General features: G+C 39.7%; 1 protein-coding gene and 1 long non-coding RNA gene across 5 annotated transcripts; one reads left to right on the top strand and one right to left on the bottom strand.

Annotated features, from left to right (window-relative positions):
- Positions 1–36,768: 36,768 nt before the first annotated feature.
- Positions 36,769–99,627, top strand: tank (TRAF family member associated NFKB activator). Of its 4 annotated transcripts, none has more exons than XM_062965270.1 (9): positions 36,769–36,889; positions 61,747–61,905; positions 66,354–66,453; positions 70,028–70,161; positions 83,083–83,262; positions 84,610–84,683; positions 86,805–86,923; positions 90,145–90,713; positions 96,053–99,627. In XM_062965270.1, exons 2-9 carry the CDS (start codon positions 61,807–61,809, stop codon positions 96,218–96,220), a joined length of 1,443 nt encoding a protein of 480 aa, XP_062821340.1. In that variant the 5' UTR covers positions 36,769–36,889; positions 61,747–61,806; the 3' UTR covers positions 96,221–99,627. The 4 variants fall into 4 exon arrangements, with proteins under 4 accessions (XP_062821340.1, XP_008117346.2, XP_008117344.2 ...); XM_008119139.2 differs by lacking the exon at positions 36,769–36,889 and adding an exon at positions 37,401–37,540; XM_008119137.3 differs by lacking the exon at positions 36,769–36,889 and adding an exon at positions 45,179–45,318.
- LOC134294389 (uncharacterized) lies at positions 66,388–84,252 on the bottom strand. Its single transcript, XR_010001311.1, has 3 exons — positions 83,813–84,252; positions 69,885–69,971; positions 66,388–66,855 (listed from the first exon to the last, which is right to left on the bottom strand). It is a non-coding gene; the product is annotated as an uncharacterized LOC134294389 (long non-coding RNA).
- Positions 99,628–118,319: the final 18,692 nt, after the last annotated feature.

Below are 118,319 nucleotides of genomic sequence, written 5' to 3'. Positions count from 1 at the left end.
AACAGTCCATAAGGACTGTTGGATTGTAAACTGCAGGAAAATATAGAGTTTGGCACTTCACCATGATAATATTAAGAACTTTGAAAAGGCATCTAGAAGAAAAATTGATAGGTGATAAACCAAAATGCAGGTAAAGTGTTTGTTTTTTAAATAGTAATTTAGTGGTTGTTTAAATTTGTTTGCATTGTGGGAGCGGGAGTTTCCCCATCAAAGATGGATTGTTAGATTTTCAATGGATACAGAGGGTGAACTCTATATATTTTTTTTGCATAGTGGTCAATAAAGGTAAAGGTAAAGCTTTCCCCTTGACATTAAGTCTAGTCGTGTCCGACTCTGGAGGATGGTGCTCATCTCAATTTCTAAGCCGAAGAGCTGGTGTTGTCCGTAGACACCCTGCATGGAGTGCCGTTACCTTCCCACTGGAGCGGTACCTATTGATCTACTCACATTTGCATGTTTTCAAACTGCTAGGTTGGCAGAAGCTGGGGCTAACAACAGGAGCTCACCCTGCTCCCCGGATTTGAATCACCAGCCTTTTGGTCAGCAATTTCAGCAGTTCAGTGGTTTAACCCACTGCACCACCGGGGACTCCTTCAGTATCTTTAGTCATTACCCAGTTTGGGTACCTGGACGTCAATTCCCATCACTTTTGATTATCCACCATGCAGACTGGGCATAATGGGAATTGCATCCCAACAGCACTTGTTAAAGGACATTTTAAAGTCAGACATCATATCCACATGCCTTGTATCTGAATTCAAACCTCACTTTCCTGACTAAACAGAACAAACTGCAGCCTTCCCGATATTATTGTATCACAACTTCCATCAGGGCAAAATTCACTTGGAGAGGCAGAATTCTTATTTGGGAGGCCATGCCATCCTTATCCACTCCCTGTTGTTACACAGAATTTCTTTTTTTGTGCTAGCTGATGTATTTCTTCATTCTAAGTGAGAAGTGATGCTAGAGGCTTCATGAAAGAAACACTACATAATTTCTTTAGGGTGAATTCTCCATAAGGAAGGCTGAGCGAAGGAAGATAGACGCTTTTGAACTGTGGTGTTGGAGGAAAATCCTGAGAGTGCCTTGGACCGCAAGAAGATCCAACCAGTCCATCCTCCAGGAAATAATGCCCGGCTGCTCACTGGAGGGAAGGATAGTAGAAGCAAAGATGAAGTACTTTGGCCACATCATGAGAAGACAGGAAAACTTGGAGAAGAGAACGATGCTAGGAAAATGGAAGGAAAAAGGAAGAGGGGCCAACCAAGGGCAAGATGGATGGATGTTATCCTTGAAGTGACTGGCTTGACCTTGAAGGAGCTAGGGGTGGTGACTGGCCGATGGAGCTCTGGCGTGGGCTGGTCCATGAGGTCACGAACAGTCAGAAGCGACTGAACAAATAAACAACAACTCCTGTTGCTGATGTTTCCTGTGGATGGGCCTTATGCAATACGACGTGGGGGTTCTTCCATTCTGCAAGACCTCAACTTTCCAAGGCTCCTACCTTCTCTTTGTAATATAAAAAATCTTGTTCAACAGGTTTCCAGTAGGAAATCTGGTCCTATCTACTTCCTTCTGCTATGTCAGTGGTTCTCAGCCTGGGGTCCCCAGATGTTTTTGGCCTACAACTCCCAGAAATCCCAGTCAGTTTACCAGCTGGGTTGTTTGTTTTCCAGGCAGTATGGCCATGTTCCAGAAGTATTCTCTCCTGAGGTATACCTCAAAACCTCTGAGGATGCCTGCCATAGATGTGGGCGAAACGTCAGGAGAGAATACTTCTGGAACATGGCCATACTGCCCGGAAACAAACAACAACCCTGTGATCCCGGCCATGAAAGCCTTTGACAACACAGTTTACCAGCTGTTCAGATTTCTGGGATTTGAAGGCCAAAATCATCTGGGGACCCCAGGTTGAGAACCACTGTGCTATGTGGTTATGGTTGTCAGAAAGAAACCTTGCGATTGATAGTCCCTTTGGTGACTGGGGCCGCTTTTGCACTGCCATATAAAATCCAGATCATCTGCTTTGAACTGGATTATATGGCAGTGTAGACTCATATAATCCAGTTCAAAGCAGATAATGTGGATTGTCTGTTTTGATAATCTGGATTATATGGCAGTGTAGGAGGGACCTGAGAAAATTTAATTGGTGTCACTTGTTACCTGGGTGGATGACAAGCAATATCTGCTGAAGTGTCTTTCTTTTACACAATCATTACAGGAACAAGAGTCATCTTCGTTTTTCATTCTGGAAACCCTAAGCAGCATACAGTAGGTTGGTGTGCTGCATTTATGGCTACAGAACAGGTAGGGTCTTAAAAACAGTAGGGTTTTAAAAAATGATCCAGGAAATCTATTCAAATATGGGGAGGGAATTCCATAAGTTTGATTCCAGAAGCCCCTGAAGTTGACTCAAGTAAATAAGCACCACATGCTGCAGATTTCCCAGAATGAAAAACTGGAGAGGGCTCTCATAGCTTTAATTGTTGTGTAGAAGAAGGCAATTTCAGCATGTGTTGCTTGTTATTTGGCTGCATGACAAGTAACATCTGCTGAAATTCTCTCTTCTACGCTACCCTTAAAGATACAGGAATCATCTCCCATTTTCAGTCTGTCAACCTGAGCTGAGAAAAGAAGGAGAAAGTATCTCTAGTGGAAGGAAGTGTACCAATCTATAAGCAGAAACAGAAAAAAGAAAAAAAAAACCCAGGAGTCTTAGCAAGGATTACTTGCTAAAACACTGGTGCTTTAATGATGTCAACTCATATATATATAAGTCAATCTCAAGGATATGTTTTGGGGCCAAAATTATGGATTTTTGATATGACTTGTGGATAAGTAGAGGGTCATTCCACAGAGAAGGGAAAGCACCAGCGCTTCCTCAGAGGGCCCTAGATGTCACTACTATTTTCTTTTCTAGGCATTTAAAAAGGTCAGTAGTAGTGCCATGGTAGAGATAGCTGAGTGGCTCTGTGAATCTTTTAGGTTCTTCCAGGATGAGCTAAGCGATTGCCTTTTACTGAAAGGTAAAGGTAAAGGTTTCCCCTGATGTTAAGTCCATTCGTGTCCGACTCTGGGGGTTGGTGCTCATCTCCATTTCTAAGCCAAAGAGCCGGCATTGTCCATAGACACCTCCAAGGTCATGTGGCCGGCATGACTGCATGGAGCGCCATTGCCTTCCAACAGAAGCAGTACCCATTGATCTACTCACATTTGCATGTTTTCGAACTGCTAGGTTGGCAGAATGCCTTTTACTACTCTATGCAAAGAAAGGGATAGTTCCTTTTTTGGATAAGAGTCAGGGTACAGTACTTACATTGACCCAGGATTTTTAGGTTGATTTTTTGACTAAAACTTCTATACTTATACATGAGTATATACATGAGTACTGCCTTATCAGGCTTCCTTGTTGCCTCAAAGCTTTGCTGCAATCCCCACAATACCTTGCCATCAGGGCCAGGGTAGAGTGTAAAATTTCCAAGCAACTGCATTCCTTGTGAACTGCTTGTATATCTTTGGATTTGCCATGCAGGCATTTCAACATTTGGGTTGCTGTGAGTTTTCTGGGCTGTATGGCCATGTTCCAGAAGCATTCTTTCCTGATGTTTCACCTGCATCTATGGAAGGCATCCTCAGAGGTAGTGAGGTAAACATCAGGAAACGTCAGGAAAGAATACTCCTGGGACATGGCCATACAGCCCGGAAAACTTACAGCAACCCGGCCATGAAACTCTTAGACATTTCAACAATTAGTGCTAACCCATCGTTGGAAAGCCAATTTTTGGTGGCCTCTATGTCTGTGATAAATAACCCACTTTGGCTTTTAGTCCATACTTTTAAAAAAAATCTTTATTGAGCATTTTCATCAAAATTGGGGTTGAAAAAAGGGGGATAGGAAAAGTGAGGGTAAGGGAGGGGGACGCTTAGGGAATAATTGGGGGACATGGGGAAGGAGGTGGGTAGAGTATTGGTAGGGAGGGAAGCGAAGAAGTTGGGATCAAAAATAAAAGCAAAGGTAAAAGAAAAAAGAAGAAAAAAGAGGAGGTAGTTTGTTAACTTCCATTCCTCCTCTTTGTGATCCTTTCAATCATGAGTCTATCCATTCTTTTCCAACTGTGCTTCTCCTTTTGACAAAATGTAGGATTATCTTATTTATATCTAGCTATATAAATTATATAAGTATTACTTTTTCTCAAAGTTCATATATTCCTTGAATAGTCACCAATCTGTTCTTCTTGTTAATCTTCCTGATTTTTTTCTCCAATAATTGAGTTAATTTGTCCATGTCCATTATGCCCATCATTTTAGTTAGCCATTGATGTTTTGATGGGGTCTCTTTTATTCTTCAGTTCCTCACGTAAACTATCCTTATGGATGTTGTTAAGTAATTAAATAAATTTTCCTTATTTGTGACTAAATCAATGTCCTTATCTGTTAGGCCTAATAGAAAGTATTCTGATTTCATTTGGATTTTAGTTTTAAGTATCTTTTGAGATATCCCTTGAATCCCTTTCCAATAGTTCTTAGCTTTCCCACAGGCAATAATAATAATAAATCAGCAAAAGTATTGGAAAACGAGCACGCAAAGATACTGTGGGACTTCCGAATCCAGACTGACAAAGTTCTGGAACACAAAACATCAGACATCACAGTTATGGAAAAGAAAAAGGTTTGGATCATTGATGTTGCCATCCCAGGTGACAGTCGGATTGATGAAAAACAACAGGAAAAACTCAGCCGCTATCAGGACCTCAAGATTGAACTTCAAAGACTCTAGCAGAAACCAGTGCAGGTGGTCCCAGTGGTGATGGGCACATTGGGTGCCGTGCCAAAAGATCTCAGCCGGCATTTGGAAACAATAGACATTGACAAAGTTACGATCTGTCAACTGCAAAAGGCCACCCTACTGGGATCTGCGCGCATCATCCAAAAATACATCACACAGTCCTAGACGCTTGGGAAGTGTTCAACTTGTAATTTTGTGATATGAAATCCAGCATGTCTATCTTGTTTGCTGTGTCATACAATTATTATTATTATTATTATTATTATTATTATTATTATTATTATTATTATTATTATTATTTTATTTTTGTACCCCACCTCCATCTCCCCAAAGGGACTTGGGGCCCAATCATGAGAACGAGCCCAATCAACATAGTTAACATATAACATACTAAGTACCTACACAGTACATAGTAAGTACATAAACAGTAACATAAAACAGAACAAAACAAAAACATTATAACAAAATAAAAAAACAACCATCAACCAACCAATACATATGAGATAACTGTTCACTCCTGGGCATGGGGGGACGGATTGGTGCAAATCAATTTTAAAAATACATCCTATGGATAAAGTGCATAATCAGACAACAGAGTTTAAAACGGAGGGCAGAGTGAAATGGGGCATAATATATTTGAGTAGAAATTAGTAATAAAGTACAAGGACAAGATTTTATAATCTAGTTGGGGTCAAGTTATCAAGGGAATTGTCTAATCAGAAGCACAGCGGAACATGTCCATCACATGTGATAGAATTAACCTTCTTGAGTTTCACATTTCCAACATTTATTTTGTAAATTTTTGTAATAACTTCTCAATTTCTGTGGAGTCATGTACCAATGGTACATCATTTTTTACCAGTTCTCTTTTAGGTCAAATGCATATGTATATTTTAGTTTTTGGTTCCAGATATGTTCCCATTCATCCAGCTTTATTGGGAGTCCTATGTTGGTTGCCCATTTTATCATAGATTCTTTCACTGCCTTAGTTTTAGTGGATCATTCCAGAAGTTTTGTGTAAAATCTTGTTATGCTTTTCTTGTCAGAATGAATCATTTTTTCCCAGATGGTTTCTTTGTCATTGAAACCTGGCTTTTAGTCCATACTTTAAAGGAGCAATGCAAGATGCATAGCCTTGCCCTTCATATGGCTTCTTTAAAGTTCAGGCTAAATTTCAGAAGTGATTCATTGCCCCACTGTAATGTATTTATTATTATAGCATGAGGTTTGTCTAGGATGAACGGATCTGATTTTATGTTTAAAATTAGTATATTGTAATTTATACTGTATTTTAATAGTTTTAATTGTTTTATGCATTGTTTTGATACTGATTTTGTATGGGCATCGAATTGCTGCCATTACTGTAAGCCGCCCTGAGTCCCTTCGGGTGAGAAGCGTGGGATATAAATGTGAGAAATAAAATAAAATAATAAATATTTATTCACAGGTGAGCCCTTGGTGGCATAGTGGGTTGAAGCCTTGTGACTTGAAGGTTGGGTTGTTGACCTGAAGGCTGCCAGGTTCGAATCCAACTTGGGGAGAGGGCGGATAAGCTCACTCTATCAGCTCCAGCTCCATGTGGGGACATGAGAGAAGCCTCTCACAAGGATGGTAAAAACATTAAAACATCTAGGCACCCCCTGGGCAACGTCCTTGCAGACGGTCAATTCTCTCACAACAGAAGCGACTTGCAGTTTCTCAAGTCGCTCCTGACACACACAAAAAAATTATTCACAGTAGTTATATTCTGCCCTTCTCATCCCGAAGGGGACTCAGGGCTGATCTCAACGCACATATACATGGCAAATATTCAATGCCATTAGACATATGGCATATATAGACAGACACAGAGGCAATTTAACATTCCAGCTTCTGGTTTCCTGAGGGTATGCTCGATTCTGGCCACAGGAGAAGTAATGAAGCTACTAACTGCTACTGAGTTGGTCCCTGCTGTACTGTGACTGCACCAAAACCTACATAAGCCTGTTTCTACAAGCTGCAATTGATAGCCCTGTCTATGCTCACATTCTGCCTTTGGCCCTTCTACACTATCCTTATATCCCAGGATATGATCCCAGATTATCTTCTTATCCCAGATTATATGGTAGTGGTGACTCGTATAATCCAATTCAAAGCAGATAGCCTGAGATCAGATTCTGAGATGCAAGGACAGTGTAGAAGGAGCCTTTCTTCTCCCTGCTCTCAGTTGTTCCCTCTTTTGTCTCTGGGCCCAAATGGAGGCACATCTTTGAAAATCACCAAGCTTAGACTTAGGAAGTGAGAAAATTCTCATATGCAATATATATGTACCGAATGGTCCTAAAACAAAATTTATTAGACTGTTAAGAGATAAATTAAATCAATCAGAGTGCGACCATATAATCATGATGGGAGACTTCAATGGAATTTTAGATAAAAATATGGACAAAACCTGGAAAAATGAAAGCAAAAAGAAATCTAGCCTCTTGCCTAGGAATTTTCTAGCCCTAAAACAAGAATTTGATTTGCAAGATGCTTGGAGAGAGTACAATCCCAATCAAAAAGATTACACCTTCTTCTCAAATAGGCACTGTATTTGGTCTAGGATCGATATGATCTGGACATCGAAATCAATTTTAACTAAAATCAATAAAATTCAAATATTGCCGAGAGATCTTTCCGATCACTGCCCACTAACTATGGAAATAAATTACAGAAAATACCCCAGAGTTTGGAGGCTAAATGATAATTTGTTAAAACAGGAGGATGATATAAAGAAACTAAAATTGATGACGCGGGAATTTTTTTTAATAAATGATACACCTGAAGTTAAACCACAAATAATTTGGGATACATTTAAGGCGGTAGCTAGAGGCTTTTTTATCCAGCAAGCGGCGATAAAAAATAAGAGAAGAAATATAGAGCTAAATAATATTAAAAAAGAAATTGAACTGAAAGAAAAAGACTTAAAAGCAAATCCAAAAAATCAAAAAGCGAGAAGGAGTTTGGAATTATTAAATAAGAAGAAAAACTCATGGGAGCTGGAAAAGATAGCCAAGCAAATGAAATGGGCAAAACAAAATTTTTTTGAAAATGCAAACAAACCAGGCAGGTGGTTAGCGAGACAAATAAGAAAAAAAAACAAAGTCAACATATCACTAAAATCAGAACAAATGGAGAAAGTGCAGTAAGAGATGTTGAAATAAGGGACGAATTTATGAAATTTTATCAGAAACTGTACTCAAGCGATAATATTGAAAGAGAGGAAATAGTACAATACATTAGTAAACAAGGTTTACAAAAGATATCTGAGGAACAAAGGCAAAATTTAAACAAAGAGATAACAGAAGAAGAAATCCAAAAAGCTATCAAAGAGCTAGAGGCTAATAAATCTCCTGGACCCGATGGCCTAATAGCGGGATTTTATAAAATATTACAAAATGACATAATAAAATTTTTGAAAAAGATAATGAATTTGGCCTTAACTAGTAGAAATATCCCAGAGTCATGGAAAGAGGCAGAAATCATAATGATTTACAAAGAAGGAGCTAATTCGGAGGAAGTCCAAAATTACAGACCCATTTCTTTATTAAATAATGATTATAAAATCTTCACAAAAATATTAGCAAATAGGTTTAAAGAATTTCTCAAGGATTGGATATCGGAAGAACAGACTGGGTTTTTACCAAATCGGAGCATAAGAGACAATGTAAGAACTATAATTGACACGATAGAATACTATGAAACAAACCAACAAAAAGAATTGGGACTGCTATCATTAGATGCCGAGAAGGCTTTTGACAAACTAAACTGGGATTTTTTAAAAATATTATTGCAGGAAATGGATGTAGGGTGGCAGTTCCAAAATGGTATTAAGGCAATATATAATGAGCAAAGAGCGAAAATTAGGGTCAACGGACAAACGACAGGAATCTTCTCAATAAGTAAAGGGACAAGACAAGGCTGCCCCCTTTCTCCTCTGATATTCATTTTTGCGCTAGAAGTGTTAATTCGTAACTTGAAGCAAGACAAAAACTTAAAGGGAATAAAAATAGACAGGCAAGAATTCAAGGTCCGAGCCTTTGCGGATGATATAATCTGCATCATTGACGATCCCAAACATAATATTAAAGGATGGTTGGACAAAATTGAGGAATTTGGAAAATTAGCTGGACTTAAAATTAATAAGAAAAAGACAAAGATATTAACAAAAAACATGACAAAGAATAGTAAGGAGGAACTAAAAAAAATATCAGGATTAGAAACCCCCCCTAAAATAAAATATTTGGGGATCTGGATTTCGGCAAAAAATAACCAATTACTAGAACTAAACTATATTACAAAATGGAAGGAAATAAGGAAGGATTTGGATACATGGAAAAATTTAAATTTATCATTATTAGGACGGGTAGCAACAATAAAGATGACCATTTTGCCAAAGATGCTGTACCTCTTTCAAAATATACCAATAATAAGGAATAATAAAATATTTAAAGAATGGCAAAGAGATGTAACTAGATTTATATGGAATAACAAAAAACCTAGGATCAAATATAGTACTATGATTACCCCCAAAAATAAAGGTGGTTTAGGACTCCCCGATCTAAGACTGTATCACGAGGCATGCGCCTTAGATTGGATAAAAGATTGGACAAATCTTCAAAAAGTTAAAATTCTAACATTGGAAGGCCATGATCTACGCAGAGGTTGGCATGGTTACTTATGGTACAATAAAGTTAATGTGGAAAAAAATTTCTGTAATCATTTTATTAGGTCATCTCTAATTAAAGTTTGGAAAAAATATAAAAATTACTTATACACAAAAACACCATTATGGCTATCCCCACTAGAAGCCAATCAGAGGAGGCTTCTAGGGTGGACAGAATGGCCAACTTATAAAGAAATTTTGAAAAAAGAGAGTATAATTCAAAAATCACCTCAAATTAAGGATTTGATTGAAATACAAGAAATTAATAAAAACGTCTCATGGTATCAATATATACAAATTAAAGAAGCCTTCAAGATAGACTCGCGAAACGGCTTCACAACAGAAAACAGTTTTTGGGATATTCTGATCCAAAGAAAGAACAAAATTGTATCAGTCATATATAAAAAACTGTTAGAATGGGCAACGGCTGAAGTGGAGATTACTAATTCGATGATAAAATGGGCACAAAACATAGGCAGACCAATAAAATTAGAAGAATGGGAAGCAATTTGGACAAAAAAAATGAAGTACACATATGCGATAGAACTTAAAGAAAATTGGTTAAAAGTAATTCACAGGTGGTACTTGACACCAAAAAAAATAGGATTAATGTGGAAAAATGTAAACAACCACTGTTGGAGGTGTAAGGAACAAGTAGGGTCCTACTTCCATATGTGGTGGAAATGTAAAAAGCTAACTAGCTATTGGAAAGTAGTACAAACAGAATGTAATAAAATATTAAAATCAAAATTCGAGTTGAAACCAGAAATCTTTTTATTAGGCCTCTCAGATCCAAAAGAAAATTTAGATGCAAACAAAGATAAACTCTTCACTTATTTCATTACTGCGGCGAGGATTATAATAGCTAAGCATTGGAAATCAGAAACACCACCTACAAAAGAACTGTGGATAGATAAAATCATTGAGATAAGAGATATGGACAGATTAACTTTTCTACTTAAAAATAATATGGATAACAAAATGAAAGAAACGGACTGGACAGACCTAGAAGATTACCTCAAAGACAACTATGTTTAAAGGACAAGCAGAAAACTGGAAGAAAGAAGATCGGAAGTCATCCATTCCCCCCCCCCTCTCCCATTAGAAATTACCCTTCCCTAACCCCCTTTCCTTCCCCCCCCCTCACCATTTGCTGTAGAACTATTACATCCCCTCACCCCTCCCCCCCAACCCACATCCCGCCCCTCAGTATCTTTCCCTTGGACAACCCCTCCCCAACCTTCCCATAGGGCCACCAATGTAACTCACAAAAAAGTTTCAATAAAAATAAAAATTAAAAAAAATAAAAAGAAAATCACCAAGCTGCCAAAATTCAAGCAATCATACAGTTGCTCCTTTTGATCCTGTAATACAGACGTGTCTATTTTCAGCAAAGTCTAATTAGAAGAAACATGCTTTCTGGATAAATATAAAGGTTTGGGGATACAGTCACATCCATTGCTCTGGCTCCTCTCCTCCAAACGGCAGCTTGGTAGTGGGAGATTCTGGTATAATTAGTGCAAGCACTATTTTTTCACCCATAGTTGTTCATATGTGCAGCAGTTTGGTCGAAAACAGTGCTAGCTTTAGACAACAGAAAATCTTTGCTAACAATGAGTCAATCCCTTTAAAAGAATAGAGGCAGTGGAGGTGTTGGGGTAAGTGCATCTGGAAAGGTCAGCTAGTAGCATAATGAAAATTGTCTGAAACTATTGTGTTTAGGATATATTTTGCCACTTAAAACCTCTTCACTTATTTTCAAGGGGTTGAAAGTTCTGGTGTTAACCTATAAATCAGTGGTTCCCAACCTTTGGGCCTTTAGGTGTTTTTGACTTCTACTCCCAGAAATCCCAGCCAGCTTACCAACTGTTAGGAACTGTGGGAGCTGAAGTCCAAAACACCTTGAATCCCAAAGGTTGGGAAGCACTGATATAAAGTGGTAGAAAGCTTGGAAGAAACAGGCTATCTAAAGGGCTTCCCATTTCCATATACCATATATACTCGAGTATAAGCCAACCTGAATATAAGCCGAGGCACCTAATTTACCACAAAAAACTCAAAAAACTTATTGACTTGAGTATAAGCCGAAGGTGGGAAATGCAGCAGCCACTGGTAAATTTCAAAATAAAAATAGATACCAATAAAATTACATTACTTGAGGCATCAGTAGGTTAAATCTGAATATTTACAGTATTTCAAAGAAAAACAGTAAACTAGCTCTGTAAGTGCAAAATTAGGTTTAACAAAAAATATGGTTGTAACAATATAATAATAATAATAATAATAATAATAATAATAATAATAATAATAATAATAATAATAATAAACTTCATTTGTATCCCACTCTGTCTCCCCATAGGGACTCAGTCCGGTTTCTAACATAGTAATAGGCAAACAGTCAATGCTTATATAAACAATGCAGAGCTAGATATAGATCTATAATTATCTATACTAATTTCTCATATGCATTTCCTCCTGAAACGTTTGCAAATACCCTGTTTATATATGTGCATTTCCCTCCTGCAATATTTGCAAGCCGTATATATCTATATTCATATCTATCTAGACATGTCTATATATATGTGTGTGTGCATTTCCCCCATAATATTTGCAAGCCCTGTATATCTATATTCATACATATCTAGACATCTCTCTGTATATAGATAATTATATCTATATAGGATTTGCAAAGACTTGCAAACACGTGAGGGGAAAATTCATATATGAAATTAGTGTATATAGATAGATACAGATATATAGATACATAGGGATTGCAAAGGCTTGCAGGGGAAAATGCCTATATATCTGTAGGAGAGATTAACAAACATTTCAAGGGAAAATGCTTTTATAAGATTAACTAACTGTGCCCGGCCACGCGTTGCTGTGGCGAAGTATGGTAGTATGGGAAATAAAGCATTGAGGAATTGGTGGTAGTTAAGGTAAAGGGTAAAGGTGTGGAGTCCAGATAATCCAGTTAAAGCAGATAATATAAGATTATAAATGGGTTATATAGCTGTGTGGAAGGGCCTTGAGTCTACACTGCCATCTAATCCAGTGAAAATCTGATAATCTGTATTTTATAGGCAGTGTGGAAGAGGCCTAAGTGAGGCCTAACTCTGCCTGTCCCCTGGGTGAGTGGGTTGCTAGGAGACCAAGTGGGCGGAGCTTAGCCTTCTAACTGACAGCAATTGGATAAAAACAATTATTCCTCTCCCTCTAATTAGGACTTTATTTTTCTTTTCTTTTTGTTGTATCAACCTAGAGGCGTGGATGATGGGTTGTCTTGTCAATTTTCGAGGTTGTGGGGTATTTAGTTTTGTTGTTTTGGCGGTTTCCAGGATTCCATCACTCTTATATATATATACTAGCTGTGCCCGGCCACGCGTTGCTGTGGCGAAGTATGGTGGTATGGGAAATAAAGTATTGAGGAATTGGTGGTAGTTAAGGTCAAGGGTAAAGGTTTTCCCCAGACATTAAGTCCAGTCGTGTCCGACTCTGGAGGTTGGTGCTCATCTCCATTTCTAAGCCGAAGAGCCGGCGTTGTCCGTAGACTCCTCCAAGGTCATGTGGGATGACTACATGGAGCGGCGTTACCTTCCCGCCGGAGCAGTACCTATTGATGCACTCACATTTGCATGTTTTCGAACTTCTGGGTTGGCAGAAGCTGGGGCTAACAGTGGGGGCTCTCTCCGCTCCCCCAAATCAAACATGTGGCCTTTCGGTCCAGAAGTTCAGCAGCTCAGCGCTTTAACACGCTGCGCCATCAGGGGATATTATTTCCTAAAGGTTGTGAATATACAATATTTCTGATTGGGTTTTTTTGTTTGTTGGAGGCAAGTATGAATGCTGCAATTAGGAAAAATGATTAGGATGTAATGGCCTTGCAGCTTTAAAGCCTGGCTGTTTCCTCCCTGAGTGAATTTTTTGTTGGGAGGTGTTAGCTGGCCCTGATTGTTTCCCTTCTGGAATTCCCTTGTTTTCAGAGTGGTGTTGTTTGCGATATTTTATGTGCTTCTACTGTCTGTGGCCCTGAGAAAACAGAGGATTTGCCAGACTTTGATGATGGGAATACTTTGTTGGGAGGTGTTAGCTGGCCCTGATTGTTTCCTGTCTGGAATACCCTTGTTTTCAGAGTGATGTTGTTTGCGATATTTTATGTGCTTCTACTGTCTGTCGCCCTGAGAAAACAGGATTTGCCAGACTTTGATGATGGGAATACTTTGTTGGGAGGTGTTAGCTGGCCCTGATTGTTTCCTGTCTGGAATACCCTTGTTTTCAGAGTGATGTTGTTTGCGATATTTTATGTGCTTCTACTGTCTGTCGCCCTGAGAAAACAGGATTTGCCAGACTTTGATGATGGGAATACTTTGTTGGGAGGTGTTAGCTGGCCCTGATTGTTTCCTGTGTGGAATTCCCCTGTTTATTTACTGTCCTGGTTTTAGAGATTATATTGTTCTGCATTATTCTATCCCAGTAATTATTTCATATTAAAGAAGAATCTCACTTATCCAACATTCGCTTATACAATATTCTGGATTATCCAACGCAGTCTGCCTTTTCATAATCAATGTTTTTGTAGTGTTTTAAATTCATTGTGATATTTTAGTGGTAAATTTATAAATACAGTACAGTAGAGTCTCACTTATCCAACATAAACGGGCCGGCAGAACGTTGGATAAGCGAATATGTTGGATAATGAGGAATTAAGGATAACCCTATTAAACATCAAATTAAGTTATGATTTTACAAATTAAGCACCAAAACATCATGTTAGACAACAAATTTGTCAGAAAAAGTAGTTCAGTACACAGTAATGCTATATAGTAATTACTGTATTTATGAATTTAGCACCAAAATATCACGATATATTGAAAGCATTGACTACAAAAATGCATTGGATAATCCAGAACGTTGGATAAGCGAGTGTTGGATAAGTGAGACTCTACTGTAAATACTACATAGCATTACTGCGCATGGAACTACTTTTTCTGTCAAATTTGTTGTATAATATGATGTTTTGGTGCTTAATTTGTATAACGATTACCTAATTTGATGTTTAATTGGCTTTTCCTGAATCCCTTCTTATTATCCAACATATTCACTTATCCTGCCGGCCTGTTTACGTTGGATAAGTGAGACTCTACTGTATATTTCTAATCTTATATTATCTGCTCAGAACTGGATTATCTGAGGCCCCTTCTTCACAGCTGTATAAAATGCACACTGAAGTGGATTATATGGTAGTGCGGAGTCAAGATAATCCAGTGCAAAGCAGATAATATAAGATTATAAATGGGTAATATAGCTGTGTGGAAGGGCCTTGAGTCTACACTGCCATATAATCCAGTGCAAATCTGATAATCTGTGGAAGAAGTCTAAGTGAGGCCTAAATTTGCCTGTCCCCTAACTGAAACCTGGCTGTCCTTGGTTGCTAGGCAACCAAGTGGGCAGAGATTAGCCCTCTAAACTGGCAGCAATTGGATAAAAAAATTATTGCTCTCCCTCTAATTAGGACTTTATTTTTCTTTTCTTTTTGTTGTATCAACCTTGAGGCGTGGATGATGGGTTGTGTTGTCAAATTTTGAGGTTGGGGGGCCTGTAGTTTTGTTGTTTTGTGAATTGCCGTGATGCCATCACTCTTTTATATATATAGATATATATATAGATGGATATATATATATATATATATATATATATATATATATATATATATTCTTTTTCCTGACTTGCAAGGGGTTTCCTCCTGTCCATTCCCTTTTCAAAACATTCCCTTTGTTAAGAGAGAGGGAGCTTTGGAAAAGAAAAGACTGATAAGGGAGGGGAAGAGGAGAGAGAAATACATCATATATTGCAAGCAATGGCCTCCAGGCTCCGCTGCCCAACCTTGACCCTATTATAAGCCGAGGGAGGCTTTTTCAGCTCCAGAAAGGGCTGAAAACTCAGCTTATCTTCAAATATATATGGTAATTCTACTTGTTCAGAAGAAGACTCCTTCAGAATGACCTTTCCTCAGAGGTTAAGTTAGAGCAAACCTAAGATGTGGTCTTTGTTATTGTGACCTTGGGTCAAGAATTCTGGAAGCCATAGTCAAAAAAGTAATGTTTCCAGCATCAGTTCTCTAACTTTTAAGTGATGGATCCCATAGTTCCAGCAGTGCCATCTCAGGGAACCACAAGATTGCATCGCTATTCTTTTAAAACACAGCCAGTGTCTTTAGCTAAAGATCCATATATGATTTCTGTGGACTATTTCCACTTCAATGTACAATCTGCAGTATCCTCACATCTTTTCCTTCTCATATCTGAGAAAAATCACACATTTCTGTTGAGTAAATCTTGCCTGCTTAGTAATCGTGGCATATAAAAATTTAAAAAGTAATTGCAATACTACACAATGCAAAAAAGGAGAAAACTGAAGTACTGTACTTTCAAAAAATGTTTTAGGACATCTGTTAGATTTTTACCATCTCTGTTTCCTTTTTTAAAAATTTAGACATGGACTGAAATTGATTAAATATATAGACATCTGGGTTTCCTGTATATTTTTGCATGCTTGAAGGCTGTATAGAAAGTTTGAGCTTCAGGGCTTTTTCTTTAAATAGGACACCTAGAGCAGAATGTTACAGATGGTGTTGCTCATAATATCAAACGTAGGCTGTTATGTTGACATAATGATCAAAGGCAGTCCAATGAATTTAAGTATTAATGTCCATATGGATTGACTTTGCCCATGAGCAGAACAAATTGTGGGTTATATATAGAAGCAGGCTGGGTATCAAACTAGGTATCAGATCTAAATAGACACACTTCTCTTTCTCTAACTCACTTTCTCTTTCTGGGTACAGTAGAGTCTCACTTATCCAACATAAACAGGCCGGCAGAACGTTGGATAAGCAAAAATGTTGGATAATAAGGAGGGATGAAGAAAAAGCTTATTAAATGTCAAATTACGTTATAATTTTACAAATTAAGCACCAAAATATCATATTTTACAACTGAAAAAGCAGTTCAATACATGATAATGTTATGAAATAATTACTGTATTTACGAATTTAGCACAAAACTTTGCAATGTATTGAAAATTTGACTACAAAAACATTGACTACCAAAGGGCAAACTGCATTGGATAATACAGAACATTGGATAAGCGAAGGTTGGATAAGTGAGACTCTATTGTACTTACAACGGAAGACTCACACCACTATCTCTCATTGTCCTGATTAGTTCCATTTGACTGTATGTACTTTGTGGTTCTATGATATTTCAGTGCTTTTACACAATCACAACCCACATCTCATGATGTACTAGCAGAGGAGCCAGTGTGAACATTAGACTAAGATTCTGGAAACCAGAACACGAATCCCCACTGAGCCATGAAATCCATTGGATGACCTCGCATAAGTCTTGATCTCAGAGGAAAAGATTGAAAAAAACCTCTGACCAAATCTTGTCAATAAAACCCCATGATAAATTCACCTTAGGGTTGCCATAGGTTGGAAAAGACTTGAAGGTACACAACAACAAATGAGCAGAAACCCACAAGTGTGACAGAACGTCTGCCCCTATTCCTCCGGCAGCCTTCTACAAGGGATGAATGAAAAGTAATGCCTCCACCTTCGTAACTCCTCAACTCCTTAACTCTCGTATGCCACCTGAAACCAGCTGTGAGTTGTTCTTGGAGTACATGAGGAAACTTCAATGGGGAGAGAGGATCACCACTCCTCAGTCAACTGACAGAAGTAATTCCATTCATGGAACAATCCCTTAGGTGGATGGATGGGTAGATGGATGTTCATGATATTAAGACCTTTCTCACTAATTCCCTGGGACTCTTTCAGATTGCACAATGATTCCATTTTCATTGTCATGGCTGCATTCTTTGGAATCCTAAGTGAGTTTTGTTTTAGTTTAGGGAAGCACTGGTACTCCCTGGATGAGATTTTTAAACACTGCTCCTTGAACCTAGATTGGTTGGTCACAGTTCCAATGGGAAGAAGAAAAAACTGTGTCTTCAAGAGCACTGGTAATATTTTCTCTTTCAAAATAAGTTTCAAATGATACTGTTGAAAAACGTCTGGGCTCAAGGTTCAATAATAAGAATGTGAAACTACCTGATGGAATAGGATGGAAACCTGCAACCACCTCCCAATACCTCAGACAATATAACAGGAAGATGTGGTTGGTCTCAGCTCTGGGAAAAAGGAAAAGGAAGGTATATTTCATCTGTGTCGTAATTTCTCTTTCCTCTGTGCTGAGACTTGCTGCTGCTACCTTTTATGACTCACACCTTCTTTCTTCCAGTTCCCACAGGTAAGCAACTGAAACAACTCCTCCTACTCTTGCAGCTGCTGTGATGAAAGAACACGAAACAACACAGTCTGGACTTGATGAAGGATTTCAGCCAAACTTTGCTGATCAAGTAGGGAACGCTGTATTTCCAGTTGTTTTGTGGGACTGCAAACCATACAAACTAGCCATACTACATAGATCTGGTGAGACTATTAGGCCAGATCATCTCGATTCCAAAGAGCTATACATCCCTGTCTTCACTTTACAGGTACCAAGGACAGCAGCAAAAAAAAGTCAAGGTAAGTTTCTGTATCCTTCTGGGGAGTGAGAATGAAAAGTCCTTGAGAATGTTGGGAGTTCCTTAAGAATACTTCAGGATAAGGAAAATGTCATGTAGGTCTAAAAAAATTAATCACTTTGTACAGGAACACAGTCTCAGCAACTTTTCTTATCTGGGAATGCTATATTATTCTTATAGTGACCTTCTTTGCAGTTGTACCCATGAAACATACACTGGTAATATTTTTCAAACATACATTGGCAATATTTTTCAGCTGCTAAATGTCTAGTCATACTGTACTGGCGGCTTAATGTGAGCTTGGCTTGGTATTGTGCCCAGTGGACACAGTCATTTTAACAAAAATAGTCAATCTTGTCACTTTGTCCAGCAAAATGAACACACCAAAGGGGAACCATTTAGGATGAACAGGCATAACACAATCCAACATCCCTTAAATTCTTATCATCTTAGACTGGTTAATCTATTCCTCATCTCTCTCTTTTGGTATTATTTTAAAACTCAAGTGAAATACAGAGGCCTCAATCCAACATATCTTCAATTTAGCATAAATATTCCATGGCTGAGTGGACTATAAAATCCTGGTCTCCAATTCTCAAACCACTACACCATGGACTCTCTGAAGGCAAGAGGAAAAGAGGAAGTCTTTACAAGTAGTCTGACTTAGTCAAGGAACCCACCACCCTGAGGACTTTTGATGACTGGGCTGCCATAAGTCAAAACTGTCTTGATGGCAAATAACAGCAAGTGTGCAGAGTATCAGCCCACTGCATGGGTGTATCAACACTATATGATTATAGAAGTTTAATACCACGTTAACTGGAGAAGCATCTGGCTATGTCCTCATAGCCACATTGTTATTGTTTATTCGTTCAGTCGCTTCCAACTCTTCGTGACCTCATGGACCAGCCCATGCCAGAGCTTCCTGTCGGCCATCACCGCCCCCAGTTCCTTCAAGGTCAAGCCAGTCACTTCTAGGATACCATCCATCCATCTTGCCCTTGGTTGGTCTCTCTTCCTTTTTCTTTCCATTTTCCCCAGCATCATGATCTTTTCCAAGCTTTCCTGTCTTCTCATTATGTGGCCAAAATACTTCATCTTTGCCTCTATTATCCTTCCCTCCAGTGAGCAGAACCTAGTTCTGAGATCTCTTAAGGACCCTGGCAGATCTCACCACTGATGTCATCATTTCATGTCTGGCTATGGGGGATGTCATAGACAAGATTGGGGTGCAGTGTATGGGAGATGAAGATAGTTGGAGCATAGATCTATGGCTAAGCTACATTGGCACCAAGCTGGCAAATACCTGTATATCTGTATTTTATTTTAAGTGAACTAGATGTATGTTGTATGTTGTGTTTGTACTGTCTGTTCTTGATAAGGCCAACTGGCTAACTGCGCCGGGCTGTGGCGCAGGCTGGTTAGTAGACAGCCGCAATAAATCACTCTGGTCATGAGTTCGAGGCCAGCCCGTGTCGGGGTGAGCACCCGACAATTAAAATAAAATATAGCCCCTGCTTGTGGTTGACCTAAGCAACCTGAAAGATAGTTGCATCTATCAAGTAGGAAATTTAGGTACCACTTATATGTGGGGAGGCTAATTTATGACACCATAAAAAATCACCCAGCCACCGTTGGAATGAGGAAGTGCCATCACAGTGCTTGATGAAGCAGCTGCTCCCCCTGTGGCTGGAATCAGGTATGCCCTCAGGAAGCTGGAGAAGGTTTAAATTGCCTCTGCGTCTGTCTCTGTTCTATGTTATATGGCATTGAATGTTTGCCTTATATGTGTCAATGTGATCCGCCCTGAGTCCCCTTCAGGGTGAGAAGGGCGGAATATAAATACTGTAAATAAATAAATAAATAAATAATCAATAAATTGATATTGTTGATGGGGAATGTAGCCAATTGCTTCTCTGAACCTGCCTGCTCATCAAGAAATATGGAATGGCCATGTGAGGTGGCATCAGAGCTTATCAGTAGGGGGTTTTTTAATCATGTCAGAAGCGGCTTGAGAACATAGTGCAAGTCGCTTCTGGTGTGAGAGAATTGGCCATCTACAGAGATGTTTCCCAGGGGATGCCTGGATGTGTTAGCTGGGAGGCTTCTCTCATGTCCTGGCAAACTAGAGCTGACAGATGGGAGCTCACCCTGTCTCGAGGATTCGTACTAGCAAACTTCAGATCAGCAACCCAACCTTCAGGTCACCAATTCAGCCAGCACAAGAGTTTAACCCATTGCACCATTGCAGCTCCAGTAGGTCAGGAGTGGCTATGTGCATTGTACAGGGAAAAAGGGAATACCAGTCTTCTCAACACCTAAAAAAAAAACTGTCACCCTTCATTGCCTTTATATCCAGAAGGTCATTTTCTCTTCATCACCATGATTATTCAAGTTGCTGATGACTTTCAAAAGGAAAACTGTTGATCTCCCAATAGTGCCATGTATCCATATTTACTGAGAGACAGATCCTTTTCTGTCCATGTTTTGCCCTGTGCTACATGGCCCTGTTTACCCTAGTGACTTTTGGATGCTATCTTGCCATAACTGCCAATGGTTAGATGAGCGGGTCAGGGATGCAGAATCAAAAGTGGTGTGGCTAGTATATAAAAACCATTAGAAGATAAGATCCTGGAGATGGGAGTAGTTCACTTCCACCAAAGTACTCTGGGAGAAAAGTAACACCGCACTATGTCAGCGTAAAGAAAGATTTATTCTAACTCTAGAAAGAGTCCTGGGGAAATACAGTTATGAAGTAAGGAATCATGCCAGCGTGGCAAAATTATGAAATTGACCACCGCCCAGGCAAACACAACCATAGCCCTGACATCATTAAATACATGATATCAAAAGAGATGAAATTCAACCTCTCTGTGTTGGTTGGCTTGGAAGCAACATGAAGAATTGGGCCTTTAGCCCTCAAAAGAGTATAGAAAATGAAATATGTTTATTATTGCCAGTGCTAAACAGAATCATTTGTTTGCTGGTAGAGGAAATCACACATCTATTTGGGAGAAGTGAGGAAGTGACAGAGGACGATAAACTACCCACAGTCATGCAGTTATTATGCACAGCATTATACCACCAACAGAAAAACATGGCAAGCAGGAAATCATGTCCAAAAAAGAGGGCTGGAGTTTCTCACAACAAAACTTCTTTCTGGATCAATTCCTGAGTGAACTTGCTTTTTTGTGTGTGTGTCAGGAGTGACTTGAGAAACTGCAAGTCGTTTCTGGTGTGAGAGAATTGGCCATCTGCAAGGACGTTGCCCAGAGGTTAGGGTAGGTTAGGGTAGTGGTTTTGTTTAGGGTTGGGGTTGTGCAAGGGTAGAGAAAGGGTGTTATATATATATATATATATATATTACCATCCTTGTGGGGGGTTTCTCTCATGTCCACGCATGGAGCTGGAGTTGACAGAGGGAGCTCATCTGTACTCTCCCCAGGTTAGATTCAAACCGGCAACCTTCAGGTCAGCAATGCAACCTTCAATTCAGCAGTCCTGCTGGAACAAGGGTTTAACACATTGTGCCACCAGGGGCTCCTAGTGAACTTGATGAAAACAGAAAATATACTGTTATTTCATGGAATCCAGCGAGCACCATTTGGATAGTATTGATCCAAATCCAAACCTGCCTGATCCAATGGCCAAAATCTCCCAGAGTATAGCAGAATATCCATTTAGATTTCTCCATGCTATGTTCTAAAATGGTAAATGTGTGGTCTACAATCTTTCTTTGTTTATGTACTATTAGAAATGGTATTTCTCCCCACTGATAATAGCTTCAGTATGTCCAACTATTATAGGTTTTTCTGGCAAGTTCAAAATATACTTCATTATCACATACTGTTTCATAGGAGAGGCTGTAGGGTGAAAAGAGGAGTCCCAATTCATTTCTTAGTGTGTGAATCGTTTTCTTCTCTGTGTGAATTGTTTACATACCAATTTAATATCCCCCATATGTTTGCCATAGTGTGATCATTTTATTATAAAATTAATAGACACCATTTTTGTAAGAAACTGTGTTTTGTTTTTCCAATATGCTGGGCTGTTTGACTGGATGAAGTTGTATTTCTTCACTTTATGAATAAATAAACTTCCCTGATCCAGTTATTTGAAAATGGTTGGCATTCCATTTGGTGTAATTGGTAGATGGAAGCAAAATAATTATGTTTTCGCAATAGAACTGATACATTCAACATAAGGCTTCTGATTTAATAGCCAACATGTTCTCTTCATGCGCCTCCTTTACAGAACTGTGAGCTGGATGATGATGAAGAAGAGTATGATGATGAGGAGGAAGATACAACTATGAACAGATACCTTCCTATATATTTATCTATACATTTATCAATCTTGTCCATCCTTGGTTTTAGCCCACTCTCACAAACACCATTTTAATACCCGCTGAATATTCAGTGTGTCTGGTAGGATGGAAGGAGATGATAGAGTTGGGGAGGGGATGAGTGAGAAACAAGTTATTTCTGTTTGTTGCTTTTGTTGTTGTTCATAAATAAATTAAGGTTAATTGAATGGGAGAGCAGGTATGTATTTTATTACACTTCTAGGTATACACTCCAAGGACTGCTTGATAGTCAAGGCTAATGTTAAACTCTTCTTAATTAGCATCATTGCCCCTGATTTTTGCTGCCTTGTTTTTTTTTCTTCCTTTCTTTTTTTATCCTGCTAGAGAAGAATGTGATGTATTTCAGTTTTTAAAATGTTCTGATATATGATGGAGGTGAAGAAGTGATCTGGTATCTGAATGACTTTCCTGGCAGGAGAGAATCTGACAGGATGGCATTTTACTAATTAAGAAGAGTGCTGGACTAACCAGATGGGAGGAATACAGATTGGAACTTAAAACAAAATTTTAAAAAAACTGAAATGAAATGAACAAAAAATAAATAAATAAAAGTAAATTATCCTAACATTTATAATGAAGGCAACTGAAAGAGATTGGAAGGGGCCAGACAAATTGCTAGAATAACCTACTGTTATGGGAAAAGGGATAACACACAAAATTTATAGGCAAAGAGGGTCAGACCAGTGGCTGGAGGAGCTCTTTCAACCTCTAGCAAACTACAAAGGTTGTCAAAGGCTTCCATGGCTGGAATCACTGCATTGTTATGAGTTTTATTTATTATTTATTTATTTACAGTATTTATATTCTGCCCTTCTCACCTGGAAGGGGACTCAGGGCGGATCACAATGTACGTATACATGGCAAACATTCAATGCCATTAGACATACGACACAGACAAAGACACAGAGGCTATATTTAACATTTTCCAGCTTCTGGCTTCATGGGGGTATGCTCAATTCCGGCCACATGGGGAGCTGCTGCGTCATCATCCACTGTGACACTGAGTCCTTGATGGAGTACTTCCTCATCTTCCACACTACGCTGTTTGACATTTTTATGGCGGTGTAAATTAGTTAAATTAGTCTCCCCGCATAAGTGGTCCCTAAATTTTCCTACTTGACAGATGCAACTGTCTTTTGGGTTGCTTAGGTAAACAACGAGCTAAGCTATTTAATGGTTGGGCACTCAATCCAACCCAGACTTCGAACTCATGAGCTCTCAGTCAGTATTTATTTATTTATGTACAGTATTTATATTCTGCCCTTCTCAACCTGAAGGGGACTCAGGGCAGATCACATTACACATATAAGGCAAATATTCAATACCTTGACATAGAACAAAGACAAAGACAAACGCAGGCTCCAAGCTAGCCTCGAACTCATGACCTCTTGGTCAGAGTGATTGGTCTCAGCTGGCTGCAGCTGGCTGCTCACCAGCTTGCGCCACAGCCTGGTAGTGATTTATTGCAGCTGGCTACTAACCAGCTGCTCTACAGCCCGGCCCTTCAACCTCTGAGGATACCTGACATAGATGTTGGCGAAACATCAGGAGAGAATGCTTCTGGAAAACAGCCATAGAGCCCAGAAAACTCAAAACAGCCCAAACTACAGAGGTTCTCGGGTCCCAGGAATGAAAAGGTAAAACCAAAAATGACAGTATATTTTTACTTAAAGCTCTTACTGCCAGCAACTAAACTTGAAGAAATGCATTTCAACCCTATGGAAAGAAAAAAAGCCTGTTCAGAGGCTGGGAAACCACCCATTAACAGTTTCATGGATAAGGGGAGATGTGGCCTTCTGGACAGAGAGTCCCTTTTTGGAAATGGTTCCATTTATGAAGAAGGTTATTGCACAGTGTCAGACCTTCTACTCAGAATTCAGAGCTGCATGGACAGTAATCCAGTGTGGATCCATTTCATGCAAATTCAGCAGAGTCGGTTCCTTTCTGATAAAGGTTTCCATATTTCACTCACTGCTGTTCACATCAGCTCTGCTCCCAAGAATGGGAGTTAACACCTTTTCTTTTAAAGAAGTAATAGTCCTGTCCCACCATCCAAACAAAATTGTTCTTCCTGCAGGAATTTTGTCTGTTACCAAACTCTTGGCACCTATCTAGAGAGAATTTTAATTGCTTCACCAAGCCACAAATCCCAGAATTCTATAGGATGGCAATAAGGCAGCTCACTTGGACACATTTACAGAATCTTAGGAAGGACTAAAGCACTCCACTAGCTTCAGTATCAGGCTTCTCAGGACCCTGTACATAATCTTTGTTAGCCATACAGGAGACTCCCAGCTCCAATATTTTTATAGATTTGAAAAATCATGCTACAATCACGACAAAGATGAAGCAAAATGCAGCACTTGGATGGTTTTTCCCTCTAATCCCCCAGTGCTCTCCCCACTCCCAGGTCACAAGGGTTTATTTAATTTATTTACAGTATTTTTATTCCATCCTTCTCACCCCAAAGTGGACTCTGGGCAGATTACAATGCACATATGCATGGCAAACATTCAATGCCAATATTAGACATACAACATATAGACAGACAGCAAAGCTTCTGACTTCATGAGGGTATGCTCAATTCTGGCCACAGGGGGACATGCTGCTTCATGGTCTACTTGTGACACCGAATCCTCTGATGGTAGTACTTCCTCATTCTTTTCCGCACACTACTGGCAGTTTTTATGGTGTTGTAAATTAAGTTAAATTAGCCTCCCTGCATAAAGCGGTACCTAGAATTTTCTACTCAACAGATGCAACTGTTTTTCAAGCTGCTTAAGTGGGCAGCGAGCTAGGCTATTAACGATTGGGAACTCAAACCAACCCAGGCTTTGATCCCATGACCTCTTGGGCTATAAGAGCTAGCTACTAACAAGCTGCGCCACAGCATTGTTGACTTTTTTTTCTCATAAAAGTGAAAATGAAAATGAGGTGATATCATCTTCAGGCATTAGGGATGTGCCAGTGGAGTCTGGCCGATAGAGTTGTGCTATGTTTGCTTTACAGCAGTGGTTCTCAACCTATGGGTCCCCAAGTGTTTTGGCTTACAACTCCGGGAAATCCCAGCCGGTTTACCAGCTGTTAGGATTTCTGGAAGTTTAAGGCCAAAACATCTGGGGACCCACAGGTTGAGGATCACTGCTCTACAGACTCATCCATATGATTCATATCCACACGGGGAAAGTAAAGGACCAGCCTGGAATAGTTTTTGGCCCCTTAAATGGCATTTCTTACCCTGGTGTGGCACTTCATCAGGCACAGCCACCATTGTGAGAAACTGTAGGAGTTGCATTCCAAACCATCTGGTGAGCTTCAAGTAGGAATGGCTACTCAAAGTTTTGCAGACCGGACGAACAAGTGTTTTGCTCTTTCTACCCCCATTCGCTTTCTGTAGCTCCATTGCCTGATCAATGTTATAGTAAATGCTTATAAACAGCGACAAGCCAAAAGGAAGAAGTATGAAGAAACACTCCCACATTTGTACGGACGGAGAGAGACTGAGTAACAGAATCCCCTGTTGTTTCCTAGCTGTGCGGCAAAATGTGAGCAAGGCTTTGGCAGTCATTTCTGCATTTCCGTTCTGAGTCTTCCAGTTTCACAGGGTGAAAAACGAAGTGATGTATTCTTTTAAAAACAAATCCAAAATGACACCTAAAGGACACATGTGGTTCTTTTTTAAAAAGATGTCAATCAGCCAGGATTGTCAAACCATTTAGCAGATCAGTCTTAATGATTCTGGCAAGTGTGCCACACGTTGGCTGGCATCCTGTTGGCTAGCCCAACTAGAGTAAGCCTATTCAATCAACTGTTGAATGGTGAGTCAATTCATAGGTAAATCCCATTTACTGAATAGGTTTACTCTAGTCATGATTCAGGATGTAGGCAGTTGGTTGCACAATAGGAGTTAGTGCCATATCAACATATGTTGCAGGGTGTATCAATGCAGATTCCTCCTAGTTTGTCTAGAAGCACATTCTCTTTAAAGGAGATATCCCTAGTGGCAAACCTTTCTTAGGGAAAGGAGCATTTCTTTAAGGTCCAAGTGAAACCCCAGGGTGCATCCATATGCTACTGAGAATGTAGCCACCAATTGCCTTCTCAATTGGGTTGTCAGTTTAGGATCATCCCATGCTCTTAGGTTGCTGCTGGAACAGTATTTGCATTACTTAAAACTGCAAACACAATACTCTCTTACAGGGTGGGCCAAGAGTAGAAACAATGTGTTGGGGGTTTTGAAACTCCTAGATTCAATGTTATTGGACAAAGCAATTGTTTATCTATTGCATTTATATCCCATTTTTCTCCCAGAATGGAATTCAAGGTTAATCATCAAGTTTTAGCACAAGTCAATCATCAAGCTGTAATAAATCTTGCCAACAGAAGGTTGACAGTTCGAAACCCGGGTCAGGGTGAACTCCTGACCTTTAACCCAGCTTCTGCTTACCTATTTATTTATAGTACAGTAGAGTCTCACTTATCCAACATAAACGGGCCGGCAGAATGTTGGATAAGCAAATATGTTGGATAATAAGGAGGCATTAAGGAAAAGCCTATTAAACATTGAATTAGGTTATGATTTTACAAATTAAGCACCAAAACATCATGTTAGACAACAAATTTGGCAGAAAAAGTAGTTCAATATGCAGTAATGCTATGTAGTAATTACTGTATTTACGAATTTAGCACCAAAATATCACAATATATTGAAAACATTGACTCCAAAAATGCGTTGGATAATCCAGAATGTTGGATAAGCGAGTGTTGGATAAGTGAGACTCTACTGTATTTATATTCTGCCCTTCTCACCTCGAAGGGGATTCAGGGTGAATCACAATGCAAACACTGCCTTCCTCTTATTGTTTGGTTTTCCATCCAATTACTAACCAGGACTAATCTAGCTCAATTTCCAATATCAGATGCAATTTAGTGACTTCAGAGCATTTCTTGTTGTTTATTCGTTCAGTCATGGCCGTCAGAGCATTTAGGCCTCGGTAATGATTATCCCAGCCTAAATTGCATTGCTTTCCCCATTTATTTCACAAATACTCCCTGAAATGGAGGGGGAGATTTCATATTTTGACTGAAGATATTCAAACGTGCTTATTGCCCTTTTTTATATTTCAAGGTTAGGTGTTTGTTACTTGAGGTTTATGATTATTTATGATAGGAAAACATTGGGAGGTTTCTTATCCTTAAATGTGTTAAATATATTAAATGTGTTAAATATGCCAATAAATGTACTACAAAGTCAGAGCAGCTACTAGGAAGCAACAAAGGGGGATAGAGAGAGAGAGCAAAAATTGGTATGAAGCTCTCAAAGAACAAATGGTGGTGGTGGTAATAACAAATAGGGGGGAACTTATATGATAGTGGTTGTTACATGCCTTCAAGTCAATTCTGACTTCTGAAGTTTTCTTTGCAGGATCTATTCAGAAGAGGTTTGCTGTTGTCTTCCTGAATATAATTTTCCCAAGGTTACTCTGTAGCTGAGTGAGGATTTAAATGCTGATCTCTCAGCACTCAAACTGCTACACCATGCAGTTCTCAAAGTGATTTGCGTGTGATGCAATGTAATTAAATATATATATTTGGGGCTGATTGAATGTGTAATTACCTTGTCTTTTATGGAAACCGCCCTGAGTCCCTTCAGGGAGATAGAGTGGTATACAAAGGAGGAAGGAGGAAGGAGGAGAAGGAGAAGGAGAAGGAGTAGAAGGAGAAAATCTCACAGACGGACTACAAACAAAGGTGCAATTATGTGGCCCAAAGGGTCCATTGGAATCTATGTCACAAGTACCACCTGCCAGCAGTAAAGATTGGTGGGAACACAAACCTGCAAAGGTAATGGAAAATGAGCATGCAAAAAACTGTGGGACTTTCGAATCCAGACTGACAAAGTTTTGGAACACAACACACCAGAACTCACAATTGTGGAAAATAAAAAAAGTTTGGGTTATTGATATCGCCATACCAGGTGACAGTCGGATTGACGAAAAACAACAGGAAATACTCAGCCGTTATCAGGACCTCGAGATCGAACTGCAAATGCTCTGGCAGAAACCAGTGTAGGTGATCCCAGAGGTGATCGGCACACTGGGTGCCGTGCCAAAAGATCTCAGTCGGCATTTGGAAACAATAAACATTGACAAATTACGATCTGTCAACTGCAAAAGGCCACCTTACTGGGATCTGCACACATCATCCGAAAATACATCACACAGTCCTAAACACTTGGGAAGTGTTCGACTTGTGATTTTGTGATATGAAATCCAGCATATAGAACTCGTTTGCTGTGTCATACTACGCCTTTGTGTCAATAATAATAATAATAATAATAACAATAATGCAGTTTAAATTTTTATAATTGTTTCTTAATTTGTGTCTGTAAATCTAAATTACCAAATGCTAATTTATGCAAACATCCATCCTCATTTGATTGCATGCTTTCTCTTTGAGGATGATGTCTTGATTGCTGCCCTATAGCGATTGTCCTCCTTGCACCTGAAAAGGTTGGCTCTTGGAGTTTTAAAACGTATGTCTCAATAATTTCAATAGAATTGAAATGAGTAATTAATTAGAGAAATATAATTACAGGTGAATGTAATTAATTACATTTCCATGACTTTATGGAAATCAGAATAAATATACAGGTTTTACTTTTCTACACACTGCATGTGTTGCAAACAGTGGCCTGATTCTCACTGCTTTACATGGGTGCATGTCTGATGAGTTTCAGTGATAGATACATCAAATTTTCTCCCTAGGATTGAACAGCTAGATAGATGCTCATTGACAAAATGTATTCTTTATTTATTTACTACATTTATATCCCACCCTTCTCACCCCAAAGGGGACTCAGAGCAGCTTAGAAGTTATATGTACAATATATTATATTATTCGCATAGCACAATATGAGCATTATATATTACTACTAGCTGTGCCCAGCCACACGTTGCTGTGGCATTGCCTGGTGGTGTTGGTGAGAAATTGTTGAGGTTGTGGTGGTATTGAATGTCTGTTGTATGGTTGTCTTTATGTTCAGTATGCATTTGGTTGTTTGTGAACTGTGAAAGTGGTGAGGGTAGAGGGGGTCTATGTCCCTGTGTAGTATTGTATAGTATTTATACGTTGTCCATGTGTTGTGAATGCTTGGATTGTGTCCTGCTGCATAGTAGAAAAGGTTGGGCTGGATGGCCCTTTGGGATCTCTCCAAACTCTTGGATTCTATGCTTCTATTATTATTATTATTATTATTATTATTATTATTATTATTATTATTATTATTATTTTATTGTATGACACAGCAAACAAGATAGATATGCTGGATTTCGTTTCACAAAATCACAAGTTGAACATTTCCCAAGTGTCTAGGACTCTGTGATGTATTTTCGGATGATGCGGGCAGATCCCAGTAGGGTGGCCTTTTGCAGTTGACAGATCGTAACTTTGTCAATGTCTATTGTTTCCAAATGCCGGCTGAGATCCAACATTCTGTATTATCCAACGCAATTTGCCTTTTAGTAGTCAATGTTTTTGTAGTCAATGTTTTTGTAGTTAATGTTTTCAATACATTGTGATGTTTTGGTGCTAAATTCGTAAATACAGTAATTACAACATAATGTTACCGCGTATTGAACTGCTTTTTCTATCGATTTCTTGTAAAGCATGATGTTTTGGTGCGTAATTTGTAAAATCATAACATAATTTGACATTTAATAGGCTTTTCCTTAATCCCTCATTATCCAACATTTTTGCTCATCCAACGTTTTGCCGGCCTGTTTATGTTGGATAAGCAAGACTCTACTGTATTACATTATAACAGTATTATCCATATTATATGTATATGCAATATATTATATTATTAGCATAGCAGAATAGTATCATATATAGCATTATATATAGTGGAAAACCAGCTCTCACTTAGAAATAACAAGTAGACTAAAGCCAATTCAGCTCACTGCCATTCCCTGTAGTGTAACCATGTTCTCAAGCCAAGGTGGGATAGTGGTTTGATCACTGAACCACAAATCTAGAAGTCAGGGTCTGGATCGCTGCTTAGCTATTGAAGTCCACTGGGTAACCTTGGCCAAGTGGCACTCTCTCAGCCTCAGAGAAAAGCAAAGAAAACCCCCTGTGAACAGATTTTGCAAAAAAAAAAAAAAAAAGCCTGAGATGAGTTTGTTGTAGGATTAGTCTAAGTGGATCTGACTACAAATCAAGTATTTTCTCCCACTGCAAGTCAAATGAATTAAACTGAGATGTAATCATGAGCTGGCATATCACACTGGAAAATATTATAATTCTAGAAAAAGTGAAAAAGAGTATGAAAAGAGGAGGACCACACTACACGTGGATTAATTCACTTCAAGAAGACATATCTCTGAATTTACAAGAATTTTTCATGGCTTTTGGTGTTTGAGATAGCAGCCTCTGAAGAACATGAGCTAGAGATAGAGTATTATTTTCCTCTCAAAATTTCCATCCATAGCTCTTTCAACATATAACAAAACCACAGATTGTCAGAAGATCTATTCTGTGTACTGCTAGTAAAAACGTTTCAGGATCTCATGCTAATAGGCAGCCAACAAAAAATGGATTCAGCATTAGAAGAACAGGTGTGTTTTCACTTGGCGGAAGCAGGAAGATATATGAAAATGACTCAGCAGCTGGTGAGTAAAAGAAACTGAACTTGTGCCAGGCAAACTGGTGTGTATGCGAGAGTGAGCGAGTGTGTGAATTTCCTTTACCAAGGCCTTGTCCAGATGGCATCTTCCCCTATGGCTGTTTCCAGCCAGGAACGGAGGCGGCTAAAATTCTCACAATACATAGGTAGCAGTTGCTATGTGCCTTTTTTGCTCCTTTCAGTTTGACACCTATATTGATCCCCACACTTCATCCTGCCATTTGAACTTGAAGGGACCCAAGCCATTTTCCAGGCCTTACAGGTAACAGGTGTCATGATGAAATCAGTCACCGGCGAAAGCTAGAGTTCCCCATGGCTGAAAAGCAGAAGACGGAGAAAGCAAAAAAAATCACAGTCACAAATAACAGCAAATCTTCATGTAGACTGAACATAAAGAACAGTGCTACAAAATGATCACCACACACACAAAGACATAATAAAATAGGTTCATTTCTATAGAGATGGATCAGTCTTTCTGCAGTCTGGGTCAATATATAGCGTGTTCCAAAAATCTCAATGTATGGGGAAAATTAACAAACTCATATATTATATTTTATTTTTATATATATTTGTACCAGAAGAGTTTTGTAATTTTTTGTTATGAATATTTTATAAATAAGGGTATATTTAGCCACAAATTTCCACTTTCCCCATGTATGGTGACTTTTGCGACATCCTGTATAGTCATTCCAAAGATTTTCCTTCTTTAAAAATCTACATAAAAATGCAGCATACCCCTCATATCTGCAGAGGATACGTTCCAAAAGCATGTGTGGTTATATAAAACTGAGGATAATAACTTATTATTTTCAATGTGATGCATATAAAGAAGACGATACCATTTGTACAGGAAGAGAATAATTGAAACTGTGGATAAGTGGGGATTATGGCATAATAATAATAATAATAATAATAATTATTATTATTATTATTATTATTATTATTATTATTATTATTATTGCAGAGGACTCTTGCAAGTAAAACAAGCAGTCAAAGAAGAAGAACATGCCCTGGCAGAATATGTAAAGCAAAGTGAAGAACCTGCTTTGATTGAAGTCAAAAATCAGAAACTCCTCAAAGCACAGCAGACAAAAAACCAGTACATGAAAACCACACTACAAACTAGAGCTGACAACTAGCACAACAAAACATTGCATGGAAAGTTCCTTGACAAAACTGAAGGAAAAGCTGATAAGGAGAAGACCTGGCTATGGCTCACGAATGGGGCCCAGAAGAAGGAGACAGAAGACCTGATCCTTGCAGCCCAGGAGCAAGCCATCAGAACAAATGCAATTAAGGCCGAGATCGAAAAATCAGCTGATGACCCAAAATGCAGACTGTGCAAGGAAACTGACAAAACCATTGATCATATCCTCAGCTGCTGTAAGAAAATTGCACAGACTACAAATAGAGGCACAACTATGTGGCCCAAATGATTCATTGGAACTTATGCCTCAAGTACCACCTCCCAGCAGTAAAGAATTGGTGGGATCACAAACCTGCAAAAGTATTGGAAAATGAGCACGCAAAGATACTGTGGGACTTCCGAATCCAGACTGACAAAGTTCTGGAACCAGTACAAGTGGTCCCGGTGGTGATGGGCACATTGGGTGCCGTGCCAAAAGATCTCAGCCGGCATTTGGAAACAATAGACATTGACAAAATTACGATCTGCCAACTGCAAAAGTCCACCCTACTGAGATCTGCACGCATCATCCGAAAATACATCACAGTCCTAGACACTTGGGAAGTGTTCGACTTGTGACTTTTTGATACGAAATCCAGCATGTCTATCTTGTTTGCTGTGTCATAATAATAATTATTATTGTTATTATTATTGTGCGGTTTTCTGGCATTGTATATTTCGCTTCTGTGGCTATTCATTTGTATTTTGATTCCATAACCCACTTGTCAATGGATGTCCAGGATCAGCAACATCCACCGCGGTCCTTTTTATCCTGGGCGACGACCGAGCCAGTATAGACTTCATTTTGGTTTGATTCTCCATAATGCTAATGGGTTAGGTGCTCTTAGTTCTACTCCTCAGCTGAGACCTCTCTGGCTTGCTTGGACCTGCCGGTAGTTACACTACAGCCAGCACAGCTCTCAGCATCATTGGAGCAGTCAAGCCCCCCCCCCCACCATGACAAGGTGGCACCATTATTATTATTATTATTATTATTATTACCTTTTAAGCACATAATTTAAAACAGTTTAAAACAACTGAGATGTTCTTGTGTAAGCAACATGGTCACCCATTTGAAAGTGGCAGTGATGTACATTTTCAATCTCATGATGCCATTGTTATTTTATTTGTTCTAATACCTGGTGTACACTACGGGAACATTGATCCAACCTTTTCAAAAGGCATCAGGCTCCACACTCTGCCCCCCAAAACACAGATACACTGTGACAAGGGCTCCCACACCAAACCTCTTTACTTTCCTGTGGATCTTTTCCGGTCATTGTTCATGTTAGTCACCTTTCCAACTCTGGATATGTATGTCAGGTGCAAATGTGTCAATAAATACAAAGCACTAAGTCCTGTGACACCCGAGAGTCTTAAAATAAGTTGGAGGCACACTTTGGATCAGAGGGTGGGAAATCCAGGAAGTGGAGGATGAAGAATTATATTAACATGGTTCAGATATAGGAGTCATCACCAAAAGACTACAGAGAAGGAAGGTATGCCTCAATCATGCCAACAGTTATACTTTGGTCATATTGCAGAGTCAACCTTTCTTATTGAGCCACCCAACAGGCTGGAATTGCCATTTCTTGGAGACCTACCACTGCAGAGCAAAACATTGCTATTTTCCAGACCCTAAATCCTCAAAAAGAATTGCAGGGTTGGGCTGTCTGCCAACTGAAACAATTGCCAGTAAGCCCGATGATCCGGTTGCAATCAAATAGACAGAAAAAAGCAGTAACCACTCAAAAATCTTGAAGAAACAGATTTTTCATGTTCAAACAATTCCAAAGGAGGACTTGTTCTACCCCTAGCAACATAAAGAGCAGGAGTATTGTCTGGCTTTGAAATGCCACCCAAAATGCCAAGTAAATTCAAACATTGTATATCTGAATGGAGAGATATGGAAACGGCATTTGGCTTCTCTTACTGTTAGCTTGTTGAAGAATCAGTACTTGTGGGGCTTTGTTTTAATTTATGCCCACATTTATAGACTTCCATTCTAACACTTTGTATGAAAATGTAGGATTTGTAGCCCACACACATATACAAATGTTAAAAGAGAATTTCCATTTTCAGTGAGATGTAGTTCATACATTGTTCTCATAAGCGGATGACTGCAACATCAGCTGTTGACTTTTATGTGGGTAAAAACCATCACAAAACCTGACACAATAGGGTAAACTTCTGTTATCATCCCACTTCATTAGAAACATTTTAAAGTGGAGTCATCTTACACATTCACCTTTTTGTCCTCAAATCTTATTTTCTGATTGTTCCCAGTGAACACCTATAGGACCACCAGCAGCCTACCAGGCAACCACAAATCACAAGGGAACACTACCCACAACCATTTCAAGGAAACAGCATGCTTCACTCTTCCTATTATAATCATCATCATCATCATCACAGCTCTTTGCAAAGCAGCCATGGTTGCATACATGGCAACATTTTATAATATACCAATGGAGGCATGGGGAATATGTGACTATCCAGATGTTGTCTTGGACTGCAAATCCCATCAGCTTTAGCCAGAAGAGCAAGTGGTGAGGGCTGATGAGAATTATAGTCCAACTACGCGTACATCAGGAAAGCCTCATGTACCTCATCCCCTGTTTAACACAGTACAGATAGGTAGGTATACCTAAGTTAATGAAGTAGATGTGTTCTTGGGCATTACTTCATTGACAGAAAGTTTGGTACCAGTGGTAGAAACAACATGGAAAGAATAAGAATAGGATCCCATTTATCTCACTAAATTTATCTCAGCAAAGTTTTCATATAAAATTAACATTGTGCACATGTGAAAAGATACAGGTAGATCAGGTAAGCCTTGTACAAATAAATAAATCTCTAAGCATTTGAAAGTTTTTACTGTTCCCAAATTATTTATGACTCCAACATTGAGGTAAGGGGACCCCATTTGGGATCAGGACCCATTGTTTAAGAAGCAGCGACCTAGAAAAGAATTCCATTCTTGCCCAGGTCAGGTTTTATTACATTGTTTACTGCCGATTCAGGAGCCCCCGATGTAGCAGCTGAACTGCTGAACTTGCTGAACTGCTGAACTTGCTGGCTGAAAGGTCAGCAATTCAAATCGCGGGAGCGGGGGGAGCTCCCGCTGTTAGCCCCAGCTTCTGCCAACCTAGCAGTTGGAAAACATGCATATGTGAGTAGATCAATAGGTACAGCTCCAGCGGGAAGGTATCAGTGTTCCATGCAGTCATGCCAGCCACACGACCTTTGAGGCGTCTACAGACAATGCTGACTCTTCGGCTTAGAAACAGAGATGAGCACCAACCCCCAGATTCGGACACGACTAAACTTAATGTCAGGGGAAAACCTTACCCTTACCTACTGTAGATTCAACACTGAAAGTCTGACTTCACAATTTTCTTATTATTAAATCTGCAAAAAATGTTCTAGCTAGACCAGTGGTTCTCAACCTGGGGTTCCCCAGATGTTTTTGGTATTCAACTCCCAGAAATCCTAAGAGTTGGTAAACTGGCTGGGATTTCTGGGAACTGTAGGCCAAAAACAGTTGGAAACGCCAGGTTGAAAACCACTGAATTAGACAGAACAGAACTTTTGAAAAAAGGGGGGCAGGCTGCCCACCATTAAAAAGATTTTGTAAAAAGGAATTGCATTGTCAGAGGCTTTGTTAATGGAGGTATGCCTAATCAAAAACAAAGATATAGAAGTTTCTTAGATTTTTTAAAAGTGTGATAAAATTAGCAACCAACACAAAAGTTAGAAGACATTGACATGCTATAGGCCACCACCCACCTGTCTATTTCAAACAGGGTGAAAAAAAACATGTTGTCCTCCAGATGTTGCTGAACTGTAGTGCTGATAATTCCTCTCCATTGCTAGGGGTTCTAAGCATTGCAGTCTGAACCAGCTGAAAGTTATTGCCTATCTCTGTTTTAAAGATTCCTGCTCCTGCTTTTAAAAGATGAAAGGATAGAATTGAGGGGATCTATATCTGTGGAAGTAATTGCAGTACTTGTTCATACCCCTCTCTCTTTCTCTCAAAAAAAGCCAATCATCCTGTGCTAATAAATATGGTTATAAGACACCTAAACATTTATATTGGGATTGGAGACACATGTCTTAGAGGGTATTTTCAGAACTGAAAGTGACTTTGTGGTCACTTCAGGTCACTTGGAGATGATTTTATGTTTTGGAAAAAGAGCATGAAAACTCATGATGTACCCCACAAGCATTTTGCTGAACATTATGTTGAGACAATGAAAAATGAGAAAATGTGGGGTTTTGTTTTTCGTTTTTAGACAGGGGACAAGGTTCTGAGAGTCACTTATCTCCCACAGATTGAAAATGTTCAATCCCAATTAACATCTAGTTGTTGCTTTTTTTCATGTCAGGAGCGACTGGAGAAACTGCAAGTCACTTCTGGTGTGAGAGAATTGGCCATCTGTAAGGACGTTGCCCAGAGAATGCCCAGATTTTTTGATGTTTTTACCATCCTTGTGGGAGGCTTCTCAGATGTTCCTGCATGGGAAGCTGGAGCTGATATAGGGAGCTCATCCATGCTCACCCTAGGTTGGATTTGAACCGGCAACCTACAGGTCAGTAACCCAACCTTCAAGTCATCAGTCCTGCTGGCACAAGGGTTTAACCCACTGCACCATTGAGGGCTCTGACATCTAGGTAATGAACTAAGTCTGTGCCATTGTGCAAAATATGCATACGCTTGTGCGCAACCTAGATTTGCATGTCTGAACATGTAATATGTGGGGTCCATCCTTAATGTTGAAGAATTACCTGAATGTTTTGCACAGTCTTGTCATTATTTAGGCAATTTACTACACACATTTCAGGAGGTCGTATTTCTGAGAACCTGCTAATTCAGCTTGTTCACTTTCATTTATTTCTACCCAATGTGTCCATATAGCAATTGCAAGCAATTTAATGAAATAGCTTAAGGGACTACAGACTTCTGTAGTGGGACTATTATCTTGTTTCCACTTTAAATTTTGATTTACTGAGAGCATGTTTCACAATGATTGGCTGTCTGTGGCTGCACACAAGGAAGTTCTTAACTGGGGGATTTTTCAGTGGAAGTTCCCAACTACCATCAGTCATACAGCAAACAGGATACTGACTGAGTTTGTACTTCTAAGCTCCTGCAGAAAAAGATTTCGGATTCTGGGGAAATATTTTACATTATTATGAACAGAAGCAGAATAAAAAGGTTCATCCTGAGATTCCTTACAAAGGTAACCAAAATATTTGTCTGTATAACCTAGATGCAAATACTGTATACTGCTGCTGAAATATATGACAAAGTTAGGAGTATAAACTTTGTCTACTGAGAACTGTTAATGCTCTCCTAATACTCAGCTTAATTTAGCAGATATATGCAAAATTCTGGAACTTTTGTTTAAATGGCTACAATTGGGTTTGTGAGACCAATAACCATTCTGCCTCTCATAAGTTCCACAGGCCATGAAAATAAGGCTGCAATTCAAAACACATTTACTAGGAACAAAGTCCCACAAGTTACAAATTGACAAAAGTCCAGGAAATATGCCATCAAAATCTGATAGGGTTCCTTGAATAAATAAATATATCCTCTGCTTCTTCAAAGTTCTTTTGTAGTTGCATCAGTTAGTATTGATTGTAGTTTAGTGACTTTTTATTTGCAACATTAACTTTTTGTGACTCTCACATATCGTATTTTTTAAATTTTAGAACCACGTTTTGACTTCTCTCTTGAGCACTAAGGCTTATGTATTTGTATTGGCAAGGCATTCCTGTATTTATTATCCTGGCACTATAATATACAACCATGTGGACACCTTTTTTGTTAATATAATGATCTTTTATGCTGTCTCTTCTGTGTCCATATGGAGAAGTTTCTTCACTGCTCCAGGCATCATTAGAACACAAGCTTTTTTCATAAGCAGTGTCATTTTCTTGGGCTGCTTCCATTTGTTTTGTAGGTTTTCACCGGAGATTATAACCATCATATGAAGGCAGAAGCTACAGCTATTCTGACTCCCGTTATCTTTGCTAGAAAAATACATTGGTGCTAGTCACATGCATTTGTATGGAATCGCTACCTGTTTCTATTTGTCCCATTCATTTGGCCACGTTTACGTCCACATCCGCCACTTCCGGAAAATGGTGCCTATACAAATGAGCTTTTCCACCCAAGGTCCAAAAAAAAGAAGATTTTTGGGCCTTGGGCAGCAAACGCTAGAGCCTGTAGGCAAGGCCTACATCCAAGCACCCGACACTTGACTGTAGGCCCTGCGAGCCAGACCTCCAAGCGTCGAGTGCTCGGCGCTCAGCCCTGCCTGCCAGGCTTATGAGTGTTGAGCACTCAGCACTCAGCTGTAGGCCCTGCCAGCCAGGACCTACAACCAAGTACCAAAAATCAGCCAACCAAACAGCTACTGTTCCCCCCTTTTTTCCGTTTTGCTGCTTCTTTTGTTCTGCAGGGGGTTGTACCATTTCATGCCATCCGAATGGACAGAACGGTCCATACAAAAGAAACAGGTGAAACGGTATCCAGACAGCACTCTAATAGTTGGGCATGAGCAGGGTCAGAAAGATACAGATTGCTAACAAAATATTTGAGCCATAGACACTCTATCCTAAAGTTGAAACCCTATTTACACACACTGAATACAGTGGACTCTACCTTTGCATAAGTAGAAGATATGGGGATTTCAAAAAAACGTGGCTTGCCTTCATCACCTTGAACTCCATTAAAGCAAAGTCAAGCTACCTTGAGTCCTCCCTTGGGGTAGAGAAAGGTGGGATATAAATATGGTAAATAAATAAATACCTTAAGTACTTGAACTGCTGCTGGTTTTAACAGGAGAGATCTCTGCCTTTGGAACGAATTGGAATTATGACTACTTAAATTTGGTTTGAATGTCTAAATATGCTGAAGGCACCATAATATGTCTGATTTTTTAACTTAAAAATGGACCTCCCTTTTAGTCTATACCTATATAGAAACTAAAACTATGCTTTGTGTATACAGTAGAGTCTCACTTATCCAACAATCGCTTATCCAACGTTCTGGATTATCCAACGCATTTTTGTAGTCAATGTTTTCAATAAATCGTGATATTTTGGTGCTAAATTCGTAAATACAGTAATTACTACATAGCATTATTTCATATTGAACTACTTTTTCTGTCAAATATGTTGCATAACATGTTTTGGTGCTTAATTTGTAAAATCATAACCTAATTTGATGTTTAATAGGCTTTTCCTTAATCCTTCCTTATTATCCAACATATTTGCTTATCCAACATTCTGCCGGCCCGTTTATGTTGGATAAGTGAGACTCTACTGTATATGCCTTCAATTTGCCTGGTGACCTATGGTGACCCCTAGGGTTTCTTAGGCAAGAAATAGTTTGAGGTGGTTTTGCCAGTTTCTCCCTCTGAAATAGATCATGCGGTACCTGGGATTCATTAGTAATTCTCCCATCCAAACAGTAACCAGGGCTGGATCCTGCTTAGCTTTCAAGATCAGATGGAATCTGGTGCCTTTAGAATATCTGGGTCCTAAATTATAGTTATCTTCTGGCTTACACAAGACTGTTGGAAATAGCATTATCTTAAACAGATATTAAAACAATAATCCTGCACTTAACTATTGAGAAATCCTATTGAATTAAGTGGGGCTTAATCTCATGTAATTTTTTGAAAAAGTAAGTAAGGGTAAAGGTTTTCCACTGATATTAAATCTAGTCGTGTCCAACTCTGGGAGTTGGTGCTCATCTCCATTTCTAAGCCGAAGAGCTGACGTTGACCGTAGACATCTACAAGGTTATGTGGCCGGCACGACTGCATGGAGCGCTGTTACCTTCCCGCCGGAGCAGTACCTATTGATCTACTCACATTTGCATGGTTTTGAACTGCTAGGTTGTCAGAAGCTAGGGCTGACAGCGGGAGCTCATCCTGCTCCCTGGATCTGAACTGCCGACCTTTCGGTTAGCAAGTTCAACAGCTCAGCGGTTTAATCCGCTGCGCCACCACGGGTTACTATTAAATGAATATGCATAGACTTGCACATTACATATATTTTATGTTTATAATTCTTACAGTACCATATAGTGTCTTTTGTTAAAATTGGTATTTAAAATGAAGAAGTCATTTTGACGGTATTCTAGAGCTTTGCCATGAAAGGTCTGATAATTGCTAAAATGTGTGTGCTATGAGCTAGAAAGTAGTATACATTTTCTCTACATTCTGCCATCTGTTTTTTAACAGTTCTAAACTGGGCATTTAACTGACCATGTTCAGATATCCTTGCAACAAAATGTCAATTTAATTGAAAACAACATTATCTAACAGTATTATGCACAGTGATATGTTAATTAGGGGTCATTCTGAGTCCTGGTTGGCCTTTCTTTGCTTTATGAGTAAAAGCATAACAGGATAAAAAAGGAATCTCATATAAAACTCTACAGTACAGAACAATATAATAGACGTTTTCGTGCCAAGACAAGACAATTTGCTTAGCTGAGTTGTGAAGTCAGGCAGATTAATGGTAATTTGTTCTGCAAAATGTCCTGAAACTATTCAATATATCCTCTTTTTACATCATTTTGATGATCTCAAATATTTAATTAATGGAGGCCTGCTGCCTGACATCCAATAAGTGTCCAAAAATGTGGGTAATGTGATCATGTTTCTTTTTTCCCACCTTCAAAGTGATGCTTCTTCCTCAGATAGTTTTCGCATTACTACTACATCGGAGTACATCTCAATTCCTTTTCCTTACTACTTTGTTATATGTCTTGAAATTATTTCTAACTTATGGAAACCTAAGGCAAACATAAACTGATAAAGGTGACTAATACTGGAGGTTCTAGAGATGGCTAGAATACTGTAATCAAATCCATGAATAATCATATCTCCAGAAGTCGAAGTAGCATATGAGGACAACTGTACATTATTGCTAAAATTTAACATCAAAATATGTTTTTCTCCAGACCTCCTTCACTAGCCCCCCCCCCCCCCCCCCAAAATACCAGTACTGGTAAAAATAGCTAGCTAGACAAATTATAATATAAATACTGTAAATAAATAAATAAATAAATAAAAATAGAGGATTGTGTGAACTCAAAAAGACCTTGTAAAATGGAGCTTCACTGTCAGAAGTTTTTAAAACTAAGATATTATTACTATTATTATTATTATTATTATTATTATTATTATTTATAACCCGCTTCCATCTCCCCAAGGGGACTCGGAGCGGTTCACATGGGGACCAAGCCCAATCAACAGATAAAACAATATGATGACAGCATATATAATTAAAACGATAACAGTAAAACAACATTCATAAAATATATGAATGTTATAGATATGCTAGTTAGTTGCTATTAGCATGTGTCAAATTCCTTACAACCTTATCATACTCTTATTGTTATTGCTGAAGTCAAGTTTATTACCGAAGTTCACAAAAAAAAAACCAAGAATCATACAATCAAGAGACCCCATGGGCAATCCAGTCCAACCCCCCTGCTATGCAGGGAAATACACTCAAAGCATTCCTGACAGATGGCCATCCCGCCTGTCAAGTTGGGTACTGCTCCATGGCAGTGATTCTCAAACTCTGCTCCTCTTTAAAAACTGCAGAGAAAGAAACTAAATAACACTATGTAACAAAATTTGAAAAACAATCTTTTCCGAGATTGAAAGTGTTATTTCCTGTTTAATTGCACATAACTTACTTTGAAAGTAGTTCTTATACTCTAGAAACTCTGGTTTTGTGGCTGCCACAAACTACGTTGAATTGGTTGAGACTCTATTGGATATTCATTGAAAAACTATAGCAAAATGTGCTGCAGAATGTACTGCAAAAACAACATTTTTATAGAATCATAGAATAGTAGAGTTGGAAGAGACCTCATGGGCCATCTAGTCCAACCCCCCGCTAAGAAGCAGGAAATCGCATTCAAAGCACCCCCGACAGATGGCCATCCAGCCTCTGCTTAATTTTTGCAGTTTAATAAACCTTTTCCATGTTTTTTTTTTACGATAGAACCAATCAGGAAATGACATTTACAACCAGGAATAAAAATCGTGTTGCATAGTGTAATTTTTATTACTACTCCCCATTTTCTGCAGCAAAAACACAGACTTAAACCACACAGAGGAACAGAATTGTTAGTTAATTCAGTTCACTAGGCCACATAGGAACTGAAAACATTGAAAGGAGGCAAATAAAGGCTGGTTTGGGTGATTAAACCGTTGCAGAGCAGGAAGCAAACACACGCACCTACGCACCATTTCACATTGCACATTTTCATTCTATCTCATCTGTTACATCTTCCTCCTCCCTGGAAACCAAATGGCCTCTGTGGTCCATGGATTCAGAAATAAATCCGCTCTCGGGTATTTTTTTCTTTCCAAAGTTCTTCTCAGAGTTACATGTTGTAAGCAAGTAATGAGGACAAAATAAATGCATTGGAGATGGCAAAGGCACTAGAAACGCTGTCATCTCTGTTAACAGATTAGAACAGCATTACAAGCAAGACACTACCAATCATCAAATTGACTGGGCAGTGAAATATAAGAATTATATATGGTGATAGTCATTCCCAATACAGTAGGCCTTCCACTTTAACCGAGGTAAGAGACCTGGGCCCTAGGAAAGTTGAAAAACTGCAACTAAAAAAATAACACTACAGTAGAGTCTCACTTATCCAACACTCGCTTATCCAATGTTCTGGATTATCCAACGCATTTTTGTAGTCCATGTTTTCAAATTATCGTGATATTTTGGTGCTAAATTTGTAAATACAGTAAATACGCATTACTGCGTATTGAACTACTTTTTCTGTCAAATTTGTTGTATAACATGATGTTTTGGTGCTTAATTTGTAAAATCATAATCTTATTTGATTAATAGTCTTTTCCTTAATCCCTCCTTATTATCCAACGTATTCGCTTATCCAACATTCTGCTGGCCCGTTTATGTTGGATAAGTGAGACTCTACTGTATATTAACACTAGAGAATAGTTCTCTAGGAACGACTAGACCAATTCAAACAAAACATTTCAAACTACACTATGTGTATACTCACCTATTCTTTTGGGAGGATAAGCACTGTAATAAACTTGGACTGGAGAAACAGGGATTGAAATCTTCCCAGAGGGCGACCTTGGGTCAGTCACTGCCTATCAGCATATAGAATCATAGAATAGTAGAGTTGGAAGACACCTCATGGGCCATCCAGTCCAACTCCCTGCCAAGAAGCAGAAAATTGCATTCAAAGCACCCCTGACAGATGGCCATCCAGCCTCTGCTTAAAAGCTTCCAAAGAAGGAGCCTCCACCACAGTCCGGGGCAGAGAGTTCCACTGCCGAACAGCCCTCACAGTGAGGAAGTTCTTCCTGATGTTCAGGTGAAATCTCCTTTCCTGTAGTTTGAAGCCATTGTTCTGCATCCTAGTCTGCAGGGCAGCAGAAAACAAGCTTGCTCCCTCCTCCCTATGACTTCCCCTCACATATTTATACATAGCTATCATGTCTCCTCTCAGCCTTCTCTTCTGCAGGCTAAACATGCCTAGTTCTTTAAGCCGCTCCTCATAGGGTTTGTTCTCCAGACCTTTGATCATTTTAGTTGCCCTCCTCTGGACGCTTTCCAGCTTGTCAACATTTCCCTTCAACTGTGGTGCCCAAAATTGGACACAGTATTCCAGGTGTGGTCTGACCAAGGCAGAATAGAGGGGGAGCAGGATTTCCCTGGATCTAGATGCTATTCCCCTATTGATGCAGGCCAAAATCCCGTTGGCTTTTTTAGCAGCCGCATCACATTCTTGGCTCATGTTTAACTTGTTGTCCACAAGGACTCCAAGATCTTTTTCGCATGTACTGCTGTCGTGCTAGGCATCCCCCATTCTGTATTTTTGCACTCAATTTTTTCTGCCGAAGTGAAGTATCTTGCATTTATCCCTGTTGAACTTCATTTTGTTCGTTTTGGTCCATCTCTCTAGTCTGTCAAGATCGTTTTGAATTCTGCTCCTGTCTTCTGGAGTGTTAGCTATCCCTCCCAGTTTGGTGTTGTCTGCAAACTTGATTTTTTTTTTTTACGTGTCAGGAGCAACCGGAGTTGCTTCTGGAGTGAGAGAATTGGCCTTCTGCAAGCACGTTGCCCAGGGGACGCCTGGATGTTTTACCATCCAAGTACTTTTTTTTCCGTGTTAGGAGCGACTTGAGAAATTGCAAGTCGCTTCTGGTGTGAGAGAATTGGCCTTCTGTAAGGACGTTGCCCAGGGGATGCCCGAATGTTTTTGATGTTTTTACCATCCTTGTGGGAGGCTTCTCTCATGTCCCCGCATGGAGCTGGAGCTGATAGAGGGAGCTCATCCGCGCTCTCCCCGGGTGGGATTCGAACCTGGCAGCCTTCAGGTCAACAACCCAACCTTCAAGTCATGAGGCTTTTATCCCCCAGGCCACCGGAGGCTCCTAGGTCATCATGCAAACTTTGAACGTGCCTTCTAACCCTTTGTCTAAGTTGTTAATAAAGATGTTGAACAGAACCAGGCCTCATGACTTCTTTCCAAGATGAAGAAGGCACATTGGTGAGCACCCTTTGGGTTCGTTCACAGCCAATTACAGATCCACCTAACTGTAGTTTTCTTTTTTTACCTCAGAAATATCTTCCTTTTTAAATCAAGCACTTTTAAGGTTAGATATATGGATGTGTATGTATATATGGTGATAGTCATTGGTGAGGCAGAGAAGGCCAAATAAGCATCTTGGCAAGTGTGCTGCCCTCTTTGGGAGAGAAGGCTGAAGGCCTGGCGAAAACGAATAGCCCCGAAACTCTGGTAACCTTGGCCCAGGGCAGCTGAAGTGGTGCCTGGGCGCACTGGTGAGGCGGGCGGAAGGCGCTTTGTTTGGGGCGGCGCCAGAGGGCGGCGGGGCCCAGCAGGAAGTGACTTCGGGTTCCTGGGTGGCGCGTCGGGGCCTCGGCTTGGCTCGGCTCCGGATCGGAGGGACCCAAAAGGACACGCGTGAGTTTGTTCCCTCAGCAAAAGCGCTCGGGAGGCTTCTCTCTGGTCGCAAAGAGAGCCCCCCCCCCCTCTCTCTCAGTTTTTCCTACTTTCCTAGACTTCGCTTGGACTCTTCCCGCCCCCCTCGCTTTGTGTATACTTTTCCCTTCCCCCCGCTCTGCGCATGTCCGCGCTCAAGGGTGCATCTACACTGGAGTCAACCCAGTTTGGCACCGCTCTGCCAAAGACAATGCTCTGCCAAAGAGCGCTGGTGCCTTACCAAACGGCAACTCCCGGTTTCTCACTTAAAGTGGTATCAAACAGCATTAATTCCACACTGCAAACGCACTTCTTAAAGTACCTCATCACACTAGAGCAGGGGTCCCCAAACTTTTTAAGCCAAGGGCCGGTCCACAATCCTTCAGACTGTTGAGGGGCCGAATTATCATTTGAAAAAAAAAATACAAACAAATTCCTATGCACACTGCACATGTCTTATTTGTAGTGCAAAAACAACAACAACAATGAAAGAACAATACAATATTTAACTATAAAAACAATTTTAACCAACATACATTTATCAGGATTTCAAAGGGAATTGTGGTCCTGCTTCTGGCCAATGAGATAGTCAAGTTAATTAGGATTGTTGTTGTTGCTGTTGTTGTTGTGTGCCTTCAAGTCATTTCAGACTTTGGGCGAGCCTAAGTCTAAAATGTATTTATTTATTATTTATTTACTGCATTTATTTACTACATTTGTATCACACCCTTCTCACCCCTAAGGGTGAGAAGTGGTTTACAAATTATATGTACATACAATATATTATATTATTAGCATAGCACAATATTAGCATTATATATTACTATATTGAACTATACCACTATACTGTAATATTATTAGTAATATTATATGTAATATAGAATATATAATTAAAATTATTATATGGTATCATTATTAGTGTTATATTGTATTACATTATAATGTTATTATCAATATTATATGTATATACAATATATTATATTATAAAACTGAGGGCAGGGGCCAGGTAAATGACCTCAGAGGGCCGCATCCGGCCCCCGGGCCTTAGTTTGGGGACCCCTGCACTAGAGTATGAATCACTTTAAATCTGGTTTCTACTTCCTTCAGAATTCTGGGATTTGTAGTTTGGTGAGGCCTAGGACCTGTCTGGCTGAGGTGTTTAGAATCCCCTCCCAAAAGTGGATTTAAAGTGGATCTAATATCTAGTGGAGTATTTTGTCATTACAGTAGAGTCTCACTTATCCAAGCTAAACGGGCTGGCAGAACCTTGAATAAGCGAATATCTTGGATAATAAGGAGAGATTAAGGAAAAGCCTATTAATCATCAAATTAGGTTATGATTTTACAAATTAAGCACCAAAACTTCATGTTATACAACAAATTTGACAGAAAAAGTAGTTCAATACGCAGTAATGTAATAATGTAATTACTGTATTTACGAATTTAGCACCAAAATATCACGATGTATTGAAAACACTGACTACAAAAATGGCTTGGATTATCCAGAGGCTTGGATAAGCGAGGCTTGGATTAGTGAGACTATACTGTAATTACAGTATTTATGAATTTAGCACCAAAATATCATGATACAGTAGAGTCTCACTTATCCAAGCTAAACAGGCCGGCAGAATGTTGGATAAGCGAATATGTTGGATAATGAGAGATTAAGAAAAAGCCTATTAAACATCAAAATAGGTTATGATTTTACAAATTAAGCACCAAAACATCATGTTATACAACAATTTTGACAGAAAAAGTAGTTCAATACGCAGTAATGTTATGTTGTAATTACAGTATTTACGCATTTAGCACCAAAATATCATGATATATTGAAAACATTGACTACAAAAATGGCTTGGGTAATCCAGAAACTTGGATAAGCGAGTGTTGGATAAGTGAGACTCTACTGTAGTTCTGAAGTCTGTGGTCAATTGATTGATTTGTATCTTTAGTGTACTTATGCTCATTATTGTATTATGTTTTGTTGTTGTATGGTTTGAAGTTGTATGGTTTCCTTGCTATGTTGGAAACCGCCCAGAGTCCCTTGAGGAGATAGGGCAGTAGATAAAGTACAGTAGAGTCTCACTTATCCAACGTTCTGGATTATCCAACACATTTTTATAGTCCATGTTTTCAATACATCGTGATATTTTGGTGCTAAATTCATAAATACAGTAATTACTACATAGCATTACTGCGTATTGAACTATTTTTTCTGTCAAATTTGTTGCATAACATAATGTTTTGGTGCTTAATTTGTAAAATCATAACCTAATTTGATGTTTAATAGACTTTTCCGTGATCCCTCCTTAAAGGTAAAGGTTTCCCCTGACGATAAGTCCAGTCATGACCAACTCTGTGGGTTGGTGCTCATCTCCATTTCTAAGCCGAAGAGCCAGTGTTGTCCGTAGATACCTCCAAGGTCATGTGGCCGCCATGACTGCATGGAGCGCCGTTACCTTCCCGCTGGAGTGGTACCTATTGATCTACTCACATTTGCATGTTTTCGAACTGCTAGGTTGGCAGGAGCTGGGCGCTCATTCCACTCCCAGGATTTGAACTTGGCACCTTTTGGACCGCAAGTTGAGCAGCTCAGCGCTTTAACACACTTTGCCACCAGGGGCCCTCCTTATTATCCAACATATTCACTAATCCAACGTTCTGCCGGGCCCGTTTATGTTGGATAAGTGAGACTCTACTGTAGTTCTTAAGCCTTATGGTTAATTGATTGATTTGTATCTTTAGTGTACTTATGCTCATTATTGTATTATGTTGTGTTGTTGTACAAAATTGTATGTTACTGTGATTATTTTTATATACCTTGTATATTGTAAGCCGCCCTGAGTACCCTTATTGGGTGAGAAGGACGGGGTAGAAATACTGTAATAATTATTATAATCATTGTATGGTTTGAAGTTGTTGTATGGTTTCCTTGGTATGTTGGAAAGTGCCCTGAGTCCCTTGAGGAGATAGGGCAGTATATAAATAAAGTATTATTATTTTTATTATTATTATAGCGTGATGAAGTCCATATTAGCCCAGGCATGTTAGGAATTGTGGGAGTTGAAGTCCAAAACACCTGGAGGGCCACAGTTTGACCATGCCTGGATTAGCCTTTCCAACTTAGCAGCGTGTAAAACTTTCTTTTTGTGTATGTGTGTGTACAAGAATATTATATATATATATATATATATTCCCTTCCTATGTCACTCTTATTATTTCCTTCAAAGGACGGAAGTGCTTGAGGAGGAGGAAAGACCTACAGAGGAATGGGTCCTCCTTAGGGGCTGTTTTGGAATTGGGACTGGGAACTAGAGGAAAGGTTTGGGGCTTTGCCTCTTCCAGAAAAAGATTAAGAGCTTCCAGTGTGGGGCTGAGGTCCTCAAAAGGGACTAACTTCCTGTTCCTATCCATTGCAACAGTTCAGAGGAGTGATGAATCCTTCCTTCCTGCCTTCCAGTTGATTTAACACATACTTCAGCCTAGAGCAGGCCTGAGCAAAGTTTAGCCCTCCAAGTGTTTTGGATTTCCAACGCCCTCAATTCCTAACAGCCTCAGGCCCAGGGTTGTTGTGAGTTTTCCGGGCTGTATGGCCATGTTCCAGAAGCATTGTCTCCTGACATTTCGCCCACATCTACGGCAGGCATCCTCAGAAGTTGTGAGGTATATTGGACAAACTAAGCAAGGGAGGTTTATATATCTGTGGAAGGTCCAGAGTGGGAGAAGGAACTCTTTATCTGTTGGAGGCCAGTGTCAATGTTGTAATTAAACATATTGATTAGCATTAATGGCCTTGCCAACTTCATGGCCTGGCTTCTTCTTGCCCGGGGGAATCCTTTGTTAGGAGTTGTTAGCTGTCCCTGATTGATTAATGTCTGGAATTTCTCTGTTTTCAGAATGTTGTTCTTTATTTACTGTCCTCATTTTAGAGTTTTTTAATACTGGTAGCCAGATTTTGTTCATTTTCATGGTTTTCTCCTTTCTGTTGAAATTGTCCTCATGTTTGTGGATTTCATTGGCTTCTCTGTGTAGTCTGGCATGGTGGTTGTTAGAGTGGTCCAGCATTTCTGTGTTCTCAAATAATATACTGTGTCCAGGGGCACAGTATATTATGTTATATTATAGTATGTTATATTATAGTATGTACTGTACAGTACAGTACAGTACAGTATAGTAGTATAGTACAGTATATTATATTGTTAGCTGCCCATGACAGCTAACACTAGGATTCCCCCAGGCAGGAAGAAGTCAAGCCATGAATCTGGCAAGGCCATTAATTCTAATCAAGGTGATTAATTAAAACATTCACGCTGGTCTCCGACAGACAAGAGTTCCTTCTCTCACCCTGGACCTTCCACAGATATATAAATCTTCCTTGCTTACTTTTTTCCAGTATACCTCACAACCTCTGAGGATGCCTGCCATAGATGTGGGTGAAACATCAGGAGAGAATGCTTCTGGAACATGACCATACAGCCTGGAAAACTCACAACAGCCCTGTGATTCCGGCCATGAAAGCCTTTGACAACACAGCCTCAGACCCCTTCCTTTTCCGCCTTAACCACTTAAGCTGTGGGAGTTGAAGTCCAAAACACCTGGAGGGCTGAACTTTACCCAGGCCTGGCCTAGAAGGTGGTCTTTGAAAGAGGGAGAGAGAGAGGAGGACTTGCCTCTTTCCCTAACAATTAGTAGACCTAGGGCCCTTTGACACAGCCCTATAACCCAGAATGTCAAGACAGAAAATCCAACAATATCTGCTTTGAACTGGGTTATCTGAGTCCACACTGCCATATATTCCAGTTCAAAGCAGAAAATGTGGGATTTTATTCAGTTGTATGGAAGGGACCCTTGAGGGCATCTACCCTGGAGAATGAATGCAGTTTGACACCACTTTAACTGCCTTGTCTCAATGCTATCAAATATCAAGTGTTGTAGTTTTACCAATTCTTTAACCTTCGCTGCCAAAGAGGGCTGGTACATCACTAAACTAAAACTCTCAGCATCCCATAGCAATGACCCACGACAGTTAAAGTGGATGTCAAACTGTACTAATTCTACAGTGTAGATACACTCATAGTGATGTGAAATTGGAATAGCATAGGAAAGGACAAAGGGAAACGTAGGGAGACTTTGGGAGAGCTACAGTGGGATGTATGTATAGAAAAACAAGCTTATATTCCAACAATGTGACTGTAAAAATATTCCAGTCTATCATAAACATGAGACCACAATAGTTTGTGTGTGTTTGGAGATGTCTAATTTGATAGAATAAAAAAAAATGTAAAAGTCAGGTTAATATATACCAGTAGTTCCCATCCTGTGGCCCGCAAGAACTAAAATATGGTCCACGGTCTCACCGTTACTACTACGGATAATAACACAGCCCAACCAAAAAAAAAATTCTTTGTGTCTTTGTTTTTAGGCCTGTTCCTGGTGTTATTTGGGGTGCTGATTCAGAAAATTGCATTGGATAGACCACATCAGCTCTAGATTATTGAATATTATTTTCTGTGGGCAAGCAGATGGCATATGTTCTGTAGAGCTGATGTGGTCTATCCAATGCAATTTTTTGAATCAGCACCCTAAATAACCAAAGTTTTTGGTGAATAAAGGGTAACAGATTCATAATCATTTTGGTAGTAATGTTGGAGAGTGGTCCCTGGTCAAAGTGGTTTCTGGACAAGTGATCCCTGGTCAAAAACATGTTGGGAACCATACCTTTTAATGTGCCCTGACTTTGTGTTTGTGTGCTTTTCAAGTCATCTGTCAATTTATGGCAATCTGGAGCGGGGTGAGCTCCTGCTGTTAGTCCCAGCGTCTGCCAACCTAGCAGTTCGAAAACATGCAAATGTGAGTAGATCAAGCTGGCCACATGACCTTGGAGGTATCTATGGACAACGCTGGCTTTTTGGCTTAGAAATGGAGATGAGCACCAACCCCCAGAGAGAGTTCATTTTTTAGGATTATAGAGTTGGAAGAGATCCCAAGGACCATCCAGTTCAACCCCGTTCTGCAATGCAGGAATATCCAATCAGAGCACTCCTGACAAATGGCCATCCAGGCTCTCTTTTAAACTCTCCAGAGAAGTAGACTCCACCACACACCATGGCATCGTATTCCACTGTCAAACAGCTCTTACTTCCAGGCAAGGAATAGTCAATTGCCAATTGCTTTCTCTGAAGTTCAGCCTACAGCATCTGATATTCTCGGCAATCTCCCATCCAAGGACTAAGCAGGGCTGACCCTGCTTAACTTCCAAGATCAGATGGGATTTGGTGGCTTTAGTGTATTTAGGGTTACCTACCAGCAAATGTTACTAAAGATATAGAATGATAGTAAAATAAATTAAATATTTTTAAAGTTCATTGAGAAAAGGAACGTTTGAATGGCAAATCAGTCACAGAGCCCCTTCAGCCAAAATCCCTACTTGATGCCAAAGGCCTGTCCATATAAAAAGGGCAGTAGAAGCACCACAGGGAGACAGCCATCCTAGCTTTTCCTGATATGGAGTTCTATAGAATATTTATCAATTATAGTACATTTTATCACTTTCTCCAGGGAACACTGGACAGCACACATTCCCCCCCCCCCCCTTTTCATCCCATTGTCTGAATTGAACCCAGCTTTCCTTGCTATTAGCCCAAAAGTGTGACCAAGGGTGCATCTACACTGTAGAGTTAATCTAGTTTGGCAGCACTGTAACTGCCATGGCTCAAATCTTTAGACTTCCCTGCTAATATCTCATCAAGCTATAAATCCCAAGGTTCCTGAGCATTGAACCATGGCAGTTAAAGTGGGGTCAAACTGAATTAACTCAACAGTGTGGATGCACCCCCACAGATGGCAACCCTTTGGCATTTGCTACTTTCCATGTAGCCTGGGGAGAGACTTTTTCCTCTCTGACCACTGCGGGGAAGTGAGAGTCTTGATAAAGGCTGTGGATGGAGGATCCCTTTGGATAATCTTATCCTTCCTTTGTTTCACTCACATATACCTGAACACACATGCCTATTTTTAACTACTGAGGATAGAGGAGGCTGCGTATAAATGGATTTATGTGTAAGAGAGATTGTATGGAAGAGAACAGAGAGTGGGATAAATTAAGCTGGACAAAGGCTGCATTTACACTGTAGGAATAATGTAGTTTGCCGTGACTTTAACTGTCATGGCTCAATGCTATGGAATCATGGCTCTTGTAGTTTGGTGAGGCATCAGCATTATTTAGCAGAGATACGTAAAGGCCTTTTAAAACCAGAAGTCCCATGATTCCATAGAATTGAGCCGTGGCGATGTCGAATTGCATTAATTTTACAGTGTAGATGCACACAAGGACAGGTAATAGTGTGTGAATGTGTGTTAGTTGAAGTAACTGTGTGCATGCATAGATGTAATAAAGAAGAAGTCTGAAAGCCTGGAGCCCTGAGACTGAAGAAATGCATCCTTTACCACTGAAAAGGATGCCCATCCCTGCTCTCATTTCTGTATTAGAGCTGAATAATCTTTGGGTCTCCATCTGTTCTTTGACTGCAGGTCCCATCATTGCTGAGCCAACATCGCAAATGGTGTGGGATGATGCAGTCCAACATGACCTGGAGACCTATTTACCTAACTCTATTCTAGAATGATTTAATCTGTGGAAGATAGTTATTACATTCAGTCAGTAACTCCTTTTGCATTTGTTTCCTTTCTTGCACAAGTGTACATTTTTCTTCTCTGAGTCAGTTACCTGAATCAATTCTTCTTTTCCCTTTCGCTATTCCTGAAGGCTTCAATCTTAGTGACTTCCCTCTGGCATTAAATTAGATTGCCGCCCTGAGTCCCCCCGGGGAGAAGGGCAGAGTAGAAATATTGGAAATAAATAATGGAAATAAATAGATTGCGAGCCTCATGGCCTCTCTTTTTATATTTTTGGTACAGTCCCCAGGTTTGGCAGTGATTAGTACATCATAAATAATTATCTGTTCCCATCAGCCGAAGCAAAGAATTGCTTTGGAAACAGACATAACTGAGGGAGAAAGGCTTTATCAAGTATGAAGCTGCTGTTTCTTTGGCAAACACGTTTTCTTCTGGAACTGATGGAAAAAGCTGAACCTGTGCTCTTTCTTTTTTTAAGAAATGAAAACACGGTCCCAGGTAAAATAGGAAAAACTGCAAAGCGCAAAAATGACGTGATCCAATGTCATTTTGACTTCCTATAAAAATGTTCGTAAAAGGCTTGCATCCCTGTGATGCTTTAAGAATGTAACTGTGTCTGTTTAGTATTTTCTTTGCTTTTCAGTGTGTTGCAAGAAATGTAAATGTCTTGCAAAACAGCCTGTTTCAAAATTTTCCCTCAACTGAAAAGGTCTTTTGGGGAAAATAATTAAGGGTAATCATGGGTTCATTTCATGTCAAAAAGCATTGCATAAATAGATACTCAACTCATGGGTTGAACATTGCAATAAAAATTGCTGAAAATATATATTTACAAACAGGAAATTGTTGACACACATATGAGGTTGTCTTGTGAACCTCTTCTTTCTTTTGCAACTAGGGAGTAGACTTGCCAGAATAAAACATGGAAAATACTTCAGAACCTTTAATAATAGTTACAGTGAAGTCTCACTTATCCAACATTCGCTTATCCAACATTCTGGATTATTCAACGCAGTCTGTCTTTTAGTAGTCAATGTTTTTGTAGTCAGTCTTTTCAATACATTGTGATATTTTGGTGCTAAATTCGTAAATACAGTAATTACTACATAACATTGCTGTGTATTGAACTGCTTTTTCTGTCAAATTTGTTGTAAAATGTGATGTTTTAGTGCTTAATTTGTAAAATCATAATGTAATTTGATGTTTAATAGGCCTTTCCTTAATCACTCCTTATTATCCAACATATTCGCTTATCCAATGTTCTGCCGGCCCGTTTATGTTGGATAAGTGAGACTCTACTGTATGTAAAAGAGGAAACCGAAGCAGATGTTGATTGCTACCTGTTTGTGTGTTGTTGCCCTGCTGAAATTCCATTTTCTTTACAACCATAGAAGGTATCTACAGCTTTCACACTAGCAACCTTCTAGGTTTCACTATAGCCAGTCATAACACCTTTTTCTTTTTATTCCTGCAAGACATAACTTGCAACCGTTTGCTAAACAGTGCGTGGGCACCTTCTGGGTAGTTGCCGGAAAAGGATAAAAGTAGCTCCAAAGCTTATTATGCAAGTATGCAGAGAACCCAACACACTGATAAAGACATCCCAAATTTAAAACGTGCTTTTTGCATGCTTGGAAGTGACCCAAATAATGGTCTGTTCACTTCTCAAAGCAAAAAGTAAAATGAGCAAACAAACAAAAACCTAATCACATCAGGCCTGAATTCAGGAGCTATCATTTTTTTTAAAGTGGTCCATGCTATTCATTGAGCAAAAACATCAGAAATGTTTGTGAGATCTATGTACACCTCTGAAATGCTCATCAGTGACCTTGCAGATTTGAAAAACTGTAATGGACTCAATCTCCTGGTGTTGCTTCCCATGAAGTCTCATTTAAATGATTTTTTTTCCGTGTCAGGAGTGACTTGAGAAACTACAAGTTGCTTCTGGTGTAAGAGAATTGGCCGTCTGCTAGGACATTGCTCAGGGGATGCCCGGGTGTTTGATGTTTTACCATCCTTGTGGGAGGCTTCTCTCATGTCCTGCATGGGGAGCTGTAGCTGACAGAGGGAGCTTACCTTCTCTCCCCGGATTTGAACCGCTGACCTGTCCATCAGGAGTTCTGCCAGCCCAAGGGTTTAACCCATTGTGCCACCCGGGGCTCATTTAAAAGAATGGGACTGGGGAAGAGCAAGGTTTTCTTCATCCCGTCCTCTGCTGTGGGTCTTATGAGGTCTTATATCCTCTCCTCTGCGGAGATTAGTTCAGTTGACTGATTTGTCCCACAATACATATGATAGAAATGCTCTCATGTTCATTTGCAAAATAGGAAATTGTGTTGTTGAAGGCTTTCATGGCTGGAATCACAGGGTTGTTCTGTTGTTCCAGAAGCATTCTGTCCCGGCGTTTTGCCCACATCTATGGCAGGCATCGATGTGAGCGAAATAGGAAATTCTGATAAAAAGCTACAAATGCTTAAGCAAGGTTTGTGTTTCTGCAGATAAGACATTTACTGAAGTCCACAAATTCTCAATCTGTGGTGCCAGAGCAATAAACAGGTTAAAAATGATATCACCATTGCAGACATGAAGTAACTTCTAATTATTGTTTCTGACAGGACCTGGACTGAACCGCAATGTAAAACGCGGTTCAAAATTGTGGCTTTTCCTTGAGTAAACTACAGCCAGCTGAACTAGAGAAAATAAGGGCATGACGACATGAAATGTGCCCTTTACCCAGTTTTGAGTGTCAATTTGGATCGCTCTTGGTGCAACTCCCAGCTACTGTATTTTGAAGGGTTACACTAAACAGAATTCCATGAAAACGTTTTGTAAGACTTTTGTCAGGTCGTTGCAGGGGTTGGGTTGTTGTGAGTTACAGTGGTTTTCGTACAATTCCACCATAGTCAGGAGAGCATGATGCTGTATAATAAAAGTAAGGCTAGAGCAGGGCTGTCAAACTCATTTTCATCGAGGGCCACAACGGCCTAATGATTGCATGTTGAATCCATGGATGGAGAATCTGTGGATACAGAGAGCCAACTATAATTTTTTACATAGTGATCAGTGCTCTTTAGTTTTTTTATCCAGTTTGGGTCCCCAGATGTTAGGGAAGACAACTTCCATCACTTTTGATTGTCCACCATGTGCATAATGGGAATTGCACCCCAACAGCACTTGTGCCTCTGCGGTTGGAGAAAGGTTAAAGGACATTTTAAAGTCAGACATCATATCCACAAGCCTTGTATCTGAATTCAAACCCAACTCTCCTAACATAACAGAGCAAACTGCAGCCTTTCAGATGTTACTGTATCAAAACTCCCGTTGTTTCTAGTCATGACGTCTAATTTTGAGAAATCCAAAGTTGTTGTCCAGCATCTGGAGGGCCACATAAAATGAGATTTGGCCCATGAGCCTTGTGTTTGAGACGTGGACTAGATAAATGGACAGGCAAGGCTAGTTTTACATCTGGTGTTTAGTTGATGGGTGTAGTCTTTCTCCCTTGTCCCATGTACAGTGAAACATGGTGATGAGAGATGCTTTCTGAAAGCCACTTATTTGATTTAATGGCAATTGATGATAGAATGGGATATTGCTGTATTTGTGTAGGATTCAAATACAATATAAAAAGAAGCATCCTCATCCTTAGGATTTTGTCATAACTTTCTAGGCCTATGGTTTCAAATTTTGGGAAAGCCCTTTCTCATTACATATTGCGTATTTATTTGTGAGTCCTTTCCCATGTAACTTCAATGGTACTTGTACTCCTTGCGATTGTGAAACAGATCTGTTCTTTGTTTCACTTCTGAAGTGAGCATTTGTTGTTGTGTACTTTCTAGCCAAAGGTGAAGCCATCACTTTAAGGTTACTATAAGGGGGTTTCTTGGCAAGATTTGTTTCGTTGCCTTTGTCTGGTTTCTAATGTCATAGTCCAACTCCCAAGGACACTAATTTTCTGCTCTGGAGAGGCATAGGTTCCCCATACCTTATTTATAGAAATGCTATAGCAACCCAATTGACTATATTAAGGACTTATTATGATTTGATTCTAAGAATCAAGGCTTTGCTTGGAAAGATGTTTGGAACATATCCAAGCCTATATGCTACCAGTATCTATTTGCATATTTTCAACATATATGAAATAGGTTGCCAGGAGAGAGGTAAGATTGTTTTTGTGCATGTCAACTCGGAAGTAAGTCCATTCTGTGTGTTAATGTCAAGGTAAGTGATTGTGAGGTGGCAGTCCAAATCTTTCTAAGTATCATGGATTGTTAAATTCAAAATCCTAGGTACCATTACTAGGTAGGAAGACTTACTGAGCCTAATGAATTTTACTTTTGAGTAAACCTATTTTATTACTAAGCTTTATAAATCCTGCAGAAGGGAATCTACTTGCCTGTGTCAGGGGGCTACTATAGCTTGCAGAAATTGTTAAAGGCTCCTTAAGTAATAATAATAGTTTTCCCTTGAGGATAAATAGAAAAGCAAAAGACTGTTAGTGCCAAAGTTGACTCTGTTTAAATTAGAAATTTGTCACGTTTAATTAATTATGTTCTGGAAGCTGTTGTTGTTTGTTTGGTTTTAGATCTGAGGAAAGATAATTGGATTTGGTTTTGTGTATAGCATTCAATCTCAGACTGAAGAGAATGGCAAAGTTTTGAACTGAACAGGGAAGAAAGAATGTTGAGTATATATTAGCTTTTATTAATAGCCATTGCACTGGAAGGTCTCTTACATTTGAGGGAATTATTGTGATAATTGCATCTTGAATATATGTCTTTACAAAACCTAAAAGCTGTTTGCAGGTTTAACTGGTAGATGAACTAACTGGAATTGTGTTGGATCCTTGCCCTTCATGACTTGCTACAAAACCCCAGGCTGAGTGGATAGAGGGAGGCACAATATTAGCATGCTTAAAAGTAGCAGCTGTAAAACCATTGCTAAAAAAAAGTCCACCATGGATTTCGCTATGTCTGCCAATCACAAATATGCCATTTTTAGGCGAGGTATGTTGTGGTTTTCCAGCTTTATAGACTTCTGGATGAGACTAACGATCTAGATCCATTTCAATCTGGTACAGAGACAGATATGTCTTTGGTTGTTGTGGTGGACAACCTACAAGACATAATGCACAGGGGGACATGTACCTGTTGGTTCTACTGGACTTTTCAAAAGTTTGTGATCCCATAAGCCATGATATCATTCTGGGCCAGCTTGCTGGAATGGGACTGTTTTACAGTGGTTTTGCACCTTCCTAGAGGGGCGAACCCAGATTGTGGTCCTGGGGGACCAATGTTCAAGCATTTGACCATCAGCCTGTAGAGTTCCTCAGGGTTCTGCCCACATACTATTTAACATTATCATGAAACTGTTGTCCAGTGCTTGGGATCAGGCACCACTAGTATACTTATGATACTTGGCTTTATTACTTCTTCCCACCTCAGTCCTAGGAAGTTGCTTTGATCCTGGACCCATGCCTATCATTATTAATCATTTGGCTGAGAATGAACAAATTGACACTTAATCTAAACAAAACAGAGGTCCTCCTGGTCAGTCAGAAGACAGATCAAGGAATGGGAATTCAGCTTATGTTGGATGGGTTTTCAATCCCCTTAAAAACACAGGTCTACAGCTTAGATGTACAGTAGAGTCTCACTTATCCAACACTCGCTTATCCAACGTTCTGGATTATCCAATGCATTTTTGTAGTCAATGTTTTCAATACATTGTGATATTTTGGTGCTAAATTCGTAAATACAGTAATTACTATGTAGCATTACTGCATATTGAACTACTTTTTCTGTCAAATTTGTTGTATAACATGATGTTTTGGTGCTTAATTTGTAAAATCATAACCTAATTTGATGTTTAATAGGCTTCTCCTTAATCTCTCTTTATTATCCAACATATTCGCTTATCCAACGTTCTGCCGGCCCGTTTATGTTGGATAAGTGAGACTCTGCTGTACTCCTAAATTCAGTTATGAGCCTGGGAACTCATGTCCAGGAATTCCTTTGTACAATTAAAACTTTGTATCATCTGCACCCATTCATTGAGAAGCCAGCCCTGGCCCCAGTGACACGTATCTTAGTTACATTTCATTTGGATTAGTGTAAAACCCTCTATAGAATCACAGAATCCTAGAGTTGGAAAATCCAGTCCAACCCCCTGCAAGAAGCAGGAAAATCTCATTCAAAGCACCCCCGACAGATGGCCATCCAGCCTCTGCTTAAAAGCCTCTAAAGAAGGAGCCTCCACCACACTCCGGGGCAGAGAGTTCCACTGCTGAACAGCTCTCACAGTGAGGAAGTTCTTCCTGATGTTCAGGTGGAATCTCCTTTTCTGTAGTTTGAAGCATCCTAGTCTCCAGGGCAGCACTATGTGGCACTACATTTGAAGAATCTTTGGAAACACCAACTGGTACAAAGAATTGCAGCTCAATTGTTTACCAGGGATGACAGCAGAGGATACTCAATAGGCCCATTTGACTGCCAGTCTGGTCCTGGACACAGTTCAAAATACTCTTATAAAACCGTATATGGCTCAGTTCCAGAGTATTTGAAGGATCTTAAATCTTCCATATGAGCCTGCCTGTGTTTTGATGTCTTTGGCGGAGACACTTCTCTCTTTCCCACCCTTCTCACAGTTATTGTGGATTATGTAGGACCTCTCTTCTCCTGCTTTTTCAGAAGCTGCTGCAAGCTCTGCAAGCTCCTCTCCTCCCTACTGAAGGCTTGAACTGGGGAAAGTGTGGGATGTAAACAATAACAATAGCAACAACAATAATAGCTCTGGTTAACTGATAAAAGAGGCCACACTTGAGTGTTTTGTATTTTTAACACTTTTGGTTCCAGTGTTGCATGTTTGTTGTGTTTGAAAAGTTTGTTTTTCCTTCTGATAGGAGTAACAAGTCTAAATTGCTAAATTGTAAATTATCGCACTTCATTATTTCAAAGAGGTATCTCAACAGTGGTATTTGTAATATGTAAATGGATTGATTGATTAAACTCAGTTATTCAAATCATTAAAATCTAGTAGTAATTTTTTTAAAAAAATCATTGATTAACAATTTCAGTATATACTGACTTCATAGCATCAAGTCTGTGGATCCCGTGTCTATGTGTCCCTAATGGGGTGGTATACAATGGGCTGGATTTGGACTAAGGTAATTGAACTTAATCTCCATTAACACTGATTACTAACTTGTCCCACTGATTTCAGTGGGATGTAAATTCAACTTAGTCTATAGTCTAAATCTAAACATGCAGTGAGGCTTGGGACTTCTAGATTAATTCCACCAACCTGGGGAGAGCGCGGGTAAGCTCCCTCTATTAACTCCAGCTCCCCATGTGGGGACACTAGAGAAGCCTCCCACAAGGATGGTAAAAACATCAAAACATCCACCCTTGCAGACAGCCAATTCTCTCACACCAGAAGCAAAATTCAGTTTCCCAAGTCACTCCTGACATGAAAAAAAAAAGGGAAAGGAAGTTTTCATTATGTAATTTCAATTCATGAAGAATAGTTCAGGTCCAGCCTATCTTTGTGATCACATTTTCTACTACGAAACTGTGTGAACTTTAACATCTGCTGGGGAGGTCCTTCTCTCACTCCCACCGCCGTCCCAAACACGGTTAGTGGGGAAGAGGGAGAGGGCCTTCTCAGTGGTGGCCCCCCGGCTCTGGAACTTCTTCCTGAGAGAAATTACATTAGCCCCTACTTTGGCCACATTCCGAAAAGACCTGAAAACCCGGTTACTTCAATGTGCTTTTTACTAATTCAGCACAATTTGACGGAATCCTTTTACCTCCACTTATACTCAACCATTGCATTTTATTACTGGCCCATCTTATTAGTGACTTTGCAGTATATTGCACATGTATAATTTATTGCCGTGCCTCCAATTTTTGAACATTCTCATTGCACCTGGCTATTGGTTATTGGTTATTGGTTATCGGTTGTTGCTGAGTTTATACTTTTATGCTTTTTATATGTTTTTATGTATTAGTTCAGGAGCCTCCAATAGCACAGTGTGTTAAAGCACTGAACTGCTTAACTTGCAGGCGGAAAGGTCACAGGTTTGAATCTGGGGAGCGGAGTGAGTGCCCACTGTTAGCCCCAGCTTCTGCCAACCTAGCAGTTTAAAAACATGCAAATGTGAGTAGATCAATAGGTACCACTCCAGCGGGAAGGTAACGGCGCTCCATGCAGTCATGCCAGCCACATGACCTTGGAGGTGTCTACAGACAACACCGGCTCTTCGGCTTAGAAATGGAGATGAGCACCAACCCCCAGAGTCAGACACGACTGGACTTAACATCAGGGGAAACCTTTACCTTTCTATGTATTAGTTCATTGTAATTGAAAGCCTCTTACATTGTTGTATTTTATTGTTGCATTACTGGCCTTGGTCCCCATGTAAGCCGCCCCGAGTCCCTTCAGGGAGATGGGGCGGGATATAAGAATAAAGTTGTTGTTGTTGTTGTTGTTGTTGTTGTTTATTATAACATTAAAGTACAAGTGTAATCATACTGAGTTTGCAGTCACCATAACCTTGTATCATAGGCTGTTTAAGACAGGGATAGTACACCATGTCCTTTCTGAATGTTTTGTCTCATGAGTGTCAGGTGACAGTTGATAGTCATTGATTAAGGCAAATGTACTGCAAAACATCAGGAAAGCACTCATTGTCTTCCTGTAGATTAGGAAAAAATGGTTCTAGCTAGGAGTGACCAAATAGCTGCATTGTATCCTGAACGTCTCCCTCCTTTTTTTCAGTAATTTGATCCTATCTGCTGCATTCACAGTTTCTTCAGTGATGAGACATTGCTGGGAAGTATGGATAAAAATATTGCAGATCAGCTTAATAAGGCCTATGAAGCCTTCCGGCAAGCATGCATGGATAGAGACTCGGCTGTGAAAGAGCTCAAGCAAAAGGTGTGTGTCTGTTTCATACTCTTAATGCTACCAGTTAAGATTGTGTTTATGACAGCATTCACAGAAAGGATGATTCAAATTTCACACACAACAGAAGTGTTCAGTGTCGTTCGATAATTCCGGGGATATTCTGTTGATTATCTGCAATGATCTTGCACTTACAGGTGTGAAGCTGTGCTATGCAGCTTGTGTGTCATCAGCTATCAAATTGAATTTTATCCTTGTCGAGGGCAGATTGCTTCATATTTTTGCTGTGAAGAGGCCTAAAAATTATACTTTTACTGTTACTATGGCTGCCTCTAACGTGTGCTGCACCTGGCAAGAGGCAAAGCACAGTGTCCATGGTAGTCTTCCTGGTTTCTAGGAGAAAGCACTAAGTACATTGGCCCTTGGGAACTTCTATGGTTGATGCATCACTTCAAAAGAGCTGGGTTACATGAAAATATTGGTACTAAAACATACTGTATCATGGAATTTATTTTAGAGAAATCATTAACCGTGTGCCTTGGGGACAAAACTGTAACTCGGTGGTAAAGCATAGGGCAAACCAGAAGGTTATATAGCAGCAGTTCTCAACCTGGGGTCCCCAGATGTTTTTGGCCTACAACTCCCAGAAATCCCAGCCAGTTTATCAGCTGTTAGGATTTCTGGGAGTTGAAGGCCAAAAACATCTGGGGACCCCAGGTTGAGAACCACTGGATTAAGGCTTAGCCTCCCTTAATTGGAAACTGTTCCATAAAGGATACAATGCATTCTCTTGTAGAATTGGAAACCCCTGACTACCTCATAAACAGAACAGTGTACAGAGTATCTTACTGAATAAAAATAGTTTCCATGTAAGTTATGAGCTCCTTTCCCCCAAAATTGTACTAGTCAGCTTGCCATCATATCACCAGTTTTATAAATGCTTCCACGTTGGATTGATACCAGTCCTTTTTATTAGTCAGCTTGCCCACACATTTGGATACAATAATAAGCCATTATTCCAATGGATACTGCCTGGATAAGGCATGGTTTAGCAGAATATGCTCAACTATAAACTTTCAATTTGTAGTTTGTTTATTGCAGCATGCCATAGCTATAAGATGTGATTTGTTCTTAGTGTATGACTCTTGTCTCTCTAAGAAGAGGCAACCTAGAATATCAGGATTGGATAGCATAATGCTGAGAGACATAAGCAGGAGACTGCTATGATTTTCATAGAATTATAGAATTGGGAGAGACCACAAGGGCCTTCCAGTCTACCCCTTGCCATGCAGGAAGACACAATCAAAGCACTCCTGACAGATGACCATCCAACCTCTATTTTAAAACTTCCAAAAGAAACTCCATAGTACTTAGAGGCAGTATATTCCATTGTCAAACAACTTTTACCATCAGGTTTTTCCTAATGTTTAGGTGGAATCTCTTCTTATAGTTTGAATCCATTGCTCCATGTAATAGTCTATAGCAGGGTCCCCAAACTAAGGCCTGTGGGCCTGATGCGGCCCTCCAAGGTCATTTACCTGGCCCCCACCCTCAGTTTTAGACTTAGGCTCACCCAGAGTCTGAAATGACTTGAAGACACACAGCAACAACAATTCTAATTAACTTGACTATCTCACTGGCCAGAAGCAGCCCCACACTTCCCATTGATATCCTGATAAGTTTATGTTGGTTAAAATTGTTTTTATTTTTAAATATTGTATTGTTCTTTCATTGTTGGGTTTGTTTTTTTTCGCACTAGAAATAAGACATGTGCAGTACGCATAGGAATTTGTTCGTTTTTTTTCAAATGATAATTCGGCCCCTCAACAGTCTGAAGGACCAGCCCTCTGCTTAAAAAGTTTGAGGACCCTTGGTCTATAGAACATAAGAAACCAAGCTTCTTTCCTCTTCAATATGACATCCTTTCAAGTATTTAAACAAGGTTATCTTGTCCCCTCTTAACCGTCTCTTCTTCAAGCTAAACACACCAAGCTACCTAAGCCACTCCGACTACAGCTTTGCTTCCAGACCTTTTGTCATTTTGGTCACTGTTCTCTGGATATGTTCCAGGTTTTCAGTATCCTCCTTGAATTCTAATGCCTTGCTGGTGGGCTTTCTTACAGCCTGATCATTTGGTGAACAGTATTTCTAAAGAGATAAGCTCTTGGTTTGATCCAGCAGTTCTTCCATTCTTCTGATTATTTAAATTGCTGTTTGGCCACTTGTTTAGCTAGTCTTCGAAGATCAGAGCTGTGTCGAATGCGTCGAAGCCAGAGTCATCCCTGCCAGATGGTGCTGTATGCAGATGGATGTTTGGTTGTCAAGTATATCTTCTAGTCATTAACTTGTTGCTGCCATCTGACTCTAAAAGAATTATTTGTGCACGCTGGCTGTCAAAAGCATCTTCTCTTCTGTCTGTTTTAGCTGTCATGCCTGTGCTCTGTACAGAAGTGTTGACAAGACTTTGCTGTTGCACATTTTCAATTTGGGTCTCAGCAATGTGTGTCTCTTTCCCACTCCTATACACTGGCCGCTTCTTTTCTGGAATGCACTGGCCTCTTTGGCTTTTTAATGGGCTAACAATTCAACAATTGTTTGTTGCTTCACTTTGAATCTGTTTAGAGGTAGATTTATTTCCCAGCATTTCACATTCCTCTTACTTAAATAATAATAATAATAATAATTTTATTTTTATACCCTGCCACCATCTCCCCAGAGGGACTCGGGGCGGCTCACAGATATAAAACAAGCATACAATGGTATCAAATACAAAAAACACACAAATAAAATTAAAAGGCATAAAATAAAAGCACAGTCATTATAAAACACATGATAAAACACAGCAGTAAAATCATACAATGGACTGGGCAAAGTGCACTGAGTGAAACTTGTAAACATGAAGGAAGTTAAGGTGCTATAAGATCATGGGGAGAACCTTAAACTGGGGTGAAAGCTATGGTTTTCAAGATGCTAAAGAATCAGGATAGTTGGGGGTCAAATCATGGCATTGCCCTTATCCCACCCACCAAAACCACTAATCTGCTTGCATGATAGCGATGGGAAGTGTGGCAGTCCAGATGTTGTTGGACTGCAGTTTTCATCAGCTTTGTCCAGATAGATAACTTAATAGTGAGGCTTGACAAAAGTTGCAATCCAACAATATCTGGAGCATCACACATTTCCCCTTCTTTACTGGGAATAATTAAATATCATAACATGAGATGTTATCTCGGAGCCCATTATTGGAAGCTCTTGTACAATCAATGTCTAAGAGGTGAACTCTATCTAGCCAAGTAACTTTGTGGGCCCCATGTAGTCAGACTAACCTACCTAGGGAAAATAATAGGGTGGAATGAAATTATACATGCCATCCTGAGCTTTGGACAAAAAAAGGAATCTCCCACAATTAAAATAAACTAGACATATTGTATATCTAACATAAAAGGAACCTGACTGAATCAAATGGACCCAACTTATTACTTACTTACTTAGGCGATCCCTCGTTGTCTGAGTATGATGGCCCTCCAAGTGTAGTGTCTTGGCACTGGGTATGTAGGTGACTGTGGAGTCCTATTCTTGACCCGCATGTTCTTCTACAGTGAGGGCATCTGTTTTCAGATGGAAGGCGGTCCCAGTCAGGGTTGACTTGTTGTGCCTTCCTTTTGGCATGTTTCTCTCTTTCGCCCTCCATTCGTGCACTGCTGGTCACAGCTGACCTCCAGTTGGAGCGCTCAAGAACCAGGGCTTCCCAGTCCTCAGTGTCTATGCCACAGTTTTTGAGGTTAGCGTTAAGCCCATCTTTAAATCTCTTTTCCTGCCCACCAACAGTCTGCTTTTCATCCTTGAGTTGAGGATATAGTAACTGCTTTGGGAGACGGTGATCGGACATTCAGACAATGTGGCCGTTCCAGTGGAGTTGATGTCGTAGGAGCATCGCTTCAGTGCTGGTGCCCATGAAACAGTCTCAAGCAGAACATGAGATAAGTTGCATATCCTTGCTGGCATTCAGTGGCCAGTTGGCAAGTTTAAGGATCATATGATCACATGAAGATCCCATGCTGGATGGGACTAAACACATATTCGGTTCCTGCAGTAGCTCACCAAATATGTATACAAAGCCTACAAGTAAGGCAGGAGTGCAGTGGCACCTTCTACTCATGCTCCCCAGCAAACGACATTGAGAGGCATATTACCTCAAGTACTGGATGCCATCCGACTAATAGCTGTTGGTAGCCATTTCTCTGTGAATGTAATCAGCTCTTTTTAAAGAGCCTTCAAACTTTAAGGCATTTCTACATCCAGTGTGACAGTGAAGTTCATATTTAAACTACTCGTTGTCACAACAAAGTCAAGTATCATACCATATGGATTTCTGGACATTAAGCATGGTTGCTGATGCTATGGTAAATGCATGTTCTGTACTTATCAAAGATAAAACCTCTCATCGACACAAATTCGTTCTGATGAATTTGTCTTTGCAGACAGACAGCTATGAAAAGCAAATAAGTGAACAAAAGGAAAAAATCACATTTCTAACAAACATCACTGCAAAACTTAAATCACAGTTGGCTGCCAATAGAGGTAAGTGTTCTGTTTTGTTGGAGGGTGGGTGTTAATCCAGAAATAGTTTTTAGTTTTGAATATGTTTTTACGGATTTTAACTGAATTTTTAAAAAGCAATGATATTTAATTCTGTTTTAATGTTTGTATATTTGTAGATTTTAAACTGTATTGAAATGCTTTTTATGAAAGCCTCTTTGCTCTCTTTGTGGAGAGAAAACGTGGGGTATAAATAACAACAACAACAACAACAATAATAAAATATTCAAATGCCTCTGGATGTTCCCAATAGTAAACAGCACAAACCTCCCTTTTAAACCATGCATTTGAGCAACAACAAACTACAAGAGCCATCAGGACTTACTGTTAGCTAATTCCATTGAGGTAGTGGGTGTTCATGTTTCAGTCCCGAGAGCGTCTATGCTGAAATACAAAAGAAGAAAAAGTATTCTGCTGCAGACCTGCCTGCAAATTGTATCCAGTGGTTTCAGTTCTGGAATACACTGTAGAAAGAAAGGACAGTAACTGCTTTACCTTTGTTAGCTTAGGGCGACCTAATGAATTTTGTGGGGGTTTTTTAGGCATGGAAATTTCAGAAGTGGTTTTGCTAGATCTTCTTTTGACATATAGCCTGTATCACCTGGTATTCATTGGCAGTCTTCCATCCAAATATTAACCAGATCAGACAAGTGTCTTCATGATATTGAGGCCAAGTGCACAGTTAAAACTGACATGGAGGATCAAATTGCAGGTCTTGATGGGTTCTAATTAGACATAGCTATTTTCAACTTTTCCAGGTTTGTAGTGAAAGTAGAGATGATGAATTGTGACTTCACTTTACACTAGAAATGAAGGATAGGTCTGGTACTAAATTGGATTTCCTGAACACATCTAGCTGGATTCTTTGTTGCCAGCCTAGGATTGACATGTGCAGGATTGGGTGGATGGCTGTGTTAGAGTGGGAAGGTCAGTGCCATTTGCTGCCCCATTCTGTTCTTTCCACCTTCTTTTCAACTTGTCCCTTCATTCATAAAATTGATTAGGTTAGACCTGTGGTTCCCCAGGTATTTTGTCCTACAACTCCCAGAAATCCCAGCCAGTTTAGCTGTTAGGATTTCTGAGAGTTGAAGGCCAAAATATCTGGTTGAGAACTACTGGTTTAGGCCCTAGAGCAGGGGTCCCCAAACTAAGGCCCGGGGGCCGGATGCGGCCCATCGAAGCTATTTATCCGGCCCCCATGGCACAAGGGCAGAAGGGGGTTGGACTAAGTGACCCAAGGGGCCTCTTCTTCTCTTACAACCATTATTATTATTATTATTATTATTATTATTATTATTATTATTGTTATTAGTTTATTGTATGACACAGCAAACAAGATAGATATGCTGGATTTCGTATCACAAAATCACAAGTCAAACCGTTCCCAAGTGTCTAGGACTGTGTGATGTATTTATTATTATGATTATTATTAACATTGAGGCTGGGTGGCCATCTGTCAGGGCTGCTTTGCTTGTGCTTTCAGTGCACAAAAGCAGAAGGGGGTTGGACTAAATGGCCCAAAGGCTCTCTTCCAACCCTCTTTTTTATTATTATTATTATTATTGTTGTTGTTGTTGTTGTTAATTTTATTATTATTATTATTATTATTATTATTATTATTAGTTTATTGTATGACACAGGAAACAAGATAGATATGCTGGATTTCGTATCACAAAATCACAAGTCGAACACTTCCCAAGTGTCTAGGACCGTGTGATCTATTGTTGTTATTATTATTATTATTATTATTATATTGCTTGGTGGCCAACTATAGTCCAGCCCTCCAACGGTCCGAAGGATCGTGAACTGGCCCCCTGTTTAAAAAGTTTGGGGACCCCTGCCCTAGAGTATGGTTTTGGAATGTCCTAAAAAGATATTTGAAACATACTTGTATGTGTTCCTGCACACGTGTGAACACTTCACCTCAACAATAACAGATGTTTTTAAAAACAACCTTTAGAGGCAATGTACATAGCTTGCTAGCAGAGGAAGAATTACACTATGTAACATGATTTTTGTTCCTGAGTGATAAATGTCATTTCCTAATCGGCTCTATCATAAAAACATGGAAAAAGTTTATTAAACTGCAAAAACCTTATTTTGTGAGACATCCTGCAGCACATTTTGCTATAGTTTTTCAATGAATATCTCATAGAGTCTCAACAAATTCAACATAGTTTGTGGTAGCCACAAAAACAAAGTTTGTCAAGCAAAACAACTACTTTCAAAGTACTGTAAATACCACACAATTAAACAGGAAATAATACTTTTAAACCAGGAACAGAACATTTTTTAAAATTTTGTTACATCTTTAAATATTTTTGGGACTAGGTATTTGTACAAGTTTATGTTGTCTTGAGTTTCTACAGGTAGTTTATGTAACTAAAGGACTTTGGCATTTAGTGTAGTAGTTGGGAAGTTAAGCAGGGGGAGCTCAAAGCATACGTAGAATTGCAGCAACAGTTTGGATTGAGAAAAAGATTAGAAGCCAGATGCTGAAAAGGAAGGATTCTGTCCTTAGTATGTCCTGATCTCTTGCGTTTCTTCAAAAGTCAGTCTATTATTTACTAAGGTTCAGAGCAGAATTCATAAAAGGGACTATTTTGACTACAACTCTCGGACTCCCCTCAGCTCGGAGAATTGTGAGGGTAAGTTGTTAAGAGAACAACTTCTACAAGCGTTGCCTCAGGACCCAGATTTGGAAACCTAACCTCTGATTTGAGAAGCAATTAATGGCTTCTGGTTGTGATTATTCAGGCAGGAGGAAAAAGCAAGTTGCATATATTTGCAGATGCTTTTTAAAAATTGCTGTCACTTCATATATTGGTTCTGGATTCATACCCCATGGCTCTCATTAAATTCTGCTTCCAGGCAAGGAGGCTATGTGGGGGCAGATGGGGGAGGACAGATGAATAGAGAAAAGGGAAGTGCGACAAGCTAAAAATAAAGGGTGGGGAAGTTGACATTGAAGAGAAAAGAAGAACAAGGAATGAAGGAAACATATTCAAGGGTAGCTGTGTTGGCCATGACATGAAATAAAGCAAAATCCATAATTCACAAAAGACCCATAAATTTATTGGCCAACGAAAATGCACAAACTACACTGGTTTCTTCATTTAGTATGATTCTAATCTGGTATAATTCATCAGGCATAATTTTTAACATTTTTTGCTTGACAAAGAAGTCCGTAGAGCTTTGAAAGCTTGCATGACAAATGAAGGGTTTAGATCAGTGGTTCTCAACCTGTGGGTCCCCAGATGTTTTGGCCTTCAACTCCCAGAAATCCTAACAGCTGGTAAACTGGCTGGGATTTCTGGAAGTTGTAAGCCAAAACATCTGGGGACCCACATATTGAGAACCACTGGTTTAGAAAGTTTGGGGAAATTTATAAATGAAAAAAGCACTTCACTTACCATGGCATTGTTCTGTCCCTAGATGATATCTCTTAAGACTGTAATGCAATTCACAGTTAAGTGTGCTTGGGTCCTAAAGCGAAACTCCTGTAAAAACAGATTGTATGGTAGTAAGTTGATTTATCTGTTCAAACATTTTCTAGACCATCCTTCTGGCACCAAAGTCACTGTACCAGAAGATAGCGAAACAAGAAGAAATGGCACTTTACCAAATTTAGATTGTGATCAGCTCCGTGAAAAGTTGAAGCTGGCAATGCAGAGAGAGAAGCTTTTAAAGGTATGATGCTTTTTACAAGGTAAGTAAAGGTAAAGGTTTCCCCCTGACATTAAGTCCAGTCGTGTCTGACTCTGGGGGTTAGTGCTCATCTCCATTTCTAAGCCGAAGAGCCAGCGTTGTCTGTAGACACCTCCAAGGTCATGTGGCCGGCATGACTGCATGGCATGCCATTACCTTCCTGCCATAGCGGTACCTATTGATCTACTCACAACTGCTGGATTGGCAGAAGCTGGGGCTAACAGCGGGAGCTCACTCCACTCACCGGATTCGAACCTGTGACCTTTCGGTCCGCAAGTTCAGGATCTCAGCGCTTTAACATGCTGTGCCATCGGGGACTCCTTTTACAGGGTACGGGTTTTAAAAACGTAAATGAGAGCACACTTAACACCTCTATTTAAATCTCATGATAGTCCAGGAATGAGCAAAATGTGGTCCAGGGACTGCTCCATGATTGATTTTGCAGTCCTTAGCTCCTCTGGACTCCATGGACTTCTCTGGCCAAGCAAAAATCTAAAGTGTGTTTTCTGGAAATGTCCAAAGGTTGCAATCTGATGTTTCAATTATTTCCAGTGCTCCTGCACCCAGATCCATGCAAGAAGAAAAGTGTAAATTAACATTCACACTTCCTGTTTTTCAAAAGTGCACTTCCATTCCCTTTTTGTCTCTTGCCATTTTAGTAATAAATGTGCCCTTTATTTAGCAGGTCTCAGAAAATGTGTATCTGAAACCTGCTGCCATTTCCCACACTATGATCTGCCTTTATTTATTGTTTTGTTTTTTTTAAAGAAATTTATTAAATTTTTTATATTACACCCAAAGAGTGAGAACAACCAAGGTATAGAAAAGTAGGAAAAAGAGAGAAAGATAAAAGTCTACATTCTACAAAAATATACCAACACACACTAAAAAAAAATGTGGAGGAAAAAAAAAGACTTCCATTCCATCTTCTTGGATAATATTTTCTTATTATTCAGTAATATTTTTTCTTGCTAAGAAAAAAAAATAGCAAAATTGTCTCCCGTAATCTTCATTTTCTCAAATTATCCAGATAGTCCTGAAGATCATCCCAATTTGTTCTTTTCATTGTCTTGCCTGTATTTTTCTTCAACAAAAAAGTCAATTCGTCCATGTCCTTTATTTCTCTTATCTTCTCCACCCACTCCTCAATTGGAGGGGCTGATTGCTGTTTCCATTCTCTAGCGAAAACAATTCTAGCGGAAGTTGTAATATAAGTAAAAAGTTTATCTTCTTGTTCCGTCAATTGTAAGTCTAAATCTGTAAATCCTAATAGATAATACTCTGGTTTTCTTATAAATGTTCTTTTTAAAATCTTTTGTGATTCTTCATGAATCTTCATTCAAAACTTTGTTGCTTCTTTGCAAGTCCACCACATGTGATAGAAGGAGCCAACTTGTTCTTTACATTTCCAGCACTTATCAGAAACTGTTTTATACATTTTAGCTAATTGTTTCGGTGTCAAATCCATTACATGTGTATATTTTAATTTTTTGTTCCACATTTGTTCCCATTCTTTCATTTGAACTGGTCTTCTTAAATTTTGGGCCCATTTTATCATACAATTTTTAACCTGTTCCATTTCAGTCCGCCAGGTAAGTAATATATTATAAATATTTGATATTACTTTCTTTTCTAATTTTAAAATCCTATCCCAAGTCACCTCTTCCCAACTAAAACCTAATTTTTTATCTTGATTATAATAATCTTTGATTTGCATATAATGTAACCAAGTAATATTAGGGAATTTTTGTTTTAGTTCCTCATACGTTTTAATATTATTTGTACTTTTATTTAACAAATCTCTATAGGTTGGCCATTTTCTCCATCCTAAAAGTCTTCTTTGGTGCGCTTCCATAGGGGAGATCCATAAAGGTGTTTTAGAATAAAGTCGTTTTTTATATTTTTGCCAAACTCTTAATAGGGATGCTCTCACAAAATGATTGCCAATTTTTTTTCCTTTTTTTCTCTTTCATACCATAAATAGGCATGCCATCCTACTCTTAAGTCTTTCCCTTCTATATTTAAAAAGTCTTCTTTATTCAATAATATCCAATCTTTTATCCATGTCATAGCACATGCATCGTGGTATGCCTTAAAGTCTGGGAGGCCCAGACCCCCTCTATTTTTCTTATCAATCAAATTATCATATTTTATTCTTGGTCTTCCTCCGGCCCATATAAATTTTAGAATTTCTTTTCTCCATTTTATAAAGAGTGATTGACTTCTAATTATCGGGAGGTTTTGAAAAAGAAACATCAATTTCGGTAGTATATTAATCTTAACTAATGATATGCGGCCTAATAATGACAACTTCAAATAAGTCCATTTTTGTAAATCCTTCTGTATTTTTTTCCAGGTTTCTTCATAATTATTCTTTAACAATTGTCCATTTTTAGTCATTATCCATACTCCTAAATACTTAAATTTCTTAACTATTTCCAGGCCTGTTTGTTTTTTAATCATGTTCTGTTTTTTCTTCTCTATATTCTTCGTTAGTAATTTCGTTTTTAACTTATTAACTTTAAATCCTGCAACTGCTCCATATTCTTTTATTTTCTGCATCCATCTTATTATATTTTTACTTGGGTCTTCCATTATCCCAAGTACATCGTCTGCAAAGGCTCTTATCTGATATTCATATTTACCAACTTTAGATCCCTTAATCGTTTGATCTTCTCTTATTGCTTTCATTAATGGCTCTAATGACATTATAAATATCAATGGTGACAAGGGACATCCTTGTCCAGTTCCCTTAAGTATATTTATTTATTGTGACAGGATCAAATTTGCCCAATCCAAGGATTTATGTGCCCTTCCTTCCTTCCGCTGCAAGAATATATTTATTAGATTTATATTCTACTTTGTAGTCCAAAATGGCTGTTTTTAAAACACACACACACAAAATGGAACTAACTGCCAAAACATAACCAAATTTCAAAATATATTTAGTAAAAAAGTAAAGTGCCCATTGGTAGCAAGTCCCTCATTGGCCATTTAATTACCAATAATCTGCTGGAGTCATTACCAAGCAACTAAACAAGAAGAGGGAAAGGAGGCAGCTGGTTATAGAGATTGGGATTAGTTATAGAGAAATCTTGCTTATGCTCTTGACTTGTTGCTGCTGATGCTGTTGGTAATAATATTAGTACAATTATAATGTATGGTAATAATAGTATAATTAGTAGTACTAATTCAACTTACTAAACGACTTTTTTAAAAAACAACAAGATTTCCTACAAACTTATTAACTGTGGATTGTTTTATCTAAAAGTGTTATTACCATAACACTTAGCCCCTAAAAGTGTTATAACCATAATCTTAAGTTGGTGGTCCTTTAAACACAATAACTTCAAACTATGAATTGCAAAGCTGTCTAGTTTCCATAAAGTATAGTTAAGACTAACTGCAATGTAAGGGCTAGATGACATGTTAACTTCAGTTAATCAAAGAAAATGAGGCAAAAACTTCTGAAATTCTAACCAGCTGCATGAGAAAACGAAAGCATTAGATAGAAATATGTGACTCTAAAGCCCATGAGATTAAATTATATCCAAATATAGACAGTGGGTGCACGTTATTGCTTCCCTTTCTACTATTAAGCATGATCAAAATTCAAATATGAAGCTGTGCATACCATGGTGACCCAATAGGATTTCCATGTTATCCTTTTTAACCAAAGTGTTGAAGTTTCCTATGTGTCTAAAAGATGAGAGATCTCGTTGCAGCAAACATGCAGAACTACTGTGGGAGGAACTGGGATGATAGCGTGGGTACAAACTGCCTGACATAAAGATGAATGATGCAAGGGTTTTTTTAGGTGCTCTTGCTTTGCTTTAGGTTTTTATCATTCATCGCAGTATGCATTCCAGTTCAATTAAGTAATTAAGAATAAGCTTTTAATAGCAGTACAAGCTAGAAGCAAGATTAGTTGTCGATTTGGGATGTTGGGGAAACTCAGCTCTTTTTTATATTTACATGTCTGTGTGCTTTAAAATTACATGTTGTTATCCAGAGTGTTGGTTTTACATACAGTTCGCCGTAAAACTGAAAACATATATACCTCTTATAAGTTCATGGCTTCATTATATGTCAGTATTGTCATAATTATCGATCTATTTAAAACTGCTTTCATCCTTGAAAACCTGGCTTTTCACATTTCTTTTTGTGCCTCATTTTTAGTGTTGTTTACTAACTATTAATAAGCTATTGATGACCTCTCAACCTCTGAGGATGGCTGTCATAGATGTGGCGAAACATCAGGAGAGAATGCTTCTGGAACATGGCCATACAGCCTGGAAAACTCACAACAACCCTATTGATAAGCTTCTCCGAAATGACAGAAAATTAATCTTTTCTTATACAGACAAATGTCTTTACACATAAATGTCTTTGGATATACAGTATACAAGTCCATTGTGCTCAAATTTGCTCTATAGGTAGTCTTAGTCATACATTTTCAGCGTCTGTATGCCATCCTGCAGTATTCAAACCAATTCTGGTGTTGTTTTATTGTTTGTGAAACATGGACTCTTCTTCCAAGAGTCTATATTGCAAGATTCCAAGACAATCTCTCTTTTAAGGAGAACTCAACACAAGATCCTGTCTTTGGCAACAGAGCTGTATTGTATACCTCTTCTCTTTTGTGTGTGTGTGTGTGTGTGTCAGAAGTGACTTGAGAAACTGCAAGTCGCTTCTGGTGTGAGAGAATTGGCTGTCTGCAAGGATATTGCCCAGAGGACGCCCGGATGTTTTTGATGTTTTTACCATCCTTGTGGGAGGCTTCTCTCATGTCCCCGCATGGAGCTAGAGCTGATAGAAGGAGCTCTCCGTGCTCTCCCCAGGTGGGATTCGAACCGGCAACCTTCATGTCAGCAACCCAACCTTCAAGTCATCAGTCCTGTTGCACAAGGGTTGAACCCACTGTGCTATTGGGGTTCCTTCTATTTTGTTGAGCTTCATTTTGCTGGGTTTTTAATGTGTTTTTCTGTAGATCTTACGCTTAACTTCATCTGGAACGGATTGCAAGATCTGTCTGTAGAAATTGAGCTAGGAACATTGCATTTCTGTCAGTTCAGCAATCTTTTAATCAAAGTACCTATTTTGTCAAATTAGTGACAGTTGGTAATTATGTTGTAAAAATCTAATTTGAGAGCAAGGTAGTCTCTCCTTCACAACAACATTTACAATTACTACTTCACAAATGTGAAACTGGAAATAAAATAGAAAGTGCCATAAGAGAAGGAGGCTGCTGGTTTCAGAGGGGTTTGATGTTGGGTTGGCGTAGTACCTACTGAAATCAGTGGTCTCATCTCCTGATGCCGTATTTGTCTTTCGTTTCCAGACACAGAGCTACTGAGCTGACTTACTATGATAATATCACTGAATAGTGGGAATCCTTTTTTTCTTTCATATTTTTTCATTTTTAAGGCTAAACAAGATCTGTTCCTACTCTAGACTATTCAGTGGTTCTTTTTAGTTCTTCTCATGCTTAGCTATCTAAGGCCCCTTCCACACAGCTGAATAAAATCACACATTATCTGCTTTGAACTGGAATATATGGCAGTATGGACTCAGATAACCCAGTTTAAAGCAGATATTGTGGGTTTTCTGCCTTGATATTCTGGGTTATATGGCTGTGTCGAAAGGCCCTGTGTGGAAGAGATTCAGGTTAGTTCTAGTGTATACTCTCAGAAATACTGTATGTGTCATGAGCGGTCTATACATATGAGAACAAGTCGCCCTATCCTCAACAGCTCTTCTCTGGTTTTGCAGACTCAAGGCTGTTGCTTTACTTCTATCTATCCATGCACTATCCTGATTGAGTCTATCCGCACAAAATTTTGTGTGTGTGTGTGTGTGTGTATACACACATACACACGCATTTGTTGTATACCTTCCGGTCATTTTTGACTTACAGTAACCCAAAGGCAAACTCGTCACTGGGTTTTTAGGAGCAGAGAGTGTGATTCGCTCAGGGTTTCCATGGACATCACAATCTCCAGAGTTGTAGTCCAATACTCAAGCCACTGCACCACACTGACTCTCATTCTAAATATTGTATTTCTTCAATTCTAAGATACTTTTTCTTATATAAAAAAGTAAAGGTTTCCCCTGACGTTAAGTCCAGTCATGTCTGACTCTGGGGGTTGGTGCTCATCTCCATTTCTAAGCCGAAGAGCCGGCGTTGTCCGTAGACACCTTCAAGGTCATGTGGCCGGCATGACTGCATGGAGCGCCGTTACCTTCCCGCCGGAGCAGTACCTATTGATCTACTCACATTGGCATGTTTTCGAACTGCTAGGTTGGCAGAAGCTGGAGCTAACAGCGGCCGCTCATGCCACTCCCGGGGTTTGAACCTGGGACCTTTTGGTCTGCAAGTTCAGCAGCTCAGCGCTTTAACACACTACCGTATATGAAATCTCTAAAAATGGGCTGGGGTGCGTCTTAGAATCCCAGGTGTATTTTATGGATTTTTGTTGGTGGTGGTGATATGTTATATCAACTGCAGAATGTGCGTGTGTGCGCATGTGCATATGAGGAGGTGCATGCATGGGAACCTCTACTATTCAGTATTTTGAGGCCAGTAGCAATATATTTGTTTGAAAATAGCTGTAATCTTTCTTTGAAATGTCTCAAAAGCTTTTAAAGATTTGATATTGTCAAAGCTGTTTGTGTGAAGAAAATTTTAAAATGAGAATCACATTCTTGATAAATTTAGAGTAAGCTATCTGGTGTAGCATTTATTCTCTCTCAATCTCTCTCTCTCTCTCTCTCTCTCTCTCTCTCTCCCCCCCCCCCCCCCCCGGTAGCTAATGGGAATGGTTTTGCTCATTAGCTACAAGTGTACAGACTAAAGCTTTCTTTCCTGGAAACTTACCTGGTGCTACTTGGTTGTGAATGGCTCAGCAGCTGTCATTGGTCCATAGACCATCACTTTGCATAGCACTGATCTGGAATAAATTGTGATTTGCCTGCATCTTGTGGAATACACCAAGCCTTGATGTGAAATAGGAAGATTATGGTGCAAACTGTTTATAACGATGCTACTCAAAGTGACAGCCCATAGACCAGTGACAACCTGGGAGCTGTAGATTTGTGGTCTCTAGGTGGCCAGGAAAGAAAGAAGTTGTTTATGTCCATTTGTGGACACAAGTCTCCAGAACTTAGAGAAAACAACCTGTCTTCCACAGCAAGTAGTTTAAGAAGCACTGATTTAGAGCCATCAGATTTAGCCTGTATCCTTTTCTTTTCAGGCTTGAGAAGGGAAACATGTCATTTTCCTTGGATGGACAGCTTAGAGTTGAAAATGTATTCCTTTAACTTTTCAGGGTTCATATTACTGAAATATAGATGATGGTTTATGTCACGTTTGTTGCTTTCCCATTGGAAAATAGATTGATATGTTATATCATGTTTATTTATATCTAATTTTTGTTATTCTTTGGTCTGTCTTATTCAGAGGTTTAGATCTTCTGAGGAGGCCGTGCTCAGTCCCACCTCCTTTGCAAGTGTGACTGGTGGGGACGAGAGACAGGGCCTTCTCAGTGGTGGCTCCTTGGCTCTGGACCTCTCTCCCCAGTAAGATTAGATCAGCACCCTCCCTCTTGTCCTTCAGAAAGGAAACAAAGACATAGTTGCGAGACCAAGCATTTGGCCAGAAAAGTAATACAATGCAAAAAACAAATAGGGAATATGCAATTGACCATTGGAATGGCCTGGTTTTCGATTTTGGATCATATGATTTTAATGTTTATATTAGGTGTTTTAATGCTATGTCTTCCTGTCTAAATGTTGTTTATATCGTATGTTTAATGGTTTTGTTGATTTTAACGTATAGTTATATGTTTCTTGCTTTAAATGTGTGATTTGGTTTACATATATGTTAAGCATTGAATTTTGCCATTATTATGTTGTAAACCACTTTGAGTCCCCCCAGGGGTGATAAAAACGGTATATAAATACAGCAAATAAATAAATAAATAATTATATAGTTTTAGGTTGTCTGTTGTATTTGATTCATTTAGTATTTATTTGTTTTGGCATTGAACGTTTGCCAATTTGTTACATTGTTGGAAATCGCCCTGAGTTCCCTCAAAGAGATGGGGCGGGTTATAAATAAAGTTTGTTGTTGTTGTTGTTGTCGTCGTCGTCGTCGTCGTTGTCGTCAGGCTTTTCAGAAGACATTGACAGTCATAGATAACTGCTAGAAACAGAACAAAATATAAATCATCTAGATGTATGGCTTGAAACAAGTCATTTTCTAGTAAGCTTAACAAGTTGGGCATCAATCCAACACAAATACAGTAGAGTCTCACTTATCCAACATAAACGGGCCGGCAGAACGTTGGATAAGTGAATATACAGTAAATCTTTCTTTCATGCTGCTGTTTTGTATGGTCTTCAATTTGCATAGTGTATAAGAAGAACCAAAAAAGTAAAGATTGATCCCTACAATGAGAATCACACAGTCTAAAATTGAACACAGAAAAGGCAATCTAAGGACAGGAAAAGATAGAGGCAAGGGAGAAAATAGCATTCAGTTACTTGTATTTCATTTCAGATTCTTTAGAGAATGATCCAACTTAGAGCGTTGGGCATAAAATCTTCCCAGTGGGCTTTCAGGTAGGAATTGAAAGAAGAAAAAAATCTGTATCACAAAGGTGTTCCAGAAAGCAAATCTGAAACAGGAAGGCCATGAGCAGATATATGTTTCCCTCTTTTTTTTTCTTTTTATCTCCATTTTTCCTTTTTGCTGCTTCAACTGTTTTAGCCCCAGCATCATTTTCTCTTACACACTTGAATTCTATCCAGTTTTTGCTCCACACCCAAATTGCTTTCTGTTTGTCATCTTTCCAGAATTGTCAGCACTAACTTTTGACCTTTTCTTTTTCTTCTTAAAAAAAGCCATAGCTTGTACTGAAACACACCTTTTCTCTGTTGATTTTGTTTACTCTTTATTTCCTGTTGAATATTCAGTTAGCTTGTGTACAGGCGATAATAGTACATTGGATTTTAGCATTTATATGGATAGACTCAAGCAGTCTTGCAAATAACAAGGAAAGGGAACAAGCATCAGTAAACAAAGGAAAGGAAAATATTAACGGTAAACATTGGGCGAGGAGAAGGGAATGTTTTGCGAACGAATGAAATCTGCATTCTCTTATAGGAGACACTTAATGGTCAGTTTATTCTCTGTAAGTTTTTAAGAAACAAGCTATCTGAGCATTGTTTACTACTCTCATTTGCTTTCCTCTACTCCGCCCTCCCGCATTCTCTCCAGCTATTTATTTAATTAACGTACAAATGTGAACAAAATATAGTCCTAATATAGTATTTTTAGAGTGGTAAAATAGATTATTTCCTTCTAGCTACATCCCAGTTTATCCCTGGAGCGATTTGGCTGCTCCTCATTTTGTTTTACTCTTATCTATAACAAATTTGTAGTAAATCTTCTCTGGGCAATCCCTCCCCCCAAAAAATACATGTGAAGATAAAAGAATAGAAAACATGGAGGTCTGCTTTCTGACATTTAAGTATACAAATGTGGAGCTCTGTATTCTCTATGAATTTATGCAGGCTTATCCAACATAAGTCTCGCTTATCCAACATAAATGGGTTGGCAGAACCTTGGATAAGTGAAAATGTTGGATAATAAGGAAGGATTAAGGAAAAACCTATTAAACATCAAATTAGGTTATGATTTTACAAATTAAGCATTAAAACATGTTTTACAACAATCAACAGAAAAAAGCAGTTCAACACACGCTAATGTTCTGTAGTAATTACTATATTTACGAATTTAGCACCAAAACATCGCAATGTATTAAAACGTTGACTACAAAAACACTGACTATTAAAAGGCCGACTGTGTTGGATAATACAGAACTTTGGGTAAGCGAAGGTTGGATAAGGGAGACTCATTTTTAAAATTTGAATATTGTAAGCCACATTTGGAGAACATGCGAGGTCCAGGTGTATTTCTGGCAGGCAGGAGGCATCAATGTTGTCCTTGTATTAAGTGGTAACACTGAATTGTGGTATGGGGATGAACAGTAGTGTATTTTCCCCCATGTAAACCCTGGCTTCTGACTTTTTCTTTTTTTTCTTTTTTCCAACATGGGAGTAACTATGCTGTAGTCCTTCCAAACTCACAAAAATGACATGAGAGAAACCAGAGAGTAATTGAACAGGGTTTTTTAAAATAATAATAATAATAATAATAATAATAATAATAACAACAACAACAACAACAACAACAACTTTATTTTTATATCCTGCCTCCATCTCCCCAAAGGGACTCGGGGCAGCTTACATGGGGACAGGCCCAGGTGAATACAGACAATATATAAACACAACATATAAAAACAAATCAATAAAACATATTAGAGACACATTTACAGTAAAACATACTTGGATAAAAACCTGGGTAGACTCCTAAAAATGAACTGGGCCAGAAAAAGTGCATATAGTGTAGATTGTAAACTGGGAGAGAGGTAGATACCCGGAACTGTTATCCAGATAAGGTGGAATGATGAGTGGAAACATCAGTAGGTTCAACATTTTATGAATGATTTTATGTTAGGATGGTGTTTTAACAATGTTGTAAGCTGCCTTGGGTCCAACTGGAGAAAAACAGGGTAAAATTGCCTGAAATAAATAAAATAAAATAAGTAAAACGGCCCTTGGAGGGGCTATTTCTACCCTTAAAATTGTGATGCATTTCAGGGCCTTTCCACAGTCATATAACCCAGAATATTAAGGCTGGAAATCCCACAATATCTGCTTTGAACTGGGTTATCTGAGTCCACACTGCCATTGCCATATATCTGAGTTCAAAGCAAATATTGTGGGATTTCCTGCCTTGATATTCTGGGTTATATGGCTGTGTGGAAGGGCCCTCAGATAGACCAGTCACCATTCTTTTGGTATCATTTTATTTTTTATCATGTTTAGAGTGTTAATTTAATTTTTGTGTCTGTATTTTCTGATATTTTATTTTGCTTTGCTGTTTTATTTGGGCTTGGCCCCATGTAAGCCACCCCGAGTTCCTTCAGGGAGATGGAGGCAGGGTATAAAAATAAAGTATTATTATTATTATTATTATTATTATTATTATTATTATTATTATTACTAGATGAAAGACTACTTTTCCCCATAGTATCATTTTATGTTGTGTTTCTGTATGTGCCTTCAAGTCACCTGTCGACTTTTGGTGACCCCATGAGTTTCATAAGGTTTTCTTAGTACTCAGAGGTAGTTTTACCAGTTTTTTTTTCTGAAATATACCCTACAGTGCCAGGTGCACCCACTTAGAATTAGGTTCCACTGAGCAGATAAATGAATGTAGGATTGCAATCTCAATAATTGTTTTTCCCCGCAAAATCAAAATATGAAAAATAACAAGTTTGTTTCAGATGTATTGGCTATCGTTGAATGTCTCCTGTTGCTTTGCAGAAGCTAGAAATTTTGACTTGGCATTGTCATTGTCATTTCCCATTTACTCTGTAATATGTCTGTATCTGTCAGTCTATCCAGTGTGATTTTAATCAGACACACTGGCTTCATGACTGTTCTTTTCACAGTAAAATGATGGCAGCCTTGCATCTATTTAAGCTGGAATCTTCGTCTCTCAGAAATGGACAATTTTGTTGCTTCTTGTATAATTACAACTTTGGCTACCCTTTTTTTCCTTGCTGGAGGTTTCCCCATTTTTTGTACAGACATTCATCGTATGCAGTATATTAATAATAACTTCACAATGTAGGAAAGAAGTAGTTTTAAAAAAAAACATCAATTTCTTTATCTTTGAAGCTTTATAGCTTGCGTCTTGCATATCCCTAAATTATTAATTGCTAAATAGCTGCATTGTTGTTGCAGAAATTACAGTCCTTGAAGACTATTGTCACCTCCTTTAAATGCACTTCCCCTTGATTCTAGCACATTCGTAAACTAATTAATATTAGTGAATAGAGTACATAAATTAAATAAGACAACATCTCTTGCATTTATAAGTACTAATATGAGTGCCATTGGCGTGAGTCTTTTATATATCCAAAACAGTACAGGGTTATTTTGAATAATGGTCCAGAGGGAGACTTAGTCGCATGTTGCAGTAAATGGTTTTTAATTATTTCAGCCTAACCTAATAGTAGTGAGTACAGGATTGATTTTATTTAGCAATTTTAAAGGAAGCCAGATTGGATCTTGCCAAATGCCAGCATAGACCCATATCCTTTATCTCAAAGTGGACAGCTCGTTCTGAGAAACTCAAAAGCATGATGTGAGGACAATAACATACTAGAGGTGATCTATGGTAGATCTAGCACCCATTTGACATCTTTATCCCCCCCCCCTCATAATTTTGATTAACCCTTTTTCAAAAGCCATTATGTGGTGGCAATTGCCAAACGTGGTGGATAATTCCATACTTTCCATTGTACAATGTGTGGGGAAATATCTTCAATCTGGTTTTCATGTTAGATGAGCCTGGATTTGTTTTCTCCGCATCATGTATTATTTTATATTCTTCTGTCTTATCTTCCCTCCATATTTTCTGAATTAACAAACCCCTGGCATCGTTATTTTTGCTTACTTAAACTCCGTCATCCTTTAGTTGCCCTTTTCCGTACATTCTCCAGTCTGACAACATAGTATCCAGAACTGTGTATCAAATTCCTATCATGTTTGCAGCATAAATTTATGTAAAGGCATTTTGATATTAGTACGATTTGAAGGGAGGGGTGTTCAGTATCTTTCTTAAAGATCCCTAACATGAAATTTGCCTTTCTCGCAGCTTTTTCACAGATTGCAATGTTTAATTTAGCCGACAACAGTCTATTCTGTAATAGCATTCCACAAACTCAGAGAATCGACCAACTGTTTTGTTTTCCTCCCTTGTTTTAGGAACAATTGGAGAGTGAGAGTGTAAAATTAAAACAAACCGAAGATGAGAATAATTTAAAGGAAAAGAAATTTGAAGCTATTATCACCATCAAAGAAGATGAAATAAGACATCTGAAAAAGCAGCTAAAAGAAATAAATGAAGCACAAAATTTCATGCAAGTTCCAAGATATGAAAAAGAGGTAACAATCTTAAAAGAGGGATTCAAATATTTGCAAATAATATTGGGTGCAATAATAGATATGAAAGATGTGTAACTGACTTATGGAATGGCCAGGACTAAGCCTATGGATCACGTGATTTACCCTGTTGAATGGAGTTAATTGCTTTTAATTGTTTTTAATTGTATTTTAACATTTTATTAAATTTAAATAGTTGTTTTTGTACTTTATTTTTAAAGGCATTTAATTGTTGCCATGTTGTAAAGCCACCTTTAGTCCCCTCTGGGGTTGAGAAAGGCAGGGTAAAAGTACCGTAAATAAATACTAATAAATAAATAAATATCTAAATCTCTCTCTTTCTCTGTAGTTCACATAATATCATTTGCAGGGGATCTTAATATCATATGATATAAATTAGTTTCCTAGACCATAAATTAAATACACTTTGTGCTCTTGAGGATATCCATACCTTTTTTCCTCCAACCCCAGTTAGGTGCAGCTATCTTTTGGACATCAATATTACTTGGTTGTGTATATTTGGTAAAGAGTAAATGCCAAGTGGTCTTCTTACCTTGTGGTTGTGAACACCATTTCAGAAAGCAAACGCACAACCTGCCTTGCCTGCTTTTCCTTCTAAAACCGTAGTGGCTACACTTGCCAGGAAACTTTTCACATTTTGAAAGCCACACAAAAGGTAGATTATTGTTAACAACTTTAGTTGTTGGCTTTACAATAAAACGCCCATGTAATACTGGGCTAATCCACAAGGTGGTACTCAAATATAATAACTGCTTTCCATGTCTGGTTAAAAATGTTTACTGAAGAATGTGACACACAATTTTAATGGTATTTTTCTACTGGAAGGGAAATGTGTCTATATGCATACAATAAATATATATATCGATCAACATTAGTTCTCCTGTCTGTCAGCATATGCTTCAGAAATGGTTGTAGGAAATATAATACAAAGCTAAAATGTGTGAAAAAGGATTGAATAATAAAAGCTCATACTAAAAAGAAATGTATTACTGAAAAATTACAGAAAACGTATTTAAAAGGTATGAACTATTGGAGTTTCCTAAGTTACAAATTTATAAACAATTTACAGCATGACTGGTACTTCCCAGTTAATGCAGTATCAAGCATCTAAATACTTTAGGCATGTTAAATGAGAAAGTGGTATATTAGATTTCCAAACCATTTTAATATTTTATTTTAATTCAGTAAAAAAGGAAAGAGGCAAACGTAGTACAATTGCAAAGTTGTTACTATATTTATCTGTTTAATATATTAATTCACATAAAGGAATTTTGTTAGGTTGCTATAACACAAACATCTTTGCTTTCATACCTTTGATCTTTTTTAAAGGCAAGGAATGAAAAACCTTCTTCATCTAGGCAGGATTTATCTCCAGGGCCCTTTGGTGCAGCTGTTTATGAAAGGTATATCACTTTTTTTCTTTAAAAAAATTGGGGGATTGTTTTTGGTAATTATTTCTTGTTTAACCTTGCAATCCAGTTTTTAAAATCACAAATCCTTTACTGTTTTTCTTTGGTCTTCTCCAGTGCGCAGTTATTAAATACAATGCCAGGAAATCCTGTTTAAGCACCCAAAGATTAAATTAAATGATAAACCAGTTGTCCCTGAGTGCTATTTGGGGGTGCGGGGAATAGTTGTGTTATAAGTTCCATCATGAAACGCCTAAATGAATGGGTACTTAGGCCTGTTGCATAAATGGTATTATTATTATTCCTTACCTTCCTCTCCTCAAGGCTTGAGGATACACCCTAGTTAAAATACACAAATAAAAATATAAAACCATTACAACACATATATTACAAGACATAAGCCAAAGACTAAAATACATTAAAATCATTTATAACAAACACTTGCAATTTTGAAATTCATAGTTTATCATTGACAAGGTAGGACTTCTGGAAGAGATATGTCTTTAATTCTCTTTTAAATTGTGACAGTTGATTTAGCTGTCAGAGCTCTTTTGGCAGGTCATTCCACAATCTTGGGGTGGCCAATAAAAAAGTCCTCTGGGGGACAGTTGCCAGTCAGGTTCTGGCTGATTGGAGTAGACATTCCCCAGAGCACCCAAGTGCTTGGGGCAGATTGTACAAGAACGTATGGTTCATGTTCTGAAGTCACCCTAATTTAAATTAAAGAGAAAACATATAGTCAGAATGGAAAGGTGGATGGCTTCCCATGCCCTGAAGCATTCGTATGTCCAGTAAGTGTGCCCCTTCCTAAAGTTGGAGGACCTAAAGAGGACAGTGCATTCACTGGTAACCTCAAGGTTGAACTTCTGCTATGCGCTTTACATTAGACTACCTCTGTACCAAGTTTGGAAATTCCAATTAGTTCAAGCCAGATTGGTTACAGAAACATCTAGGTCACATCACACCTACAAGATCACCTTCTCCCGTACAATCCACCCCGAACACTGAGGTCCTCTGGGGGGTGACTACTCCACCAGCCAGAACCTGACTGGCAAATGTCACTCAGAGGACTTCTTTATTGGCCGCCCCAAGACTGTGGAACAACCTTCCAGAAGAGACATGTGACACAACTTAAGATCTATCTCTTCCAGCAGGCCTACTCAGTCAGTTTTAATCATGAATTTTAATGTTACATTTTATTAGTATTGCTGTCAATCTTTGTCCTGTGTATTTTAATATATGCATTTAATAGTGTTATATTTTATCTATGTTTTAACCATGTTGTACCCTCATCATCAACATCATCATCATCCCTACCAGAGTCTCACAATGACATAGCTTAGAGCTGGCTTCTCCTCCCTTCATGTCATCATTCAAATTAGAAAAGTTCCATAATTGTGATGTGCATCTCTGCAAATGGCTTTGCCCTCTTCCATTGTGATGGTTTAGATCCTGGCAACCATGCCATATACACTATCATCATTTCCACTCCTATATCTTTAAACACTGCATAGTTTGAAGAATTTAACTAAGCATGTCTGTTGATGATGCCAGGTATAATAGTGTGGCATTGACAGGAGGAAAGATTTTTTCCTAATAGCTTTCAAGAGTGAATGGCAGGAAAATTCTCAAGATTCATTGTGCTTTTAATACTGAATACCAACACAGATGTGACATAGAGCCCTGTTCTCAAATTTCTTAATATTTTTTCTTAAACTGTAAAGCAAACCGTAAAGCAAGTTTAACCATTTATCTATAAACATAATTAGCCCTGTACAGATTCACCTTACCTTGTTGTTCATTCCGCAGTGTAGGTATATTGCAGTATCAGTTTGGAGAGACATTGCATCAGGAAATTGCTGAACCCTTCTTCCCCCAGGAATAAATTAGTGCTTTAAAAATTGAGAGATCACATCACACATTTCCAATATCATTCCTTTTTTTCCCCCGAGTCTGGCTTCTGATATGGTGTCAGAGTTCCCAGTAATATGTTTGTTAGGGAACTGGTTTAAGAAAACCACCAACAATAGTAGTCTCTAGTAGTCTCTACAATAGTAGAGACTAACATGACCATGTCTTTGAATATTACATTACATTTCAAATCATTAATTTTAGGGATGAACTGGAGAGTGTTTTCTGGAGCATGAAGGAAGAATTTTACCGCATCCGCACATTAGCAAAATCACAGACAGACCAGCTGAGTAAATTTAACATACGAAGAGAACCTGCAACTGGTATTGTTTTACTGCATATCTTCTTGTGTGATCTTGCTCTTTTGACTGAATGCTATGCATTGTTGTTGTTTTGCTATGCCACTTATTTGTGTCTTGCCCCTTTCTATTGTATCATGTAGTGCTCTAGAATTATGGAATAATCCCACATAACATTTATCCTACATGAAACTGAAATGTATGTGAGATTTAACTTTCTAGGAAGGAAGCTACTGCTTGCTCTGTCTGTCTTGATCTGTCTACCTCCAAGCAGTACTTGGAATCATTACTTCTGAATCAAAGCTTCTGGGAACTGAAGTTCTCGGAAATGAATTTTTGCAAGCTCTGTTTTTAGCACAGTAAAAATTCTTACTTCGCTTCACAAGTGAATGCTGTAGTCACATTCACTCTGCCCCATTTGCTGTAGAAGAATTGTATTCATGCAAGAAAAGAAAAAAAAACATGATGAGTAGTGTTGACCTGTAGTTATTTTGCTTTAAGCAAACATATATTGGGATCTGTAAATCTGGTGTTACTCATGGTATGGAAAGCATCCATATCAAAGAGCCTTTTTGTGTCTGCGATGTGTTTTGCAGCCTTCATGAGACACATCTCAAAGCATAACGTTATGGTCACAGAACATAACCTGAAATGTTCAGTTTCGGTTAGTATAAGAAAGGCAACAGTGCCAATCTGTACTGTTCATTCCTTTCAATAGCACTTGCACAATAATATTCTGAATGAATTGCATGAGTATGAACAACTACTGCATTTTGGTTTGGAGATAAATACAATTTAATCGCTTTCAAATCCTTTCCTTCTGTTAATCAGAAGGATAATGTGTGTTAGATAACACCATAGATTATCTAATCCATAATGCCACCCCAGTAACTGGTTATATGAGACTCACAGTCCTGGGCCCCAACTGCTAACATCGCTTAATTTGAGCAAATTCTGTTGTATCATATTTTCTATTATTTAACAACAAATGCATATAGCTAATATCAATATGTTTACAACTTACTTTAAAAGCTATTGCAGTTTAGCAATGATTTACATAGATATTTCACTCTAGCGTCCATAAATTAAGACTTTCAAGTTGTTGTGAGGACTTATAGGGTTTTAACTTTTGGTTGGCCATACCAGCTCATATTCTGTGCCTAGCAAAAAGCCAAATTTGGGCTCAGTTCATTCTATAATAAAGTTACATACTAGACTATGTGAAAACCTGTTAAATGTTTTGCACTAAGTGCCACTTATTTAAATATTAGCCAAACCTGACAAGGCTTTTCGGGGTTATAGGATGAAATATCCTATATATCGGGGTTATAGGATGAAATACAGTTTTGACCAAAGTTTATCCATCTCTGAGTAAATATCTTCTTGGGCCATTGAATGTCACTAAGGGGGTACATACTACACCTGGTGAGACCATCAGAAAGGGTGACTCCAAAATGACAGTCTATAAAACTTTTGTATTGCACTTCAGCATAAATTTGTTATTTGTATTTTTTAAAATCCCTGTAATTAGATTTAACCACAAAAACATGTTTTGTAAACCCAGGTTACATGTACTATATCAATATACCTACAAGGCTAAAACTCAATGCCGATTTACTTTTTGAACCTTCTGATGTGCTTGTGCTGCAACTGGAGTTTTCATTATTACCCAAATAGAATGATGCTTCAAATCACGTCGTTGCTTCTCCACATGCTACAAGCAAGCATTGATGTTTTTGTTGCTGCTGTTTATTGTAGCTACTCATTTGGTCAAACTTTATTGTATTTTAGCTACAATATTGTCTGGTACAGGAGGAGGTCCATAGGTTACTGCATGGCTGGCACCAACCCTAGTAATGCCAACGGGTTGGACTGGACTGTTTTTGCAGCCTTGCAAGTTGAAATGGCTGCCAAGCCAAATCTTCTCCCTTTTGTATCTCTGCTCCAGATACATAAATATGATGATAGGATGGCTATCATCATATTTATTCTGTCTTCATGGTAGTATGCAGCCTGCAGTAGAAGAGACATGAAAAAGACATCTTGCAGCCATTTTAGCACTGAACACTGCAAAGATAGTAAAACCGATTACAATTTCTAGACAAGGGATGGATAGCCCTTTGGTCTCCAGATATTTTGAGCTGCAATCCCCCAGCCCAAAAAATGTAAACCAATTATTTATCATTCCTTAACCACTGGCATTAGGTGTTGCTAAAGAACTACTCATAGGAAGTCTCCCCTGAATGGGATAGGGTCATGATCTTTCTGTATTTATATTAAAAGCCACATCCTTTTCAGGGCTAGAAAACATAGGCTTTCCAAGTGTTGTTGGATTACAGCTCCCATCACTACTAACCAGCATACAAAGTGATTTTCTTTATTGTCTCAAAAGCGACTTGAGAAACTTCAAATCACTTCTGGTGTGAGAGAATTAGCCGTCTGCAAGGATGTAGCCCAGGGGACTCCTGGATGTTTTTTACCATCCTTATGGGAGGCTTCTCCCATGTCCCTGCATGGAGCTGGAGCTGATAGAGGGAGCTCATCCTCACTCTCCTCGGGTTGGATTTGAACCTGGCAGCCTTTGGGTCAGCAACCCAACCTTCAAGTCACAAGGCTTTAACCCACTACACCATTGGGGGCTCCATTCAAAGTGATGAATCGACAATACAGCAGCACCTGGAGGACCATTTGTTCATCATCTCTGGTCTAGTTGCTGGGCTATTCAAAGAAAGGATTAGGTCAGTGGTTCTCAACCTGTGAGTCCCCAGGTGTTTTGGCCTACAACTTCCAGAAATCCCAGCCAGTTTACCAGCTGTTAGGGTTTCTGGAAGTTGAAAGCCAAAATGTCTGGGGACCCACAGGTTGAGAACCACTGGATTAGGTGATATAGGCACAAAAGCATGTATCTCTGGTTCTATAGAAGAGCTTCAGTAAATGAGAAATCAGTGAATTTTCATGGAAGAGTCCTGTCATCCTGTGATGTCAGGACATTCCAAGATTTTGGGAGTGGCACAACTTCCATTTTATATGTACAATTAGTTGATGCTTTGATTTGTCTGGTGCTGTGTGTCTTGGATCAAGGTGGGAATTGTATAGTTTTTCAGATTTGTTTAGACTGTAACTCCCGGCAGCCCTAAGTATCAGGGGATGCTAGCATTTGTAGCCCAACAACACACTGAGAGCTGTGTGTGACCCAGCCCATTTTGTATACCCTTTAACCATTTCCTTGGGATCTACCTTTACAGAAATTCCATTCTCCAAGCCGATCCAGTGCACTGATGAACAAGCAGATGATGTTTGCAGTCCTTGGGTGAAAAGGGGCATAACCACGGACGTTCCACACTTCACATCCATCACAGTGAGAGAAATTGGTCAAGATGAAGAGGAAAACTCAGTGGAATCGCTCTCAAAGCTGAATGTGAAATTCCCCCCTACAGAGAACGACACCACTTTCTTAGAGAGTACCACAGATGCTCCTCCAATCCCATGTATCCCAGGAGCTGAAGCCTTACTTCAGGTGAACAGGGACCTTGCAGACCAGGATGTGAACTTCAGCGAGATGAAATGCAACTTGTTTGAGGAGCTTGGCCCTCACTCTGCCACTCCAGCAGTACATAATCCAGCATCTACCAACATAACCAAAGCCTCAGCCCAAGCGAATGCACACGTCCAGACTCCAGTGGACAAAACTTCGTGTTTTAAAGTACCTTTTTTATACAGCTATGGAAACACAGCCTTCCCAAAACAAGATGACGCTGAAATGAACTTTCCTGCCTTAGAAACAAATGAGGTAACCCCTGGATCACCTCAACAGGTACCTCCTTTTTTTTAGAATAGCAATAATTTTATATTGGTGCAAAATATAGAAAATTGATCATGTTTTGGAAGATACTAAACATATCACTTTGCTTAATATCTACGAAATTAATGCAAAATATTTGCATTAGCCCAAATGCCTAGCTGTCATTGTGCCACCATCTTACACTTGCTATTTATTCTGGAACTATAGCTCGTATTCCCAGTTTTGAGCCTGATGTAGCATGCCTTAAAACAAGAATGAAGTATTTGGGGCCTTCGGATATTTTGTCCCACAATTCACATGAATACCATCCAGCTTAGCCAATGATAAGGAAATAATGCAGTTTTATTCCCCCAAAAAACTACTAAATCAAATATTCTTCCCTCCCTCCCTCTTAATTTCTCATTCGTTATCTTTGTTTCTTATGTCAGGATTTCTGACAGTATATCATCCTTAATCCAGCACTGTAACCACTATAGCTATATATGCAAACAAATTCTATAGCACCTTTGAGACTAAGAATTTGGTAGCATGGGATTTCATAGTCTTAAGTTTACTGCATCAGGTGCAGGCTACGCCTGTGGCTTCTGTCTCTGTTGCATGCCATTAGGATCCAAGGCAACATCAGAACTCCTGCCTTGGCAAGGAAACATTTAGATAAAACACAAAAAGTTAATTGACTTGTAGAGTTTGTGACACATAAAATCAATATGTACTGATGGCAGTTTCAGTCCAGACATATTTTTGCTTGAATTTAATCTTCACATGTTGGTACATTTATAAACAGATAGCGCTTATAGCTTCCAGCTGATTAAGTGTGCACTGTGTATGGATTTCAGATTGCTTTAATCCGGTTAATCTTTTCACCTTAAAAAAAGGTGATCTAGTATTTTCTACAGTTACAGAATGAAGTGATACATTTAATCTAAGATCTGACAATATTAAAGTATATAATCTTACATTTCTAAGTCATTAGTTATTTCTGTAAACAGATATGTTTAGGAAATCCCTCAATATATTTGCAGTGGCACCCATGTCATTTAAAATGATAAACTCTACTGAAAACTAATGAATTAATGGGCAAGTAGATGTGACTTTTAAAAGTATAGTGAGTGTTATCATGAAGAACCAGCACTATTTTTGGTGTCATGGCTTCTTGTTTAAAGATTTTGTAAGGTATACTTCCACATTTTACCCCATTTCACAAACCGGCACTTAATTTTAAACTCGTTGGCTTAAATTCTTAATTTTGCCTTTATTCAGTTTTATTCTGAAATAAAATAAGGAGCTCTACATTAGTAGACTGATTATATATTTTATACCAGATCTAGTTTATTTTCTATACTAGGCTTTAGCTTCCTGCACTGAATTATTTGATGACTAACCAGTTTTTGTTTTGCATCCCATCAAATTCTGAATTGGGTTGGATCAAAACAAATTAAACTATTTCTTCTATTACTAGTAAGATTCCTGTGGTGTTGCAAAGCATCCGCTCTATTACTTGTTACTTTCCCTTTTCTCCAATATGTCTCCTGCTTGTTCTTTTAACTAGTCTGTGTATTCATTTCTCAATAGATGGCACCCTGCATTGTATATTAAAGCATGTGAAATAGCTGATATGCGATTGCAGGTTGATAGAGAAATATGCAGCTTAAAAAGTACAGGAAAATTGGTGTTGAACTGCCGCAGCGTTTGAGGCATGAAGCTAGAAGATTTTATATTCTTGAAATAAATCACAAGAAGCATAGGAGGGTACATATTCTGAAATGTGAATGGCCAGTGCTACAATTCAGTGACAGCCAGGAAGTCTTGATATTTTAAGTGTTTACGTTTGGAAAGAAAACTGGCAACTGAAAATAGTTCCAATATTTGTTAGTTGTATCCAGGAAGGAATGGAGAACATAAGGCCTCTGATTAAAATTGTGCGTCTTATCCAGAAACTTCAGTAGAAGAAGCCAATGTGATTTTAGAAGCCATTAAATATACAACTGCATATGTTTGCCTAAATATTTTGCTACCTTCATCACGCTTTCTAAATATATGCATGCCTTTCTAATGTATGAATATGGAGGGTTCATGTTAATGGATTGACACTTCAGGTCCAGTTAATGAAAAATATAATCATCATCATCTTTATTTATATTCAGCCCTATCTCCCCGGAAGGACTCAGGGCGGATTCCAAACATAAAATTTAGACATTCAATGCCTAAACTCAACAACCATACACCCATAATAATGAAAATTAACAACTCAACATATAAAAACAAATTATGACTTAACAACTAAATTTAAATAAAAAATCAACCTGCTATATAAGACATAAAACAAAACATCAAACGGAAGCGTCATTTTCCCAGTTCCTTGGGGCAAATTGATTGATCATTGCGCGAGATGTCTATTGAACTGGTGGGGCGAACAGGGAATTAGAAGGGTTGATAGTTTGATTCTTTTGATACATCCATAGTATTTTATTTTAATAGCAGTAGGGAAAATAGGAGAGGTCCATTTTCTATAAGTAAGGATTTCCTGAGGCATGTGAAAAGGGACCTGACCCTGTTACTGGGAGAGGCAAAATGAGTGTATCAGCAGAAGCTTCCACTGATGTTTATATGCCCTTATGAACTATAATGCTGGTCTGTATTGCTGATTTATCGCCCTCCCCACAACTATCGCTTTTTTGGCTAGAGAGAGGCATTCTGCCATGTATTTACTACACATCTTAACAAAGATGAGGAGAAGAAACATAAATGCAGTGTAATTGACATCTATTAAGTCATTAGCACACTGACTCTCCGTTGATTTAATAAATTTGGCTCTTGCCAATAGAAAAAATAGAAAAATTTGGTTGCAGCTTCTTAAGCATCTGGACTGAAACCTGTTCCATTGAAAATGATAATAGAGAATGAAATGAGAATCTAGGCTGAAATGAAGGATTAGGACGTTGAAGCACCTGTGCATTCTGTGTCATTCAAGGATCTGGTTTAGCAATCAGATTGATTCAGGGTGAGAAAAGGAAATATTTTGAGAGAAATTGTGCATTGCTGTGAAATGAATGTACGTAGTACCAGTTCAGCGAAACACTTCAACATCTCTTTCTGTTTGGAATCATTTTTGTGTATAATGATTGATCTTTTAGAGTTATAACACTCCTTTTACACCACAAGGCCTCACCATTTGGCTGACAATTGAAAATTCTGCCATCATTTTTTAAAAGAAAAAGTGAGAGAATAACTAAGGCTACATGCATCAGCTACAGCATTAATTTAGTAGTTGGCAAGGGTACATGTTAATCTGTGAGCTGCAATTTAAGGACATACTTGTTTGTTTTCAAGAGTTACGGTGTGCTACTGAAATAGAAAATACTAAAGATGGTCTTTCCTTTTAATTATGAGTTGTCGTTTTGTTGGTTAAGTTGTAAGCTATTTATGTTTCCTTGAATATCTCAAAACATGGAAGTTGTGGCAGTATGAAATGTTATTTAATGGATTAATCCGCCAGTTAAAAGATAATTAATGGGTTGAAAACACCAATAATGATAGATACCTTGGACATACATACAACTCCATCCAGTGAAAAGGCATAACTGTTGACATAGATCTAAAATAAAAGCCTGCGTAATATCCTAGATCGGTCTACAGTTTTAAAAAATGCATCCTGAAGAAATGCATTGTTAGACCAGATAATCTTGCAATAGACGTTGAAGAAATTTATAGTAAAATCCCTTATATAGCTACTCAGAAATAAGACCCACTGAAATCGGTGGTTTAACCTTCTGATAAGTGAGAATGCAGCTTGACTCCAGATTAAAATACAGTGAGTAAAATTGTTAAAGATAAGTCCCTCAGTCTGATGTGTGCTTAAATCAAGTAAATGCAGCAAGAATGGCACAGATATTACAGCATATAATCATGCCTCATATTATTGTTATTACAACTGCCACTTTAAATCAAGGCAGAGTTGCAAATAAGTAATTAAAAGTACACTTCTATAGTGATAGTTAAAATATGCATCAGTGCCTAGACACATTTCTGAAGCAATTTACACCAACAAAAGGTAGTCTGTTTCTTAGAACTTGGATGTAATTACATTTAATTAGTCTATGTTCTGTGCAGATTGATGACTGACCACAGTAAAATATCCACAGCCCAAAGTCTGCTGAAGTATTTGGACAAATATTAACTGTCATTTAGACAGAGAATGGACTTCTAAAGCACTCGCCGCTCTTTTAAATGAATAGCTGCGTATCAGAGTTTTTTAGGTTTTTAAATATATGAATAGCTTGTAGTTGAAGTGCTTACAGACACATATCAAAGAAACTTCCGAACACAGTTTGCTTTGTCTAGCCTCAAATCTCCCTTGCTCGCCTGCCTTCCCAACTTAGTACTGAGATATTTGTCCTAAGATAAGTCACTGCATCAACTAAAGTAACTGTGAAAAATTGTCACTTGCCTTCTGCCCTTTTCTCCTCTTCCCAGATGATTTTCCCCTATTTTAGTGCCTTTCAAAATGTGTACTTACGTTTAGAAATCAAGGGACCAAATCTTTGGAACATTGAGCAAATACTTCCCCGTCAAAACATTTGCTTTGACAAAATAAGAATTGCAACAAAATAATAAGTCACTAATTATCCCTTGAGTACTACAGAAAAAATAATAACAAACTATCCTAGGAGGAAAAAAAAACCCATGGATGTACATTTAACCCCCAAACTATAGAGAGTATGTTTTCAGCTAGGTTCATCCATGAATTAAACTGATCTTATCTTGGCTAGCAATTTTGGTAACCAAACTATTGCTTGTATATTTACGATATTAATGTGTTTAAAACAGAGGTGCCGTTTGAGACATATAGTTGATATATTTTGACATACAATGGAATAGAAAATATAGCATATGTATATACAGAGCTAAATTACTACCAAGAAATGCCTTAGCTGATAAGCATTTTTTAAATACAAATATTTTATGGTCTAAATCAAATGGTTAGTCTCAACTAATGTAGACTCTTTGAATTTATGGAATTTACATAAATGTTGATTTATCAAGTTTTCATCAATTTAGGGAGTCTATGCTATTTGGGACTAGTAGGTAAATTCAGCTTTATGTGTTCACCACTCCTTTGAGACTTTCAATAAAGAGCAAAGCTTCAGTAGTTAGACTAAGTTACTGTATTTTGTTACTATTTTGTTCTACATATCATCCAACTGGCATGTCCTTGGGACAGCTTACAAAAAGGATAGTTGGATTCTATATTTGCTATATGATTACCAAAACAAAAACACTCTCTAGCCAGTAGAGAAAAAAATAGCATGTACTTTATATAAAGCACTGACTTTTCATTCCACTTCTTGCAGCCACACTGGAAACCATATCACTCTGAAGACAGTGACTTATTGACATTTGCTTCTGAAAACCCAGAACTCAATCAGTCTGAAATATGTGAATTCTGTCAGAAAGTTTTCCCACCATCGCTTACATCCAAGGAGGATTTTTTGAGGCATCTGAATTCACACTTCAACTGAAGTCTTAGTGTCACTGGAGCACAGATAAGTTTTATTTAAATCGAAACTTTATAGTTACTGTACTTGGTTTCAGTACATATAGTCATATCAGAAGGGAAGGCTACATTTAGAACAGAATTGATCCGGATCCATATGGCTCACTTTTGTATGATTAAAGCCAATTTTTAAGGCGTAAAAGGAGACAGTGTGGAAACCTCACTCCCCTCCATGTGTTCTTTTCAAAAACTTGGTTGCGGTCAAAGAATCTGGAGCTTGTGGACATCCTGTATGAAAAGAAGAACTCTGTGAACTCTTCATTGATTCAAAAGTGGAGTTGGTAACTAGAACTATTGTGCATCTGACTTTGAACATTTTTTATACTTTTGTAGCCTTTGATTGTAACATAACATTATTAATTACTTGTGGGGGACCAAGTCCTATTTATTTTGGTATCCAGCTTCAATAATGTATGGATTGTGATATAGGCCACAGATTAAGCACTTAACTGAAATCTTGTTCTTTGTGGAGTTCAACGTGTTGAAATTCATTTCCCAGTGTTGGATCATTTAGAAATAGTAGGAGAGGAGAATTCCAGGAGCACATTCACCATGGCTGTCACTAACAGATGACCTGATACCACAGATAAAGACATTTAAGCATGGGGTGGATGCATGGAATATGCATTACCTATGGCCCACATAATTCAGGGGAATTATGGACATAACTTTGTAGTTGGCTGTCTCTAGTTTTAGCATTAGTGTGTGTGTCTTCAAGTCACATGTCAACTTAGAGTGAACCAAGGAACATTCAGAGGTGGTTTTGCCAGTTCCTTTCTTTGAAATATAGCATACAAATATGTAGTTTTCACACATGAACATAATCTTGTTTAAATAATATTTCTACCATAGTAAAACTAGTACTAGGAGTATGCATTCCGAAAAACTAAAATCTAGATGCTATTATTCAAGGCCAGTGTATAATATCTAGATTGAACTGTGATGTTATGTTCACTCTCTATTAAATTTGCACAACTCATAAACATTTTCTCTTTCCTCTCTTTTACTCTCCTACTTCCCACTCTTGCAAAAAAAAAAAAACAGTTATCAGGAGAAGCATAGAGAGTAAGCATCCTGCCCTGTAATTTGTGTATTGCTGTGCATTTGTGGCATTTGTCAGGCTATGCTGATAATTGCAAAGAACTGTATGATCTGCTGTTCATCATTTTAAGTTCAAAATGCAGGGCAGTCTGTACACAGAGAGTCTGTTTCTGGATTTCCCTCTCTTGGTCAGAGAGATCTCCACTGTTCAACATATTTAATAAATACATTGCTGAGTATCAGGATAGTAGCATGACTATGCAATTAAAAAAACGAAAGTCCGTAGGTCAATAGCAGAGCTCATTTTTGCTTGGAGAAGCTTCAGTCCCTGCTATTTTAAGTCAACATTGGAGAGCTACTGCCAGTGAGTGTAAACTCACTAAGGTGGGCCAATGGCCTGATTCATTGTGAGACAGTTTATTGTTCTTATACCATCACAGTGGTTCACTATGGTTTGTTTCCAGCCCCACCCTCCTGTGGATACTAAAATCGGTGGAGGCTCAAGTTCCATTATATACAATGGCATAGTAAAATGGCATCCATTATATAAAATGGTGAACCACTCAAATCCATGATGTTGACATCCTGAAGATCTGTGACATGGTGGGGAGGTTACAGCAGGATATGCCTACACATCAGCATAATGTTCAACATGCAACAAAATTAAGATTTGTTTTTTTTTTTTGGGGGGGGGGGGTCTCCAAATTTATCTTTTCAAGTCACAAATTGATTGAATTGTGGGTGCAGAACCTGTGGATATGGTTTTTTGCTTGCTCTCCCAACATGAGGGAAGTTGATGCAATGTCATTTTAATGTTTTAGTAAGTCTGCTTGCCCTCCTCCCACCTATATCTTTACTGGTGCTGAATCTTCCTTCAGCTTTAACCTGTGCAGAGAAGGATGGAAACCTGTGCTGATGACAGCCCCTGTAATTCAAGAAGGAAAGAAGTGTTTCAGTTTTGGACTACTAAACAAAAAAAGAAGGATATAACAACCTCCTGGAATGTCAGCAATTGAAGGCCCCCATCTAGGCATAGTTGTGGACTACTGGCGAAAGAGCCATAGCATAAAAGAGACAACGTGTTTTGCATCAAGTTCAGTTTCCAACAAGAAACAAGGAAGTCGGTTGCCTGAAACCTTTAGCGTGCTGGCTAGACCTGTCTACATTACAAGTCCAATTAAGATAAGAACATTCAATTAGTCTTAAGGAGCAACTGGTGGTCCTGGATGCAGATGATATACAGTAGAGTCCCACTTATCCAACATAAACGGACCAGCAGAACGTTGGATAAGCCAAAAGGTTGGATAATAAGGAAAGATTAAGGAAATGCCTATTAAACATCAAATTATGTTATGATTTTACAAATTAAGCACCAAAACATCATGTTTTACAACAAAAAGCAGTTCAATACATAGTAATGTTATGTAGTAATTACTGTATTTACGAATTTAGAACCAAAACATTGCAATGTATTGAAAACATTGACTACAAAACACTGACTACTAAAAGGCAGATTGCGTTGGATAATACAGAACGTTTGTATAAGCGAGACTCTTGTACATAACAAGATACAAGCAGCCACTGTGGTAGGTATGGTATTAACATCATAAGACTACACAAGCATTTAGCTTTATTGGAGTTTGGGAGTATGGTTTTATATACACATATATAAAAATCTTGTATTTTTTAAAAAACTCCAGCATAATTAAGATACATTTTCAGTACTGAAAGGTTTTGCAGTCTTCCAGTTTTTCCTGGCACACCAGATTGTCGTATTTTGAAGACAATTTTGCAACATGGATAAGCTTGATGTTTCATTCTACTGTTTTTATTTGAGATACAATAATTGTACAGTAATGAGTTATAATTAATTGTCTCTATATGCTGTTAATTTCTTCACTTTCTCAAAATGTCTGCTATTACACGAAATGCCCATTTTACAAGTCATAAAGGGCAGAGGAGGGATGCCTTGCATAATGTTTAACTCATTTGGCTATACGCACACACGTCTCTCTACAACTTTGGTTACAACCTCTCATCTGTCTTTGACAAGCTGTTAACTGCTCTCCACTAAAATAAATGGTTCTGTGCAGGGTTTTGTCTCTGGTGTGACCCAGAATGTGTGTTTTGTTTTTCTGTAATGAAACCACCATGCAAAGCTTTTACAAATGCATATATACCATTAGAGGGTCTTAGGTTTATTTCCAAATTAGAAGTGCTTTGGAAAAAGAAGAACCTGTATTTCTTAAAAATAGTCCCTGTGATCCTGAAATTCTTAGGTGTGATGTATGATAGCAATATAATAAATAAAAATATGCTTTTTTAAAAAAATGTGTATTTGCATTGTCTAACTTTGATCTTCTTGCATTCAACCATTCGATTTTCCCCAGGCAGGAATATGCCATTCTATCCAATAGCATATTCCGGGGGGGGGGGGGGGGGGGGGCTTGGGTTTCACTAGAAATTATGCCAAAACAGGACCTCTCAGGCCCCTTTTACACTACCATATAAAATTCAGATTATCTGCTTTGAACCAGGTTATATGGCAATATAAGGTAAGGTAAGGTAAAGGTTTTTCCCTGACGTTAAGTCCAGTCGTGACCGACTCTGGGGGTTGGTGCTCATCTCCATTTCTAAGCTGAAGAGCCGGCGTTGCCCGTAGACACCTCCAAGGTCATGTGGCCGGCATGACTGCATGGAGCGCCCTTACCTTCCCGCCGGAGCGGTACCTATTGATCTACTCACATTTGCATGTTTTCGAACTGCTAGGATGGCAGGTGCTGGGGCTAACAGCGGGCGCTCATTCTGCTCCCAGGATTTGAACCTGGGACCTTTTGGTCCGCAAGTTCAGCAGCTCAGCGCTTTAACACACTGCGCCACCACCAGGGGCGCAGTGTGTTAAAGTGTAGACTTCTATAATCCACTTCAAAGCAGATAATGTGAATTAGTTTATTGATAATCTGGATTATATGGCAGTGTAGAAGGGGCCTGAGAAACACATCGGGAAGTATCCACATTTGTTAGCATGGAGAGGTTAGCAATAATTTTAAAACTATTAAAAATACATCAAAAGAGAGCACACAATATTTCAGGAGCCTTATGCACACCTGGCATAACAGATTTATGAAAAGACATTGTTGCTTATTGAGTCCTTTATTGAAGGTTTAATTGCCAGGAAGAGGAATATGAGCTTGAGATGCTTTTTTTGTTCCAGGTACTGAAAGAATGGGGATTGGTTAAGATGCACCTCAATTTTGGGGGCAAAAAAGTGTCATGCCTCTTCAAATTCCATAGCACTGCTGGTCACAACTGACTTCCAGCAAGAGCTCTCCATGTAGAACAGGATGCAATGATTACCACCGCTGATGTAGGAAGGGTGCTGGGACACACCAAAACGCTCCCTAGTAACTCCCTGGACTATCTATATTATATTTCTGGGAAGGAGAGGAACAATCTGCTGACAGAAATCATTATATAAGGCCAGGGAGACAGCAAGAGCTATTCAACCAGAGTTAGGTCAGTTAGGGATTGGAGTTTGAAGAGTCAGAGTTTGGATTTTGAAGAGAAAGGAAGGAAGAGTTTTGGGAACTGTTAGTGAGAAACCTCTTTAAGGGAAGAGTTAAAATAGCCTTCAGGGAGAAGTGCTAAGAATTGTAGTGAGTCTCTAAGGCAGGGGTCCTCAAACTTTTAAACAGAGGGCTGGTCCACAATCCTTCAGAGTATTGAGGGGCCAAATTATCATTTGAAAAAAATTCCTATGCACACTGCACGTGTCTTAGTTGTAGTGCAAACAAAAAACCAACAACAACAAAAGAACAATATTTATTATTTATTTATTTATTTGCAGTATTTATATTCCGCCCTTCTCACCCCGAAGGGGACTCAGGGCGGATCACATTATACATATAAAGCAAACATTCAATGCCTTAACATAGAACAAAGACAAGACAAACACGGGGCTCCGAGCTGGCCTCGAACTCATGACCTCTTGGTCAGAGTGATTTGTTGCAGCTGGTTGCTCAACAGCCTGCGCCACAGCCCGGCCCGGCCCGGCAATACAATATTTCAAAATAAGAACAATTTTAACCAACATAAACCTATCAGGATTTCAATGGGAAGTGTGGGCCTGCTTCTGGCCAATGAGATAGTCAAGTTAATTAGGATTGTTGTTGTTGTGTGCCTCCAAGTCATTTCTCACTTTGGCAAGCCTAAGTCTAAAACTGAGGGCAGGGGCCAGGTAAATGAGCATGGGCCTTAATTTGGGGACCATTGCTCTAAGGGTTAGTTAGAGTGCTTGTTTTAAGAGCCTCTGGAAGAGAGGACTCAAAGGTTCCAAAAGCCTTTTTTGATTCCTTGTGAGGGAACATATTTTTAAAGAACTCAAGATGAAGAGCCATTCTCTGTTAAAGTAACCAGCCTGTTAATTCACTGTAACCCATATGCAACCTTTTTGTTCAAGTGCAAATAAACAACACAGTCTCTATTTTTACTTCACCTCAAGTGTTCATGTGTTTTCCTGATCGTCATAATAAAGAGGTGGTCTGTCTGCTTATTAACCATCACTCTAGAGGACAGAGTTTCCCTCCATTTTTGGGTCTCTCTGTGCTGGCTCTGGTGAGTGGTGGCAGATATATGTTATATTGGTGACAGCAATTAAATATATTATGTATTTGGTGGCAGCAAATGGCCTAGCCCGCCATATTTTGGCCTCACATGCTATACTGCTTAAGCGGCTGAGGGGAAAAAAGGAAGAGGCCTGAGTCTGTTAGGAATGGGATAGAATCATAGAGTTGGAAGAGACCTCATGGGCCATCCAGTCCAACCCCCTGCCAAGAAGCAGGAAAATTTATTTTTTTGTTTACAGTAGAGTCTCACTTATCCAACATAAAAGGGCTGACAGAACATTGGATAAGCGAATATGTTGGATAATAAGGAGAGATTAAGGAGAAGCCTATTCAACATCAAATTAGGTTATGATTTTACAAATTAAGCACCAAAACATCATGTTATACAACAAATTTGACAGAAAAAGTAGTTCAATACACAGGAATGCTACGTACTAATTACTGTATTTACGAATTTAACATCAAAATATCATGATATATTGAAAACATTGACTACAAAAATGTGTTGGGTAATCCAGAACGTTGGATAAGCGAGTGTTGGATAAGTGAGACTCTACTGTATTTATTTACAGTATTTATATTCTGCCCTTCTCACTCCGAAGGGGATTCAGGGGAGATTACAGTGCACATGTAGTCTTGGCAAACATTCAGTGCCATTAGATATATGACATATAGACAGTCACAGAGGTAATTTAACATTTTCCAACTTTCAGCTTCATGAGGGTATGCTCGATTCCAGCCACAGGGGGAGCTGCCGCTTCATCATCCACTGTGACACTGAGTCCTTGATGAAGTACTTCCTCATTCCTTTCCACATGCTGCTGGAAGTTTTCATGGTGTGGTAAATTAGTTAAATTAGCCTCCCCGCATGAAGCGGTACCTAAATTTTCTACTCAACAGATGCAACTGTTTTTCGAGCTGCTTATGTCAATGGCAAGCTAGGCTATTAATGGCCGGGAGCTCAATCCGACCTGGGCTGGCTTTGAATGCATGACCTCACGGTTAGTAGTGATTTATTGCAGCTGGCCACAGCCTGGCCCCTCACATACAAAGCATCTCCGACAGATGGCCATCCAGCCTCTGCTTAAAAGCCTCCAAAGAAAGAGCCTCCACCACACAGGGCAGAGAGTTCCACTGCTGAACAGTTCTCACAGTGAGGAAGTTCTTCCTAACGTTCAGGTGGAATGGCCCCTGTTGGGATTTCTAGCAATCATGCATGCATTTAAAGTGGGATAGTTTCTGTACTCACTTGATTTGTTTGTTAGTAACCTGAGCCAAAGGCTGCATTTCAAAGTTTATGGCACCTATTTGGGGTTTGCATGTGGGTTAAGGGGAGCATCCTTTGGAGACATGCCTCGAGTCAGGTAGGCATCCAGATTTGGGGTATATAAAGGGGGAATTTATTTGTTCTCACACAACAGGAAGCCGTTACACTCTCTTCTACCTTTGTGCTGTTTTGTAGAAACTTGGTTCCTGATGAAGATAGGCCTGCATGATTTCGGCTTTAATGTGCTTTGCTGTATCCTAAACTATATTGGGAACTAAGGTGATATAACCTGTATGAATCTACCTCATGCAAGCTTTGTGAGTAAACTCTTTTACTATTTTGATTTTGGTATCTCTGGTTTATTTTATGCGGGGAAAGGGAGGCTGGATGTGTTGGGTTATCTAGCAATCATGCATGCATTTTCAATGTGGGATGGCTTATGTAGTTGTGTTTTGTCGCTTAGTAACCTGAAGCCAAAGCTGCATTTCAGAGTTGATGGCACCATTTTAGGGGTTTTGCATGTGATGTGGGAAATGGGAGTATACTTCCTGGAGACATACAGGAAGTTACATATGCCTTTAGAATTTGGGGCATAAAAGGGGAGACTTTCTTTTGTTCTCTCTTCATGCTCTTCCTGCTTCTTGATCCTGTCATGCCTGATGTTACTTCTTGTTAAGAGATATGAGTTTACAACCTATGATGTGCACTTTGCTAATCTACTATTACAACCTCACTGTTTTTAAATTCTATGTTTTTAATAAGTGTGTTTTTATTCTTTTTGGTTAATGTGCAAATATTACAATTGGTGCATGTTATTGTTTATTGATGTATTGTATATTGTTATGTATTTGATATTTCTGTCAGCTGCCCTGAGTCCCCTCCGGGGGAGATGGTGGCGGGATACAAATAAACTTATTATTTTATTTTATGACACAGAAAACAAGATAGATATGCTGGATTTCGTATCACAAAATCCCAAGTGTCTAGGACTGTGTGATGTATTTTCGGATGATGCGTGCAGATCCCAGTAGGGTGGCCTTTTGCAGTTGGCAGATCATAATTTTGTCAATGTCTATTGTTTCCAAATGCCGGCTGAGATCTTTTGGCACGGCACCCAATGTGCCGATCACCACTGGGACCACCTGCACTGGTTTCTGCCAGAGTCTTTGAAGTTCAATCTTGAGGTCCTGATAGCGGCTGAGTTTTTCCTGTTGTTTTTCGTTAATGCGACTGTCACCTGGGATGGCAACATCAATGATCCAAACCTTTTTCTTTTCCACAACTGTGATGTCTGGTGTGTTGTGTTCAAGGACTTTGCCAGTCTGGATTCGGAAGTCCCACAGTATCTTTGGGTGCTCATTTTCCAATATTTTTGCAGGTTTGTGATCCCACCAGTTCTTTGCTGCTGGAAGGTGGTACTTGAGGCATAAGTTCTAATGGATCATTTGGGCCACATGGTTGTGCCTCTGTTTGTAGTCAGTCTGTGCGATTTTCTTACAGCAGCTGAGGATATGATCAATGGTTTTGTCGGTTTCCTTGCACAGTCTGCATTTTGGGTCATCAGCTGATTTTTCGATCTTGGCCTTGATTGCATTTGTTCTGATGGCTTGCTCCTGGGCTGCAAGGATCAGGCCTTCCGTCTCCTTCTTCAGGGTCCCATTCGTGAGCCATAGCCAGGTCTTCTCCTTATCAGCTTTTCCTTCAATTTTGTCTAGGAACTTTCCATGCAATGTTTTGTTGTGCCAGCTGTCAGCTCTGGTTTGTAGTGTGGTTTTCTTGTACTGGTTTTTTGTCTGCTGTGCTTTGAGAAGTTTCTGATTTTTGACTTCAATCAAAGCAGGTTTTTCACTTTGCTTTACATATTCTGCCAGGGCATGTTCTTCTTCTTTGACTGCTTGTTTGACTTGTAAGAGTCCTCTGCCACCTGATCTTCTATGCAGATATAGCCGGTCAACATCACTGCGAGGGTGCAGTGAATGATGAATGGTCATGAGTTTTCTTGTTTTTCTGTCCAAATTGTCCAGTTCCGCCTATGTCCAGTTTATGATGCCAGCAGTATATCTTATGACAGGTATGGCCCAGGTGTTTATGGCCTTGATGGTGTTGCCTCCATTATTATTATTATTATTATTATTATTATTATTATTATTATTATTATTATTATCCTGAACTGTATTCTTTTGGAATTAAGATGTTTTACCTGTATGACCATCATCATACAAGATTGTGAGTAAATATAGTTTTACTATTTTACTTTTGATGTCTCTGATGCTTATTTTATGCGCATGACTTTTTTAAAAAGGAAAGGGAGGATGGCTATTTTGTTTTTTCTCACCTCTGCTCACATAAACCCCCAGACTTCTGTGTTTTGGTTACTCTGCACCAATATCTAACCATATTGGTATCTTAATCGTAACAGGTTATGAATATATTCCTAATAGCCTCAGATAACAGTTCAAAGCAGATATTGTGAGATTTTCTGCCTTGATATTCTGGGTTATATGGCTGTGTGGAAAGGCCCCCAGTTTCCACTCCAGTTCCTATACAGCTATTGTTTGTGACTGAACAGAAAATCAAAAGCATGCAAAAACTATTCTGTGTTTTGGTTACTCTGCACCAATATCTAACCGTATTGGTATCATAATCCTAACAGGTTATGATCATATTTTCTAAGGGGATGCTTGTTTTTAAATAGGTAAATGTAAAGGTTTCCCCTGACGTTAAGTCCAGTCAAGTCTGACTCTGGGGGTTGGTGCTCATCTCCATTTCTAAGCCGAAGAAGTCCGTAGACACCTCCAAGGTCATGTGGCTGGCATGACTGCATGGAGCGCCGTTACCTTCCTGCCGGAGCAGTACCTATTGATCTACTCACATTGGCATGTTTTCGAACTGCTAGGTTGGCAGGAGCTGGAGCTACCCTGTTTCCCCTAAAATAAGACATCCCCAGAAAATAAGACCTAGTAGAGGTTTTCCTGAATTGCTAAATATAAGGCCTCCCCCGAAAGTAAGACCTAGCAAAGTTTTTGTTTGGAAGCATGCCCGCTTGCAGGATCGGTAAATGTACATACCAGAAAGTGTTGTACATGGAAATATTGATAGTAACAAGAAATTCTTGATAGGATCCACAGTTTGTCTGGTTATGCTGGTTTATTGACAACTACTGTACAGCATATAATAAATGTTATTATTTTTTGTTCAACAATAAATGTGAACCCTTTTTCATGGAAAAATAAGACATCCCCTGAAAATAAGACCTAGAGCATCTTTGGGAGCAAAAATTACTATAAGACACTGTCTTATTTTCGGGGAAACACGGTAACAGTGGCCGCTCATGCCGCTCCCGGGGTTTGAACCTGGGACCTTTCAGTTAATACACTTCGCCACCGGGGCTCCTTGCTTGTTTTTACCTCTGCTCTAAACTCTTCTGTATTTTTTCCTCTGCTACATGCAATGTCTTAATTTCCAGGCATCAGCATGTCCAATATCTAAAACCCCTCACATATTTATACATGGCCCTCATCATGTCTCCTCTCAGCCTTCTCTTCTGCAGGCTAAACATGCCTAACTCTTTAAGCCACTCCTCATAGGACTTGTTCTCCAGACGCTTGATCATTTTAGCCGCCCTCCTCTGGACACTTTCCAGCTTGTCAACATCTCCCTTCAATTGGTGTGGCAGAATAGAGTTGGAAGTCCAAAACATCTGGGGGGCCCAAGTTTGCCCATGCCTGTTGTACAGTGTAGATGCGCCCTTTAGGCGTGGAACTCTCTAAAAGGGGAGGCAGGCAGCTGCGCGCGAGGGAAGGGGTTCCTTTTTTTCCCTCTGCGCGCGCACGCAATTCCTCGCGCGCACCTCCACCTTTTGCCTCCTCTCTCTCTCGCGCCTCTTCCCTCACCAGCTGCTTGTCGCTCCCGTAATTAGCCTGTCGCCGCTCGTTAGAGGAGCGAGGGAAATGCTCTTGTGACAAGATTCCGCTAGTTCGTGGAAGATGAGAGGGGGGAGAGGAGGTGGTGCGATGTTCGGAGGGGAATTTAAGCCCATTAATTGGAGGTCTCAGCTCTGTCCTTTTCTGGAGGTTCCCTCGGCGGTCTGTTTATTGCCACGCGCAGCTAGAGCCGCCTTCCTTTCGCTTCATTCACTTCGCTTCTTCTCCCCCGCCCGCCAAGGAGATCTAGATGGGATTCAATCAGCCATTTGACATTTGCTAAGGGCTGAGGAGTGTCTGTGAAAGGGGGGGGAGGCTTTCATGGCCGGAATCACTGAGTTGCTGTGAGTTTTCCGGCCTGTATGGCCATGTTCCTCCCAGAAGCCAGATTGTGTTCATTTCCATGATTGCCTCCTGTCTGTTGAAATTGTCCACATGCTTGTGGATTTCAATGGCTTCCCTGCGTAGTCTTGACATGGTGGTTGAAGGCTTGAAGCCGCAAAGGCGATTCTACGCTAATCAAGCTAGCCAATTGCCACATGCACACTTCAAGAAGCTTACGAAGGCCATCGGAAACCTCCCAACAAAGGATTCCCCCAGGCAGGAAGCGGCCAGGCTTTGAAACTTCAGGGCTTTTCAATGCTAATCAAGCTGGCCAAATGCCACATGCACATTTCAAGAAGCTACCAAAGCCAGCTGAAACCTCCCAACAAAGGATTCCCCCTGGCAGGAAGCGTCCAGGCTTTGAAACTTCAGGGCTTTTCAATGCTAATCAAGCTGGCCAATTGCCACATGCACACTTCAAGAAGCTACCAAAGCCAGCTGAAACCTCCCAACAAAGGATTCCCCCAGGCAGGAAGCGGCCAGGCTTTGAAACTTCGGGGCTTTTCAGTGTTAAGCAAGCTGGCCAATTGCAACGTTCACACTTGCCTGGCGGGAAACTCCCAAATCAGGACAGTAAATAAAGAGCAACACTCAGAAAACAGGGGAATTCCAGACAGGAAACAATCAGGGCCAGCTAACATCTCCCAACAAAGGATTCCCCCAGGCAGGAAGCGGCCAGGCTTTGAAACTTCAGGGCTTTTCAATGCTAATCAAGATGGCCAATTGCCACATTCACACTTGCCTGGCGGGAAACTCCCAAATCAGGACAGTAAATAAAGAGCAACACTCAGAAACAGGGGAATTCCAGACAGGAAACAATCAGGGCCAGCTAACATCTCCCAAGAAAGGATTCCCCCAGGCAGGAATCAGCCAGGCTTTGAAACTTCGGGGCTTTTCAATGCTAATCAAGGTAGCCAATTGCAACATTCACACTTGTCTCCAACAGTCAAGAGTTCTTTCTCCCACCCTGGACCTTCCACAGATATATAAATCCCACTTGCCTAGTTTCCAACAGACCTCACAACCTCTGAGGATGCCTGCCATAGATGTGGGCAAAACGTCAGGAGAGAATACTTCTGCAACATAGCCACGCAGCCCGGAAAAGTCACAGTAAGCCCTACTTGGCTCCAAAGTAAACATAAAAAGGGGGGAGGAAGAAGGAGAAGAAGACGAGAGGAAGGAGAAGAAAAAAGGAAGAAGAAAGGAGGAGGAAGGAAAAGAAGAGGAAAGGAAAAGGAAGGCGAAGAGGAGGAAGGAGAAGAGGAAAGAGAAAGACAGGTAGGAAGAAAGGGGAATGGGAAGAGGAGGAAAGAGAAGAACCACAGGAGGAAGAAGGAGAAGGAAGGAGAAAGAGGAGATAAAGAAATGAAGGAGAAGGGGAGGAAGAAAGGGAGGTGGGAAGAGGAGGAAGGAGAAGTAAAGGAAAGGGAAAGAAAGAAGGAGAAGAGGAGAAAGGAAAAGAGGAGAGAAAGACGGGGAGGAAGAAAGTGATGTGGGAAGAGGAGGGAGGAGAAGAACCACAGGAGGAAGGAGAAGAGGAAAGGGAGGAGGAAGGAGAAGAGAAGGAAGAGGAGAGGAAGAGACGAAGGAGAAGAAGGGGAGAAAGAAAGGGATGTGGGAAGAGGAGGAAGGAGAAGAACCACAGGAGGAAGGAGAAAAGGAAAGGGAGGAGGAAGGAGAAGAGAAGGAAGAAGAGAGGAAGAGACGAAGGAGAAGAAGGGGAGGAAGAAAGGGATGTGGGAAGAGGAGGGAGGAGAAGAACCACAGGAGGAAGGAGAAGAGGAAAGGCAGGAGGGAGGAGAAGAGAAGGAAGAAGAAAGAAGAGAGGAAGAGACGAAGGAGAAGAAGGGGAGGAAGAAAGGGATGTGGGAAGAGGAGGAGAAAGGAGAAGAGGAGGAAGAAAGAGGAGAAGGGGAGAGGGAGGAGGAGAAGAAGAAGAGCAGGAGGAGGAAGAAAGTGGAGGAGGAAGGAGAAAAATAGGATTAGGGGAAAGAGGAAAGGAAGGAGAAAGAAGAGAAAGAAGCGAAGGAGAAGAAGAAGGGGAGGAAGAAAGGGGAGAGGGAAGAGAAGGAAAGTAAAAAAGAAAGGCAGAGGAGGAAGGAGAAGAGTGGGAGAGAAAGGAGGAGGAGAGAAAAAGAGGAGGAAAGAGGAGGAAGAAGAAAGAGGAGAAGAAGAAAGGGAAGTGGGAAGAGGAGGAAGAAGAGGAGGAAGTAAAGGAAGAAGAATAGGGGAGGAGGAAGAAGCAGAGGAGGAAGGAGAAACGAGAAAAAGTGCGGGATTGGGAAGGCTAGGGCCCCTTCCACACCGCTGAATAAAATCCCACATTATCTGCTTGGGATATATGGCAGTGTGGACTCAAATAACCCAGTTCAAAGTAGATATTGTGGGATTTTCTGCCTTGATGTTCTGGGATATAGGGCTGTGTGTAAGGGTGCGTCTAGAATCAATGCCGTTTGATCACACGTCTTGACCAGCCAATGTTATGGAATCATGTTGTTGTCCAAGCCATGGCTCCCAAACTCCCGTTCCTATGAAGCCAGAACGCTGAGCCGGGGCAGTTCAAGCGGTGCCAAGCTACACTCATTCCCAAGCGTGGCCTCCGCCGTTGGTTCTCCACACTTTTGGGGATGAAGCATGTGCGCTCTTTCTTGCTTCCTTCTGCGACTCGTTCCAGGTTCGCTGGGCGGCGAGAGGAGACTCGGATCCAAATGGCAAATGGCATTGCATTTATTACAGGAGGAAGAAGAGGAACCAGAAACGGGGAGAGAAAGGGAGAGTTGGGGGGGGGGGGGGGGAAGCAGCAGGCTGATTACGAGGTGTCAAAACTGCCAGGAGCAAGAAGGTGATAGCAATCAGGGGTGAGAAGAGTGCGGCATTCGTGCGGGGCAGCTAATTATCCGTCTCATTTGAGGCAGCCGCCGCGCTCGTCCGCCTGGCGAACGGTGACAGATTGGCGCGGAGGAGAGGGGAGGTGTGGAGACAATGGGCCCCGCGGATGGCGGGCGGGCGGGCGAGCGCGGCTGCGGCTGCTGCATGCTAATCAGGCCCTCCTCCCCGCCGCCTCCCCTTCCCCAAACTCCACGGGTTGCTTTCTGCGCGCGGGGCTTTTGCGCGCCCACTCTCTCCCTCGTTCCAAACCGCCCCTCGCCTTGGGCCACGCGAAACCCCAATCCCTAATTAAAGCTTTCTCAGGCCTGGGTGCGCTTCCACACACCAATTAGGACGGCTTTCAACCGGCTGGCGCTCCCTCTCTTTATCTTTCCATGGGCATCAAAGCAACCTCAAACTCCTTCGCCTTCCAGAGCCGGAGAGCATCAGGTTGAGGTGACTGATGATTCTAAACCTCAATGACCGGCCAAGGATGAAAAAGACAAGACAAGCCGCTCCTTTCGCTCGAAACTGGACTCGCTTCAGCTCAAACAATGGTTTTAACCAGCCAGAAGCTTTAGTAGATCAGATGGCAACAACTCAGGTGGAAGATGCCTCTCTCTCCGTTGTATAGCCGCCCCTAAAAGCGCCCAGGGATTGCTTGCTCACCCATAAATTACCATAAATTATTCCCAAAAAGGCTTCAATAAATGTCCCGGTTTGAAAAGTGAGAAAGCTGTAATTAAATAGCCGAAAAGGAACCAGATCCCGCCTGATCTTGGAAGCTAAGCAGGGCCAGCTCTTATTAGCACAGTGTTGCTGTTCAGTCGTTTAGTCGTCTCCGACGTGACCTCGCCAGAGCTCCCTGTTGGCCGTCACCGCCCCCAGTTCCTTCATGGTCAAGCCAGTCACTTCAAGGATACCTTCCATCCATCTCGCCCTTGGTCGGCCTCTCTTCCTTTTTTCTTCCATTTTCCCCAGCATCCGGATCTTTTCCAATCTTTTCTGTCTTCTCATGATGTGGCCAAAATACTTCAGCTTTGCCTCTAATATCCTTCCCTCCAGGGAGCAGCCGGGCATTATTTCCTGGAGGATGGACTGGTTGGATCTTCTTGCGGTCCAAGGCACTCTCAGGATTTTCCTCCAGCACCAAAGTTCAAAAGCATCTATCTTCCTTCACTCAGCCTTCCTTATGGTCCAGCTCTCGCATCCATAGGTTACTATGGGGAATACCATTGCTTTGACTATGCGGACCTTCGTTGCCAGTGTGATGTCTTTGCTCTTCACTATTTTGTCAAGGTTGGCCATTGCTCTCCTCCCAAGAAGTAAACGTCTTCTGATTTCCTGGCTGCAGTCTGCATTTGCAGTGATCTTCGAGCCTAGAAATATAAAGTCTGTCACTGTCTCCACGTTTTCTCCCTCTATTTGCCAGTTATCAATAGGTGTAGTTGCCATGATCTTGGTTTTCTTGACGTTTAACTGCAACCCAGCTTTTGCACTTTCTTCTTTCACCTTGGTGATAAGGCTCCTCAGCTCCTTCTCGCTTTCGGCCATCAGAATGGTATCATCTGCATACCTAAGGTGTTAAAGTTTCTTCCACTCCAGCCTCAAGTTGAATAGGGAGGGTGAAAGTATACAGCCCTAGCGTACTCCTTTCCCAATCTTGAACAAGTCTGTTGTTCCCTGGTCTGTTCTTACTGCACAGTAGAGTCCCACATATCCAACATAAACGGCCCCGGCAGAAGCTTGGATAAGCGAATATCTTGGATAATAAGGAGGGATTAAGGAAAAGCCTATTAAACATCAAATTAGGTTATGATTTTACAAATTAAGCACCAAAACATCATGTTATACAACAAATTTGACAGAAAAAGTAGTTCAATACACAGTAATGTTATGTTTTAATTACTGTATTTACGAATGTAGCACCAAAATATCATGATATATTGAAAACATTGACTACAAAAATGGCTTGGATAATCCAGAAGCTTGAATAAGCGAGGCTTGGATAAGTGAGACTCAAAGAGATCACATTACTACATCTTCAAATGGGGAGATGATAGTGCTCAAGAGAAGAAGAGTAGAGACGGGAAGGCATGCAGGGGAATAGAGAAAGAGTTCCCTCAATCTAATCCTGTTATCTAGTCTAACTACTCATTGGGGACTGGAGACTTGTGGAGTCCAGGATGAAACCCAACAGACCTGGAAGAAGATGGGGTGGTGATGGGAAGAGTCAGAAAAAGGGACTGAACGAATAAACAACAACAAGGCTTATATAATTCAGTTCAGAGCAGGTAATGTGGATTGTCTACTTTGATAATCTGGATTATATGGCAGTGTAGAAGGCCTGAGTACTATTATTTGCTTGGAAATTCATGAGGTCATTATAAGTGTACATAGGGATCACCAAAGGCAGCATTGGCCAAACACGAATCAAGGAACATAAAAAGCACTGCAGACTATTCCAACCAGAGACGTCAGCCATAGCAGAGCACTTGAGGAACCAACCTGGACACAGCATATTATTGGAGAACACAGAAATGCTGGACCACTCTCACAACCCCACCATGTCAGACGACACAGAGGAGCCATTGAAATCCACAAGCACGTGGACAATTTCAACAGAAAGGAGGAAACCATGAAAATGAAAAAAAATCTGGCTACCAGTATTAAAAAAAACCTCTAAAGTAAATAAAGAACAACACTCTGAAAACAGAGAAATTCCAGACAGGAAACAATTAGGGCCAGCCTCCGGTGGCTCAGTGTGTTAAAGCGCTGAGCTGCTAAACTTGCAGACCGAAAGGTCCCAGGTTCAAATCTGGGGAACGGAGTGAGCGCCCACTGTTGGCTCCAGCTTCTGCCAACCTAGCAGTTCGAAAACATGCAATGTGAGTAGATTAATAGGTACCGCTCCGGCGGGAAGGTAACAGCGTTCCATGCAGTCATGCTGGCCACATGACCTTGGAGGTGTCTACGGACAACGCCGGCTCTTCGACTTAGAAATGGAGATGAGCACCAACTCCCAGAGTCGGACACGACTGGACTTAACGTCAGGGGGGAAACCTTTTAACACCTCCCAACAAAGGATTACCCCAGGCAAGAATCAGCCAGGCCTTGAAGCTGCAAGGCTAGTAATGTTAATCCCATGAATCACCCAGCCGAATCTAGCTGTGTGTAAATTATGAAATTGGGCCTTAAAGGTCAGAAAGTGCAACGTGTTCTTCTGGACCCTATGACTCCAAACAGTACCCTACAATTTTTAGGGACGCCTTATAAAAGACACCCATCATTTAAATATGCACAGGAACCCAGAGTTAGTTTTCTGCCATCCTGGGAAATGGCAAAAATGTCCCCAAACAAAGCAATATCAGATATAACGAGAAATCTGTTCCAAGATTTGAAAAATGGGGATTTTTAAAATCTGAAAAGTACAACTAACACAGCAACCTACAGCATTTCCTGAAAACCTTTAGAAATACAATTCTTCCTCCTTTTTCCCCATTTTCTTTTGGCCAGAAAATAGCAGTTTTGGGATCTTGATGAGTCCAAGGCCCAACAGTCTCAGGGTCACAACCACCTTTAGTTCACTTGAATAAGGAAAAAATAATTATCTGTGAACAAGAGCAAGGCATTTATAGGCTCAGAGTCATCACAAAGTTTGCAGAAAAGAAAGGGAACTGTAATAATAATAATAATAATAATAATAATAATAATAATAATAATAATACAGTAGAGTCTCACTTATCCAACATTCTGGATTATCCAATGCATTTTTGTAGTCAATGTTTTCAATACATTGTGATATTTTGGTGCTAAATTCGTAAATACAGTAATTACCACATAGCATTAATGTGTAATGAACTACTTTTTCTGTCAGATTTGTTGTATAACATGATGTTTTGGTGCTTAACATTCTGTATTATCCAACGCAATCTGCCTTTTAGTAGTCAGTGTTTTGTAGTCAATGTTTTCAATACATTGCAATGTTTTGGTTCTAAATTCGTAAATACAGTAATTACTACGTAAGGTTACTGTGTATTTAACTGCTTTTTTGTTGTAAAACATGATGTTTTGGTGCTTAATTTGTAAAATCATAACCTATTTTGATGTTTAATAGGCTTTTTCTTAATCTCTCCTTATTATCCAACATATTCGCCTATCCAACCTTCTGCCAGCCCGTTTATGTTGGATATGTGAGACTCTACTGTACTTTATTTATAACCCACCCTGATTCCCCTTGGGGAGATAGGGCGGGTTATAAATATTTTATGACACAGCAAACAAGATAGATATGCTGGATTTCGTATCACAAAATCACAAGTCGAACACTTCCCAAGTGTCTAGGACTGTGTGATGTATTTTCGGATGATGCGCACAGATCCCAGTAGGGTGGCCTTTTGCAGTTGGTAGATCGTAATTTTGTCAATGTCTATTGTTTCCAAATGCCGGCTGAGATCTTTTGGCACGGCACCCAATGTGCCCATCACCACCGGGACCACCTGCACTGGTTTCTGCCAGAGTCTTTGAAGTTCAATCTTGAGGTCCTGAATTATTATTATTATTATTATTATTATTATTATTATTATTATTATTATTATTATTATTATTAGGTGAGGAATAAAATCCCAAAACAGCCTTATGCTCAGTGACCTTGGATCGTCTTGTAGGAAGGTATGGGAGACTAGGGCCCTTTCTACACTGCCATATAATTCAGATTATCAGAGAAGATGACTCATATTATCTGCTTTGAACTGGATTATATGAGTCTATACTGCCATATAAGTGTAGCAGATAATATGGCAGTGTAGAAGGGGCCTCAGGTGGAAGGTGTAATGAAAGGGCAGCAGTTTAGTAGTAATTTGATTAATTACTGGTTCTATTTTGACTAGCAGAGAAATAGAGTTTGTGTTTCTTGTGCTGTTGAAGGCTTTCATGGGCCAGCTAACACCTCCCAACAAAGGATCCCCCCCCCCCGGGCAGGAATCAGCCAGGCCTTGAAGCTGGCTTTTCAATGCTAATCAAGGTGATTAATTGCAACATTCATACTTGCCTTCAACAGACAAGAGGTCTTTCTCCCACCCTGGACATTCCACAGACATTCCTGCTTGCCTAGTTTCCAACACCTCACAACTTCTGAGGATGCCTGCCATAGATGTGGGCGAAACGTCAGGAGAGAATGCTTCTGGAACATGGCCATACAGCCTGGAAAAGTCACAGTAAACCAGCTTGTATTTCTGGTTTTAAAGATCAAAATAACTCGAGAGTGCTTGGACCATGCGACTTGATGTATTCCATCAAGGTGCATAGTCCTTCTGTGCCTGGGGCCCCTTCTACACTGCATCTAAAATCCAGATTCTCTGCCTTAAACTGGATTATAGACTCATATATATATATTTTTGTCAGGCGTCTGCAAGGAAGTTGCCCAGGGGATGCTTGGATGTTTTGATGGTTTACTATCCTTGTGGGAGGCTTACCTGCTCTCCCTGGATTTGAACCACTGACCTATCGGTCAGGAGTCCTGCCAGCCCAAGGGTTTAACCCATTGTGCCACCAGGGGCTCATTTAAATGAATGGGACTGGGGAAGAGCAAGGTATTTTTCATCCAGTCATCTGCTGTGGGTCTTATGAGGTCTTATATCCTCTGCTGAGGTTAATTCAGTTGACTGATTTGTCCCACAATACATATGATAGGAATGCTCTCATGTTCATTTTCAAATAGGAAATTGTGTTGTTGATATTTTGATGGTTTACCATCCTTGTGGGCGACTTCTCTCATGTCCCTGCACGAGGAGCTGGAGCTGACAGAGGGAGCTCATCCGCACTCTCCCTGGATTCGAACAGGCAACCTTCAGGTCAGCAATCCAACCTTCAAGTCACCAGTCATGCCGGCACAATCACCACTGCAATTATATTAAAGGTAAAGGTTTTCCCCTGACGTTAAGTCCAGTCCTGACGGACTCTGGGGGTTGGTGCTCATCTCCATTTCTAAGCCGAAGAGCCGGCGTTGTCCCTAGACACTTCCAAGGTCATGTGGCCGGCATGACTACATGGAGCGCCCTTACCTTCCCGCTGGAGCGGTACCTATTGATCTACTCACATTTGCATGTTTTTGAACTGCTAGGTTGGCAGGAGCGGGGGCTAACAGCGGGCACTCACTCCGCTCCAGGGATTTGAACCTGGGACCTTTCGGTCTGCAAGTTCAGCAGCTCAGCGCTTTAACACACTGCGCCACCAGCAAGGGCAATTATATTAGACTCATATAATCCAGTTCAAAGCAGATAATCTGCCCCTGGTGGCGCAGCGGATTAAACTGCTGAGCTGCTCAATTTGCTGACCTTCGTATCCGGGAGCCGAGTGAGCTCTCAACTTTTGCCAACCTAGCAGTTCGAAAACATGGATACCGGGCTCTTCAGCTTAGAAATGGAGGTAAGAAAGCACCAACCCCCAGAGTCTGAGAGGACTAGACTTAATGTCAGGGGAAACCTTTACTTTTACTAATCCAGTTCAAAGCAGATAATCTGGATTGTATATGGCAGTGTAGAAGGGGCCTCAGAATCAAGCCCTATTGAGTTTAGTGCCCCTTCTTCGCAGGCAGAGCAGCAATCCCAGTTCCGGATTGGTCCCCAATACACCTCCCTTTCCAGATCCAGCTTGGACCCCCTTGGGATGGCTGCTTTGGGAATCGTTGCGTGTTTAATACCTTTCATCCCCAACAGCCACCGCCAGCTCCATCTCGACGCCCTCCTTCTTTGTGAAGAGGCAGGGGAATGAGCGCCGGCTTGTTTACTCTCCAAGCCTTCTCAGCTTCCATTCCATCCTGCCCCTAAAGATTTTGATTACTATACACTTCTCTTTAACATTAAAAATATTATTTGTTGCAGATTTACGCACGCGGCGCGGTTGTTATTTTTTCCCCCCCTGCGCGACATATTGGAGAAGGAAGGAAGGAGGCGCAGAGGCGTCTTCCTTGGAGCTCCCTTGGGGGGGGGGGGGGGGGGAGGAGGGGCGGAGAAGGAAACGGGGTGGCTTTGGAGAGACCCAGGCCACCCAGGGCCAGAGAGCAAGCCGTGTCCGGGATCCCCCTCTCAGGCAACCTCTTCCATTACGACCCGGGTCCCTTCATTGCCCTGGAGGGTTTTCTTCCTTCCCTGAGCCATCTCCATGGTCATTTCCCTTTGTCGCTCCTGTCCCTGCCTTTGCTTCCACCACTTGATGCTTTGAATTCCGGAAAAAAGGCTTCCAAGAGCCATAGGACAGGGGATGGGGATTTTTTTTCTGGCTATGGCCTTTGTTGTGGTAATCTCTGAGCGGTTAGACTCAATTTAACCCTCTCTGAGGGAGATTCCACCAAAAATCAGCAGCGTAGCAAAAGCAAAGCTTTCAAATGCAGCAGTTACTTACACAGGACGAGCAAAGAGAAGCCTTTGACCATTTAGGATTGCAATGGACTGCAGAGTCTCAATAAAAGTTCAAAAAGTATTTATTCAGGTAAAAAGAACTCCATTGTAGATAGAAAGGCTTGGGAGCTGTCTAGTCTACTCTAGACTGGTTTCTAAGGAAAAACAAGAAAGGAAAAATAACAAACATCTAAATAATTACATCTTGCCAGGAGAGATGGCAGGACGTGTTGTTAGCTTGAAGAACAAAGGGAGAAGAAAGAACCAAAATGGTTCCAACCTCATGGTCTAGTTTATTGGGGCCATAAAAGACATTCTGACCAATGGGAAGTTAGTGTCCCTGGAGAGTCAATTTCTGCTAACTTCAAAGTAAGGGATGTGACGTAAACATGATAGAGTGAAACACAGTAAAGCCTGTCTAGGCATGCTTTGGAAACAGGGAAAGGATTCCCTCAATCTAACTCTATCATCTATCTAACTACATCTAGACTGGAGTAGTCCAGGATGATTCGCAACAGCCTTGTCCGTATACCTTCAGAATATGGGACTCCCTGTTGAA

Source organism: Anolis carolinensis, chromosome 1 (genome assembly GCF_035594765.1).
Source record: "Anolis carolinensis isolate JA03-04 chromosome 1, rAnoCar3.1.pri, whole genome shotgun sequence".
In the NCBI taxonomy this organism is placed as follows: domain Eukaryota; kingdom Metazoa; phylum Chordata; class Lepidosauria; order Squamata; family Dactyloidae; genus Anolis; species Anolis carolinensis.
This window is presented reverse-complemented; position numbering and strand designations above follow the sequence as displayed.

Excerpts from the sequence above, each read along its gene's own strand:
- tank (XM_062965270.1), top strand. The coding sequence starts at position 61,807 with ATGGATAAAAATATTGCAGATCAGCTTAATAAGGCCTATGAAGCCTTC. Across the intron at positions 84,684-86,804 it reads GGTGCAGCTGTTTATGAAAG|GGATGAACTGGAGAGTGTTT; the intron begins GTATATCACTTT and ends CATTAATTTTAG. Across the intron at positions 90,714-96,052 it reads CCCCTGGATCACCTCAACAG|CCACACTGGAAACCATATCA; the intron begins GTACCTCCTTTT and ends CACTTCTTGCAG.